The sequence below is a fragment of the Acinonyx jubatus genome, chromosome E1 (assembly GCF_027475565.1).
Source record: "Acinonyx jubatus isolate Ajub_Pintada_27869175 chromosome E1, VMU_Ajub_asm_v1.0, whole genome shotgun sequence".
NCBI lineage: Eukaryota > Metazoa > Chordata > Mammalia > Carnivora > Felidae > Acinonyx > Acinonyx jubatus.
In genome coordinates, this window is record NC_069397.1 from 7,194,207 (window position 1) to 7,326,836 (window position 132,630).

At 45.1% G+C, this 132,630-nt stretch overlaps 1 protein-coding gene and 1 long non-coding RNA gene across 2 annotated transcripts; one reads left to right on the forward strand and one right to left on the reverse strand.

The window, feature by feature from the left end:
• Positions 1-13,057: 13,057 nt before the first annotated feature.
• Positions 13,058-112,325, reverse strand: HS3ST3A1 (heparan sulfate-glucosamine 3-sulfotransferase 3A1). Its single transcript, XM_027047817.2, has 2 exons — positions 111,660-112,325; positions 13,058-13,707 (listed from the first exon to the last, which is right to left on the reverse strand). Exons 1-2 carry the CDS (start codon positions 112,256-112,258, stop codon positions 13,086-13,088), a joined length of 1,221 nt encoding a protein of 406 aa, XP_026903618.1. The 5' UTR covers positions 112,259-112,325; the 3' UTR covers positions 13,058-13,085.
• Positions 112,326-113,790: 1,465 nt separating this feature from the next.
• LOC113596002 (uncharacterized) lies at positions 113,791-119,470 on the forward strand. The gene is made up of 2 exons (XR_003416708.2): positions 113,791-113,985; positions 118,225-119,470. It is a non-coding gene; the product is annotated as an uncharacterized LOC113596002 (long non-coding RNA).
• The last annotated feature ends 13,160 nt before the right edge of the window (positions 119,471-132,630 follow it).

Sequence of the window (132,630 nt, forward strand, 5' to 3'; positions counted from 1 at the left end):
CTCTTGGCTATGTCCCAGGCATTGAGATAAGCACTTTTTTCACATAATATTTCAATCCTCTTAACAACTGTGTGGGGTGTTACTATTATCGTTCTTTCTTTACAGGATAGAACTCTGGGGAGCAGAGAGATTAGGTGTGCTTCTCAGAGTCACACAGCTCGACATTGACAAATTTAGAATCCAAATCAAATGCCCACCCTCTTAATAATCCCCACTAACTCTCAGGAATAAAGATGTATGGCGGAAAAATCAGGCCATTTCAGAAGGGTCTAAGAAGGGTGCGAGGTGATTTTTTGTTGTTATATTAACGTATCTAGTGTCCCTGGTATCACTGTGGGTTCAGGCCTGTGCTGGTCAGTTTTATCTGGCCCTATCAGTTCAAACTAAAATACATCATCGGGCTCCGAGGTGGCTCAGTTGGTGAAGTGTCTGACTCTTCATTTCAGCTCCGGTCATGATCTCCCAGTGGGATAGAGCCCCACGTTGGGCTCTGCGCTGGCAGCACGGAGCCTGCTTGGTATTCTCTCTCTTTCTTTCTCTGCTTCTTCCCCCCTTCATGCTGTCTCTGTCTCTCTCAAAATAAATAAATAAACTTAAAAAAAATAAAATGGGGCACCAGGGCGGCTTAGTCTGTTAGGCATCTGACCACGGCTCAGGTCACAAGCTCACGGTTCGTGGGTTCGAGCCCCACGTCGGGCTCTGTGCTGACAGCTCAGAGCCTGGACCCTGCTTCCGATTCTGTCTCCCTCTCTCTCTGCCCCTCCCCCACTCATTCTCTCTCTCTCTCTCTCTCTCTCTCTCACTCTCTCTCAAAGATGAATAAACGTAAAACAATTTTTTTTAATAAATTAAAATGCATCATTGCCATTTCTTTCCAATGTCGCTGACAGGATGCTATTTCTTTGTACCTGTTTGTCATTGTTTTTTACGTGGCTCCATTGGCCTCTCTGGAAGTTAGCACTGCAGCTGAGAGAATGGGGTGAGGGGGGAAATATCAAGTCCTGCTGATGTGGCAAATTTATCCTCCCGAAAAATCACACAGACAGAAGTGGAGGCAGGTTTCACGGGGCCTGAAACTCAGACCATTTTCGGCATTCTTTCAAGAAAAGAATACACAACCACAGACACAAAATTGGGGAAAGGATCTTTAAATTCACCTGCTTGTGGGTAAAGGTCGGAGATGACAGAAGGTAGTGCTGTCTGGGTGTCCAGGTAGACTGGAGCTTGCTTCAAGAACACCCTTCAAGAGAAGCAACAGCCACCCCCCCCCTCCAGGGAGTATCAATCAAATTGGGAGGAGCTAAGGCCACATGAGCTACCCTTCAAACTCCTACAAGAAACACATTCAATTTGAGAGAGAAAACTGGTTTGTCTTGGAAAGTGCATGAAAAAGAAAATCAGCCACGGTCATTGAAACATGGTCTTTAGAATTAGGCTTCCTTTGGCTTTAGCGTAGGCCAACAACACTATCACTAACATAATAAAAGAAACAGAGGGGCGCCTGGGTGGCTCAGTCAGTTAAGTGTCCAACTCCTGGTATCAGCTCATGATTCATGAGATTTATTTATTAATAAGTAAATAGAGAATACTACAGGCACAGGTCAGGTGCTCTGGCAAACTCAAAAGGAAGTCTATCGTCCCTTCTTCTGACCTACCTAGGTAGACGAAGCAAAGGAGGTCTGGCAGAAGACATCAGGAATGTGGTCAAAGAGACAGGCTTGAGGCACACCTGGGTGGCTCGGTCGGTTGGGCATCAGAAACTCGGCTCAGGTCATGATCTCACAGTCTGAGGGTTCGAGCCCCGTGTTGGGCTCTGTGCTGACAGCTCGGAGCCTGGAGCCTGCCTTGGATTCTGTGTCTCCCCCTCTCTCTGCCCCTCCTATGCTCATGTTCTGTCTCTGTCTCTTAATAATACATAAACATTTAAAAAAAATTTTTATATAAAAAAAAGAGACAGGCTTGGACGTACCTCCTGAGCCTGGAGTAACTGGAGGAAGAGGCTAGAAAGGAGGAAACCCAGCTATAGAGATAGAAGACAACACTAACCTACTGGGCAGAATTATGTGAGATTGAAAGCTTGATCACAGAAAAGCAAAATGAACCTAATCGTTAGAATTTGAAGGCTATGTTGGGGCGCCTGGGTGGCTCAGTCGGTTAAGCGTCCCAACTTCAGCTCAGGTCAGGATCTCGCAGTCTGTGAGTTCGAGCCCTGCGTTGGGCTCTGGGCTGATGGCTCAGAGCCTGGAGCCTGTTTCCGATTCTGTGTCTCCCTCTCTCTCTGCCCCTCCCCCGTTCATGCTCTGTCTCTCTCTGTCTCAAAAATAAATAAAACGTTAAAAAAATTAAAAAAAAAAAAGAATTTGAAGGCTATGTCAAGGCAGGCAGGATCTCAGTGTGTGTGGCTGTCTACTTAAGACTTAGGCATCTATTGGGGCACCTGACCTGGGTGACTCAGTCGGTTGAGCGTCCGGCTTCAGCTCAGGTCATGATCTTGTGGTTCATGAGTTCAAGCCCCACATCGGGCTCTGTGCTGACAGCTCGGAGCCTGGAGCCTGCTTTGGATTCTGTGTCTCCCTCGCTCTCTGCCCCTCCCCCATTCATGCTTTGTCTCTCGAGAAAAAATAAACATTAAAAAATTAAAAAAAAAACATTTAGGCATCTATTCCCATCTAAAGACAGGATGAGGCTATGAACCTGGGGTGGCTCTGCATTTGTTCCCGGTCGAATTTTTCTGATCTGCATTTTTCAAGAGACAGCAGCAAGAATTCACACAGATTCTTTATTCGTGGTAACACTTGTTTTCTGATGTTTTTTTTTAAAAGCGAAAACCATGAATAACTTTTATTCACAGTGATTCTCCTAAGGAGGCTTAAGTTTACATTTTGCTTATGTCTTCTGAATAAAGGAGAAATCATGACCAAGTGAAGAAGCAGTGGCTGTGTTTACAGTTCCGAGGAGGCCAACAAGCCAGCCCAGAGACTCTATTGGTGAATATACTATGTGAAAAAGGAAATGTGAATGGCATCTGCTCTCTGGAACTTGCTTGGTCACAGCCGGTAGCCAAAGACATGGACCACTCACTGAAGTCCAGAGTAGGTGGAAGGGGGTCTCCTGAGTGTTATATACCAACAAAAAAGCATCTCCAATGTTCAAACCAAGAATCTGGCAATACTTGGGGTAAAGGCGAGATTGAACATGGTCTTTGGGGGACGGCTGTGTGCCAGTGTGTGCGTGTGGGTTCATGAACGTGGGCGCCCTTTCCGTGTGCTTACTGTGATGAGGCAGAAAAAGGTACAGGGTGGTCAGCTTCGAGAGTCCAGAAGGAAAAGGACAGACAAGTTGAGCAAATCAGGTACTAGTCAGTTGAAGCCACCATATGCTTTCACGGTAGATGATTAGCGGAGTTTCCAAGGTGTGGGAAGTTTGAAAGAAGACAGAAAAAGCAGTTGAAGAAAGTAGAGGAGTTGCAGTGTCCTGTTGTAGTAAGAAAAAAAGGGAAGCTGATTTCATCTCAGGGACAGAGATGGGGAGAGAGGACAGAAAAGGGGAAGAACATGAGAAGCAAGTTTGGATATTACTAGGTTTTAAAAGTCCCCCTAGAAAAATTTTAGGAAAGGGGCCTCCAAAGACTTCGAGTTAAGGAATAAGAACAGAAGGAAAAAAAACCCTCCTTTTTCTTCATACCTACTAGGATGACTATTATTTTAAAGAAGGAAGGGAGGGAGGGAGGGAGGGAGGGAGGGAGGGAAAGAAGAAAGAAAGAAAGAAAGAAAGAAAGAAAGAAAAGAAAAGAAAAAAAAAGAAAAGAGAAAGGTTAAAGAAGGAAGAAAGGAAGGAAGGCAGTAGGAAGAAAGGAAAAGAAACTAAAAATGACAGGTGTTGGGGAAGATACAGACAAATTGGAAACTCATGCATTGCCATTGTGGAAAATACTTTGGTGGTTGTTCAAAAAGTTAAGCATGGAACAACTCTGTGATCCAGAAATCCCACTTTGTGACATGTACCCCAAAGCCAGAGACCCTAGCACATATTTGCACACCCATGTTCATAGCAGCATTATTCGCAATAGCCAAAAGGTGGAAACAACCAAGTGTCCATTGATAGATGACTAAACATGTGGAATACACATACAATGAAATACTATTTAGCCTTAAAAACGAAGGACACTCTGATCCATTCCACAATGTGGATGACCCTTATCAACATTATAAGTGAAGTGACCCAAGCACAAAATGACAAATGGCATGATTCCGCTTCTATGAGGTACCTAGAAGGATCAAACTCACACAGACAGAAAGCAGAACAGAGATCACCGAGGTGGAGAGTAGTAAGACGGGGAGTTATTGTCCAATGGGTACAAAATTTCTGTTAGGGGTGATGACAAAGTTCTGAAAATGGTTGGTGGTAATGGTTGCAGAACAACACTGTGGATGTGCTTAATGTCACTGAATTATCCACTTAATAATGGTTAAGATGGTAAATTTTATGTGATGTGTATTTTATCCCCAATTTGTTTTAGATGATCCTTTTTGGAAAAGGGAGTTCAAAAGACACCTTGGGACCTGAGTAAATTCCCACAAATGAAAATTGACTGGATTTAATGGTAAGGACCATAGAGGCAAGGACTCAAAGCAACAGATACTGGCTTTTGTGGTCACTCAGTGACACTCTTTGGACAAACTCTAGACTCAGAAGTCATCTTTATGTCCAATCAGGAGGCAAGAAACACTGTCCCCAATTCCAAATGGTTGTCAAGGGTGAATTCTCTCAGCAGTAAAGGATTGAAGGATTCCTACCTCCTTCTTTTGCAAAAGTAAGGGATAGTGCAGGAGGTGGAGGGAAACAAGAATATGAAAATTTGCAGAGAATAGCACATGTGAAAGGAAAGACATGCCCTATCCGGACCAGATCAAAGTGATGGTGAAAGCAACGGTTAGAGAAAGAATGAATGAGTTTCTTTCTATTTTACTGTTCAATGTGGGGGGGGGGGTAGTCTGTAAATTAAAGGGCTAAAAGGGATGGGTTAAGATAGGCTCAATTTAGAAGCTGTCATTAAGGACTTCGTTTTCCCCAACAGAACTTTTTCAGAATCCAGAAAAGATGGGACCTCAGAGCCAAGGGGGCATGGTAATGCATGGACTTCAAGGAAAATAGGCAGAAACTCACAGTTCAAAGACAGTTATCACTCCTCCAACGTTGGCAGGTGTCACCAAGTGATACAAGGAAGAAAGGTTCCGTGGCCAGCCAGCACTGAGTCTTACGATAAAAGCACATTTTGATTACAGTTTTCAGTGGCCCATGTGAAATAGGTAAGATGATTGATTTAATGACAACCGTTTTGAGAGACAGAAGAAAAATAATTATTAGCAATGGCCCCAACCCTAAAATGTTTCCAGACATTTCAGTTGTGACGAGCAGTTTATTCTCTGCATTTTTTTAGTAAATCGAAAAAGTAAAAATCCAAACAACAGCAACAACAACAACAACAAACCACCCTGAAGTTCAGTGGTACTGAATGATTCATGCAACACTTCCTTATTTGTGGTCAGATCAAGACTATTCACCAAATTATGCACAAGATATAGGGTCTCATCATTAAGGCACAGGAAGCTGATGAATTAAAGGAACATCCTTTTTTTTTTTTTGTTTTAAGTAAGTAGGATCAAGAAAATGGGTGATTTGGGGCGCCTGGGTGGCTCAGTCGGTTAAGCGGCCGACTTCGGCTCAGGTCATGATCTCACGGTCCGTGAGTTCGAGCCCCGCGTCGGGCTCTGGGCTGACAGCTCAGAGCCTGGAGCCCGTTTCAGATTCTGTGTCTCCCTCTCTCTCTGACCCTCCCCTGATCATGCTCTGTCTCTCTCTGTCTCAAAAATAAATAAATGTTAAAAAAAATTTAAAAAAATGGGTGATTTGGATAAGCTATGGTTTCCTTTCAAGGTATAAGTAGGTGTGAAGAGCCAGGGAAATCTCACGAATACATAGTCACATTATTTATCACGTAGCTGTTTCCCAGGACTCAAACAGTGAATGGACAAACATCTTCAATAATTTAGGAAATGAAGATGTTCCTGAAGACAGACAGACAGACAGCACTGGGGAAAGGCAGATTTGGCGCAGTTTTAGACGCCTAGGAAGCATCGTAGTGGTTAACAGCAGAAATAAGGGAGACGATAGTAAAAATGATGGCGACCGGGCTGGAGAAATTCGAGCTAGAGTAATTTCAGTGTAAACGTGGCAGGAATGAGTGGGCATGGAAGGGTAGAGAACAGGCTGGTGACAAAGCTAGGGACGCACACTGAAAGACTGATGTGCACAACCGACTCAAGAAGGGATGGGGCGCCTGGGTGGTGCAGTCGGTTAAGCGTCCGACTTCAGCCAGGTCACGATCTCACGGTCCGTGGGTTTGAGCCCCGCGTCGGGCTCTGGGCTGATGGCTCAGAGCCTGGAGCCTGTTTCCGACTCTGTGTCTCCCTCTCTCTCTGCCCCTCCCCCGTTCATGCTCTGTCTCTCTCTGTCCCAAAAATAAATAAAAAAAACAAAAACAAAAACAAAAAAAACGTTGAAAAGAAGGGATAACACGGCTACATCCCCAGAAAGTTTCTAATGCCATATGCTGAAAGGCTGGCGGAAAGGAGATGTTTCTCTAAAGAGAGCTTTTCTCGAAATGGAAAGGCACCATCTGAGAAAAGGTAAAGGAGATCAAAGGAGGTAGAAAAAAAAAGGCCAACTTTTGAAATGAAAAATAAGGTATAATGCTGGGTCCAGATGGTTGCCAAAAAAGGGGAAGGCATAATTATGAGTCCCATTGAAAGCCAAGGAGGAATAATGACAGAAATAACTTTTCACTTAAGGATCTGGATACAGGGAAGTAGGAAAATATTAAAGGGTAACAGTTCACGCAGAAGAGAAATAATATGGTAGGAAGGCAGGTGGAAAGAAAAAGAATGAAAAGACGTCTGCAAGGAATTCTGTGGAGGGGATATATGGAGTTTGTTGGAAATGAGAAAATAGGATCACGTATAGACTTTTTCTTAATCTAGAAAGAAGGGAAAACAAGAGCAAAAAAGTTATTCCAGACTAAGTTGGATGTAAGAATGCTCGGAATCATTTTACATAAAGTAAGTTGTTGTTGTTATTATAGAGTATTTAGTTGGATGTTGCCTAACAAAGAACGGATCTGGAATTTAAAGACTAACATCAAGTGGTCCAGTAGAATTAGGTTGGAACTCTAGGCGCGACTGGATGGCTCGGTTGGTTGAGCATCCAACCTTGATCTCAGCTCAGGTCTTGATCTCAGGGTTATGAGTTCAGGCCCCGTGTTAAGCTCTGTGCTGTGTGTGAACCTGCTTAAAAAGAATACGTTTGACCTCTAAAGGTCTCGGTTGATGGGAGACCATCAAGAACTCTTGTTCATGCTGAAAAATGGCAGTGAAAGTCTTCTCGCTTCCTACTGCTCTCTGGTTGACCAGCTGTTGCTGGCTCGAAATAAAGAAATAGGAGCTTAGAGAAGACTTTCTGGGAAAGCAGGTGGTGCGGGGGGGGGGGGGGGGGGGGGAGGGAGGATGCCACTGCCCAGGCCAGAGGCAGACAGCCCTTCAGAAGTGGGATGCCAAGTTGTTGACCCCGTTCTTCAGGTCTATGGTGAGAGGTGGGGTACTGGAAACCTGGTTATGTGTCCTTCCAACAACGTCTCCGTCTCCCATCAAAAAATGTGCCCACATTCTTGCATTTTCTGTTTCGTCCCTCCTGGTGTCTACATCGTTCAGACTATCTTCCCCAAAGCCAAAGCCGAGAGCAGTTTTCCCCAGGAATCGGAAGTAGGAAGTGGACGCCATTGCGCATGGTGCATTTGAAGAGAGGGACGAGCGTAGGCTGGTAGAGGCGGGGATGCCGGGAATCATAGAACACAGGTAGCACATAGGAAGAGAAGGTGCTAGAAAGTGAAGGTAGCACGGAGTGGGATAGGTGGGACAAGTCCTATGTGCAATGAAAACAAAGCCCCAGGGATGGAAGTAGACACTCTGGACTTACTAGAAAGGGACTTCAAGACAGAAGTGGGGGCATCTGGGTGGCTCAGTCAGTTAAGCGTCCGACTCCAGCTCAGGTCGTGATCTCACGGTTCATGGGTTCGAGCCCCGCGTCGGGCTCTGTGCTGACACCTCAGAGCCTGGAGCCTGCTTCGGATTCTGTGTCTCCCTCTCTCTCTGACCTTCCCCTAGTCACATTCTCTCCCTCTCTCTCAAAAAAAATGAATAAACGTTTTTAAAAATTAAAAAAAAAAAAAAGGAACGTGAAGCACAGAGACTGTAGTGTGTCCGTGTGTGGACCAGGCAGTGACCTAAAAGCCCTCTTAGGAGTTAACGGCTAGCACCACGCTAAAAATCTAACCAGGCAGAGCTAATAAAGGGTACCATTCCTCCTATCTGATCCTTCTGACGCACATAAGATATCAGACCCAGGGACAGTGGGATGAAAAGGGCTGACAGCAGAAGGTATGTCCCCTATTAATTGTCACCTTTTATTCTGATAGTAACACTCGAGGAGACGAAGTTGTTGAACATATAACTATTAAAGGAACACGACTGACAGCTTCAACGGAAGGGGAAAATGAGGGTGATAGCCTGAAACATACTCACATTTCCTAACAGCCCACAATGGGTCCATACATTAGAAACAATTTCTGTTTTCAGTTTTATTTCCTCCTGGCATAACTAAAATCCATCATTTTGTTACTCTGGGTATAAAGTTGCTCGGCCCCATTAATTGCTCCAAATTTTCAAGCTTTAAAGGGTGGGTCTCCCGTGCCAACATTCCATGATGGGACGCACGAGTTTGGGAATTTCCTTATCCACGTTTTCCTTCCATACACTTGAGAGGCTGAATGCAAATCTGCTTGCCCGTTGATGTGTCAAGCACCAGATACGCTACGATAACGTGGATGGTTCCCCAACAAGGCTTGAGGTTTCGGTTTGAAGTGGCCCATTCTTCAGGAATTGTAGGATAGGACAGGAAAATAGGCCACACTTCCCCATGTGTGACAGTCCTAAGCTCTTCTCTTCCCTGATTCTGTGGAAATCACACACAAAGTTCTGGGCTTTCTGGAAAGCATGGCAGTCAAGAATCTGCCTCCCTTTGCCATCGCTCAGCAGTTTGGAGCCCTTTGTAAACCCTAGCACCCCCGTCTGATTTCAGCTGTTTACCAGAAGTGGGGCCATTTACTTCTGTCTCTGGACATGTTTGTTACGTCAGGTAACAAGAAATATGGTCACGGCGCTGTCGTGGAGACACAAGACACCCCAAGACTTGAACGTGAAAAAGCCTTCAGACACGTTTTATTGGGAAGCTGTTTTTCCCCCTCGAAGTTGATGGATTCCACTTCACAGAAATGCCATTGTCCGTTTGTTGGTAGGAGCTCCTGGACCTCGGCTGGAAAAACTCAGTTCAGTGATGTTTCTCTTTCGCGCTCCTCCTGGCAAAGTGTGACACGAAACATAGATCTGCTTACTACGATGGGATCACTCTCGGACTTGGGGAAAGAAGGGTTTTCAAGAGCAAAACCTAGAGTGACAAGGGAAAAAATTACTGGGCAAGCATTCAGTAGAATCTGGTTTTTACACCCGCACTCGCTGGATATGCTTTACTTCTTCTTAAACCAAGAATCTCAGCACTGCCGAGACTTGGGGTAGGACGATTCGTTGTTGCAGGAGCTCACCTGTGCATCATCGGTCTTGAGCAGCATCCCTGGGATCTGCCCACTAGAAGCACCCTACACTCCATCACCTTTGAGTCAACAGAAGTATCTCCAGACACCCTTCCTGGGAAGCAAAGGCATCTTTTGTTCTCTTCAGTGTTCCTTTCCTTATCTGTAAGGTGCAATTCAACAGAGCAGAGAGCTGCTGTTGGTTTAAGGGGATGCCTCTGACAGGGTAATCTGCCACGTGAATGGAACGTGCTGTTATCTAATACACATGTTTAGGTATTCACACATTGAATTGGAGATATCTCCATGTGGAACAGATTGAGCAGGTCTCGGCCGACAGAACCGGATGAAGGGGTTTAGGAGAAATTATTCCTCTTTGCAACAACAGCAAAATCAAGAGTAAAGAATGTCCAGACACAGGAATTGTTTAAACCCCCACGTAACCAGTTATAGAAAGGATTTAAGTGCCAAATGGTGACCGGATCCATGAGGTTTGTTCCGACTTTGGAGCTCTTTGAAGATAAAATCACAGTGGGATTAATACTCTGCAATAATGAAGGGGCTTATTAATGTCCAGTGGTTAGAATAAATGAGTTCCCCTTGAAAGTTACCAAGTTACCTAGAGAATTATATGCTCTTCTGGAGACAGAATTCTCCACCTCTAAGAAGCGTGTAGGAGGTCAGCATGGCTATGGAACAGACAACTGAAGAGAAAGCTTGGCTAAGATGTTCACAGCAAGGACAAAACCTGGGGCGCTTAGGTGGCTCAGTAGGTTGAGTGTCTGAGTCTTGATTTTGGCTCCGGTCATGATCTCAAGGTCATGGGTTGGAGCTCTGTGTCAAGCTCTGCACGGAGAGTATAGCCTCTTTGGGATTCTTTCCCTCCCTCTCCCTTTGCCCCTCCCCCACCTACTCTCTCTCTAAAAAAATCTTAAACCCCCCCTACTATTTGATATACCTAAATGGACAAAAGAAATGTGAAGCCAAGTCCACACACAGCAGAAGTTAAGTATAATTTCTGCTCTGGAGGAAACTTCCAGTACACTGACTCTAGATCTGTTTGGCTGGGATCTATAGCTTCTGACCCTCTTATGAAACTTGAGAAGTTAGAAAGCTCTTCTGGCAGGCTCTAGAGTCATTCATTTTTTTTTAAATAATATGAATTTCAAAAAAAAATCTACATGCAAGAAGAGGTGCTTTGAACTCAATTCCGTTCTTTTATTATTTCTTAACACAACAAGAGGAAAATGGCGGAATACAACTGTCAGATGTGCTAGTTTCCCTGCACAAGGCACATCTGCGCAATGCCAGGCAAATGCTTACCAAGGAATCAGAGGCATGAACAAAATGAGTTAAGAGAAAAGATGCAAAGAGTTTCAGATGAGTATCTCGTTTCTCAAAGTGAGGATTTAAGAATAACAAAACCAGGGGTGCTGCATTGGAAAATTAAGGGCACGGAAGGCAAGGCAATCAACTGGGCAAAGGAGATGGGGAATTGGGGTTTTCTTAACTCTCCTACGTGGTATATTCATACAGAAAATTCAAGGGTTTGGAGCAATGTTGGAACACCTTGAAACTTAAATAATTTTTTCCCCTTCATTTGAATCCCGTGTTAGGTCTCTCCGGAAAGATTTACTTCCCTTGAGGCAGCGTCTATGGTTGAGACACATTTGGCTGCACATTTGCAGACAACTCTAGTTTCTTTTGATTGACCGCGCCGGAGAAGAAAAAGAATTATTACTTTAGGAGACTGTAGGGTCTGGTCCTTTAAATTTTTGGCAGATACGGAAAACTTCCATGAGATGGGAGACATTTTCCTCTTGGGTTTACAACTGTAATAAAAGGTTGCTGACAGACTAATTATAAACGTTTTATATATTTCGTGCATATGTGCTTCTCTCTAAACCAATTTAATTCCCATTAATGCTAATCTTGTTAATGCCCACTCAGAGAGGAAAGGAATACTCTTAATAAACTATTGATTTATTTGAGCTATTTAAAGGGAGGGGGAGGAGAGAAATAGATGGGGAGAAGAAAAAAACTGCCATTTTACCCACATCTGTGTTTCTTAGAATATTTCCCAAACATTAATGAATATTCGGTTATCCCTGGTATGAACAGGAAGCAGGGGGAGAAAGAAAGTGACGGTGACAGTCTCCGACCCGTGAAAAATAATGACATTTATTTTTTTTTTCTTAGTATTAGCTCCAAGATTAGAAATGACACATTGCAAAGAGAAGCAGGTTTTCTTTGTTAAAAAAAGAGGTAACAAAAAAGGAGGTTCATACTCATAAGCTCTTGCTGAAGTGGGTTTTTCTTTAAAAAAAAAAAAAAAGGACAGTGAACACCACACATAGGTAACTTATGCTCCTACCATTTTTTTCCTGTTCCTAGTGTGAGTGTCCATCTGGTTCTCCAGACACAGATTCAGTAATTTCTCTCAACCTCAACAAAACCAAGATTTCTAGATCTCAGGGTACTTCAACAAGCTAAGACTGGCCCTTAAAAGACGTTATGTCCACGTCTGAGCGGTGTCCTCGAACACGGGTGACTCCTTGTGACTTAGCGTGTCACAAAGCTAGCCTGGAACTTCAGAAGGCGACAGGAAACCCTCGCTGTCCCATCTCCGATCGTCCTCAGACTACCTAACCGTCTCTAAAAGGATACATGCCTCACTTCCAATTCTCTCTGGAACAAGTGGCAGGATATAGGGAACAGGTAGAAGATGGGGTTTTGCCCAAGGTCCACCATCTGGCCTTACGAGAAGTCATTTAACGTCCCTGAGACTCAGTCGCCTTCTCTGTAAAAAGGGAATCATAATCTTTATGTGCTATGCGCTTACCCCACCTTTGGATAAGGACGGGAAAAGGTGCTTTATTCAAAAGTTCTATGGTAACTGGGAAGCAGTGTACAAATATGGGAGTATTATTAACTGGGAAACGCTTTTTGAAAAGTGGTGCAAGAAAAAAAAAAGTGACAAGGGAGGAAATAGAAGCAGAGATCATTTTATCTGGGACCCGTGGAAAGACAGACAAGAGACAGAGAGGCAGAGACAGACACCGAGATCGATCGATTTACCCTCAGGATTTCCCTCAATGGCCACCAACGCTCATGGTTTATAACTGTGTATAGAACACATAAAATACAAGTAGAAAACTGAAAGTATTTAGACCAGTGAGGTTTTCCTTTTTTGCTGGTCCAAATGTCGGCACGTGGAAGGCGAGACGCGGGCGGAGGCCAGAACACTCTCTTTAACATTCACTGGGGGGAAAAAAATACAGAAACAAATATTTTCAGCACAAATATTAAACTGCCTTTTCCCTACCGAGTGGTAAAAAAATATATTATATTTTGATATTTTTCTTTTTCTTTTTAAATTATACTGTTATCCATCCCAGCCGAAGTCCTGGCCGGTCATCTGGTAGAACTTCAAGTTGAAGGGCCGGTAGAACTCGCGCAGCAGACGCACCACCTCGCGGTCGATCTCCGGGTGGGTCCTGCCCTTGGTCTTGCCCAGGCAGTGGGGCTTGCTGCTGCCCTCGGCCTTCTTGAGGCAGGGGAAGCCCTTGGTCTTGTTGAAGTAGAAGTGCTTGTCGGTGATGATCCTCTTGAGGCCCAGGAAGTCCTGCACGCGGCCCAGCTCGCCGGCCGGGTCGCTGATGAGCCGCTCCCCGCTCACGAAGAGCATCTGGCCGATGGGAAAGTGGCGCAGCCAGTGCTCCAGGTGCTTGGCGTAGATGCCGATCTGGATGGCGCTCCACGACGTGTCGATGAGGCCCGTCGTGCGGTTCTTGAACGTCAGGCTCTCGAAGGTGGGGATGTCGGGCCGCTTGGACAGCGTCTGCGTGTAGTCCGAGATGGCCCGGGTCACCGGGTCGCGCACCACCACGATGAGCTTGGTGTCCTTGGACATGGCCGAGATGCGCGCGGGCGCCTCGCGGGTCACGAAGTAGCTGGGCGTCTTCTCCATGGTGATCTGCCCGTCCAGGGTCCTCGGCATCAGGTCCCTGGGGAAAGCAAAAGGTCACGTGAGAGCCTAAAAAAGGAGCGACCTCCCCAGCTGTACAGAGAGAGCGCATTCCGAGGAGGGACGCGTCCTGTAGACTCGGGAGCCAGGGTGCCGGAGCTCAGGGCTGACTCTCCCACTTCCTAGATGGAGAGGTTGATCGAATACTGTGCCTCGAGGGAAACAACAACATTATGGATCTCATACAGCGTTAGTGATACTTAAGGGAGTTAATATATCTCAATACCTTAGAAAAGTGGCACAGAATAAGAGCTATGCAATTTAGTATTATTATTAAAAAAAGTTAACGTTTATTTATTTTTGAGAGAGAGATTGAGAGGGAGAGAGAGGGAGCATGAGCAGGGGAGGGGCGGAGAGAGAGAGAGGGAGGCACAGAGTCCAAAGCAGGCTCCAGGCTCTGAGCTGTCAGCACAGAGCCCGACTTGGGGCTTGAACTCAGAACTGGGAGATCATGACCTGTGCCAAAGTCAGACGCTTGACGGATTGAGCCACCTAGATGTCCCTTATTATTATTATTATCATTATTATTATTATTATTATTATTATCAGCCCACAATGCTGTAAGAAAATAACCCTGATCAAATTCTTCAGGCAAATTAGACATAATAAACACATGACTACTATGAGATGGTATTAAAATACCCTGAACACTTTCTGTAGTTTTCTTATAAACAAAGCAATTAGATTTAACCTAATGCCCCTGCATAGTACACAGCATACTTCCCTTTAGACTTTCTGAATGTTCCTGTAACAGACAAGACTTATTAAACTTAATCTAATAATTTGAAAAGGTGTCACTCCAACAGTCTACATCCATTGGCTCGATTATGGCATTATTATCATGTTATATTTTCACGACAACAAAGTGAATTCTGGCTCTCTGTTCAGAACATTCTTGATTCTTGTCTGCTCACTTTTCCTGATGAACGTTAGCATCACTTGGCCACGCTGAAAGAAAAATATGCCACTGGAGTCTTGATGGAGCAGACATTGCTATCCAGTTCAAGCACGTGGTCTTACCAGGAACTGATGGGTTTCAGGACCAGTCAAAAAGTGTGAGTAGGAGAGGGGCACCTGGTGGCTCAGTCGATTAAGCATCCTACTGTTGACTGCAACTCAAGTCATGGTGTCACAGGTTGTGGGATCGAGCCCCAGGCCGAGCTGACAGTGCAGAGCCTGCTTGGGATTCTCTCTCTCTCTCTCTCTCTCTCTCTCTCTCCCCCTCTCTCTGCACCTCCCCCACTCATTCTTTCTCTCTCTATCTCAAAATAAATAAATAAACAGGGGCGCCTGGGTGGCTCAGTCAGTTACGTGTCTGACTTCAGCTCAGGTCATGATCTCACAGTTCATGAGTTTGAGCCCTGTGTTGGGCTCTGTGCTGACAGCTCGGAGCCTGGAACCTACTTCGGATTCTGTGTCTCCCTCTCTCTCTCTCTCTGCCCCTCCCCTCCTTGCTCTCTGTCTCTCGAAAATAAATGTTAAAAAAATTAAAAATAAACAAATAAACATGTTTTTAAAGTGTGAGGAGAGTTAACCTATTTATTCTTCCATTTTAAACGTACTACTTACCATTAAACCCTCCATCTGATATAAAAGCACGGTCTCCCTAATTACAAGTTTTGTAAGAAATAGCTATTGCACAAATCATTACTAGAACAAATGTATTTTGGAGATTTATTTCAATGACTAAATTTGTTCTTTGATCCGTCATAAGAAGAATCGAACTTCTATATGTTCTTACACTGGATTCACTTTTATTCCTGGAACACAGACCGTTTCTGATCTATTTTTCTTTTAATATAGACCTGGATTTGGCTCATCGTTATTTTCTTTTGGATTTTCATTCATATTCATTATGAGCTGTTCCGGTCATTTTTCTCTTGATCAATAGCTTAATCAATGTTAGAATATGAAATATTACACAAATGAGTTGAGCGATGTTTTGTACTTTTCCATATCCTAGAGAAGTTTAAGTAGAAAATAATTTTCTGTTCTTTAAATTTGGGGGGCATTACCTACAAAGCCATCTAATACTGGTTCTTGTGGGAGGCAGGATAGGAAAGAAACTAGAATTTTCTTTTTTTTTTTTTAACGTTTATTTATTTTTGAGACACAGAGAGAGAGAGCATGAACAGGGGAGGGTCAGAGAAAGAGGGAGACACAGAATCTGAAACAGGCTCCAGGCTCTGAGCTGTCAGCACAGAGCCCGACGCGGGGCTCGAACCCACAGACTGCGAGATCATGACCTGAGCCGAAGTCGGACACTTACCGACTGAGCCACCCAGGCGCCCCAGAAACTAGAATTTTCAAAAACCTTTTCAGTTTTACTTACTTATTTTTTTGTAAATACTCTGTCTTGTGTCAATTTTGGCAATTAAGATGTTTCTAAGTCACCCAGCCTTACATCCCAGTCTTGACCGTAATTTTACAGTCTCCCGTAATTTCATGTTTTCTGCCTTTCTTTCTGCTTTCTAGATTCGTTTATCTTTTTAAATTCATTTATTTGCATTTTAGCTTTTTTAATGCTCCCTTTTGTCTTTTTCTTTTTCTGCTCTGTTGTTCTTCAAATTCATTTCGCAGGATGCTTCATTTATTTTCAATCTCTCTTCTCCAGTAATAAAATCATTTTGAGACCATTATTTCCCCTTGATGTAGAAATTTGGTCAAGTTTCACGTTTTCACACACTGTTGTCATTTTCATAAATATGTTGTGTTTTATACTTTTTATTTCCTTTTTAATCCAGGTATTATCTGCGATTGCTTTTTACTTTTATTTCTAAAGGTGGGTTTACTGTATTTTCCCCTTAATTTGGTTATGCGTTTCTAGTTTGCCTCTGGAGTAAAATAATGCTAATGTTGTATTAAGAAAAATTTCAAACACACCCCGAAGTAGAGAGAAAGGTAATGCAAATCTCACGTACCTTACATCCAACGTCAAAAAAAAAAACCCAAAAAACTAGTGGCTAATTTCACGTCATTCATAACACCCTCCATTTCTACTCCCTCCCTCCACAAATGAATTACCTGAAAGTCTGTCTCAGATGTCGTATCAACTGGTTCATAAACATTCTGGTTCCCCAACAGCTGTTGGCAAGGATGTGGAGAAAGGGGGATCCTCACACACTATTGGTGGGCACGCAAACTGGTGTAGCCACTTTGGAAAACAATAGGGAGGCTCCTCAAAAAACAGAGCTACCCATGACCCAGCAATTGCACTACTAGGTATTTATCCAAAGAACAGAAGAATACTAATTCAAAGGGATACATGCACCCCAATGTTTATAGCAACATTACCTACAATAGGCAAACTATGGAAACAGCCCAAGTGTCCATCGATGGACGAATGGATAAAGAAGATGTGGTATATATACAACAGAATATTACTCAGCCATCAAAAAAGAATAAAATCTTGCCATTTGCAATGACATGGATGGAGCTGGAGAGTATTACGCTAAGTGAAATAAGCCAGTCAGAGAAAGACAAATACCATATGATTTCACTCATATGTGGAATTTAAGAACTAAAACAAATGAGAAAAAAAGGAAAAAAAAAAGAGAGAGAGAGAGAGAAGCAAACCAAGAAACAGACTCTTCTTAACTGTGGAAAACAAATTGATGGTAATGAGAGGGGGGATGGGTAAAATGGGCGATGAGGATTAAGGAGGGCACTTACGATGAGCACCCAGTGATGTATGGAATTCCTGAATCGCTATATTGTACACCTGAAACTAGCATTATCACACTGTATGTTAACTAACTGGAGTTTACATGAAAACTTAAAAAAAAACAACAATTCTGCTTCCTAGTGGCAGATTCCTGAATATTTGTGGCAATACGCCACCGACGTTGGGTTAGTTTAGTAATGCTGGGTATTCTCAGATTCTTGCGGTCTTGGCTACTTCAGTCAGGTTATCTTCACTTTCTTCCTTGGAGAAAGACTTGATAAGTAGATATCTGATTTCTGTTGCTTTTTGTTGTTTTAAGAAATCTGCAATTCTTTCTGCAAAAGAACCTTTCACGTTACCCATCCTCTCCCACTCCTTAAATACGCCTTCCGGTCAGGATTAAGATTCAGCAAAGACCAGAGTTCAGTGTTGCCATGAGGAAGACACAGATTGCGGTCACTGCCTTATGCAGCACTGGTGTCTCCGTGTGACCTCCATTCACGGACTTGTCACGGTGACGCTCCCCACAGAGATCTGACAAACTGGCTAGACCAATCCCCTTTGGAAGCTTAGGTTACGCTTTTCCAAGATGAGCCAGGAGATCCATCCAGATACTGTTGGCATAAATCAGTGAAGGAAATTTGATCACCTGTGTGAAAAGGTCTGGGGTAGCAAAAGCAAACGTTCAATGTCAGTGACGTGATAAGAAAAAGGATTGGCTGATGAAAAAAAAAAGTACACATTCTTGCCTCCTTTCCTATGATCTCGGACTTTCAAACTACTCTACCTCCTTTTTTGGCCAGTAAAATAGAGAAAACAGAGTTCGCTCAGAAGCTACTGGTTGGTGATCTCAATCCGCCCCCCCTCCTGTCTCTGGAGAACACACAGATTCCCCAGCAGCCTTTCAGCAGAGATTATGGCTACAGATTGTGCTGCACCAGAGGAAACCCGGCTAACGTCCCTGAAAAAAGAAATCATATTTCAAATGATCTCAACAGAGAAGGGGAAAGAGCTATCCAAGATAGGCGTTTAAAAGAGGAAACAGCTCAAATGGGATTTCAGAAGAAAAACACATTCGTTACTGTCATCCACAGGATGAAGAAACGGACTGGTTTTAACAGGGCGGGTGGGGATGGGGAGTCCGAGTTAACTGGAAGCTGCCTGCAGGCTACTTTCTTCAGAAACCAAGTAATCATCGTCTACGCAGATCCTTAACCAAGCTGACGCTGTAAAAGGACTCGCGACAGGATTCGCTGAAGAGGAATCTCCTTTTTAATTTCTTTATTCCTTTCCACACTGCAAGTTGAATTGTCACGTTCAAACTCGAGCTCATCTATCACAGGAAAGGAAATGCATGTGTAATTTGGAATATCTTATTTCAAACTGTTGAGGACAACCTGCAAACCAACCTTCCTTATTGAGTGAGGCATAGATTGGGACCCTACGCCGTGCCAGGACTTGGGCCCCGAATGGGCAGGGAGAAAGCCATCCCAGTATCATGAAAGTTTTGAAGAAACACCAGACAGGCTAAAGGAGAAGAAAGGTGTGTGCAGTAAGACGCGTGAAGTTTCCCTAAAAACAGAACGAGTTGGGGTGGGGAGTGAGGAATTCAATTGGTAGATAGGAGGGGTACGTCCTACGAGGCCTCAATTCCCAGCTATGTACCTTATCCCAACTTCACCTCTCAACAGTGACACAGATTTAGAGACAGTGGTAGCAGGTATGGAGATAGGGAAATGGGTAAAACCAGAATTTTGAGGGGCGCCTGGGTGGCTCAGTCCGTTGAGGTCACAATCTCACAGCTTGTGGGTTCAACCCCGCGTCGGGCTCTGTGCCGACAGCTCAGAGCCTGGAGCCTGCTTCCGATTCTGTGTCTCCCTCTCTCTCGCTGCCTCCCCCTCCCTGCTCATGCTCTGTCTCTCCCGGTCTCAAATAAAAAACATTCAAAAAATTTTTTAGAATTCTGAGGAAACATTAGATAAGCTTGTTCCCCCCCTACCCTGAGGAAGCCAAGGGTAAGAGGTTATCTCACAAGCAAATGAAGGATTATTACAAAGTGGATGGCACCAACAGGGACACAGCAGGAATCACAGCGGCCAAAAAGCGAAAGCAACCAAGTGACCATCGGCGGATGAATGGATACACAAAACAGGCTCCATACGCACAATGGAATATGCTTCAGCCTTAAAAAGCAAGGGGAGTCTGACATGTGCTCCAACAAAGGACGAACCTTGACGACATTATGGTCTGAAAAATAAGCCAGTCACAGAAGGACTGTGACTCTATGTATGTGAGGTCTCTAGAGCCATCACGTTCATAGGAACAGAAAATCGAATGGTTGTTCCCACGGGCTGTGGGGGCGGAGGGGAGAGCTGTTTAACCACACACAGTTTTAATTCTGTGAGATGGAAAGGGTTTTGGGAAGTGATTGCTCCACGATGTAAATGCACTCAACACTACCGAACTGGTCACTTAAGAGCCGTTAAGATGGCAAATACTACGTTCTGTCGATTGTATCATGTTGTCATTCATTAAAGAAAAAAACACAAAGCACCAAGAAGACAAGGGCTCCAATTGCATCCACAGAATTTAATCAGACAGAAGAGCCTTTCTGGTTTTGCAGATCATGAAGCATTCAGCACAAGGTACTGAGAGAGGCTGTGGTTTTCGCTCTCCTCTTGCTAGACCAAAGGGGAATATAAGAATTTATGTCGTATCTGGAGCTGTCTGGTTAAGAAATGAGGTTTTTGGCCTGCTTCTTGCCCACTGCTGGCTGGGTGACTGTGAGTGAGTCATTCAACCTCTCTAATCTCCGCTTACTCACCTCACCCGAAAAAATCAAGCCAAAGGGCTCAGAAATCTGGACCATAAGCAGTATTGACACGACCATTATAGCAAGGGACATACCAATAATTGTTCTCAAGAAGGGGATGCCTGGTGTTTAGAATTTCCAGCTTCCAGGAAAACCCCATCCAGTCCAGATCACAAGGGTCCAGAGAAGATCAGAGACCCTCTGACATGTTCCCGGGACATCTGCACACCTGTCCACTAGAGGCCCTGTATGTATGATGTTCAGACAAGGACAGTGCCTGGTTTGAAAGCTACAGCCTGGCAAAGCCAAGTTATTTGGAAGGACTGGCCTGTTCCGGTGGAAGAGAGGTGAGCTCAGTTTTTCAACTCCTTCCCATGCCATGTGGCACACCTGTCCCCAGAAGGAAACTGTTTGGGAACACTTCCATGTGCCTCGGGATGTTGTGCTACCCAGATGCCCTAAGATTTCACTTTAGATCTGATCAGTCTCACTGGGATCAATCTCTATGGGCCTCCAGTTATATTTGAGCAGTTTTCCAGACGTCTGTGGTACAGGAAATGGCCAAGTAGGAACCATAATACACCTGCTAAATAGTCTGTTCTTTTTTACCTAAGCCCTAAGTCAACTGAGTACTTTGTGAGAGGAGTACTCAGGTGACCCAGAAGACTTTTCCTTCTGCCACACTGCTGAACAAACAGATCTGCCTCCATGTCCAGTGACAGTCCCAGAGACAAGGCCACCCGCCACTCTAGTGCTGTGTGCACCACCATCACCTGGCACGGTCAAGGGCACCACCAAGAGGTAGCCCTTGATGGCACTCAACAACACATATTCATCGCGCGTGTAATACATTCAAGAAAGTATAAAAGAGAACCGACCTCATCATGTGCTTCACCCTTTGTATTCATTTGGGTCATTTCCTCTGAATTCACACTGACCTCATATTGCCTTCCTGCTGGAACTGCTGCTGGCCCTCTCCAGAGGCACTTCTTCCTTAAAAAATTACCCTCCCTCATTGTATTTTTAGTTTGGTTAACCAGTTATTCACATGGAAAAATAAATCTTGGTCTCTCCCCACAGAGAGAAGTCAACTCCAGATGGCTGGTACACATAAACACGAATGTGTAAGGAAACCTAGGAGAGCATCTTAATGATTGAGGGGGGCAAGTATTTCTGAAGTGTCTTAAAAGAATAACCACAAAGAATGATGAACTGGACTATATTAAAAACAGGAACTCCTGTTCATCAAACGGTTCCATTAAGAGAGTAAGGAGACAGGTGTTAAAAGAAGGTATTTAAAATACATTTACCTGACAAAAGATTCATATCCGTAATACATGAAGAGTTCCTACACATCAACGAGTTAAAAAAAAACTAGACATCATAAAAGAAAAATGGGCAAATGTCTTGAACAGGCACTGCATACAAAAATTAAAGTACCCAAATCGTCAATAAACATATGAAAAGGTACTGCACTTCATTAGTTATCAAGGAAATGCATATTAAAACACAGTAACGGGGCGCCTGGGTGGCGCAGTCGGTTGAGTGTCCGACTTCAGCCAGGTCACAATCTCGCGGTCCGTGAGTTCGAGCCCCGCGTCAGGCTCTGGGCTGATGGCTCGGAGCCTGGAGCCTGTTTCCGATTCTGTGTCTCCCTCTTTCTCTGCCCCTCCCCTGTTCATGCTCTGTCTCTCTCTGTCCCGAAAATAAATAAAAAACGTTGAAAAAAAAATTAAAAAAAAAATAAAACACAGTAACACACACCCAACGTGGATGGCTAGAATAAAAACCACAGAGAATTCCAAATATGGGCAAAGATGTGCAACAACTGGCTCCCTGTTGGTTTGAGTATAAACTGGCATAAAGACTTTAGAAAACTATTTGGAACTATTCACCAAAGCAGAACATATGCATACCCTATGGCCCAGCAATTGTACTCCCAGGACCATATGCATAGAATACCCTATGTATGCATAGGTGGCTGGGTGGCTCAGTCGGTTGAGTGTCCGACTTCGGCTCAGGTCATGATCTCACAGTTCGTGAGTTCAAGCCCCGCATTGGGTTCTGTGCTGACAGGTCAGAGCCCAGAGCCTGCCTCAGATTCTGTGCCTCCCTCTCTCTCTGCCCCTCCCCTACTCATGCTCATTCTCTCTCTCTCTCAAAGGTGAATAAACATTTAAAAAAATTAGAAATCATACATATGTTCATCAAAAGACATGATCATGAACATTCACAGTTAATCACAAGAGCCCCAAAGACAGGCTCCCCAAATAGCCATCAAAAATAGAAGCATATATATGTATATATGTATGAATACATATATGTAAATTCATGTATGCATATGCATATACATGTGTGTATACATATATGTGTGTGTGTGTGTCGTTTTTGATGATGTAATTGTAAATGAATCCCCAAAACACAATGTTATTAACAAACACAAGCCAGACACAAAATTGTCTATACTGAATGATTTCTCTTCTAAAAAGTTCAAAAACAGGCAAAATCCATGTACAGTGTTAGATGTCAGGACAGTGGATGCCCTTGGGGGAGTGAGAGACTGGAACGGGGCACAAGGTGCCTCTGGAGAGATGGAAGTAACCCCCCCTCCATAATGCAGGATTTGTGTCCTTTTCTGGATTCGGTTACATTGCAGTAAAACGTTTCCAACACTTATAAAAAAATAAATGGACCAATTCTCCCTAATTCTCCAAGAAAAACATGCCATTCAAAACAGTGCATTTGCTAAACCAACCACATCTCCAACTGGTGGAAATTCAGATCATAAAGGAAAAGGAGCTCAGCTCCCATACACGGGAAATCAGTGGTCCTCTCAATGACCTCTCCCCCCACCCTTGCCCAGATCAGTGATCAGAACAGGAGCCACCTAACCTCTGTCCCATACCTGGGCCACTGATTCTCATGGCTCTGTAAGCACAGCAGTGTTCACAGCATCAGGCATCACAGCGGATTTGTCTCTAGAGCGTCAACAGGGGTACAGAGATGATAAAGAATGCATTATGTTTGCAAAAACAGTTTAGCAATTGCTTTAAGCTTTACCCGGATCCAGGAGCGATAAGACAGCATCGTGCTCCCCAGTTTTTCTGACGAGCAGGCTGAGATTCAGAGAGCCTAAGTGGCAGACACAAGTTCCCATAGGCAGTACAGAAGGTGACGGATGGGTGCCCCAATGCCTAGTGCAAGCTCATGTCCACTGCATCGGATAAGAGGAAGTCAGCAGACAGAAGGAACGGGATGAGAATACACTGAAGATGGCTTGGATGGGCAAATCTGACAGGTGGAGAACGTGGGATCGTGAGACACCTGCCCAGAGAGTATCTGTGAAGACCCTGGGAGCCCCAAACTCTGAACTGAATGCAGATGAAGAAATGTGTCTGCACGCTGGGATGGATGAAGAAACAAAGTAGGTGGTTAGTTGGGGTAGGAGGCTCTGCTAACATGAGCTAAAGACCTGGACTGCGGGGGGGTGGGGGGGGTTGGGGAGGAGGCTTATGCGGGAAAGGAAGAGGTCTTTTGATGAGGCTGAAAAGCTGAATTAAGATGGGAACAAAGCAGTTTTCAAAGAAGATCCCAAAGGGCTTACACATGGAAAATGCCAGGAAATTTACTGAAACAAATCAACACCCCCCCCCCGCCAAAAAAAGTTATTTTGAAGAAAGAAGTGGGCTCCCTTTTCCCCAAAAAAGGAAAAGAATGTTTTTCTTTCAGTAGAGTTGAGGCTAATTTTTAAAGGTTAGGATTTCTGCCTAAGAATTCTAATGAGGACAAAGCATTATTGATTTTACAATAAAATATGGCCCGGATGGATCACCTACCTCCACGAGGACAACATAGTTTAATAGGAAACTCAAAACTGGGACTAGGAAAGCGAATCCACCTTGATTTTGCTGTTCCTAAAATGTGCGACCTTGAGCGAATCACATCAGTTCTCTGGGCCTCGACATCAAAACAACAGGTCACTGCTAGACCGGCTAGGAGACGAAGATTCACAGATAGGGCTTTGTGAAAAATAACAGACACAGGGCAGCCAAAAATTCAAAAGGAGGTATCTGAAGACAGAAGCCAATGAACACTTACTAAGCATTTACCGTAGGCAGACCCCGATCTGACGTGTATTTCTCGCATCTCCCGACAGCAGCGAAGAGCTAGAATTGTTGATATCATTTCCCAGTTGGAGATCGGTTCAGAGAGGGAATGGGACTTGTCCAAAGACACACGGTGATGAGTGAAAAGAGACAGAACATGAAAATCTTTGAACCTCCCCAGGCATGCCAGCAGCCTTAGCAGGACTCTTACGGTTGCCGTAACTGGCCACCTTCGATATTCTGTCAAAACGTATCAGCATGCCTGACGTTTCTTCCCTACTCATCACACCGCGAAAATGTTTCTGCTTGGAATCTTGCAAACAGGCAGGAAGAGCTAGAACGTGGTTTCCAAAGGCTTTCTTCCTAAAGGAAAGTCCCTGAGCTGTAACACACAGGTGATTTACCTTGAGGAGTCAATAAATCTGGCCCTGGCGCTCACGCTCACCACGCATTTTCTTACTCTGTACAACCGGTGTGTCTGCTTTTGGAAGCCTCTGGCAGCAGAAAATTCTAGGAAACACATGCTCTTTGCATGGCCTTGGCGTGAAGGTGGTTCCCAGGGGTCCCCGATGCCGTGAGCCTGGAGCAGGAAAGCTCCCAGCGCTGTCAGCCCGCCATCCCTCGGGCCAAGGTCCCAACACATCAGTATTTCTTTTCCTGCTGCTGTGATGTCGGACCCCCCTCCAAACGTGACTTGTAAGGCTGGAAATAAAACTCCCTTTAGCTGTTGTTTGAGTTGGCTTCTGTGGGAGAGGAAGACTTATGTTTTTGAATCGGCTCCCACACTGACCGAATCAAGATATGGGATTCTTTTTTTTTTTTTTTTAATGTTTGTTTATTTTTGGGGAGAGACAGACCATGAGCAGGGGAGGGGGAGAGAGTGAGAGAGAGAGAGAGAGAGAGAGACAGAATCTGAAAGCAGGATGCAGGCTCTGAGCTGTCAGCACAGAGCCCGACGCGGGGCTCGAACTCACGGACCGCGAGATCATGACCTGAGCCGAAGTCGGACGCTCAACCGACTGAGCCACCCCAGGCGGCCCTAGACGTGCGATTCTAGTAACCAAACTGTGGTCGAGGTACGTCAACATCAATGCTAAAAACCTGGCATACTTCCTAGGGCCACTGATAGCAGATTCCTTCTAAAACTGTGAACGACCAAGTAAAAAAAGAGAAAGGGTTCTTCACTCTCCCCAGGCTTGATGACAAAGGGAGAAAGCTCATTTAAAAGAACCGACTGGGGCACCTGCGTGAGTCAGTCCGGTTGTGCATCCGACTTCGGCTCAGGTCGTGATCTCACAGCTCATGAGTTCGAGCCCCGAGTCGGGCTCTGTGCCGACAGCTCGGAGCCTGGAACCTGCTTCTGATTCGGTCTCTCTCTCTCCCTCTCTCTGCCCCTCCCCCACTCATGCTCTGTCTCTCTCTCCTTCAAAAATAAATAAACAGAAAAAAAAAACAAACAAAAAAAAACGACCAAACAGGGGCACCTGGGTGGCTCAGTGAGTTTGACACAGGTCAAGACCTCATGGTTTGTGAGTTCAAGCCCCACACCAGGTTCTGTGCTGTCAGCAGGGAGCCTGCTTGGGATCCTCTGTCCTCTCTCTCTGCCCCTGACCCACTCATGCTTGCTCTCTCTCTCTCTAAAAAAAAAAAAAAAAAAAATTAAAAAAACAAAAACCAAGCAAACAAAATACACGTTATGTTCCTTGGCACTCCAGGGGAAGAGAGAAAATTCAATGCTTCTTGGTTGATAATTGGGGCGGGGCAGGGGGGAGGGCTTCATGAAATGGCAGAAAATACATCTGTATCCAGGTCAGAGAGGAGGATAATCCTGAAAGGGAAGGAGCCGGAGTCATCCTAGATCATAAATTCAAGCACTAATCCTTTATGTCTGTGTAGGACCATGGGTTTCCCAAGCAATGACACAAATTATCTTATTCATCGACTCTTAGGAAATGCAGAAATAGACCAGTTTTTTTACAAGGCTCGTTGCCTCAACCCCCTGATTTTCTCCTTCCAAGTTTACTTCACTGGGGAATTTAGGCATTTGTAAGACTTAAAATATCATTTTTAACTCTGTATCCATGGGTCCCCAATTCTGTTCTTAAAAGGCGTCTGGCTCTTGGGAACTGACACACTTGTCCCAATGTTGTATGAAGATATCGAAGAATATCCAGGGTCACCTGCGGGGCTCAGTCCATTGAGCATCCAACTTTGGCTCAGGTCACGATCTCACGGTTCCTGGGTCATCAGGCTCTGAGAGCCTCACATCAGGTTCTGTGCTGACAGCTCGGGGCCTGGAGCCCGCTTTGTATTCTGTGTCTCCCTCTCTCTCTCCCCTTCCTCTGCTCGTGCTCTGTCTCCGTCTCTCTCAAAAATAAACATAAAATGAAATAAAATAAAATCAGAGTAGAAATAAGTCTTAAAGAATGATTCTACATTTAGTTACAATAAAGGACTATAAATAGCAAAGGTAAAGTATAATTAAATTAGTGAGTATCTCAAGGTTGTTATTTATAGACCCTTAGAAGTATGTGTGTGTGTGTGTGTGTGTGTGTGTGTGAGAGAGAGAGAGAGAGAGAGAGAGAGAGAAAGAGGTTGGAAGAGAAGGAGACTGCTTATAGGGAGACGAAGAGATGGAGAAAGTGAGAACAAAGAAGTCAAGAATGTTCTAGAAAAGGCTAGTGCTGAGTATTAGAATAGGAAGGATCTCAGAACTCCCGCTGATCCAGCCCCATCATTTCAGGCGCAGAAAGGTCTGAGAAGTCAGCTGAAGGGAGACAAAGCTTAGCTTAGACTCTGGTCCACTGAGCCCCTCCCTCTCTTTCTGTAATAGGACATTCTTCTCTAATCCTAGAAATACCCTACGCACAGGGCTCAACCACCTTTACGTTTCAAGTCCCTGGAAGATAAAATCCCCCCCGTAGAGGGAAAATTCCCTTATAGTGCTTCTGAGGCAGAAAGTGACATTGAACGTGAGCCCTGATTACAAGAATTGGTTTTTCTTGGTCCTATCTGGTAGTTTACCCGGCGTTAGGAGATCAACAATCTAGAAGGGGAGTATGGGGTTGCTAACTGAAGTGGGGGCCGAGGGTGGGCACGTCTCCCGGCTCTGTGGCGGCTGCCCCCACAAAGCCCCATCAAGGTTGTCTTGGCCTTGACAAGAGTTTTATAAATGATCCGTTTGAGAGCTGTGCTATCAGCTGTGTGCTACTGTGGACAGCTGCTTCGATGCAGAGCTCTCTCATAGCCTGGAATTATCAGCTCTTTGCATATGTGCTGCTGGAGATAAGGAAAGAAACGTGTTTTCCTTGCCTGGAAATGGACAATCTAAGGACAGTGGGAAAGGTAAGAGAGAGGTGCGGAGGGCAGGATGCAGAGAAACCAGAAGGAAGGTCCATTGTTACATTTGTGCAATGTTTGCTTCTTTCCGTTGCTTTATTTTTTCCCTTCTGTTTGTTACAATCCGGACACAGAGTAGGTGCTAAGTCAATGTGTCTCTCTTCAATTTTTTTTTTTAAAGTTTATTTATTTCAGGGACAGAGCACAAGCAGGGGAGGGGCAGGGAGAGCCAGACAGAGAATCCGAAGCAGGCTGCAGGCTCCGAGCTGTCAGCACAGAGCCCGACGTGGGGCTCGAACTCACGAACCGCAAGATCATGACCTGAGCCAAAGTTGGACACTTAACCGACTGAGCCACCCAGGCGCCTCTCAATGTGTCTTTTAAGTTTCCAACAGGAAAAGCGACGCTGCGGTTTTGCAGGATCTGGGGGATTAGGACTGCCTGGAGGTTCTTACTAAAATTGTCAGCAGGTGACCCCCACCACCAGCTTTTGGTTTTGAACAGTAGAAAACGATACACAGTCTGTCCCACGCACAGAATGTCACCCGTATGCTATAAAGAAAACCTCCAAAGTCATGACATCATCGTGAAACGAAGCACGCAGACAAAATAAACTTCGGGAAAGCCATCAACGAGTGTCTATTAGACACGGTCGGTCGATGTGGCTGTCCCACACGCCATTCTGAAGGGGAAAGCCATCATCGCTCCTCCAGGGACCCCGGGGAACGGCATCAGCCGTGCCCTTCGACAAGAAACAGCCCTGCTCAGAGCCCTCCCCTCGCCCCAAATTCAGAAAGTCCTCGCTGCACACATACACATTTATTAGCCTATCGACACAACCTATTACCATAGACATCCACTCTCACGACTAACGCTGCTCAGGTCCCAGAAGAAGCTTCCACAAGTCTCCCCCTGTGGCTTCAAAGCAAACGGCTGAATGCCGACAACTGACACGGGTCTGGGCTTCTGCTGACGCGGACACGAAAGTGGACACAGATCTGGTTCTGGGAAGGTCTGAGGGAGGGAAGCAGTTTGCGGCAAGAAGAGACAAGTTGCTTATCAAATAGTGCTGATCAGAGAGCACGCAGTACCTACTGGGTACGAAAGTAGCAGTTGCACCAGCTCGGCTAGTGATGCTGAGGGTTCATCTCCTGGCTTCACCTCTTCTTCCAATTCACGGCCCCAGAGGTGCTCACAGGCCAGCCCTGTGCTCACAACAGGTGCACTGGGAGGTGGAGGGACGTTCCGCCTCACAAAGCGAATGGTGCTACTCAAAACCTCGTGAATACGTAGGGTCCAGGGGAAACAGGCAAAGCAGGACACGGAAGTCTTTGCCTGGGCAGCCCGGTGGATGCTGAAAGCCAGGCTTTGGAATGGTTCTAATTTTATGAAAATGTTTCATAATGTGCAATCCCCATTTTTAAAAATGAGGCGTTAAGGAAGACGTTTGTTGGGATGAGCACTGGGTGTTACGCATAGGGGATGAACCAATGGATTCTAACTCCTGAAATCATTATTGCACTGTAAGGTAACTAACTTGGCTGTAAATTAAAAACAAAACATCAGGGCGCCTGGGTGGCTCAGTCGGTTAAGCGTCTGACTCCTGGTTTCGGCTCAGGTTGTGATCTCAGGGCTTCATGAGTTCAAGTCCCACGTCAGGCTCTGTGCTGACAGCACGGGACCTGCTTGGGATTCCCTCTCTGCCCCTCCTCCGCTCATGCTGTCTCTCTCAAAAATAAATAAGTTTTTTTAATTAAAAAAGGAACTTCAGGATTTTTTTCTTTCAACTTTTGATATGTACTCATTATAACCGGTATTTTACCTTTGGATTTTGATAGCTAACTTAGAATACTCTAGAAGAAAAGTCACTTATGAAAACTAAGGAAAATCATTTTAATTTTTACATCAACTCTAATTTACGGTTTCAATCAAAAGATGTCCAAATGTGTACATTTGCTCTTTCAAAATCTCTCAAAGGGTTGCCAAACTATGGCCCACTGGTCAAATTCGGCTGTTTTTATGGTAAAGTCTTATGGAAACACAGCCATGACCATTTTGCATATGACAGCAGAGCTGGGAGCAGTTGTGACAGAGCCCATATGCCCATCAAGTCTAAAATCCTATCTTAGGGGCACCTGGTTGGCTCAGTTGGTTAAGCGACTGACTTCGGCTCAGGTCATGATCTCTCGGTTTGTGAGTTCGAGCCCCACGTTGGGCTCTGCGCTGACAGCTCAGAGCCTGGAGCCTGCTTTGGACTCTGTCTCTCTCTCTCTCTCTCTCAGCCCCTCCCCTGCTCACACTCTGCCTCTGTCTCTCCAAAATAAATAAATTTAAAACATTTAAAATAAAATACTATCTGGGCCCTTTCAAAAACACACGTTTGCCAATCCCTGCTTTGGATAGTTTTTGTCAATAGGACAAACTTAGTAACAGAATTAGCATCTGCCTGAAATTAAGCATAAAAAACGGAAGATACTGCCGAAGTATAGACGAGCTCATGATTTGTGTGTGTCCTAATTTTACGACTCGTCTAAGCTTTGCTGACCCATCAACAGAATACCCAGTTGAGCAACAGAATGACATCTAGCTATCTCTGGCATTTGACCAATACTTTCAGACATGTAAAAAACAAAAAACAAAAAACAATAGATTTCAACATACTTTTCTGTTCCGTTGTTAGGAAGGAATATCCCTAAATAGAGGAGAAGAGAATATATGTCATTTAACAGTTTATTAGCTTGATTTAGGACTTTTTAACCATTCAGACCAATGGGATATGGGACCTCCACTTGCGTTTGTGTTCAGGGACCGGACAGCGTGGATGTCGGGGCTGAGGGAAGTCACGGGGCTTAGAAATGTCATCCTAAAAAAGAAGCAGGCACACAAAGGAAGCTCTGGTTCCAATCAAGCCCGAGGGCCCTCAGGAGCTGGACTTTCCAAATGAGAGATGTCACAGACATGCTCTCACAATATCTGAGTGATTGCACAGGGGAAGAAAAAGTCACAGGATCTAGGGTGAGACCATCCAGAAATCACCTGCATTCCAAATGTACGTTGTTTTAACATTTTTAAGTTTTATTCATTTATTTTGAGAGAGCGAGCGAGCGAGCACAAGCAGGGGAGGGGCAGGGAGAGAGGGAGAGAGAGAGAATCCCAAGCAGGTCCCCCTGCTGTCAACACAGAGCCTGATGCGGGGCTTGAACTCACGAACTGAGCCAAAACCAAGACTCAGGTGCTTCAGCGACTGAGCCACCGAGGCGCCCCTACTCTGAAATCTTTCCTAATTAGAATAGCAGGTCAATAGTGGAAAAGGGAGAACAATACAATAGTAACTATTGAAGTCTGAAGTTTAACAAATAAGAAACAAAGACAACGGAAGGGCTACGTTGTCCTTTGTCTCCAGAACATTGGCAGACCAGACTTATAGATTTTTAATAATTATCGTGATTTCCACCTACTAATATTCCAAGGAATGTTCTACAGAGTTCTGGGGCCAAAACACCTTTCCATGAGTGAGTGATAGGACTCTTTCATGGAATTTTGGAATACGTGGAGGGTTTTGTTTTCTTTGGTCTCTTACACCAGACAAATGCCAGTAAAGAGAAGGAGATCTTCCGGCTTCCGACCAACAGAACTGTGACAGACCTTAGGGCATAGAATTCTGGCAACAGTGAGAGAAATCTGGAACCCCTATTTATAGACAGACCCTTGGGAAGGGGGCCACAGGGAAACACCGGGCTGGGGTGGGAAGGATCACAACAGGCAGGAGGTTGGAGGAAGGATGCTTTACGTTTAAAGCCATGAGTATATTTTTAATATAAAAAATGAAATAAAAGTTGCACATGTCAAAAAGCTACACCATAGAAATAGGAGAAAAATCAGAGAAGCATACGATCCTAAAAAGGAGAAGTACCCACCACCCATCACTCAGATGCAGCATTTTAAAATATATCCGTCTAGGCTATGCATTTCTTCATAACTGATTTGCAAAATGAAATCATTTTGTGCATATGCCATTCTACACGGCTTTTTAAAAGCACTAGGGATAAACAGAAAACATCACTCCTGGTATGAACTACGCATCAACTTCATTTTAAATGACTGTGCAGTATCCCATTGTACGAATCGCCATAAAGTGTTTGCTGGATCCCTTATCGTTGGGCACTTAGGTTGTTTCCATAGGTAAAGATTCTAATGTTTCATTATTTTCTTGACCTAGAAAGGAAAGCATGTGTATTTTGTTTGTTATTTATTTTTATTTCTTTTTTTGAGAGAGCGAGCGAGTGTGCGAGCAAGGGAGAGGGGCAGAAAGAGAGAGAGAGAGAGTCTCAAATAGACTCCACACTCAGCTTGGAGCCCCGGAGCCCGATGTAGGGCTCCATACTACGACCCTGGGATCATGACCTGAGTGAAAGTCAAGAGTTGGACACTCAACCGACTGAGCCACCCAAGTGCCCAAGGTAGGTTATGTTTTGAAAGTTTTTAAATCGTGTTGCAAACTTGTCTTCTATGAAGATATTTACACTTTGTCCTTGAATTTTAATGTATTTTTTGAATATCTTATTTCTACTTCAGTAGATTAAGGTACATGTTTTTCATGGCCTAATTAATACTATGCATTTTGGTATTGCACAATTACTGCTGATAAACATAGGAAAATGATGTTTCAATATTTTAATACTTACATTTTAAACTAGTGAGCATTTTCCCAGATGTTTATTAGTTATATGATTTTTTAAGACATTTCCTGGTTATGTATTTCTTTTGCTGGGATGCTTTCTTCCTTAGATTTTAAGCATTTCCCTTATGTTGACAATACTTATACATTTTTATGTATGTGTTTATATACACTTACATGTTTTTGTATATATGTAGCAAATGTTCTGATTTGTCATTTTTAATCTCTTTGTTTATGGTATTTACAATTTTTTAGTATTTATTTATTTAATTTGAGGGGGGAGGGGCACAGAGAGAGAGAGAGAGAGAGAGAGAGAGAGAGAGAATCCCAAGCAGGCTCCTTGCCATCAGCACACAGCCTGTCAACCAGGAGGAGATCATGACTTGAGCCAAAATCAAGAGTCGGTGCTTAACCCACTGAGCCACCCAGGTGCCCTGGTATTTACAGAAATTTTTAATTTTTTTAAATGTTTATTTATTTTTAAGACAGAGAGAACAGAGCAGGAGCAGGGGAGGGACAGAGAGGGAGGGAGACACAGAATCTGAAGCAGGCTCCAGGCTCTGAGCTGTCAGCACAGAGCCCGACGCGGGGCTCGAACCCATCAACTGTGAGATCATGACTGGAGTCGAAGCTGGACCCTTAACCGAGTGAGCCACCCAGGCGCCCTGGTATTTACAGAAATTTTTAATTTTTTTAAATGTTTATTTATTTTTAAGACAGAGAGAACAGAGCAGGAGCAGGGGAGGGACAGAGAGAGAGGGAGACACAGAATCCGAAGCAGGCTCCAGGCTCTGAGCTGTCAGCACAGAGCCCGACGCGGGGCTCAAACCCACAAACTGTGAGATCATGACCTGAGTCGAAGTTGGACGCTTAACCAACTGAGCCACCCAGGAGCCCTGGTATTTACAAAAACTTTTAAACATCTTTACATCTTCCAGGTCTTTTCTTTATGACCCTTGTTTTTATTTTATGATGTTTTCTACGTAGGGTTGTGCTGCTGCTAACATGAAATAGACATTCACCTCTGATTTTAATTTTACTCTGAAATTCATTTTCAGTGTCTGCTGAGATTGAATTCTAATTTTTTTTAAATGACAGATAACTGACTTTTCATCCAGGACTGACACTCCATATTTGAAATCCCATGTCACTGTCATGTGCGTTAAGTTCTGCTATTCTATGTTTATGTTGGCACTAGGAGGACACTTTTAAAATTATTATAACTTCAGGATATGTCTTAAATCTAAAATGACATGGCTTCTGCCTTCTATTCTTGAAAATGTTTTCTTTTTATTTTATGTATTAAATGGGTTTTCTTCCAAAAGAAAGAATTATAAAATATGTGCATCAACTCCTCTTCCCCTCTTCACTTCCACTGGCACCAACAACACCATTACATGCACAGACTAGTTTAGGAAGAAACGACAGCTCACTGTATCGAATCCGTCAATCTACAAAGATGAGATGGCTTTCATTCATACAGATTTTCTTTTACGTTCCTAATAAAACTTTTCTTTTATTTCGTATTTAAATGAACACACGGCAAAACTGGCTTTTTTTGGGAGCACGGTTCTATGAAATTCGATAGGTATCTAGATTTGTGTGACCACGACCTCAAGTCAGCGTATAAAACACATCTATCACTCTGATGTTGTGCTCTCGCTTGGTAGTCTTACCCTCTCCTTCATCCCTAGCAAATGTTGATCTGCTTTCCATCAGTGTAATTTTGACTTTCTGAGAATCATCAGATAAATGGAAATTTTTGTCATATAACCTTTTGAGCCTGGCTTCTTTCAGTCAGCATAGTGCCTCTGAGATCCATTCAAGCGGCTGCATGCATCAAGAGCTTGTTCTTTTTCAATGTTGAGTGGTATTCCACTGTATGGACATACCACAGCTTTTTTCTTATTCATTCACATGTTGAGGACAGTCGCGTCGGGTCCCGTTTTCAGCCATCATGAATAGAACTGCTATAAACCATCTGGTGTAGGTTTGTGTGAACTGATTTTTTTTCTCTCTCAGATAACTAGCAAGTTGTCTGGTTTCCAGGTCGTTCAATAAGTTATATATTTAACTTCCCAAGAAACTGCCAAATTATTATTTTTTATTTTATAGAGAGAGAGAGAAAGAGAGAGTGTGGGCAACAGAGAGAGAGAGAGAGAGAGAGAGAGAGAGAGAGAGAATCCTAAGCAGGCTACATGCTTAGTGCAGAACCCGATGTGGGGCTTTGATCCCACAGCCCTGGGATCATGACCTGAGCCAGAATCAGGAGTCAGCCGCTCAACCTACTGAGCCACCCATGCGCCCTGCCAAATTATTTGAAAGAGTAGCAATACTATTCACATTTCCAAAGCAATGTATGAGAATTCCAATTGTTTCAGCCCTTGTCAACACTTGATACTCTGTGAAGGTTGTGTTTTGTTTTTGTTTTGTGTCTTTGGGGTGTGTGTGTGTGTGTGTGTGTGTGTGTGTGTGTTTGGTCTTTCTAACAGTTATGCAGTGGTATCTCATCGTGGTTTTCATTTACATTTTCCTAACGGCTAATGAGACTGAACATCTTTTCATTTGCTCAACTGCCTCTTTGGGGAAATGTCTGTTGAAGTTTTTGGCCCATTTTTTAAATTGGGTTGTTTATTTATGTTTTTTTACTTCTGAGTTTTGAAAGTTCTTTATATATTCTTTTAAAAAAATTTTAAGCTGTACATTTATTTATTTTTTAAGTAAACTCTACTGGCAAGTTGGGGCTCCAACTCAGGACCCCAAGATCAAGGACCACATGCTCTGCAGACTGTGCTGGCCAGGCGCCCTGTAAAATTCTTTATAAATTCTACCTAGACGTCCTTGTTTAGATACGGGATTCTGAAATGTTTTCCCAGTCTGTGGTTGGTCTTCTCATTTTTTTTTCATAACTGCTTGAGTATTTTGTGATGATTAAATTTTGAACTTTTTTTTTTCCGTTCTTTTTTATTTTGGGGGAGAACACTTAAATGCTACTCCCTTAGCAAATTTCAATTATGCAACTGTGTTCCCAACTATAGTCACCATGTTTTATGTTAGATCCTCAGGGTTTACTCATCTTGTAAATGAGAGTTTGTGCCCTTTTACCAGCCTGTCCCTACCTCCCCAACATCGAGCCTTCAGTAACCACGTTTCTTTTTGTTTTAAATCTGATTTTAACGGTCTATTTATTTTTGAGAGAGAGGGAGAGACAGAGTATGAGAGGAGAAGGGGAAGACAGAGAGGGAGACACAGAATCTGAAGCAGGTTCCAGGCTCTGAGCTGTCAGCACAGAGCCCGGCGTGGGACTCAAACTCATGAAGTGCAAGGTCATGACCTGAGCCAAAGTTGGACACTTAACCAACTGAGCCACCCAGGCACCCCTGGTAACCACTTTTGTGTTCTCTGTTTCACTTTGACTTTTCTTTTTAGGTCCTCATAAAAGTGATACTACATAGTACCTGTCTTTCTTTTAGCAGTGTCTTTGGCTGAGCAAAAGTTTTAATACTGATGAAGTTCAATTTATCCATTTACTTCCTGGATTATGCTTTTGGTGCCATGTTTAGGAACTCTTTGGTCACAAGTCCCTGAAGTTTTTCTAGGCAGGTTGTGTGTATTTCTTGTTGCCATTATTCCTAAATAGCTTTTATTTTTGCTACTATTTTGAATGGGTTATTGACTTTTCATTTTATCTAAATATACCTTAAAATGTTTATTAAGATGCAGAAGTCCTATGTCCTACGAGGCAATTTTCGTTGAAACTCTTTCTTCCAATAAATTGAACATATCTTTGTTTACACAGAATTATGGTTATGTAATGTCAAACAGGTCACATGGCATATTTGTGACGGATGTTTCCATTTGCATCTATCTCATTATCAATAGCCTACAAGAATACATGAGTGTCAAAAATATTTTAGGGGTAGACTAGATATCTAAAATATGGATTAAGAAAAATAAAATAAAATATAGTTTAAGATATGGATATGACAGAATCCATATTCTGGCCACTTGCACACTTGTTATGAGGTAAGAATTAAGAACTATGACAGATGGGCAAGTCGGTCATAATGATGATCTAACCTCAAGTACCCAGATCTGCCTCTGGTATAGTCAAGTCTGACATGGGGCCATGCTCCTACGAACTGAAGGCAGTAAGTTTTTTTTGTTTTGTTCTGTTTTGTTTTGTTTTCAACGTTTATTTATTTTTGGGACAGAGAGAGACAGAGCATGAATGGGGGAGGGGCAGAGACAGAGGGAGACACAGAATCAGAAACAGGCTCCAGGCTCTGAGCCATCAGCCCAGAGCCTGATGCGGGGCTCGAACTCACGGACCGCGAGATCGTGACCTGGCTGAAGTCGGATGCTTAACCGACTGCGCCACCCAGGCGCCCCAAAGGCAGTAAGTTTTTAACCTAAGTTCTGAGAGTAAGAATCGAGAGGTAGTGAGCCCACGTGAGTGTATGTAAAAATGTGAGGGTGAGCATATGTGCATTTTTCTGGGAAAAAAGACTGAAATTTCATCACTCTCTAAAAAACAACATTCCATTTCAAGAAGGCACATGCCTGTTCTCTCCCCATTCTCTCATTTCAAACATATCCAACTCACTGTACAAATTCAACAAGTATGTTTGAACGAATGAACGAATAAATATTTACTGAATTACTCTTACACGGTGAAAACATTACAAGTGTATCTTACATCTGCATCTTACAAGCGTAAGATTTTTCTTGTTTATTCATTTATTTTGAGAGAAAGAGAGTGTGCAAGAGGGGCAGAGAGAGAGAGAGAGAGAGAGAGAATCCTAAGCGGGATCCAGGCCGTCAGCATAGATAGCCTGACACAGGACTCAAACTCATGAACCTGTAAAATCATGACCTGAGCCAAAACCAAGAATCAGAGGCTCAAATGACTGAGCCACCCAGGCGCCCCATGATTTTTATTCAGCAAACATTTAGTGACTGCCTCCTTTGGCCAAGGACCCTACTGGAACATGGAACTTCACGGACAAAAGGGCAATGATCCTCCTCTCAAAGAGAAAGGCATAACAACAAATGTATTTCAGTGGGAGAAGTACCCGGATGGGAGTGTTCATTATGTTTGGAGAAGGAGCACCTGACCTGCTTAAGGACTGTGGAGAAGAAGCTTCACAAGTACAGTGGTGCTTGGGTGGAGACCAGAGTGCTGATGACAACTGAGCTCTAAGTAGCTTCCAGAACATGTCAATGGCACACACTGGGAACTTGAGGTTATTGCAGAGTGAGTGTGATACGGAGGCTGGGAGCCCATCTTCAATTGTGTACATTCTCTTTACCGTGGATTTTGCTAGTGTTTATCAAAGTCAAATCAGAGAAGCATGAGCATTCCAGAAGAAATAGCTTTTGAAAACACAGAGGTGTTAAGAGACAGTGGCTGAGTCTTGCGGGAGGATAAGGTACGACAGATCCCTAAGTCTTGAATATACAGGTTCAATTTCCAGAAATACCAGTATAAATACACAAGCATTTATGCACTCAGGTGCACACTACAGCACTGTCAAAATGGTCTCCAAAACAGGAAACGACTTAAATGTCCATCATTAAGAGACTGGATAAAAACTTCTGGTACGCTCCTATAATGGAATATTTTCGGTGTCAAAGAGATCGAATTACATCTTTTCAAATTAAGATCTTTTCAAATCTGTTTGAAGTTAAGTAAGGTCTTCAAACTAGCGTAAGCCACGAAGTGATAGGATGTTATCTCATATTTTTAAAAGCCTACAATATAAAAAAAAAAACAATGCTTGTGTGTTACGAGATGTTCAGTGATCATTAGGTGGGTAGTGCTGATGGCCCCGATTTTTTGCACCTGTCTCCATCCTTGCCTTTGGCCATGGATTTTGCAGCTTTTTTGAATCCTGAGTGGAATCTCTTTTCCCGTTCCTTGGTACTGAGTTCAGTCACATGACTTGCTCTGGCCGGTGGACATTAGCAAGGGTATAGTTATTCCAAGGAGAGGCTTGAAAAGCCTCTTGTCCATCCCACTCGTGCTCTTGCACATGGCCACTACTGTGAGGACATGTCTGGACCAGGCTTCTGGAGGATGACAGACAAGGAGGACAGAGTTGAGTCACCCAAGTTATTCGAGCAAAGACCACCCTCGATCAGCCTTCAGCCAGCTGATTCCCAGACATGTGAGCAGACCCAGACAAGATCAGAGAGCCATCTGGCTGAATCACGGCTGACCACAGACACATGAACAAGGCTGGCTCAGATCGCAAACCAAGCGTGGAACCCAGCAGCCTTGTAAAATAAAGAACTGTATGTCTGTGAGGTTTTGTGGTAATGCCATGGAATATTATTTCAGCCATAGATAACTAATACACTGTATTTGTATATAACACAGGCTTACCAAATATCTGGACAGATGCACACCCGACTATTAATAGTGGTTACCTCCAGGGAATGGAATGGGCGGTCAAACACTGAAAGCATTGCTGTACTCTCTAAGAAACGGGGTTGCTGCTTCTGATTTGATTCCTTGTCCTTCTCTACCCCGTTCTTTAAATGTCAAAAATAGAGTAGATAAGAAAATAGATCCTGATTCTGGCAGCTGTCTGCCGCCTGAAGGGTAAGTCTAAATGGTTACAGCACCGACTCTATGTGCAAAAGTGTTAGAACAGCCAGCTTTTGTTCTGGTCTGGACACTAATAGAACATTGGTGAATGAGCCACGTAACCGCTCTTTTTTTAGCCCATTTCTCTTCTGTGAAGATGCAAGGGGTTCCTGCGGGGGGTGGGGTGGTCATTGAGATAATCATGGTGTCTACTCTGAATGATAGAAGCCATGACAGAAACTGTTCAAGCTACCTGAAATGATGTACCAATGAGCAAATACTCTGAAAAGTACTTAGCATGGCGATGATGAGGATGATGACGACGATGGCGGTTGTGTGTGTATTTCTAGCCCCAGGGACAGCCACCTGATCTCTTAAACCCCTTGAGGTTGATCTAGTTTGTGGACTAGGTGATTAAAATAAAATGAGATCAGGTGGCTGGATACTGATGCGTACAGTTATTTCACTCATTCATACCAACCATCCAGGAGAAGATGCGGTTAATGCTTAACCTTCACCAAGTCTAGAAAAAAGACAGTAATTACAAACTACTATTGATTTGGTTGGACTGCCCTCCCCACATTAAGCTTCAACAAGTGCTGTTAACTGCCCGCAGGGCATTTAAAATAACTGTAGAAACCCAAAATATCAGGGAAGCATCCCTTGGTGAGAAGCACAGAACTGAGAGGTAGGAGGTATTTGGTCCCATTTCCTCATAGGTGGATGACCCACAATATCAAAATTTCTCTTTGTCTATGTGTCCTCATCCATTTAATGGAAATAGCCAAAGTTCTCCTGTTATGAAAATCAAATTCAATCATTTGCCATCATCTCCCTACTTCCACGTTAAAAATAGTGAGAAGTCTGGCAAAGGATCAATAATGAATTGATGAACTATTGCTATGGACCCTCTCCCTATCTCTTATAACCAAAAGATTTTCACTTTATTATTATTATTATTAGGAAGTATGAGTGGGGGGAGGGGCAGAGAGAAAGAGAGAGAGAGAGTGGGGGGAAGGGAGACAGGCTCCACACTTAGCATGGAGCCCGACATGGGGCTCAGTCCCAGGATCCTTGGGATCATGACCTGAGCCAAAATCAAGAGTGGGAAGCTCAACCGACTGAGCCACCCAGGCGCTCCTTGACTCGTTATTAATGTCCCTTTCTGGTAAGCTTTACTTTCCAAATGTCCACTTGGGGAGATAGAAAAGATCGGCTAGAGTCAGGGAAGTTCCATTATTACCCAGTCCTTTTAAATCCATCGTACAGTCAAGGGAAAACACACCTTTATGAATCATACCAGACCAACCATACACTTACATTTAAATGTAAATATAAATGTTTATTTACAAGTGCCTACCTAAGAGACATAAAATAATTTGTCCAACATCATACGAATCAAATAGGGACAAAAATCCAGGACCCTGCCCTCCATGTCAGAACAGCCTCTCCAACATTCCCCAACCAGTGCATGTCTGTAGAAGCAACCCATAGCAATCTGTAGAGCTAAAAATGCTAAAGAATGTGCAAAACATTTCCACTCAGATAAATCGCTTATTCCCAGAAAAACTAGAATAACATCCCTACATGTTGAGTTTGTTGAGAGCTTGCAGAGACAGCCTCAAAACTTTTATTTTCTAGTCTAAAAAAATTTAATGTTTATTTATTTTTGAGAGAGAGAGAGACAGAGACAGAGCATGAGTGGGGAAGGGGCAGAGAGAGACGAAGACACAAGACTCCGAAGCAGACTCCAGGCTCGGAGCCACCAGCACAGAGCCTGACGCGGGGCTCGAACTCCCGAACGGCAAGATCATGACTTAGGCTGAAGTTGGATGCTCAACCGACTGAGCCACCCGGGTAGCCCCTCAACCCTTTTAAATAAAAGCAACTTCATATGCTTCCTCCCAGATTCTCAGTGGCTCACGCGAGCTCTGATGAACGTCCCCAGGGCCACTGCCGTCCCTTCCTCCTCCCCAGCAGCAGCTGTCTGTGGTGGCACAGTCCCCAAACCCACATTACTGAGTTGTACCCACAACCTGCTTCTTGGCCATGTTGTTCTCCAGATCACGTTAAAAGTCCTTCCGCCTCGCATGGCGTCTCGCCTTCCGATTCTTTGCTAAACGCCCATTTCTTCCGAAGGGTACAAAACGGCCTCAGCGTCCCTGCCCCAGCAGTCAGGATGTTCTCTGCTTCCAGATGTCTCCAGCCCTTTCCAAACTCTAGTCTTGATCTTGGGAAAAGAAGTAATTAGCCTGATGGGGAGTAAACTGCCATGTCAGCCATTTTCTCACTACTGGGTTTTGAAGAAACAGAGGCTCAAGCAGGTCAGGAAAAAGTGGACCGCTGCTGGGTGTTCATGCCCCACTAAGCTCAAATACCAACCACTCCACCCAGAGCTCATTAGTTCTGACCCAACACTGCTAATTGCCCTGAGCGCTGAATCAGCTTTCACGGACACTTGGAGACACACTCATTAACGTTTTAACCTCAAAGTGCCCCGTACTTTGAAGACTTAAGTCTCACAAGTTGACATAAACTCAAAGAAGAGCATACACCAGGCGCTCGAATAAGGCAAAACGGGTCTGCTTTGTGGGGTCCCCATGAAGACAAAAGCTGTTATTATCCCTCTGGAAAGACCCCTGGCATATTATTATTATAGGCAACGTTCCCCCTCTCTTGGAAACGCGAGCATAGAGGTGTTTCTAGATTGGTGGGTTTTCGATCAGGGTTTCTCAACCTCAACGCTACTGACACTTTAGGATGGATAATTCTCTGTTGTGGAGCTGTCCCGTGGAACGTGGGGTTTGAGCAGCGTCCCCGATCCCCACCCACCAGATGCCAGTAACACGCTTCCCCTGCTCCCAGAGCATGACAACAACCACACATGTCTCCAGACATGGCCCAATGTCACCTGGGAAGCAAAATCACCCCTTATTCAGAGTCAGTGCTTTACAAGATTGTCACCTGCATTAAAAAAAAAATAGAATAAAATAGGGGCGCCTGGGTGGCTCAGCCAGTTGAGCGTCAGACTTCCGCTCAGGTCACAACCTTGCAGTTCATGAGTTCGAGCCCGGCATAGGGCTCTGTGCTGACAATGCAGAGCCTGCTTGGGATTCTCTCTCTCTCTCCCTCTCTGCGCCCCCCCCGCCTCGTTCTCTCCTTCTTTCTCTCTAAAATAAACATTAAGAAAATTTTTAAAAAGAATTGAATAAAATAAGGATAGAAATTATCAGAATCAACTAAGGGAAAGTATTCTTTCATGAACATATATTTCACACTTGTTTACTTGTATGATTATGCATATAAATAATGTGAATTTTAAAAGTATGAATAATACTGGTAGAGTACATCAACTTTCAAAAAAGTATTTATCTGTGTTACTGCTAAATTTCCCACTTAGAAATGTCTAATTTTTTTCTCAGTGATTTATGGCATGCTTTTTGGGGTTGTTTTTATTTTTTTTTAAATTTTCTTTTTTTGAACGTTTATTTATTTTTGGGACAGAGAGAGACAGAGCATGAACGGGGGAGGGGCAGAGAGAGAGGGAGACACAGAATCGGAAACAGGCTCCAGGCTCTGAGCCATCAGCCCAGAGCCTGACACGGGGCTTGAACTCACGGACCGCGAGATCGTGACCTGGCTGAAGTCGGACGCTTAACCGACTGCGCCACCCAGGCACCCCTGGGGTTGTTTTTAATATAATATAGTTTTCTACCAAAACTAATGAAATTTTGTCTTCTATCAAGTTAAGGCAATTATGGTAATATATCTGTACCACAGATACACAAAACTACCAAAACAGAACATCACGGGTCATCTAGCAAATTAGCGAGTCTTCACTCTGTGCTGAAGGACAATGTGTGAAGCCAGATCTTGCCATGTGAGGATTTATCGTCTATTTCAGGATAAAATCTATTAAATAATGTCTGTGAACATCTCACTTCGTGGACAGATCATGCAGAGTTCGTTGGTGAATATTGGAGTCGTACAAGAAATGGTATTTGCTCAGTTAAGACCATCCGACACAAATCCATAAAAACTAGAATATAATGGTCAAATAATGTTTAACAACACCAAAGCTATTTCAAGTTTCATAGGCCACTCATGTACACACACACACACACACACACACACACACACACAAAGTGAGTTCAGAAGAGGACACTCCTGGTTTGTGCCATATTACCACAGAACAATGAAGTGCAATTTTGTAGGTATTGGTAGAGCGAGTTTTTAAGCTGAAATGGGTATCTGGAATGAGCTATAAATGTTGAGTGTTTGGAAATGAAATAAATGGGGGAAGATAGGAATCAGAGGCAGAAGGAATATCAAAAGGGAGAAGTTATACCAGCCAGGAAGTTCATAAAGGACAGCGGAGGAACTCGATCTCAAGGGTCCAGCATGTAAGACTCTGGGATCAAGCAAAAAGATCAAGCCAAGTTTTGTCCATTCTCTTCTTACGTGCGATCCTTTCTGGGGGAAAAAAAAGTGATTTCAAGATCTGGTCATGTAGTTGTATAGAAAGTGGGTGAAATAATAAGAAAAAGGCCAAGAATGAGGCCAGTCCCATTATTTTCTTGAGAAGGAAAAGGATGGGTTCCTTGAGACAAACGATTTAACAATTGGTAACGACAAAGCCTGGACTTGGGGTAAAATCGGAAAGAAAAGACAGCGAAGGAAGAGGGTGGTGTTGGTGGGGAACAAAACCAGTGGGTGGATTTTTAAAAAGTGGTCCTGGGGGAGCCTGGGTGGCTCGACCGTCAAGCATCCGACTCTTGGTTTTGGTTTAGGTCATGATCTCATGGTTCATGGGTTCAAGCCCCACATTGGGCTCTGAGCTGACAGTGTGGAGCCTCCTTGGGATTCTCTCTCTCTCGCTCCTCTCCTGCCCCTGTGGTGGGGCAGGGTCTCTTAGGCTTCAGATAAGAGATGTGGGTTAGTTTTATAGGGAGAAACTCCTAACAGTTTTCTCTCCCTTAGTTTTGCCTGCTCTTCTTTAGTCGTTTTCAATTTAATTTGGATTGTCTTTCAACAGCTAATGTCCTCTCTGCTTTCTGCAGACAGTTTTGGTGATGGGTACCTTTTTGATAGAGAATGTATTTCTAGTCTGTTTCAAATTCATTATCTTAAAGTTATATAGTGTGTGTTTTCCATGGTCTTCGATATTTCTGGCCATAGCTATTCTCATCGTTTTACTCTATTTTGCTTTTTTCTTAGTTTTTGGATTTCAACATTGACTCGGCTCATTTCCATTCTTTTCTAGAGTGATATTAAAATATATAAACGTGAATTCATTCCACTTACGTCACTGACTACAGAGGCATGACAGCTATTTAGTTGATCATCTGGCTTTTCTCTAACTGACCTGTAACCGAAGATTTGATTTCCTCTTGAATTCAAGGATTTAAAGAAAAGAGGTTTTAATCTTGTCATTACTTTCATTTGTCCTTGTTATTATTATTTTTTACTTGTGGTCAAAGTGTGAGTTTCATATTATTTAAACTTTCAGGGAACTTACTATGCTTTTTATGGCCAAGTATATAAACATTTCTGTAAATGTTTCACAGACTTTTGAAAAGACCACCTGTTTTCTGTTTGTAGGATTAGGTAGCCTTCTGATACTTATTTTTTTAAGTATCTTGGAGTATTTGGAGACTCCCATGTTTTTTATGCATACTTTCCCAACTGCTCTGGCAAAGATTCAAATGGATGTGTTGGAATATTTTACTGCTATTGTGGTATTTTAAGCAATTTCTGCTTGTTCTGTGAATTATATCAGTGCTAATTTCCTGGTTAGGATATTGTACTATAGTGACACAAGATGTTTCTATTGAGGGAAGTGGGTGAAGGGTACACAGGAACTTTCTGTCCACTTATTTGCAATCCTGCAAATCTAGAATTATTTCAAAATAACAAGTAAAAAAAAAACCCACAAAATGTAAAATGTATTTGCATTTCTAACAGCTTTCATATATCTTGGCGCTACATGGTTAAGCCATCTGGTACATAAAGGTTCACAAAAATTAAGCTACAGGTTGTACTCTTGATTATTGTTTAAAAAATTTTTTTAACCTTTATCTATTTATTTTTTTTAACGTTTATTTATTTTTGGGACAGAGAGAGACAGAGCATGAACGGGGGAGGGGCAGAGAGAGAGGGAGACACAGAATCGGAAACAGGCTCCAGGCTCTGAGCCATCAGCCCAGAGCCTGACGCGGGGCTCGAACTCACGGACCGCGAGATCGTGACCTGGCTGAAGTAGGACGTTTAACTGACTGCGCCACCCAGGCGCCCCTAACCTTTATTTTTGAGAGAGAGAGAGAGAGAGGGAGAGCACGGGTGGGGGAGGGGAGAGAGAGAGGGAGACACGGAATCTGAAGCCGGCTCCATGCTCTGAGCTGTCAGCACAGAGCCTGACACAGGGCTCGAACTCACAGACCATGAGATCATGACCTGAGCTGAAGTCCGACGCTTAACAGACTGAGCCACCCGGGTGCCCCATCTTGATTATTAACAGTAGATCTCATTTTAAGTGTCTGATCTTGAATTTTATATTGATGCCAATTCTGTCATGCCAACTAGCTTAATTTCCTTTCTTTTTTTCCTTTGAGTGTGTGTGTATGTGTGTGCGTATGTGTGTGCACATGCGTATGTGTGTCCACGTGTGTGTGGGCATGCACATGCCCACACACCTAAGTCAGCTTTGGCCCTTCTTCTATTTGTAAACACTACTCCATATTGTTTTTTTAAATCTCTTGAAAACAAGAGTAATCACAGATTACTAACTCCCTTTTCTTTTTAAAATTGTTAACGTTGACTCATTTTTGAGAAACAGAGCGAGATTGAGCAGGGGAGGGGCAGAGAGGGAGGGACACACAGAATCCCAGGCAGGCTCCAGGCTCTGAGCTGTCAGCTCAGAACCCGACATGGGGCTCGAACTCATGAACCATGAGATCATGACCTGAGCTCTAGTGAGATGCTTAACCGACTGAGCCACCCAGGCGCCCCTACTAATTCCTTTTTCTACCAAAGAACTCCATCCAGTTAACTCGTTTTTATCGTAAACTGCCTTTACATTAACCATGTCTTTTTCTCCCTCAAAAGTCTGTAGTATCAGGCTACTGCTTTTTGAAAGACGATATTTTGAGAAAGACATCTCAGGGAAACATCATTTTTCTTCTTTTAGGGGAACCTGTGCTTGTCATCTAGATGATTAAGATTTTTTGTTTTTCCCCCTTCATCCTTTGAGAAACTTTTCTCTGTGGAATCAGGATACATGGAGGGCCGTGTTCATTACTTCTGCATGGTATTTGGTTAGCCTTTTGAACTGAAAACTTAAATCTTGTTGGGAAATGAATGAGAGATTTTTCCAGGTTTTCTCTTATTTCACACTGAAACTCTAGATCCTGGGGGATTCTTCCAGTCGGTTATATTCTTTGAAAGGACTAAGCCTTATGTTTGATCATGTGCCCTTGCTGTTGCCCTTACAGGATGCCAGAGGTGAATCCATATTTGTTCACAGTTAGGGCAGGGATGGCTTTTGTTTTTCTGAGTTCCTGCTGAAATCTGCCAGGGCCAGAGGAAGGGGAAAGAGAAATGTTACCTTATTATCTGGGCTTTACTTGGTCTAATTAAAAGTCAAATGGGGCGCCTGGGTGGCTCAATCGGTTGAGCATCCAACTTCGGCTCAGGTCATGATCTCGCAGTCCGTGGGTTCGAGCCCTGCATCGGGCTCTGTGCTGTCAGCTCAGAGCCTGGAACCTGCTTCGAATTCTGTGTCTCCCTCTCTTCTCTGTTCCTCCCCTGCTCACGCTCTGTCTCTGATCAAAGATAAACGTTAAAAAAAATTTTTTTTAAGTCACATATATATATGGAGAAGGAGGGGTGTGAGCACAGAAGCTGTTGGGTCCAGGGAGGGGACACCAGGCATGAGCTGTGCTGAGCCCCCACCTGCCACTGGAGGGGGCGGGATCAGGGCGGCAGGACCCACGTGGTTGTCTGCAGCTGTGAACGCTGCCCCATCAACCTGGGCCCTTGGGGTCTCCCCACGGTACACCTGTGTCTGCCCTTGGGTCACTGCACTACAGCCTACTCTCCCCAAGGTCCCCAGTATCTGAGGGTACAAGCTTCCAAGTGGGTCCTTCTGTTCTCTTCCCTGGCTCCTGGCCTGCCTGCCCTTTCCCTAATCCAAATTCCCCTGCGTTGTATCTTAGAGAGGTTTACGAATTTTTTGGTAGATTGATGGCGCCTTGCTTTTGTTTCATTACAGATACTGTTTGTTCCTCATTACCATTATTTCTTTGGCCATTTCATTGGAGATTTGGGAGAAGGGGAAACTTACATTCATATTAGCATATTACCATTCTACCATATTCTCTGGTTTGGCCTGTGATTTTTTTTTAATATTTATTTTTGAGAGAGAGAGAGAGAAGCAGAGAGAGAGGGAGACACAGAATCGGAAGCAGACTCCAGGCTCCGAGCTGTCAGCACAGAGCCCGACACGGGGCTCGAACTTCCGAACCATGAGATCATGACCTGAGCCAAAGTCAGATGCTTCACCGACTGAGCCACCCAGGTGCCCCCTGAGGGAATTTCTGTAGTAAATGCGGCCCCATTGAGACAAGTGCGTCACTATTCTGGGGATAAGGAGCCCCATTTCCAGAGACTTCCTGCACATCTGGATGTGCCAGCCTGAAACACCCTGCCCCCTTTCTACGCCTCAGCCCCAAGAGCTGCGGCCGGCCAGGAGAAAATACCAAATCCCAACAACTGGAACCCGGCAGTCTGCGTCTGCACTCAAGCTTCCGCTCCTCACATTTATCCCTTTCAGTTGATTTTTCCCCCCCTCTTCTGCCTGGGCTTTAAAAACACAGACAGAATAGAGGCGTCCTATGTCCACAAAATGACACTTTAAGGGAAAGGGAGGGAGGGAATGGGGCATGACAAAGAAAAAGACATAGAATGCTCAAGGGACCCAGAGTTGATTCTGTCTAATTATACTTTTTAAATTCCCCTAATTGCTCTGTTTAATTATTGATGTGGAAAGTGTTCCCTTTTAGGGAGTTGAGCCATCAAGAGCCCTCAGGACCAAGAAGACAGACATCACCTGCTTTGGGTTGGGTAATTAAGGCATTACTGGTCACCAGTAGAGGGGGGCAGACCCCTGTGGGAGAGTGGGCCCCCCCCCTTCCCCACCACCACGCCCTCAAAGAGCACCAAGAGCCAGTGAAAAGACAGCAGAGCTTTGAAAAGTGCATCTAAGACAGCCTTGGAGCCACTATGGTTTCTAGAAAGAGCGATGGATAAACAGAAAGGAAAACACTCTGCTGTGATTCAGACCCATTCTGCTTATTGATTTTCCTCCTTCTACAAACAAAAATCGGTTCCAATTCTCAACTATGGCCGCAGCTGATCTGCTGTTGTTGGGTTCCAGGTCCCTTCATTATCCATAATTGTTTGGGGACTGCAAGTCATAAAAGCCTACTATTTGAAGTGTCAGGGCTGGGTTTTTTGATGTGTCATTGAACTATGATAGCCTATTATAGATATCACTAATATTTGCCTCATTTTCTACCCAAAATCCATCAACAGGATGGATACAGTACCTTTTGGCCCCCAGGAAGAGAGTGCTTGCTGGGTACAGATAAATGGATACACAGATGTCATTGGAATGAAAACAGCTAGACTGACCCACTAGATTCTGATTTGGGACTCAAGTCAGTATGGATCATACAAGGAAGGAAGTCATAATCCAGTGCGGGTAAAAAATGGTGCCGTGTCCTTGTCTGTAAAACGTGGAGGCTCACCTGCATGATAACGAAAGCCCCTTCGAGTTCTCACACGCGGGGTATGTGGGTCATGGAATAAAAAGTCCGAGAGGCAGCAAAAAGAGAGAAGACACGAGATGAGCTACTCTGATCCTTCTTCACAAAAAGGACTCGTATCGTAGCCCAGCTGTGGGAAGTGCCATCAGCTGACAGCTTCCAGCTGTTGGGAGTCCTTCCATGGGGTCAATCTCGGTGGCACAGGAGCTGAGCCCCGTCTGCGGGAATTGGGACTTTCTTCGATGAGCAATCTTTACTCTACGTTGGCTCTGTCCAATCCAGCTTACTTCCCTGTTCCTGTGCAGGTGGCTATCTCCAAGACATCATTTATACTCCTAACCCCTTCTAAGGATCTGCTTTCTGGAGAGTTCAAATGGTGACAAAGCATGAATTACAAACGAAGTGGCCTACAGCTCCGGAAAGGAAGTCCGGCCACCGGAACCACACTGGGGCCAGCCAAGTCATGAAGAAAGTGGCATGTGAATGTATCTTTGAAGGATGAGTTGGTGGAGGGGGGATGCCTGGGTGGCTCCGTCGGTTAAGCATCCAACTCAGGTCATGATCTCACTGTCTGTGAGCTGGAGCCCCACGTCCAGCTCTGTGCTGACAGCTCAGAGCCTGGAGCCCACTTCCGATTCTGTGTCTTCCTCTCTCTCTGCCCCTCCCCCTTCTGTGTGTCTCTCCAAAAATAATAAACATTAAAATTTTTAAAAAAAATTTTTGAGGGGCGCCTGGGTGGCGCAGTCGGTTAAGCATCCGACTTCAGCCAGGTCACGATCTCGCGGTCCGTGAGTTCGAGCCCTGCGTCGGGCTCTGGGCTGATGGCTCAGAGCCTGGAGCCTGTTTCCGATTCTGTGTCTCCCTCTCTCTCTGCCCCTCCCCCGTTCATGCTCTGTCTCTCTCTGTCCCAAAAATAAATAAACGTTGAAAAAAAAAAATTAAAAAAAAATTTTTTGAAAATAAAAAGAATGAGTGGGGGTTGGATGGACAGAATAAAGAAAACAGGCATCTCAATCACGGGGATGGACACGCGCACAAAGGAACAAGGACGTAATAGCTGTGGATGTGGGACAATGGATAGCGCCTGGGAATGAAGTATATGCAGTGGTGGGGGCGGGCAAGGAGATAAAGCTGGAAAATATGGGGTCCAAGATATACAGCTGTCACAAATGCCTTATATATATACACAGTCTTATTGGTTTGTAGACTTCTGATATAGGGAAATGGTAACCCTGGGAGAATAACGAGGCACCCAAAGCAATAAAATATGGAAAATTCCATAGCATAGTACTTTTGACAGCCCTAGAGAAAGATATTTTATCTCTATGTAGGTGGTTTCCTTGAACCAATAGCACCTGTTATTTGTTAGGGAGAAAATAAACTGCTTGTCCCATGGTACAAAAAAAAATCAATCATATCCTAACACCAACCTATCATGTAAAATTCAGACTCTAGGCCCATGTTTTCAGGAACGAAACTGACAGTCAACATTCCTCTCGGTCTACTTATTCAGGAGAAGAAAAGGACCTGCTTATATGGGTCCTCAGTTAACCTCCCAAAGGCCACAATCAAAGTCTAACAACGAAGTTCGTCTATCCTCACGAAGTTTTCATTTTATCAATCACAATTTTTGCTTTAATTAAAAAAAAAAGTAGCCTTTCCCAAACTGTGTTCCAAGGAACACACCATCCAGACAGATGTTCATGACAAATGCTTTTGCACCGTCACTGTCCTTGGAAAACAGTGCCGACGACAAATCCCATTTGGTCGGTCACAGTGAACCTTACACATACAACTATTAAAAGTCCACTATCAAAAAAATCTACCCCAGAAAGAATTCATCTCCCATTCATATTTGACCATAAATCCTTCTTTCCTCATGATACCATAAAACACTATAGAAGTAACATTATAAGGAATACATTTTGCAAGCTGACTTTGAGGATTTCAAAAGCATTTTGTATCAAAATGGGCTAGCAGTAAATAAAAGAACTGAACTTATTCTTTTTCTTAAAGTTTATTTGTTTATTTTGAGAGGGGGGGGGAGACAGCACGAATTGGAGAGGGGCAGACAGAGAAGGAGAGAGAGAGAATCCCAAGCAGGCCCCACACTGTCAGCTCAGAGCCTGATGCGGGGCTTGAACTCATGAACCGTGGGATCATGACCTGAGCTGAAATCAAGAGTCAGACACTTAACTGACTGAGCCACCCAGGTGCTCCAGAACTGAACTTATTTTCTTGAACTTGCCTCTGGACTCAAGGATGAAGTTAGATTTGTCTCCAGCTAGATACGAGGACAGTCCTTCCAACTGGTCATGACGTGGAAGGTCCAGTGAATGGCGGGACTGGGGAATATTCGACGTACTGTTCCTGTGGTCGAAAAAGAAACGCTTAACAGCCGGGAAGCACACTTGGAAGGTATGAATGAGAAGTTCCAGGCCTACGTTTTGCTGAGTCGCCGAACAACCATCTACGGAAAGAATTTCCCGTTGTGCGAAATGAAGGAACATTTATGACGGCAGCATGATACTCTTGTGTTCGTTTCAAGTTGCAGTGATGTGATAAAAATTGCACATTACTAAGACCATGATGACAAATATGACCAACACATGCTAGAGAAAATGTGAGCCGGTGAGTTATCCATTCAAACCAGGCTGAATACAGCCCTAGAGGTCCCCTGGAAAGGGTTTAGGGAGACCTGACCAAGCGAGAGGGTAAGCCGGTGGGTTCCTGACACACCCCTCCCTCAATCAACTAGCACGTATTCTATTATATAGTAAGAGTTGGCAACACGGTGTTTGTTTTTGTTCTTAATTTTAAGACTGAGTCCCAGTGGCACAAACATTTAAAACCACAACTGTACTCTATCCATCTACACACACACATACACATACACGCAGAGGAACATACATCAGTCATTAGGAAAAGAGACATGACGAGAGGCTAGATCGCCAGGAAAGAAATGCTTTTCTTTTAATCTCTGAAGAGATAGAAAACAAAGTTCCCAAGGAATTCTCTTGGTTGCATATACACAATTCCACCTACACTATTATTTTTATTTTAACTTTGAAAATAAGTAGAGAGTAGAGGGTCCAATGTCTCTAGTCATTGGACTAGGCACTCAAAGTTTAGTCACTCAAAGTGTGAAGGATGCTCACAAAGGATGGGTCCAAAAATGATGGCTTCATGGGGTCATGGGAGAAAGGATACAACCACAATGATCACAGTAAGGTAGTTCACATACACATCTCTACTCCTGACCAAAGCCAAACAAGGCAGACATTATGATTTCTACTTTTCCAGAGGCTAAGTGACTTGTCCAAAGTCACCCAAGGGATCACAAAGGGTGTTGGGACTTAAACCCACGATGGGCAGAGTCCAAAGGCAGTGGGTCACATTAACTAACTTTTAAAAAACACCATGTGCCACGATCTGTTCAGATGTAGGACAAAATAGATCCTCAGTTCGCTCTGTGGAACATGGGGGAATCTGTCACCATCCAAAATTAAACGATCCTTCAAAAAGCTTAGATCCCTGAATCAGGGCATCTTCCTAACCCTCCCACTGGCCCCAGTCAGTACAACCCACAGTCATCGCAAGCGGAAACACTTTGTAATCTCTGAGGTTTTATTTTATTTAATGTTTATTTATTTTTGAGAGAGAGAGAGAGAGAGAGAGCGCGCGCACGCACAGCGGGGGAGGGGCAGAGAGAGGCAGACACAGAATTCGAAGCAGGCTCCAGGCTCCGAGCTGTCAGCACGGAGCCCGACACTAGGCTTGAATCCATGAACCGTGAGATCACGACCTGAGCCGAAGCCGGATGCTTAACCCACTGAGCCACCCAGGCGTCCCTATCTCTGTTTTTATTTTTATTATTTATTTATTAATTTTCCTATCTCTGTTTTGAAACGTGGCTTTCCATGTTGTCACTGTAACAAGAGGGTAGGAGGGAGGCATTTCCTCTCTTCCTTCCACACAGTGGTTTTACAGCATTGACTCAAATCCTCCTCTCTCTTTCCTGGAGACCTCAGTGAGGGTCCTGCTCACCCCAGTCTGCCCAGGAATGAATCCCCTGGCTTCCCCACTCTGAGAAACAGCATCAAACACTAGAATTTATTTCCATTTGACCCTATTAAGCAACTTCTCCTGAGGTCACTTTAGTGTCGTGCAGAGTTCAAGAGACTCCGTCTACTGCACGAGGCTGAATGTCTTGATTAATTCAATCAAACACTTAGGGAGTAAAGCATACAAAGATGCCTGTGTAACTGCATCATGACTTCTTTCCTAAGTGAATTCAAAGCAAAGCTTGGGTTGAGTTTGTTCAAGGAATGGCCAGCTCCTTAGTAAATAGCTCGTGAGTAAGTAGCTCAGGATTCAAAACCCAGAACCCAGCGTTGGTTTTCAACGCTCCATCAGTTTTTGCTATAGGTGCGATTCCTGAGTGACCAGCCACCCTCCACCAATGTCGTTTCCGGTCCTAGGAGCAGGATTTTGCAAATGGCAGCTGTGTGCATGGGGGTAGAATGGGGGCGGGGGGTGCTGATCCTAACCACATCTCAATATCTGAGAGAGCAAAACTAAACAGGTTTTGTCCCTTTTAAAAGTGTTTCGGACAGGAAAGACCTCCTTGAATGTTATGAACTTGAATAGGAAAAATGTCCATTCTCCTTCCCCACCCCCCACCCCGTTCCCAGAATCTTTGTTTGCACGAGCCTCAGAAAACATGTAAATCTTGGCCCAGACTAAGCAAATCACCTTAAAAAGGAAGGTTAGAGAACTGTTTATTATTTGAAATGTCTCTCCCTAGACCTTATTTTTGATAAATTGGCTTCAGCTTCATTACTTCATGATCTATCTCCCTTGACATTTAATTATACTTACTCCAAACACATTAAGCGAATCAGTCTGAACAGCTTCTTATTAATATGCAAATTTCTCCTTTGAAAACCCATGAATCTGTGAAAAATCTCTTTAGACTTCCATTAAACCCACTCAGGAAGTTGTATATCTCACACAGACCCTTGCTCTATTCACTGACTCAATGATTCAGCATTTCCTAATTGTCTGAGTTAACTATTCTGGCCACATCAAGGGGAGGTGGGGAGGGCCAGGAGGGGGGACAGGGAACCAAATGGGATTCAGAAGCTGAACACTTAAAAGACGAATGATCAGAAGGCCAGGCCTGAATGAGCGGCTGTAATTAAGAGTTCCGAATCAAGCCTCTTTGCAGGCACAGGGAGCCAGACCAGCCGAAACGGCCCCCGCCCAAGTGGAGACGCCATGGACACAGTTCACCAGTGAGTGACTTCTCCGGCCACCACTGTGAAGCCCGGGGTAGGGAACGTGGTCTCCCGCAGACGCAGGCAGAGGGCTCTCGCTTGCACTCACGAGTGATCCCTGCACACGCGTTCATTTACAGAAGACCTGGTTGTCACGGAACAGGGAGAAGGCCATGGGTAGGTTCTCCTAGTCAGCAGAGGGACCAGGGGAGACCAGGAATGGGCCCCTGGGAAGTTCAGATTTCAAGCAGGCCAATGAATGGTCCTCAGGCTGTCAGGGGCCAGAAGTAAGTTCCAGAAGAAGGAAGCTGAACACCTGGGACCAAAGAAATGGAGACCATGAGATGGGCAAATTGAGCTTTCCAGGAGAACCTAAAGCCCGAGGTGTCAGAAAGAACGTGGAAAAGTATGGGGCGCCCAGGTGGCTCAGTCGCTTGAGGATCCGACTTCAGCTCAGGTCATGATCTCGCGGTTTGTGGGTTCGAGCCCCGCGTCGGGCTCCGTGCCGACAGCTCGGGGCCTGGAGCCTGCTTCGGATTCTGTGTCTCCCTCTCTCTGCCCCTCCCCTGCTCACACTCTGTCTCTCTCTCTCAGAAACTACATAAGCGTTAAAAAAAGATGGAGAAGGAAAGTGAAGGAGAGACTTACAAAGAAAAGGGATCTGGATGTTCAGAGTTTAGAAGAGGGTTAAGAAATTCTCCGGTATCCGGAGAAAGGATACCCAAGATGGAAAAAGGCAACCATTTTCTCTGGCATCCTCCAATAAAAGTGTGAAATGTGGGACATCTGGGCAGTGCAAGATAAGAACATCGAACAGTAGCATTCTGCAGTCCGGTTCTGGTGATTTCCAAGAAGCATCTGCAGCTGGTAAACAATTTGGTGACATATGTACTTGGACTCATAACGAAAATTGAAGAATTCTTGAAAATGGAAGAATTCTATCAAGTTATTTTCAGTGACATCTTCAATCTTATCCCGAATAACCTCATCCTCTGTAGACCCCGGCCTCACCATCTTACCTTAAAAAAGACAATGGCATCTGTTCTGTCCTTTTCTCAGGGATGCTGTAAGGATTAAATTGAATGAAATATGTCTGAGAGTGAGAAGGGGGCTCTGTAAACTATAGAGAAATCTACACGTACAAAGTTATTATGTGTGGTAATAGCTGTACAAGTTAGGCTTTCTGATTTATACACTGGCCTTGTAAATGACTTTATAAATGCTAAAGAGAAATAAACTGCTAAGGTCTCTCTGCCCTTCCCCTGTGCTCGCACGCTCTCTCTCAAAATAAATAAATAAACATTTTTTTTTTAACTAAGGGGAATAGAAAAGGAACAAACATTTAAGGAGTCCAGCTCTAGGACCCACTGAAGGTGATATTTATAAATGATTCCACTCTGTCCTTACAGCAACCTTTGAGGAACATTGAAAAGTTGTCACTGTCCTAAGTCCTGTTTGGAGGGGAAAGGTCTGAAACAGAGACTCTACTTTAAAGAGAGTCCCCGGACTTTTCAAGGAAAGACGACAACAGTAAGAACAAGAAAAAAAAAAAATAAGTCATAATCTGAAAAACTACTAAACTTTTTATTAAGTCCACAGGAAATCCCCCTGTATCTGTCCTTTGAGGTTGGTGACATCCATTGCAAATCGGTTAATTCAAAATAATAAATAATAGGAAGAATCTGTATCTCAATAAACAGATGTTACTTTCATAAAAACAACTCCCTAATGCTTTAGATGTGACCTGTAAATTGATCAGATGAGACAGCAATAACCAAAACAAATGAACAAAAAACATTAAATGCTATTTACTATGATCAAGGATCACAGACTAGCTCATAAAGTTCTTTTCTTGTTTAAAATTCTTGTCTTATATGTATTGCAACCAATCAGAAGAAAAGGGACAAATGAAGGGTGGTAAATTCTAGAAAAGCTTCTCTCAGAACAGCTTTACAGGTATCCCAAAGCAGCCCGGAGAGAGAAATTAGGATGAACTTGGGGGTGTTTTTTACGAAAACCAACCAGAAATACCCATTTTGGTCCCTTCTTTTTCTAGGTCCAAGAGTGACAGCAGGTGAGTGGCCTTTTCCTTGGCTAGCTAGACAGAAGAGCATGGGACAATGAATTGGAGAGCCCATGAATCGAATCAGGCCCAAATCCTCTAGCTATTCCATTAGTAGCTGTGCCAACTTGAATCTTTGTTCCTATAAATAGTTTAATGCCCAACTTAAGGTTATCACTGAGATAAGTCAAGGCAGGTACTGTATTCAGGTGCTTGGAGTGAGTAATGCTCAAAATGGTTACTACTGCCTTTAAACACACTTTTTGAGAACAGGATACATTCTATTTCACTTCAGGGCTCTTGAACAGGGTGGGCTCTCCACACCTCTAAAGTCTGTTCTCATTATCCGAGGTCGTTACGGTCCATAAAGTCCCAGGAATGCTGAATTAGTGAATACCGAACCGATGAATCTCAGGGGAAATGTAGGGTTAGCTTCCCATGAGCCTCTGGTGACACTGCTGTCAACAAATTAATACAAAACCTTGTTTTTCTATGTGTTTCTGTTTAAAACCTCCTTATTTAATAGAGACTACTGATGCATTAACCTCGCGCTCACAGCCAACCGCACTGTAACTCTTGCCTGAACAAGGCTTATCTAACACACGTATTTCCTCCACGGGGAACATCACAGCCTTCCTTTACTTAGAAACACAAGGCAGCACTTTGGCAGTATCTTGGGGGGGCACTAAAGAAACCCAAAGAATATAAAAAAACATGGCATCCTACAGACCACGAAAAGGACACTTCTTGACAATCTGAGACGTAAAACAAGAAGGCAAAGTACTGCTTTGTTTGACTTCAACTCGGAACACACGTCCAGGGTGACTGAAGTATCTTGTTGCTCTGAGCATGTCCAAAAATGGCCACCAAAGCACTGCAGGTGTTAATCTGGGGGCTGCAAACAAATTGTAACAAGTGGGCGAATTCACAAATAGAAACCAGGGAGTAACAGAGGTCAACTTTATTCATTAGGCGGTTGAAGAGAAAAAAAGAAATTAAAACCCTGTAAAAGTGGACCCCAGGTACTGCAGGACTCGGGCTCCTCCCAACTGGGGCTTCCTCTCTTCCAAAAGAAGGAAAACATCCATAGGTCGGAAACACATCTGTTCCTACAAAACAGCCAGCTGATGTCAAATTGCTATCTTTATGCTAATGAGGGGGATTTAGTGACCCACTGTTCTCTGGGGCAAGAAAGGGGTGGGGGGGGGGGAGAGAAAAGAGATCCACAGAACTGTATTAGATTCTCTCTTCAAGACCCGAAAACTGGAAAATCAGCATGTTTTTGTGGCGACTCCAGAACCTTTCCTAAGTGACCCGGAGGACCACAGAAGGTCACTCACTTTGCAGCTGCTGGACAGAAATTGATGTTTCTCAGAAGTCACAGGCCAAATCTCTACGTTCACGTTTCATGATCCTTTTATGGCGAGAGCAAGAAAAACGTGATGCTCCATCCGAATCTCATCTATCATCTCCCCGCGGGTCAGCCTCAAGACCTAAGCTTTAAAGAAGGCACTAGGGTTTCAAGGTCTCTTTTCAAACAGATAGACCTGCCAACATTGCCTGCAAAGCCAGTTCTAAGATAAATGAGCTTATGTTATTATTTTTTTAATTTTGTTTGGGGGCAAAAAGTGGTTTACGTTGCCTTAGAAGAAAGGCAAGGAGTAGTTTTTAAGGCAACTGAATAGACTTGATTTTATTTTATGGATATGAGAAGATATGTTCTTTAAAAAAAATTTTTTTTAGGGGCACCTGGGTGGCTCAGTCGGTTGAGCGACCGACTTGGGCTCAGGTCATGATCTCGCGGTTTGTGAGTTTGAGCCCCACATTGGGCTCTGTGCTGACAGCTCAAGAGCCTGGCGCCTGCTTCGGATTCTGTGTCTCCCTCTCTCTCTGACCCTCCCCGACTTGTGCTCTGTCTCTCTGTCTCAGAAATTAACATTAAAAAATTTTTTTATAATTTTAAATGTTTACTTATTTACTTTTGAAAGAGAGACAGAGCAAGCGAGAGTGGGGGAGGAACAGAGGGAGAAAGAGAGAGAGAGAGAGAGAGAGAATCCCAAGAAGGCTCCATGCTGTCAGCGCAGAGCCTGATGCGGGGCTCGATCTCACCAACCGTGAGATCATGACCTGAACCGAAATCAAAAGTAGGGCGCTTAACCAACCGAGCCACTCGGGCACCCCTGGCTCTGTTGTTTTTCAACTAAGTTCTCCTTTGCCTCACGAGACAATAGCCATGCACTCTCTGTTCCCCACCTCCTGGGGACCCAAGAGAGTCCATAGATATGTCTCTTTGCACAGATACATCAGATACATGGTTTGAAGAACGGCATGCCAGGAAGGTTCTTTGGAATGAAGACCTGGATTCCATGACGGAGAGAAGATCCAACTTAACAATACAGCTAACCGCCTTCACCAATGTTCCAAAACCGTCCCCAGCCCCAATCGGTTTCTTTTCATACAATGGAAACTGACGACTCCAGATGAGAAGCTTCTTGTCACAAAGTCCTAGAGCCAGGATGGGCTTTTGAGGCATGACACCAATGTGATCTCCCAGGAGCCACGCTTCGGAGAGCTTCAGCCTTTGTTCTGTGTCCCACTCTCAAAGCCACGATATTCAGCCCTGTAACCAGGAGCCTTACACTTGCACTGTGAGCTCTGCCTCCCACACGATAAGCCTGATCGCTGACAGATGGAAGAATCCACGGATTCCTGGAGGAGTGCTTCTCTCCCACCCATACTGAGCGATCGACGTCAGGTCCGCGAGACAGACAGGTCGCATACACAGACTTCCGTGCAGCATCAACTTTGCGCCCACAGCCCATCCGTCTGGCCCAGGGCGGGCCGTGTGTCGATCTCTCTTGCACGACCCGATTCAAACACACAGGAATGACAGCCTCAGCTCAGCTCTGCACCGACCCACTTTATTTTTATGAAAGGAATGAGCCGGCAGACAGGCAGGTTAGGAATACTGTCGTTTCCCGGACAAACAGCGCAGCCCCCGCTCACTCCTTCTGTGTCATGGGGCGTATTTTATGCATATGTATTTTTATAAAGCAGCTAGAGAAACAAAGCAATCTCAGATCATCTAAGAACAACAATGAGACTTTCTGTTTGGCAGGCTGCCCCAGCGTCCTTCCTTCTGCGGGGTCTGGAACAGTATCCCTCACGTGCCCCTTAACTTTGCACAAGGATGAATAAATCAACGTGAAACTCTGATTATCTTATTTTCTCTCTGCGCCCTCCTGTTCTGTCCTCCCAGTCTTGAATGGGTTGGGAAAAATTAATGCCCGTGTCTCTGGCAAATGTATTACACCTATAATTCAGTTTTAAAACAAGCATTCGAGCAGTGGCCAAACCTTGGGTAGGACGTTCATTTCTCATAAGAGTAATTGAATCCTTCTCTTCCATTTTCTTTCAAGTCTTAAAGACAAACTTGTGCCCCGCTAAAAAATCTTCGAAAATTTCCACCAGATGCTTATCAACTGAGGGGAGAGATAACTCATGCACAGGATAGGGATGAAAAGGGCAGGCGGGGGAAGCATTTTCCTATACTGCACAGGTAGAAGGTCATTCCAAGGTACCAAACGTGATGACAATTATTTATTTCATCAGCCTCCACTTCATGCCATCGATATTCCAGGAAAGCGAAAGTCTGGGCTTTGGTGTTTCCTTAGGTGACAACAGGGCTGAATTTAACGGAGGTTTTCGACTAACACGATAAACATTCTTGAGACGCTGCTTCTCCCTGCCAAGGTCTTAAAAGGCGTTTTCTGTCAAGAATTATCTATTTGGCCTATAAAGTGCTACGTTTGTGTATTTTAAGTGACACGGTGATTTTATAGTGTTTCTCTATCCCACAGAAGTGATGCGTCTCGCTACTTAATCTTCAGACATCTAGCAACTGTGTTTCACGGAACCAAGCTCCCTGTGGGTACTGCCTGCGAAAATCATCCTTTTGTGTTTACAGATGGTGTTTCCACCTTCCCCCCACCCCTCCCCGGAAAAACTTCTTTTCTAGTTGACTGAAATGGCTCTATGATGGACTTACTCCCAGCCATTCAGAAGGCCCACTGAGTCACCCAGGAGAGCTGGATTTACCACCCTGCAAGCCGCTGAGGTTGTTTCTTGACATTTTCATGGTGGCCCTTTGTTTTCCTAGAAATTCATTTACCCTTCCTTACCCTGCAAGTGTCTAGTTTTCCCATTTCGGATCCTTATCGCTGACTCCTTCTCCCTGAGGATTTGAATCCTTTAGAAAGTAACTGTGTGCCACCTGTCACCGGGTCCCTTTGCAACAGGAATTGGAAGAAGAGTCTATTTGGAAGAAAGAGAGAGAGCAGCGAAGCGGCTACAAAACAAAACCCATTAGAAATCTCCTGGCCAACTGTCTCGATCACCTACTGCTGCTTTGCAACATGCTCAAAACTTAATGCTTAAAACTATACAAAGCATTCATGTGTTCATGCTTCCGTATTTTAGGAAGGGCTCGACTAAGTGGTTCTTCCGTTCCGTGTGATGTCAGTCGTACCCATTCACCTTCACTCATCCCGGAGCTCAGCGGGGGCCAGAATGACCAAGATGGCTACCCTCATGTATCTAGGTGCTCAGCTGGGAGGCCAAAAGACCTGGGGGCTGGCTGACCTCTCTCCCCAGTGGGGTGGCCGGCCTCTGAGATGGTGGCTCAGCGCTCCAAGGCTCAACAGAAGCCGTCATGCCTCCACATGGCTAAGCCTAGAACTGACCCAGCATTGCTTCTGCCTCATTCTACGAGCCTCTGCAAGTCACAGACCAGCCCAGATCCAAGGGGGAGGAAATAACCGGATTCTACCTCTTGATGGGAGACGTGGAATGCCCAAATGTGGATTGCCATTGTTGGAGTAATCCCACAACTACTGTCAGTGTTCTTCTAAATCCAGACCCTACTTCACAGGAGGGTACTAACGGCCAGGTTTGGGGGTGGGGGTGGGGTCATGGTGATTCTCCATAATTTCACTCCACAGGTTAGAAACACCGCCCAAGAACACTTTTCTCCTTGTATTTGTTATTATGTCCTAGTTTCAAATTTATTTAAGTCACAAGGTAGTTCCATCACCATGAGTCAACCTGTGGCTAAAGTAGGACATCTGTATGGTGGAATCAGATCATGTGCAAACCCATCCACATACTCGACCAATCAAGGTCACAGAGAACAAAACGCATAACATATTTATGCTACCTTGTTCCGTCCAAAAGAGACCCTGGCTTCCAACATCACAGGAAAAGGAAGATCTCAGCCAAATTTTCAGAGACACAAATAACAGATGATAGGTCTTCGAGCTCCTAAGAGTCGAAAGGACGTTTAAAAAGGGTGGGGTGATGCCTGGGTGGCTCAGTCGGTTAGGTGTCCGACTTCAGCTCAGGTCACAATCTCGCAGTTCGTAAGTCCAAGCCCGGAGTCAGGCTCTGTGCTGACAGCTCAGAGCCTAGAGCCTGCTTCGGATTCTGTGTCTCCCTCTCTCTCTCTCTGCCCCCACCCCGCTCACACTCGTTCTCTTTCTGTCTCCCGACGATGAATAAAATGTTCTTAAAAAATGAGTCCAAAGGATTCTCAGAGATAATTTTGATTTTGTAGGATCTTTGCCTTTTATACTGATTTTAGAAACTCACCAGCAACCACATAAGATGAAAGTCCACTCTACATTTTCCAACATGTATCACTGAAGAGCTATAAAGAGAAGGAGGGTGCCCCTGTGCTCCCCAGTTTGGGCTTAGGTCAGTCAGCGTCCATGCCCTCCATGAACAGGCTTCAGACTTACAGGTCCAGTCTGATGGCCTTGTCTTTTGTGTACCAACAACAAACAGTTCCTTGGGATTCACCTCAGGGAGAGATGAAACACACTTTTTATATGAGAGAAAGTATTGTCCTTTCTGACTGGCCTCTGACCAGTAGGCTTTTGTGACTTGATCAAAACGTCCTCAAGCAACAATCTATGTTCTAGCGTCCCCTGTGTCACTGACTAGCTGCTTGACCCTGGGCAAGATATTTTCCCCTTTTCTGAGCTCCATTTGAGGGGGTCAGGGGCTAAACATCAAAGGAATATTAAAGTTCCAGTTAAAGGAAAGGAGGGAAACATCACCATCAACACTTACTCTTGCAAAACGTTCTAGATGTTACAAAAAATAGTTTTATGTAATGATCTCACTTGATGTCAATATACAAGGTCTCCTCCACGTTCAAACCGCCCCCCTTTTTTTTGAGCAGTTTGTTTTAAACAGTCCGAGTTTTAAATGTTCCCGCTGTGAGGAAAATTCACCTCCTTTCGTTTCTGCGTTTATGTTGGAAGACCGCATCGCTTTCAAAATATTTTTGCAAAACTTAAGGAGAGGTGTGACTTACTATTTAATGATCGACTGTCGTTCACACATGTTCTGTGGTTCACTGGGAGACATTCACTATAGGGTAATAATCTCTAAGAGAACAAATATTCAATCTATCGTCTTCGAAGATCTGGCATTTAAGGGTTACCCAAAAGGGTGACACAGGAACACTGGGGTCTCTGAGACCCCATATCCCGATCTAAACAAATCCACTTTCCTTGTATCTATCAATTATGTTTCATTTCACTTCAGTGTAAAATTTCATTTGAACCAAGACTTCCAAGGTCATCAAATATCTGAAAACTACTGCTTAAGGGAACACATGTGGATTTGTAAATCCTGCTAAGTCTACTTATATACTGTGATAGAATTCTCCCTACTGATGCTGTAAAAGAATTTTTTTTTCCTGAAAACTATGATAGAAACTATTCAGACTGACCCTACATATCCCAAAGGCCACCTTTATAGTTCTACCCTGTGGTTTGAATGAGCTTTGAATGGATGCCAAACATTTCTATCTCCCTGGCTAAAAAGACTACAAAAGAAGTCAAGCCAGCAAAAAAAGAAATCTCAGCCCCAAAGTTTTAAAGAATTTTCGGATGTTAATTTTGACCCCAGTGCCAGAGTGATTCACTGGTCGGTGATGCTGAGTAATCTGACCGGGCTTCCTAATCCATGTTCTATTAATGGACTCTAGCCACAGCTCAAAAGGTTAGGAATTAAAGGCCCCATTTCCACCTCTTTTCTTATTAAATTATTCTAACCTCATCGCGGGTAATTCATCACTGTCTCACTCACTCTTGGGATACACGTTGGGAATGGAAGGGTCAGTTTCTGTAATTACCCTCACCACTTTCCCAAAAACAGACTGTAAGAAAACAAGATCTGAGTCCAGTGTCTTTGAGATTTGAGAGGGGCGGGGGGAGCCTTCCGATTTTACATCCTGTGCTGCTCTGAGAGACTCGGGTTCCTGGAGAGCTCTCTCTCCTTCGTGGAATCGTACCCCTTGCCTTGCGGGTGACCTTGCGATGGGTTTGATCATCCTCAATGCTGATCTAGCTTGAGTTTTTGAGTGCCATGGCCAGATAGCCATCTGTTGGCCACTGACACAGAATGCACACAGTGGACACAGCCCCTGAAGGCCACTCAAATCTACTCAAATAACAGAGATGCACCTCGGGGCCTTCTCCACCTGTGAATGGTGCTGGCTTTCCATTTCCTGTACAGGTGACAACACAGGCTGAAGAAACGGATGCCTTGACTTAACTGTACCTTTATGGACTGAGTCATGCCCCCCCCCACCCAAATTCATGTGTTGAACCACGCGACTATATTCAGAGATAGGGCCTTTAAGGACGTGTTTACAGCTAAGTGAGGTCCTAGGGGTGAGCTTTCATCTAATAAGACTTAGAGACTCTTCTAATAAGAAGAGAGAGAGAGAGGGACGCCTCGGTGGCTCAGTCGGTTAAGCGTCCAACCTTGGCTCCGTTCATGATCTCATGGTTTGTGGGTTCAAGCCCCACGTAGGGCTCTGTGCTGACGGCTCAGAGCCTGGGGCCTGCTTCGGATTTTGTGTCTGGGTCTCTCTCTGCCACTCCCCTGCTCACACTCTTTCTCTGTCTCTCAAAAATAAATAAACATTAAAAATATATATATTAAAAAAAAAAGAAGAGAGAGAGAGAGACACCAGGGCGCATGTGCACAAAGCCAAGGCCATGTGAGGACACAAGAAGGCAAGGAGAGAGGCGTCAGGAGAAACCAGCCCGGCTAACATCTTGACCTTGGACTTCTAGCCTCCAGACTAAGAGACAACAAATCTCTGTGGTTTAAGTCACCCAGTCTCTGGTACTTTGTTACGGCAACCGTAGAAGACAGAGACACCACCACATACCTCCATACCTGAAATTAGCCTGAAGGAAAGAAGGTTCTAGACTCCTATGTCTGTCTTTAAACCTCTGGCGGGCTACCAGAATCAGATTTTTTCCACGTGTACCTAGGAGGAAATCTAGAATAGGCGGGAAACGACAAAGATAAAGATTTTTGGCTCAGGGCACCTGGGTGGCTCAGTCAATTAAGCATCTGACTTCAGCTCAGGTCATGATCTCATGGTTCGTGAGTTCAAGCCCCGAGTCAGGTTCTCTGCTGTCAGCACAGAGCCTGCTTTGGATCCTGTGACCTTTCCTCTCTCTCTGCCCCTCCTCAGCTCGTTCTCTCTCAAAAAAATAAATAAACAAATAAACTTAAAAAACGATTTTGGCTCAATTATTAAAAAGAGGATTTCGGGGCCCCCAGTGGCTGTCGGTTACGCGTCCGACTCTTGATTTTGGCTCAGGCCATGATCTCACAGTTCATGCGTCTGAGCCCCACGTGGGTCTTCTGTCTCTCCCCTCTCTCTGCCCCTCCCCTGCTCTCGCTCTCTCTCTCTCTCTCTCTCTCTCTCTCAAAATAAAACTAAAACTTTAAAAAAATTATCCAAAATGAAGAAATAAAGAAAAAGGTAATCGTCGAGACTCCTTAAAAGCCAAACTCTGAAAATCGGTGGTCCTTCAGAAGAACAACAAAAAAGCCTCGGTGAAACTGGACGGGGGGTTCTTCCCCGAAATGGGTGAGAGATCACCCCAAACCAGCTGTGGATGCAGAAACCACCCATCCTTCATCAGAAGGGTCTAGAACCAGACTAGGACGACCTCTCGATCGTGGGCAACGCGGTCTGTCCTGCCTCTCCCTTCCAGGGCAGTGGCTCTCTGCCTGGGAGCACTTCTGTGTCCCCCTGCTCCCGCTCATCCTTTGCAACGTCTGGCCCGGCCCCCTCCTCTTTATTTGTTCTGTTTGGCTCGTGCTGCTGTGAAGTGATGCTGGGAGGCTCTGACTCAGGTGACCCGCGAGGGGCAGATGGCACCCTCCACAGCCCTGGATCCTCTCCCCGGGCCCCCCCTCCTTGGAACAAGAGTTAATTATTACCAACGAGCAGCGATGGGATGAGCAGAGAGTCACGTTTTCCACGGGGATCTGGAGAGCGGCCTCCTCCAAAACCGCCAGGCAGCCGCTGCCCAGGGCAACACAAAGGCACCCTGATTGGCTATTGTTTACGAACGTGGTGCCCACTCCGTGGGTTATTGTCCCCATCTGATTAATGACACGGTGACGCTGACGGGGTGGCCGGCCTGCCGCATCCCACGGCTGACCCACACTGGGCGATGCCCCCGGAACATCAATTCTCGGCACCCTTGTCACAAGACTGCTTACGGGAAGACGGATGCGTGCGGCACTCTCGGGCGAAGGAGGCTGATGTATGTGTTGTTAATGATCGAAACAATCAGTTGGGTAATAAGTGGCGTGTGGGTTTGTCAAGTGGCGAGCTGAAGAGGATTAGCATTCTTCAGGCGCCTCGCCTTTATCTCCAGGCTGGTGCCTGACAATTCCCCAAGATCCCCATGAATAAACACCAAGCCTTCCCCAGACAGAATGAAACTGCCAATGCAGATACACCTAAATAGCGTTGATATCTTAATGACAGCAGACAGTGTTCAAATAATGAAAGCAGCATGCGAGGGGACCGTGCACAACGAATGGAGACATCGATTGCTCCACGCTCCACAGAGAGCGCCGCCCCGAATAACGAGTCCTAGGCTCTGCTTGTCCTCATGGCGGAGCTTTCACGTCTCGAATTTTCTCTTCCATTGGTTTGCCTTCACCATCTGAGAAACCTCTTCTCCCTTCTCCCTACCTATGCTTGGGAGCTAAGCATCTCTCTGCAGGGAGGAGGTTTTATAGTTTCCAGAACAGTCCACTGGCCCTGGAGGAGGTAGTCCTGTGATCTCTGAAATGACCCAAGTGGGCTTGGGACACGGAATACGGTTGATCCCGGATCTGAGGCGGAATTGCATCTCCCGCGAGATCATGGAGAAGTCCTCTCTTCCACGGAAGGGATACGCTGTCTTCCTCGTGTCTGCGTTACCCAGGGCATCTAACACAGTAACTCAGAAAGTATCAGATGAATCCTTAACTCCAATCTCTTGCCATTTCGGAGGTTGCCTGAGGGTGGGATTATGCATATGTATTTCTCTACTTAACTTCTACCCATCCTTTTAGACCGATTCTCTAGGAGACCAACCTTTCACAGCACCCTGCCATCCAGTAGGTGTTCAGTAAATAGGTGTTAAATGGATGAAAATACACGTACCATGAAAAATCTCCATTTCTCCCCTCAGCATCTAACACTATATGTCGTGCCTTTTCAAGTCCCCATTATTTAATTACACTAACAAGTCCACGTCTCATGTTCATACTCTGATGCTTTCCGAGAGTCATTTCCACGGTCTTTAAATGACTTCGCAGCTGTACTGCTTTTATGTATTATCCAGCGTCGGGCTGCTGTTAACAAAAGTCTACAGACTAGGTGGCCTAGGCAACAGACTTTTATTTCTCACAGTGCTGGAGGCTGGAAGGTCCAAAATCAAGGCGCTGGCAGGTCTCGTGCTGAGTGAGAGCTCTTCTTCCTGATTTGCAGATATCCACCTTCTTACTGGGTCCTCACGTGGCACAGGGAGAGAGGGTTCTGTCTTCCTCTTCTCATAAGGACACTAATGCCAACCTGGGTGTTCACCCATCATGGCCTCGTCTAAACCTAATCACGTTCCAAAGGCCCCACCTCCAAATATCATCACATATGAACTTGAGGGGGATGCATATTTTCAATCCGTAGCCTATAACCACCATGTTTCTTAACATCCTAGATAGTATTCAGGTTAATGGAACCATCCATCACCTTGACCTTGGTTCTACCATCTTCTAAGACTTTGCTGATAGCCTCCATTCCACACCTGCCACCCATCAACAAAGGCACAAGCTTAGTTAATGGTACAGCACTAAGCAGTCTCTGAGCTCTCAGATGCCTCTTATGGGGATATTTTCTCTTGCTGTATTGTTTGCTCACCACCACTCAACAATCCCCTGACCTCAGGGAAACTGACCTGACACTGATCCCTCCCCCATGAACCAACTGCACCGTTCCTCACTCTGTTGGGACTCTGTAGTTGAACTCATCAACACTACCATACACAAATCCCCTCAACCACCACAAAGACTTCACTATTTACAGTTGTCATAGCTGGAACTCTCTTGCCAGGTCTTTTTCCATTCTAGCCTCTAGGAAACTTACTGCAAAAAGTCACAAAATCTGCCTACCGTAAGTCCCAACAAATCCTTTAAAAAAAAAAGATTTTATTTTTATTTTTTTACATAATCTCCATCCAATGTGGGGCTCAAACCCGTGACCTCAGGATCAAGAATCAATACGCTCTACCGACCGAACCAGCCACATGCTTGAACATAAATTCTTGCCAATAAATATAACTGGGCTGTTAATGGTTAATGATTCTCGGAGGACCTTTTATTCATTTCCTATTGATTATCTGAAAACTTTCCTTTCCTCTAGACACACCATTTCCCAAAATGCCCACAGGATATTGACAGACATTCTATGAGAATGTCCACAGTCCTATATATTTGGGGGAACATAAGGTTAAATGAAAACAAGCTTGTTTCATTTATTGTCAGAGCTTTAAAATGTTATCATGCATTATGAATCTGCTAAAACAGAGTCCTTCCCTCTCAGGCTCCAAACTGTTCTTCCTGCTTAAATAGATCTCTTGTTCTCTGGGGGGAGAAAAAAGGAATTTTCTAAAACATTCTTTTGAATAAATTGCATTTTCTTCCATCTTTACGTGGTACTTGAATGGCTTCCATTCCTTAGCTCTTTTTTCTTTACCGTCTTCATCCGACCAAACCCTCCTCGGTGAAGGTCCAAGCGTCTCCTCCACGAGACTTCATCGTAACGATCTACTTGTCTTGTGTCATTTCCTTGTTCTCTTTTATGGCTTCCTTCCGTACCTTATGTAACCCAAGAATTACTACTGAACATTCCGGGTCTGAGTCTACTCTGTCCAACGCAGCGACATGCTTTGTGAAAAGTCAAGAATCCTGTCTGCCTCCTCCTTCTAATCCCCGAGCACAAAGATCTCAACTGATGGGCACTTACTGATTTGATTTAGACCTGAGTTTATGGCTGTCTGACTGGCAATTGCTGTATTTGCTTCTCGAACACTTTAATTTTCCCTCGGCTGACCACAGTGCTTATAACCTAAGTGCCAGGTATGACAGGGCGAAATAACGACTGCAGCACTGATCAATATAGCTTCCCCAAGAAAGCGTTCTCAAGGGCAACGTCAAACGTGGATCTGTGTGTGCCCTGCGGGAGGGGGCTCCTTCTGCCTCCTCTTAGGTGTCTGGCTTCAGCCCTGTCACCTTTGTTCATAAATATGGAAGAAGTTCCCATCTGTACTGAAATGTATTTTTCTCCAGAACTACGTCTCCCTGCCGAGGGGCTCGAGGGAGAGTGTTAAAGTCTACCTTCGCGATTTTTCAGTGGCGCGTCGGTTAGGAACATTCGAGGCGGGTCTGGGCGACTTTTGAAGACTAAGAAAGGTACAGAGAAAACTTTTCCTCATCCAGCCTCGTCACCAGCCATTGTACTTGAGGTTATTCCAACAGCAGAGGGGGGTGAAGGGCTTCCCACGGCTTACCTTTTCCACAGCAAGCAAATCATTTGAACCTTGAGGAAACCCAGTCAACTACTTCTCTCCGTGGCGGTTCCTGACTCACACATAATCCTTCCCCTTGAGCAGGGAGGAGAACTCAATCGACTGCCCCAGAAAGTGGCCTTTCAGTGTCATTTGGACTTCCGGTTCCCAGGGTCTAAGGGTTCCTGCCCTTTCCGTAATCACGTTGAACTTAAATTCGTGTTTCTGTTGTTGTTGTTGTTTCAAATTCCCATGGAGCAGAGTCTACAGAATAAGCCTAGATTTTTCTAGAGGCCCAAAGGCACATACCAAATCCAGAGCCCTGTTAAGGAGCGATTAGACTGTTTTTAACGCGGAGTCATACAGCGGGGGCCCATTCCTCCGGCTTCTTGCTGGTAGGGAGAGTACAGGTGGGACAGGAGAGTGAGGAGGGGGCCCTTCGAGTCCCAGGACAGGACACACGCTGCTCCCCACCTACAACAGGTGCAGCCAGGATGGCCGAGGAGAGCCCCTGCGCAGACCCGGTGCGTGCAGAGCCCCTGCTTGCAGGAAGGAGCAGCTCTCCGCCGCTGCACCTGCTAACGCGGAAGCTGCCAGAAGCCATCACTGTGCCGGCGGCTTTACACCAGCACCAGTAAAGACCCCCCTGTGAGAACAATACCGTGCTCTCTAAGTGGACGCCACTGATAACTTGTCTACTGTGCTTAGTGCAGGGTCCTGTCCGGATCAGACTACTTTCTGAACCACCTCCCCGCCGTGGGCCAAAATTCTAAGCAGTAGTTCACATCTCCCTAAAAGTCTCTGAGATGAGGATGCCTCACCAATCGAGATCAAGCTCCAATTCAAAGCAATCTCTGCCTTAAAGACGTTTCTTCTGGGGCGCCTGAGTGGCTCAGTCGGTTGAGCATCCGACTTTGGCTCAGGTCATGATCTCCCAGTTGGGGTTCGAGTCCCACATCAGGCTCTCTGCTGTCAGCACACAGCCTGCTTCAGATCCTCTGTCCTCCCTCTCTCTGCCCCTCCCCCACTTGCTCTCGGTCTCTCTCCAAATAAATAAATAAACTTAAAAGAAAAATAAAGGCACTTTTCTTCTGAGGTGCCTTGGCCAGTTAAATTACTCCATTCTCAATGCTCCTAGAGTTCTAAACATATGAAATAGGATGGATTCCTCAAAAATAAAATAAAATAAAATAAGCTCTTGATCCCTAACTTTCTACCCTTCTTCTTTCAAGTACTGTCTTTGAAAACTGTTCGTAGGCTCATAGCCTACCTACCCACATCTTTATCAAACTTCCCTTAAAATGATATCCAGAGGGAATTTTCTTTCTCTGATGCTGATGCCCTTTACAGATAGATACTTGATTTTTTAAATGTTTTTATATATTTATTTTGGGAGAGAGAGAGAGAAAGAGAGCAGGGAGGGGCAGAGAGAGAGAGAGAGAGAGAGAGGTAGAGAATCCCAAGCAGGCTCCAAGCTGCCAGTGAAAGTCCGACGCAGAGCTCAATCCCATGACCTGAGCCACAAGATCATGACTTGAGCCGAAACCAAGAGTCAGACACTCAACTGACTGACCGCCTAGACGCCCCTACGGATAGGTACTTTAGAGCAACGGACAATCTGATTAGTTTCCTTTGAAAAGTCTAGGCAAGAATCTCAAGGAAAAGTAGACAGCAAGATACAGGAATGAGGCCATTGACATGATCACCCCCAAGGATGGGCCCTGGGCACTGTGAGAAAACATCAGGGTTCAAAAGGAAAAACCACACCCTTGGAGAATTAACCAGAGTTGGGGATTTCCTGCCTCGTAAACAAGACATCATATCCATTTGACTGTAGGTTTATTTGGGGTGGGGGGGTTGTTTGTTAGTTTGCTTTGCTTTGTTTTGCCTGGTTTCCGAGCGCTTCTGCTGAGTGGCCAGCCTGTGCTCCAGGCAGGACGGGGCTCAGCACTGTCCAGCCAGCCATTTGGGGAGCTCAGAACCTTCCGCCAAAGGCAGACGAGTAGCAGAGAGATCCACAACGCTCAGAAGAGTAAATTGCCGGATCACTGCTCTACTGGTTGCAATTTTAGTAGCAAATGAGCACTGTATAATGTATCCAGCTTATTAAAAATAAAAGTGGGAAATCCAAGTGCTTACCAGGAGAAATGGCAAATCCACAAAGTTGTCCCAGACATCACCGCTCCCAGACCCACTAGTGCACAGCACGAGGTCCTGTGTGGTGCTGATGTCACCGCGATGCGGTCCCTGATGGACACTTGCTCTCAGCCTTGACCCGCACTCCTTGCTAAGCGCTGGTGGCTTAGGAACTGTCAAGTCCCAGACCTATGAGGCCAACCTAGCTAGAAGCACGTTCAGCCTTCCTTCGCAAGAGGAGCCAGAGTTGCATTTTCCAAGCGAGAAGAGGAGAAGAGCATCCAGATTTTCCAACCCCGCCAGCGTGGGATAAAAGTGCCACCCCTGAGATTAAAACAGATCCCACCTCCCTGGCCATCCATCCAACTTCCTTACTGCCTTATAATCTCGAAACGCGACGATGGCAATATCCTCCTAAGTTATCTCCCTGCAGGCACACGGCCCCGTCTGTTCCATCCTACATCCAGGTGCTGTCAACTTTGTCCTCCCTAAGTCCCCCAAGGATAGTGTCACTTGAAGCCATTCAGTGGCACCCGGCTGCTTAGCAAATCGTGATGGAACCTTTCAGTCTGGAATTCACAGTTGTCCCCCAGTAGAGCCCCAGACCGCCTGCCTCTCCGGCGTGATCGCGCACCCCTCCCCAGCTTGAGACCCACGTTTCTGCTGATCTGGAACACCTAGGGCTCCCCGAGTACAGCCTGAACCATCATGCCTCTCTGCGGAGCCCTCTGTCTGCCTGAAGCTCACCGTCCGGCCACTCCCCTTCCCCAGATCCTTGTCCTTCTAAACCCGACCACGGGCTACCTGCAGTGTGAGAATGAGAAGAAGCGGATGGAAAAGCATCACCAGCCCTACCCTTGTTTAGTCGGTGAAGCGTCCGACTTCGGCTCAGGACGTGATTCTCACAGTCCGTGGGTTCGAGTCCCGCATCGGGCTCTGTGCTGATGGCTCAGAGCCTGGAACCTGCTTCGGATTCTGTGTCTCCCTCTCTCTCTGCCCCTCCCCTGCTTGCACTGTCTCTCTCTCTCTCTCTCAAAAATAAATTAAACATTAAAAAAAAAAAGGTGTCATACTAAACCCAAATCTCTTAGGTAGATTTCAACTTGGTGGCAGAGAAAGAACACAGGTGAAACAGAGCAGGGGATTCAAACCGACGGTCACCTGGGAGCTCATGACCTAGAAGGTTGGGAAGGGGCTGACACTCCATGATTTCATGGTTCGTGGGTTTGAGCCCCGCATAAGGTTCTGTACTGGTGGTGTAGAGCCTGCTTGGGATTCTCTCTCTCCCTCTGTCTCTGCCCCTCCCCGACTCACACTGTGTCTCTCTCAAAATCAATAAATAAACTTAAAAAAAAAGAAGACTTAACACCCAAACAAGACATGACCAACCCCCCCCGCCCCCCCCCCCCCATACACACACACAAAGTAAAGGTGGGACGATCAATGTAACTATTTGAAGTAAGAAATAAAGTTCCATCTGTACCTCTGGCCACACACAGAAGTTCGTTCCAGATGCGTGAAGAGTGAAATGTGTATATGACTGTATTATATTACGGCAGAAGACCTTGAACCCAGAGATGAATGCCCAGGCATCCCTGGAGAGGTTTTTGTCTGAAGTATAAATGACAGGAACAAATCACGAAGGTCAAAGATACCTCTGGCTTCGTTACCACCCCTCCTTCTCACACCCTTCATCCATTTTAGGCAAAACGACCAAAGGAAGATCAAAGTGTGGGAAACCTCCCTCCAGCACTGAAAGTCACGTTCAGTGCCCAGGTCCTTTGCGGAGGGGACACAGACGGAATCAGGCCAAGGGATGGTCATAGGGCTATGGTACCCGGTATCCTTCCTAAAACAGCAGTGTGCTGTGACGAGCAGTAAGCAGGGACTATCCTAGAAGAACATCTGGAAACATCTGGAATCCCCCAGATTTGGGGAGGGGTCAGAGAGCAGGGAGAAGTCCTAGGATCCACAAAGAACCACTCAGAAACTCATTGGTGCTTGCACCCCGCAGAAAATCCTCAGGGCAGCAGAAATTCTCCCTGGAAGAAAAGGCAGCCACACAGGAGTATCAGACACAGTCACATCATCTACCCGAAGGCAGGGCTCAGCCCAGCGAATCGGACAAAAAGCACAGACTCGCAAGGGACGCCCATGGAGAAGGAAGCCATCTTGTCCAGCAGATCCGCAAGAGTGAACAGGGGTCCGAGGGGCAGCCCAGAAAGGCTCTCTTGGTGGGTGCTCTGCCCTGTGGCCTCTTTTCCCTCCCGGCTGCTGCCGAAGCACTTCATCAGAATGTGTTTCATTAACTGGACATCCTGTTTATCGGAGGTGGCTCGCCCACCCTGTCCTTTTGAGCAAATTAAAGGGCTGAATAAAACCTTGAGCATTCAAGTATGAGTCAACAGATAACAACCGACATCAGTTCTAGAAAGGGAAGCCACAGAATTAAAGGAAAGGAACAGAGCCCTAAATAGAAAGAGACAACAAAGGTATGTTTCGGAGAGGAAAAAAAAAAAAAAGCACAGAACAACAAAACCCGAATTAAACCCCATATGCTCACAAAAGTGAAATAAGGACTCTAAAAATAGAGCAGGCATAAAGCATGAAGACTAAAAACAGGCTAAGAAGGAGGTGCTGGAGGGGGCTGAATATCTAACTTCAGCTCAGGTCATGATCTCAAGGTTCGTGAGTTCGAGCCCCGCGTCGGGCTCCGTGCTGACAGCTCAGAGCTTGGAGCCTGCTTCGGATTCTGTGTCTCCCTCTCTCTGCCCCTCTCCCACTCATGCTCTCTCTCCCTCTCTCAAAATAAAGGAATAAACTCTTTTTTTTTTTAAGAAAAAAGAAGGAGTTGCTGGATAGAGAGACAGAAATGAAAAGCAGATAGGTCAAAGACATCAGTAAAAGAAACCGAACCAGCTGACAAGTTAACCATTGGAGGCCAAACTTGAAGTGCTTTTGGGCTGCTCAGAAATGCCATCAGGAGACCAGAACAGGAAGGGAGGAGAACAGAGATTAGAGCTAAGGGAACAGAGTCTGAGGATGCAGGTGACTCGATGTTCCAGAAAAATCTCTCATAATCTGGAATCTGCAGGCAGAAGGGATTTACCACTGATGAGGCAAACTTACCGAAAAGGGACCATCGTGGGACGTGGCCCGGCAAATGTTTTGAATTTTAAGAACAAAGACAGAATCCCGTAAGTTACCAGACAGCAAGACACAAAGAAGTTGTCCAAGGCACCGGTGTCCCAACATTAAAGTGCTGGGAGACCGGGGCCTCCGATCAGGCAGAATTTCTGGAGGAAGGATCTGTGACTCAGGAAAGCTATACTCCACCAAGACTTCACTATGAGAAGACTTTTTTAAAAATTGATGTTCAGAGGCATCTGGGTGGCTCAGTCGGTTAAGTGTCCGACTTCAGCTCAGGTCATGATCTCACAGTTTGTGAGTTTGAGCCCCGCATCGGGCTCTGTGCTGCTAGCTCCGAGCCCCCTGGGGATTCTCACTCTCTCCTCTCTCTCTGCCCCTCCCCCACTTGCACTTTCTTTCTCTCTCAAAAATAAAGAAACAGGAACAAAATTGAAGTGCAAAGATTCATAGCGAAATGCTGAAAATATTACTTAAAACTAGCACTACAACGAAGACAGAAATCAGCCCTTTAATCAAAATCGAAATGCCAAATATGTGATACGAATTTTAAAATAAAAAAAACAGCTGTTGTTATTTACAGTATACGTAAGTAATAACAATATCAAAATATGCAAGCAAAGAACTCAAAAACAGATTGAGGAGTGTGGTTTCCTCAAGAAAGGAGGGAGGAGAGAAGGTACAAGAGGCCTACATTTAACTACAAAGTTTATGTCTCTTAAAAATGTCTCTGTCCATCTCCATCTCAGTCTGAAGCAAAGTATCAAGTCTAATACCCAAAAGATTATCTGTATCGTGTGTATGCTTGAAGAAATACATGTGTCTTTTTAAATAACGGCATAACGGAGAGAACAGAGAATAAAAGGCTTATCAAACAAGCGAAACCCAAAAGTCCATATCATTGTCATAAAAATGTTTATACAGAATGCCAGCGTCAGGAACAGCTCTTGAAAAAATGACAACGGCATTGAAAAGTAACAATAAAATGCCAGGTGGTATAATACAGTTAAAGATTTGAGCTCAGGAATAACACGGAACCAGGTTCACAGCCTGACTCGAGCCCTTAATGGCTGTGTGACTGGAAGAAGTTGCAATGCCTCTTTCTCCCTTTCTGTAAAGGTGAATAATGCCACCTCATAGGGTAATTATAACAGATCTGTAAAACAAAGACTACAAATCTCTTATCCCACAGTCCGGAAATACGAACTCTCAATTAGTATTAGTTATGGATATTATTATCACCACAACAAAAGAAATGGGACCAGGTAGAAAAAAACGTGCTAAGAGGTAAAAGCAGGAATATTAGTTCATTTTTTTTTTTTTTTAATTTTTTTTTAACATTTATTTTTGAGACAGAGAGAGACAGAGCATGAATGGGGGAGGGTCAGAGAGAGAGGGAGACACAGAATCTGAAACAGGCTCCAGGCTCTGAGCGGTCAGCACAGAGCCTGACGCGGGGCTCGAACTCACGGACCATGAGATCGTGACCTGAGCCGAAGTCGGACGCTCAACCGACGGAGCCACCCAGGCGCCCCAGGAATATTAGTTCATTTTATAGAGGGAGAGTAAATAGATACTTTCTCTCTGTGCTCTGATGATAAAAGAAATGCATTTTCCATTTTAAAAAATATTAAATATAATTAGCAGATAAGAAAAATGAATACCATTCAGATTACGTTTACAGAGTTAGCAAAAATCATAGTCCATATAAGAAAATGATGATCGTTTGTCCAAATACACCACTTACAGTGACATCAGTGAAAGAAAGTGAGGTAATCCTATCAGACTGGCAGATGTATTTTTAAAAAAATGCACGAATACATTTCTCTGAAAAGATATATTAAAACAAAGTGGCACCAAACGGCTTTTAAAAGTAAAACTCAAGGCAAAGCTGACCAAGCAAAAATGAATAAATTACTGAAGCGGAAAAGGAAGAGTTAAAGGGAAGATGCCCTAAGGAATGGTTACGAGTTAAAACCTCTAGGGTCTCCTGGGTGGCTTAGTCGGTTAAGCATTTGACCTCAGCTCAGGTCACGATCTCACGGTCTGTGGCTTCGAGCCCCGCGTCGGGCTCTGTGCAGACAGCTCGGAGCCTGGAGTCTGCTTCGGATTCTCTCTCCTCTCTCCGTCCCACCCCTGCTTGCACTCTGTCTCTCTCTCTGCCTCTCAAAAATGAATAAAAATTTTAAAAACTTTTTAAAAATTACAAAATAAAGAGTTAAAACCTGTCACCCCTATAGCACCTTGATGCAAACCTAAAAAAGCACCCCCCAGGCTGTATGTGTGTGTGTGTGTATGTGTGAGTGTATATATATACGTATATGTGAATATATATACATATATGTGTGTGTATACGCATACGTATATACACACAATATATACACACACACACACAATATATGTATTATATATATTATATATGTGTATGTATATATATATAGGTTTAAGTAATTTATCATCTTTCCAGCATTCTTCCTCTTATAGAATCACAGAAATTAGCCAACCATGAACAGACAGCCTCAGTGAAGAGCTGACAGCGGCTAGCACGGTCTTCTTCGAATTCTCGGCCCGGAACGTAGGAACATACTATCCTTAAAGTAACAGAGGAGACTCCTGAACAATATGACAAGATACTGATTGATCGACGGGACAGATTTTTGCTGGGACTGTGCAATCAGCAATATTCATTTTTCAAAGAGTCGCTTTAGAACTGGAATGCCAACTTTCTTAATCGACCCCAAATTTTCATTTTGAAAACTTTCAAAGTTGTAGGAGAGTCGTCAGAGCGAGTGTCTGTAATACTCCTTGCCCAGAATCACCAACTGTTGTTGATTTTTTTTTTTTTTTTTTGGTTCTGCCACACTGGCCTCAGCGTGCGTGGGAATATCTGTTCTTTTCGCGGAGGCATAGCAGAGATGGTTGGAGGCCTGGTGACATTTCCCCGCTAAAGACTTCTGAGGACACCTCTTAAGAACAAAAACATTCTCTGGGGCGCCTGGGTGGCTCATTCAGCGAGGTCGTGATCTTCCAGTTTGCGAGTTCGAGCCCCGTGTCGGGCTCTGCGCTGTCAACACAGCTTGGGATTCTCTGTCTCCCTCTCTCGCTTTCAAAAATAAACTTAAAAAAAAAAAAAAAAAAAGAACGAAAACATTCTCCGAGGTAACCAAACCATGATCACACTCTGCATATTTAACCCGGAGAGACTTCTGCTTTTTCATCATAACACGTGTCTGGATGTTTGGTTTAGAATATAGGGTTTTCATTAGTCTGGATACCCCGTGTCTTCTGCCCACGCTAGTGAGCTGACCTCTTTCAGGACAAAACGAGACAGCTCCATAACTCAATACCATAGATGAATATCTCTAAGTAATTAAATGCTCGAATTCTGTTTTGCTCAAAGTACACCTGCAGTACAAGTCCCAGGGAAGAACTTCACGTTGAACTACAATACTTGGTACTTTGGAAACTTTTTAAATTTTTTTTTTTTTTTAAAGACAAAGACACCAACGTTTGAGAAATTAAAGAGGCACGCCTCAAGTTTACTGGCTGAGGAAACATCAGTAAAATTCAGACTTAAAATTCCAGCAGTCTTGTCCAGCAAAGCCCAAAACCCTAAAACACACAGCCTTTGGGGATGGGGGGTGCGAGAGTGTCACCCCAGGCCAGGCGCAAACTGCTTCCATGTCCCATATTTCTGTTCATAACCCGTCTACACAGAGGTGCCCATCCATCATGCCCTTTAGAACCATCTCGAGGGGTGCCTGGGGGACTCTGTCAGTTAGGCGTCCGATGTCGGTTCAGGTCATGATCTCACAGTTTGTGGGTTCGGGCCCCGGGTCGGGGTCTGTGCCGACAGCTCAGAGCGTAGAACCTGCTTCGGATTCTGTGTCTCCCTCTTGCTCCGCCCCTCCCCTGCTCATGCTCTGTCTCTCTCAACGATAAATAAACATTAAAAAATTAAAAAGAAAAAAAAAAGAACCGGGACCTTTGAAAGGACACATAGATGCCTGGGAGACTACCCTGGGCCAATTAAACAGGAGTCCCGGAGAGAAAGCCAAGGCATCAGTATTTACAAGCTCCCCAGGGGATTCTGAGAAGCAGCCAGCTCGGGGACCCAATGTCCTGAAGGAACAGAAGCCCAGGCACTGGCTGCAGCTGTCCATTTCTGTCCGCCTCCAACCGTCTCTGGTCTCAGCACATCATGCTACCCTGCATTTTTCTCTCCCCTGCTGCTGATCTCCTCGCAAGCATTCACCCCGAGATGCTGCCGGGCCAGAACCGTTCCTAAAGGCGCTGACCGCAGACCTCCCACCAGGCTGGAGACACCGGGGAATTCTCTAGCAGGGTGGACACAGCAGGTCTTTGGGTCCCACCAAAAAAGAGCTGTGCATTCTGCCAGCGGGAAGGTCCCGCATCGCCGGGGTGGGGACGGGAGGAACCAAAAGCAAAGGGAGGACGAGGTGTGCTGGTCCGTGCGGGGTTTTCTCAGCTAAGTCCTTGGCCGTGAAGGGTGGTCACTGGGCCAGGATGCTCAGCGACAGGAGAAATCGGTAGGCACCGAAATGTCCCTTAAGGACAGTTCAATCCTCAAGCAAAGCCGGGCGTTGGTGCTAAAATACCTAAAAATGAGAACACAGGGCAGTGCGACTCTGTCCCTTCTTTCCCTTCTGCCCATCACAACTGCCACACTGTCTTTTCTAGAACCTGGGCTCCGGCTCCAGGGAAGACGAGCCCTGCAACGTGCAGTTTCCTGGGCTCCCGCGACAGGCCAGGAGAGGAGTCTGAGACAGCCAACTCCGCAAGACGTGGGGACACCCAGACCCTTCTGTGGACACCTCACATCCTGTCACCAGGGAGGCAGCCGGGGCACACACGGACAAACAGTGGGCTGGGCCGGTAACCCTATCCGATTCCTGACATTGCGGCCCCCTCCCGCCCCCTCTGATCTCCCTTACATCCTGGGATTGAATGGCCCTATAAAAATGTCCAGCGTGAAAGACAGATTCAAAAACCGAAGAAACATTATCCTGATGGCAGTCTTTTAACATCCTCTGTCTTCAGGCCCTTCCCCCAACCCTCCCCCCCACCCACCCCCAGCCAGGCAAGAGAATTTATGGGCTGTAAGTCCTGTTTTTCTACATTGATGGAAACGGCTGGCAAACATTTCCACTGGGCCAAACTCCATCCAAAGAGTCAAATATCAAGGCACCCAGCTGAGCTCCCGGAGTCAGGGTTTATGAAGCCAATCGATGTGCCCCGCGACCGTAAACCATCTTATATTTACTATGACAGGACAGTATTTGAGTTCATAAAAAGATGATTTTTGTCTAACTTCGGATGCCTGCAAGGAGACTGTGTATCAGGCGCAGATACAGAGCCTGAAAAGCTAAGTCAGCCAGCTGTTGTGGGCTCATTTTGTTGGAGAAAAGGGGTCAGCGTCAGAGGTAAAGGGGCCCTAAGCAAGATCCCAGTGATCGGGGGTGCGCTCAGAAGTGGGAAATAGTTACCTGGTCTGAGCGCGCTCCAGATGCAAGGTGGGAGGAAGAGAACCGATTTCCTCAACCTTCCAGACCCTACCTCCTCCAGGGATGGATCCCATTGGGAAAGGAAGAAAGTCAGTTAGGAACCTCTCCAACATGCCACCAGAATCCCAGGGCAGGTCAGAGTCATTGGTCATCATTTCATGGGGGGCCGTGGTACCAAAAGGGAGTAAAATTAAACTACAAGGGGTGTTTTGAGCAGGGGGGTGACAAGGGCAGCGCCTGCCACAGAAAAGGGCAGCGAGTTCTCTGCTGTTTCAGGAAACTGAAGGATCTGTGTGTTGGTTAGACCAATGTCATGATTCACTAAATCATTAAGCCTCATTACAGGACCTGGCGTCGGCTGGAGCCAGCGAAACCCGAGTAGGATTTTCGTACGTCATTTATTTTTAAATGTTTCTTTATTTTTAAGACAGACAGAGAGAGAGAGAGACAACAGTGTGAGCCAGGGAGGGGCAGAGAGAGAGGGAGACACAGAATCCGAAGCAGGGTCCAGGCTCTGAGCTGTCAGCACAGAGCCCAACGCGGGGCTCGAACTCGCGAACTGTGAGATCATGATCTGGGCCAAAGTCAGACGCTTAACCGACTGAGCCACCCAGGAGCCCCTTGTACCTCATCTTGTAATAGGAATTTGGGCAAACTATGAAAGTATCAGATGTCCAGCCATTCCCCTGATCCCATGCGGGGGCTGGGGGGGGGGGGGGAGGTGTAAAGTTTTCTTCACCTTGATAGTGGCTTGACGGGTTGGAAATTCAGAAGGTTCTTTCCAGCTCTGACACTCTCTGCCTCTAAGGAATCAGTAAGTGGATGGAGTCCAGAGGGTTTTTAGCCTAGCAGAACATGAGGAAATGTCCTTCCCTCAAGACATATGTCCATGATGCTGAACTGAAGGCTGTTATTCTCCCCCTTTCTGGCGGTGGACATTTCTCCCTAGAGAACATGGCTGGCACTCCTTCCTTTCCTGAGTCTATGTTTCCGAACTTTTTAAATGCTTTTTCATGAACTGTTGGAGGGCAACGTAAAAATCACGAAATTGCAACTGTTAGCACTGGGGCCAGGGTTATGGTTTTTCTTAATTAATTATTGTCGAATGAATGGTCCAATCTTCTTTTACACAAAGAAACATTTGGACCCGTCCCACTGACCGAAAAGCTGCCTTACCACTGCTCTGTAGGAAGTTTAAGAGTTTAGAATTGGTTTTAGAAAGTTTTTAATGTTAATCCAAGAAAAGCAGTCAGTTCTTCCATCAGCAACACCTCAGGACATGTGTTCATGTGTTTTTGGTTTTTTTTTTTTTTCTATACGCTGATTTTATTCGCCCGTGCACTGCAACATGTATTTTTATCCCTTGCTGTAGAAAACACCAGAAGTGGAATGCACTGAGGAAGTTTGCAGGGCGTAAGGATCTTCTCTAAAGACCCAGGTGCTTTTTGACAGAGATTTATTTTTCTGAGGAAATCACTCAATCCAAGAATCTTTCCATATTTGAGTTTAATCCATTTACGTTTATTTTGATAAGTTACGCATCTGAACTTGTTTTCTACCACCTTATTGGGTGCTTTCCGCCTGCCAGGTCTGTTTCTTTGCTCCTTCCTTAATTTCTTTTGGATCGAACAAATTTATTTGTATTTTGTTCTATAGTCTCTCCAGCTTGCATTTTATTCTTTTAGCGGCTGAGTTGAAATGTTGTGCATGACAAAGGACTTAAGAACATCGAAAGTTAATGTCGCTATCCTTCTTGCCATCCACACAAAGACTTTAAAATGCCTTGACACTGTCCCCTCTTCCCCGCCCCACTTCACTTCTTTATTCCTTCTGTTCATTTTATATTCATTGCTCATTTAGACCTCCTAGTTTAACAATTTCTTGCCTCAACACTGCTTTAATTACACCACGCTTTCTTCACGGAGTCCGTCTTTCTTGCTAAAGTACGTCATCGAGTAGTGGTTTCATTCAAAGCCTGTGTGTAGTTAGTTCACTGTCCACATTCTCCCTGCTCCGTCCTAGGGAAGTCTTACTAAACAGATCTTAGACCTATGTGGTCTATTCTCTGTGCCTCTAAACTGCCTGATCTTAGTTTCTATCTCATTACCTCTTTGATAATTTTATCAAATCTTTTAGTTATTCCTATTTTTCAGCTCTCTTGCTCTGCTGTTTGGAAAACTTACCAGGGTGATCCTTTATTTATGACTGCGTTTTCCTGTTTCACTCCGAGGGTTATCTCATCCACAGAGTTGCTAATCTCAAGTCTACTTTTTATTTCACATTCGCTCTGGTTCTTTTTCAAATCTTCTTTGTGTGGGCAGGAGTCTTCATCCTGGATTTTACATTTCATTTGACTTCTTTACTCATTTGAGATCAGCATTTCTGTATCTTTGGGATGTATTATATGAAGTCTCTCTTGAGGTTTACAAGGCCAATAGCCCCTCCCTCGTGGTTGATGTCTGTCCTGAAGTAACTGACATTGGTAATGGTGCACTTGTCCTCAGTTGTGGTTGTTCATTCTGAGGAAGTGGTGAAAAGCAAGGGAACCAAGTTACGAAATTCACCCAGGGGCACCCAGGTGACTCGGTTGAGCATCCACCTCTTGATTTCGGCTCCGATCGTGACCTCATGGTTCGTGGCTTTGAGTCCCACATCGGGTTCTGTGCTGACAGCCCCAGAAACTGCTTGGGATTCTCTCTCTCCCTTTCTCTCTGCCCCTCCCCCGCTCTCTCTCTCTTTCAAAATAAATAAATCAAAATTAAAAAAAAAAAAAGAAGAAGAAGAACAAAGAAAATCACCCAGGGTAGTTTCAGGTTTTCTTCTGCCAAAGATACGGGGTGTTCAAGGCAGGTTCTTATGTTCATTTCTCAGCTTGGACTTCTCACACTTCACAGGAAATATAAATTCAGACCACATGCAAACATACAACTCCTATAGCCGTGGTTTGAATTCCCTGGGGGCAAATTTCTTCTTGTGTCCAAAATCCTAGAGAGAGGGAAAGCTTCCTCAGCACTTTTTGTTCTGAGCTGGGAGGCGAGCCATGAGGTCAAAGAGCACAGAGTTTGTCAAAGCATTTTGGTTTTATGTCGGGGGCAAAATCTGGATCTCCCAGCAAACCCAGGCCAAATCCCAGAACCCCAGCCTTTCCACCTGCGGGTCCTTTTTCCTGCTTCGCATCTGTGGGTTCCTGCGGCCTCAGGCTCTCCTTACTGTTCTGGCAGGATTTCCTTTCTTTAAACTTTGACTGGGTATACTTGTTTTTACTGTGGTGGTTGTTAGATTTTTATGCAACATTCCTATGTGTTTATTGTTCATCGTTGGAGGGAGGCAGGAAGGAGATCTCATCTTTCCCCAGCTCCATCCATCTCCTCGCTGGAAGTGTTTCTGAGATAATGAAAGGCTTTAATAACGAGGTTTTATTTGTACAGCATCTCAGGAGCCGAGAGGCTAACGAGCACCCAGCACCTACATGCAGGGCCCTCACACAGCAGACGTCCACGACAACACGAGCCCTCCGGTGGAGACCGCTATGGAATGCCGTCGGGGGCACAAAGCCCGATGCCCCGAGATGATACCAGAATGAATCAGATGATTCACTGCTCACGTTCCCAAGCTGTGCCTTGCCAGCTCCTGCAATCTCTACCTCTCTATGTAACCATTAACGATTTTTAAGGCTCTCATTTTTCACAACTATCGGCTTCTGAAAACTTTAGTGCGGAAGACCAGACTGGAAGTCAAATTCTGATGTAAATTCAATCCCTTGGAAACGAGAGCGGGGGGAAAAGGGTAAAAATGGGAACTTCTGAATCACACACCCGAAGAATCTCAATGATGCCTCCCCTGTGACCTTCCTGGGGTTCACATTCTGTGCTCTACAAATCTCAAATGGATCTGTAGCCGTTCCACACTCCTCCCACCTTCCTGCTCACATAAACTGTGTCCTAGATGGGTAGACTGGAAATTCTATTCTGGGAGTCACCACTAATCCAGCTTGGAAAGTAGCACAGACAGCAGTTAGCAGGTTAACCAACAGCTAACCCCACCTCACAAAGTCATCTTCTAGCTCAAAAGTGGTAAAATCTGCTAGAAGTTTTGACTTTCAAATATTCTCAGCACATTTGAGAGATCCCAGGCCTCTCCCCTTTGCAGGGGTGCAAGTAAAGGAATGTTCTTAGGATATGGAAAGCATAAATCAGGAGTCAGTGTTCGTATTAGGCAAAGGAAGGTCATCTCTATAATATTTCAATTTCTCTCCCAAATGACTGGTCATTTTCTTCTTCAGCTATCTACTACAGAGATCATGTCTTGCCTTTTGTCCCCAAATGGTAAGAAAAGATGCTTAGTCCTAATGCATTTTTTTAAATGTTTTCTTTATTTCTGAGACAGAGAAAGACACAGCATGAGCAGGGAGGGGCAGAGAGAGAGGCACACACAGAATCCGAAGCAGGCTCCAGGCTCTGAGCTGTCAGCACAGAGCCCAACGTGGGGCTCGAACTCACAAACTGAGAGATCATGACCTGAGCCAAAGTTGGACATTCAACGGACCAAGCCACCCAGGTGCCCCTGCATTAAAAAAATAATAATAATAAAGATAGCATCACCTGATAAATAACTCTGGAAATAAGAAGAGGAAATAATCCCTCATCGATAATTCTAGCATGCTAGCCTCTTAATATATTTCCTTCTAGTCATTTTTTTGCCTTATGATTTTTATTTCAATAGTTGAAATTTTTCATGTATTTTTAGGAGTTTTAGGTTCCTAAACTTCCTCTTCCTTTCTTCCTTCCCTTCTCCCTCCTTTTCTTCCTTCCTCCCTTTCTATCTCTTCTTTCTTTTTCCCTTTCTTTCTTCCTTTTTCCTTCCTTCCTTCCTTCCTTCCTTCCTTCCTTCCTTCCTTCTTTCCTTCCTTCCCCTTTCTCTCACTCTCTCTCTCTTCAATCACAACAACCCTCAAACTAGAGCAAGGTAAAAATTCCTGGCCATATTTTACAGAGAAGGAAACTGAGATCCAGGCATTTGACAGTCCGTTGCTCAGTATCAGAGAGACAGGAGGCGTCTGTGGTTATTAAAGCTTTTCTTCGCTGACTGCAGACCCAGGGCGCTCACATTTGCTACTTCAGCCCACACAAACTCCTGGGTGGTGAATGGGGAGCCACTGCCAGAACTACAGGGAGAGAGGAGGACAGGTGGTGACTTGAGACGTGCCGATGACGAGTCTAATCAGCATGTGCCTACCAAGAGGCAATTAAGCCAGTTTTCTTGTGAGCTGGACAGTTGTGAGAAGAAAAAAATCCCTCTCCCCCCCACCCCCGCCCCCCCATACTCTGTGTGATAGCAAGGCTGCTTTGATGAACTTCAGTCATTTAAAACAACAAATCTTGTGTTTCATAAAAAAAGGCCTCCATGTCCTTATGTTCGTGTTTTATGTTATACAGTTGACACATTACTTTAGTAAATGCTGGCCTCTGTAGACTGAAGGACGACAATCTCCCGCACAGGACATCCAAGATGGCGCTGGTGACCAATTGGCCAACTCCAATTTGTCTCAGAGGTTAACTGGCAACTTTTCCTATCCTTCCCATGGCCCTGTGGTGCCTCAGGAGATTCCTCATGCCCTGAGGGCTAGGAAAATGGAAGAGAATTCACACTGGACAGAGGATAAAGAGATGGAAAGGTATGCGACAACACAAGTGCAGTCAAATGTTAAGTAGAACGTAGGCGGTGAGTGGATGCACGTGCCCTGTACAATTCTTTCCGCTTTGCTACGTATCGAATTTTTCTTTGTAAGAAAATGCTATTTTAAAGAAGAAAACTAAAGGGAGACCGCCTCCCCAGAAAATGCTTTCCTAAGTAACAAAATGCTGCTGGTTACACTTTTTTTCCACGTCTCCTCGTCTTTGTTCACCTCGCCCCCTCACCATGTCCTTCTTACCTCCACGAATTGCTTGGGAACACTTCTCTAGACATGACCAAATGCTCAAAAAGCATTGAGCCGAACCCATTTTGGGGAGGACAAAAGTGAGTCCTAAAAAGGGGAACCGACTTGTCCCAAATCAAGCCATCACACAGCAAGTTCAGGAGCATAAGACAAATCCTCTGTGATCTAGAACATGCAGCATTGCTGTATACTTTCCTTCCTAGGGGATGAACAGTTGGACTTCTTCTTGTGGGACCTTAATCGGGAGGGACTAGAACACTACGTTTAGAAACTTTAAGTGGAGGTTTTAAAGAAGCTGGGATGCTGAGGGCAACCTACGAGCTAGCCAAGGGGACGGGAGTGATTTGATTTGATTCCGTGGTTGACACCGGGTGCACAGCTAAAGTGGTTGTTCTTGAACTTCTGTTCATAAAGGCTGGGCTCCCTAGAGGGGAACGTCTGGGCTGCCCAGAGGCGATTGAGGTGACACTCATCTGCCTAAGGTCATTCCACCTGCCTGACATTCAGACCCCACTCTCTTATTTTGCAAGAACAAGGAGATGGGGAATTCAAGAGCTAAGTGTCTGAGTTTCTACCAGGTGTGGGGCACTGGGCCAGAAACCACAGGAATTTTTTTTTTTTTAAATTCAGCAAAACACACACTCAAGGAACTAACCATCCTATTAAGGATACAGGAGACACGAAAAGAGTAAGTTAAAAGGTTATGTATTGAATTGCAGGAAAGTGATGACCCGTTTTCCAACCCTATGATCATGCTTATTTAAATAGCTCAATCCCAGTGGGCAGGAAGCGATTTTTACGTGTGGGCCTGGAGTTCAGGAGATCCTGGAGAAGCAGAACAACCCATTCCATTGGCGTTTTCCTGCTTACATCTGGATTTCGGTCAAGATATCGAATGCCCATCAGATTGCTCACCCTGACCTCCTAACCGCCAAACCTACTCGATTCTCACCGTTCTGGGTTCTCCAAGCCTCCTGCCTGTCTGCACAGAAGATGAACACCGTCCTGGCCTCCGCGGCATGGCAGTGACCCTTCATTTCATCTGACCCCTCTTGGACGCATTTCAAATATCCTTCTGTGGCCCAATGGCCCCGATGAAGGCTTCTTCCAAGGCCTCCTGTTCCCCATCTCTTGTAAGTGCAATCCATCCCCGGTTTGTCCCCTGTGATGTGCTCCAAAACATCACTCCAAGTCGGCCTTGCAGTGTCACTCCTCCGGCTGATGACGGTTCTGCCTGGAACTCACCTCCTGACCTCTCTGAGAATCCAGAACCACAACCTTTTACCCATGCTCGCTTACCTTCCCCTGTTGCCATACAATCATGATGAACATCTAAGAACACTCACTTTAAGCTTATTTACCTATTTTAAGAGAGAAAACCCAAGCGGGGAAGGGGCAGAGAGAGGGAGAGACAGAATCCCAAGCCGGTTCCGCGCCATCAGCGTGGAGCCCGATGTAGGCTTGAACCCACGAACTGGGAGATCGGGCCCTGAGCTGAGACCAAGAGTCAGATGCTTAACCGACCACGCCACCCAGGAGCCCCAAAAAGGGTCACTTTTAATTCCTTGTTATTCTCCCAAACCAATCAGACACCGACATATGTGATGATTCGGCCCCTGCAGGTGTCTTCCTGATACGAGACTGTCTCTTCACCGCCTCTCGCTCAAATGACAGAAATGGTGGCCTGGTGGGAGTTCTCACCCCCCACTATGCTCCAGCCCACACCCAGCACCCCCTCAGTTAATTCAATCTATCTTCAGTGCCGTAACAGTCTTCCGAAAACACTGAAGGGCACCGTCATCACCCTGCTCTGAAACTTTCCCTACTTCCGTGGGAAAGAATTTCCAAACTTTTCAAGGGACTTTCAAGATCCCCCACCACGAGGTTCTAACTTTTCTTTCTCATCTTGTCTCATAATCCCCTTTGTCGCCAAAACATCGCGCCCAGTCAAATGAATTCTCTTGCTTCCCCACTACGACAGCCCCCAAGTATAATCCCCCTTCCCACTTTGCCATTGCCCCTACCTGGAATTTTCCCCGATGTTTCCTTGTGTATCTAATTTCTATCCGTTTGTTAAAGTTTATTTATTTTTGAGGGAGAAAGAGCATGAGTGGGGGAGGGGCAGAGACAGAGGGAGATTTGGATTCTCCCCTGACATGAGACAGCCTGACGCAGGGCTTGAACTCATGAACCGTGAGATCGTGACCTGAGCCAAAGTCAGATGCTCAACCGACTGAGCCACCCAGGTGCCCCCTACCCATTTTTAATGATCCAGGAGGCTTTACTCCAATGCCCCGCCACACAAAGATCTCTCCCGCTCTCTTAGCTCGAAATTCTCTGATATTTGCCACCTGTTCCCCCTCACGGGGCATTGCGCCTCCCACCCTCTACCGCAACTCCTTCCCGATTTCTCCACCAAACTGCAAACTCCTGCACGAAGGGGTAGAAAGTATCAAAAAAGTCGGGTAATGAGGCTTGAGGTCAGAAAGGAATGCAATTCCCAGCCTTCATCCTGATTTCACCCTTTGCCAAATTCATGAGACAATGTAAACAGAACCGCATTGCTTAGATAAAGACGGAACCACAGAGGCGCACAAAGGAGTCTGGATCCAGTGGATTCCTAGCTCCAATCGGGGAGTTCTTGCACTCGCTCTCGCTCTCCCTCTCTCTCCCTCTCTCCCCTAATTAGGTGACTCGTGTTGGGAGAACAAAAAGTAGGAAAACCATTTTTACCCTTCAACTCCCTTCCATTGTAGCTTACAGCTTATTCTATGGATGTTCCGAGATTTTAGTTCTTTTGCATTTGTCTAAGCGATTCCCAGACAGCGCAAGACCATGCCAAGGGTTGGCAAAGAGTCTGCCAAGATGAGAGAGAAACTGTACTGGTAAAGAGTGAGTGGGAAGGTTGACTCATTATTGGAATGGCCACCAACACACCAGCAGATTGAGAAGCCGCAGAAGGCTTCACTGTAAGTATTAACCTTCATTCACAGCTTCAATGCCGAATAGCAAGCCTCAGGTAGATTAGGAAGGCTGGAAAAATTCCCCAGGACAGTGCCATGGAGAAGCTCTGCTCTGCTGTGAATGAGATGATCACAGCAATGTTTTCCAGGAAGGAGATAAAGGCCTTTGCGCTTAACAGACAGTCCCTGACCATCATTTAAACAAGAACTTGTTAGAAATGCAAAGTCTGAGGCCCCACACTAAGCCTCCTCAATCAGATTCTCAGGAGCTGGGGCCAGGAGTCCGTATGTGTGTGTTGGGGTGGGGGCGGGGGGGAGGTTGTGGTTATTGAGATATATTTGACATCCAACATTGTGTTAGCTTCCGCTGTACTCCATGATGATTTGATATTTGTACGTATGGCAAAACGATCACCGCTGTAAATCTAGTTAACGTCCTTCATCGCGCAGAGTTACAGAATTCTCTCTCGATGAGAACTGTTAAGATTTACTCTTTCTTAGCTGGGGCGCCTGGGTAGCTCACCCGGTTGACCGTCCGACTCTTGGTTTCGGCTCAGGTCATGATCTCACAGTGTGTGAGTTCAAGCCTGACATCGTGTTCTGTGCTGACAGTGCAGAGCCTGCTTGAGATGCTCTCTCTCTCCCTCTCTCTCAGCCCTTCCCCCCCTGTATATACTACATTCTCATGACTGACTTACTATAAATTAAGGTTTGTAACTTCACCCATTCTGCCCACCCCCGCCCCTCTGGCCACCACCAGTCTGCTCTCTGTATCTTATCATCTTGGTTCTTTTTCTATTTGTAGATTCTACACAGAGGTGAGACCATACGGTATTTATCGTTTTCTGACTTCCATCAACTCAGCATTCTGCTCTCAAGATCCATGATGTTGTCACAAATGACGAGATGTCACTTTTTTTTTTTTTAATGGCTGATACATATAGCTCTTGAAATTGGTGTTTCTGTTTTCTTTGGATAAATACCCAGAAGTGGGATCTCTGGATTATAAGGGTGGTTCTATCTTTAACTCTTTAAAGAGCCTCCATATGGTTTCCCAGGGTGGTTGCACAAAATTACGTTCCTACCAACCATGCACAAGGGTTCTCTTTTTTCCACATCCTCACCAACACTTGTTATGTCTTGTGTTTTTGACAACAGCCATTCTAACAGGTGTGGGGTGACAGCTCATTGTGGTTTCAGTTTATAACTTCCCTGACAACGAGTGATGTTGGGCAATTTCCCACATACCTGATGGCCGTCTATAGGTCTTCTTTACAAAGAATGTTTATTCAGATCTTCTGCCCATTTTTTAATCAAATTGTGTGTTTTTGTTGCTACTGACCTGTTATGAGATCTTTATGTATCTTGGATACTAGCCACTTCTCACACATAGGATTTCCAAATATCTTCCCTTATTCAGTGGGTCTGTTCATTTTGTTGATGGTTTCCTCGGCTGTGCAAAAGCTTTTTAGTTTGGTGTAGTCCCAATTATTTATTTTTGTTTTATTGCCTTTGCTTTTGGTTGTCAAAATTATCTCTAAGACTGATGTCAAGGAGCCTACTGTCTATGTCTTCTTCTAAGCATTTTAGGATTTCAGGTCTTACGTTCGAGCCTTTAATCCATCATGAGTTACTTTTAGTATAATGCAGAAGAGAGAGGTCCAGTTTTCCCATCACCATTTATTGAGGACACTGTGATTTCTTGGCTCCTCTGTCATAAATTAATTGACCATCTATGCATGGGTTTATTTCTGGGCTCTCTATGCTGCCACTGATCGAGGTGTCTGTTTTTATGCCAGTACCATACTGTTTTGATTCCTATAGCTTTGTAATATCATTTGAAGTCCGACAGCATGATGCCTCCAGCTTTGTTTTTCTTTCTCAACATTGCTTCCACAGTACAGGGCCTTTTATGGCTATATACACATTTTAGAACTTTCTTCTATTTCTGTGGAAATTGCCATTGATATCTGATAGGAGTTGGACTGAATCTGTAGATTGCTGGGGGTAATAGAGACATTTTAACGATATCAGTTCTTCTGATCCATGAACATAGACCATCTTCCCACTTATTTGTGTCTTCTTCAACGTCTTTCATCAAAAGAATCTGTGCTTTCATGGCTGTCTCTAGGAAATTCTAATGCCCACTTAGAATTGGGAAGGAAGAGCTTCACAAATGGTGCTACGTTGTGTTAGGAGCGGCCATGGAGCAGATAACTCTAGAACTTAGTGACTGAAAACAGCAGACATTGATTACCTCTCACAGGTCCAAGACAGCTTGTCAGGCTCAGGGTTATCTCTTAAGATTGCAGTCGAGTTGTCAGCAGGGGCTGCAGTCACATGGAGGCTTGACCATGGTGAAGGACCCACTTTCAAGCCACTAATGTGGCTGTGGCAGGAGGCTTCAGTTCCTCACCGTACGGGCCTCTCTACCAAACGTGGCGGCCGACTTCCTCATGTCAAGTAATCCCAGAAAAAGGGCACACCCAACCTGGAAAGCACAATCTCTTAATAAATGAACCCTGAGAAACAGCATTCTATCGCTTCGGCCATATTGAATTTGTTGTCATAAGCCAGTCACTGGGCTCAGCCCACACTCAAAGGAGAAGGATTAAGCTCCACCTCTTGAGGGAAGGACCATCAAAGAATCTGTGGCCTGGTCGTCAAAACCACCACAGTAGTGTTGGGGGTGTCCAAAAACCATTAAGAGCGCACAGAACCCATTTTAATGAAGACCTCTGCAGCCTGTGAGATCAAGGGACGTGGTCACCATCGGTTAGTTATTCTGAGAACAAGCAACTACTCTACTTCCTTTCTTTGCCATTAAGCTGATGAGTGTCACTCCTCCCAAATTCCATTCCTGCAAGAACAGGCATGGGGGTTTAGTAGGATGGCCTACCCAGCATGCTGTCATTTAGTGGAGTTGAGGTATCTTCATCCTGATCCTGCCTAGTCTGGATTAGACACGATCCTCTGAGCTATTATGGGCTCCGTCTCCAACATGGGTCCATGGGCTTGCTTCCCAGCTGCTTCCATAGGGAAGCCTGTCTTCCCCCCAGCCTTTCACCCTGAAGAGCCTTTAGGGAACAAAGCCCACTGCCCCCTCCTAAAAGAAAGGAAGAATGGGACCTTGAGAATATTGGTCATGATAGAAAAGCCCAGAGGCTTTCCTTAGCCTATATTCATACAGCACAGTACAGAATACATGCGGAACAGCACAGTTTTAGGCCAAGGGAACAGAAATCCCTTCGTTTGATGTAATTCTGCAGAAGAAAGAATTCGGCCACAGGGAAGTCAAGTTTAAGTTCACTCATCAATGTCAAAGCCAGGACTAGATCCTGGGCTTCTCAACTCCACAGTGGTTGGTTTTGGTTTGGTTTGTTTTTTTTTTTAATGTTTATTTTTGAGAGAGAGAGAGCGCGCAAGCACGGGAAGGGCAGAGGGACAGGGGGACAGAGGACCTGAAGCAGGCTCCATGCTGACGGCAGAGAGCCCGATGTGGGGCTCCACTCACGAACCCGTGAGATTGTGACCTGAGCTAAAGTAGGACGCTTTACAGACTGAGCCACCCAGGGAAGTGACGCTTAGTTTACTAAGCCATCCAGGTGCCCCTGTTTTGTAAATGGTCAGATGCTTAACTGACTGTCATCTTAATACATTAATTCCGTTGGGACACATTCGTGCTTTCAACTGGCTGTATTCTCTTTCTAACAAGTAAAGAAGCTTTAATAGGAGCTAATGAAACATTTGTAATACATTCGTCTACACACTCCGCAGGGTCTCAGAACACCGAGTCCCAGGAACGAAGAATAAATAGATGTGAGTCTGCCTGGCACCCAGTGGGTAAAAGCAGCAACAGATGACTTAATAGTTCGCTCTGCAAAGAAGTTGTGTTAGAGCAGTGTTTTGGAGACATCTCTCAAAAGCATTACTTGATGATTAGAACAGCTATGAAGCTGTTTTGAGAAACTTCCGTCTATCAGATAAGAAGTGGACTAGATGACCCAGAGGTCATTCCCAATGCTGATGATGAGATTTTTTGAGAGGGTGCTGTTTTTCTCTTAATGTAACAAGGTATTTATTTTTGGATGAAGAGTAAAGGAGTTCATGTCCCAAAGGGCTGAGATTTAGTACAGGCTCCATAAATTCCAAACAGGAACTGAGTATAATAACAGTAAATCCAATCACGCCATTCTGAGCCTAAATATTTCACATTTTGCAAACAAAAAAAAAAGCCCCCAAAATAACATTTAGAATACATTTTGTGTTTTGTTGGGGCAGCATCTTAAACAGCCGCAAACATGTGAAACAGGTCTTATCTCTGTCATTTTTATATGAACATATGCGGTGAAATAGTCCAAATTACTCTCTTCTGATTATGGAAGACACTTCTTTCCTTCGACTGCTGTCTTACCATCTCTGTGCCGACAGAAGAGAATCCACAGACTCAATCCTTTTCACTTCCTGAATGTCACCGAAGGACAATATCAAGTTTTCCTCTGATTTTAAAATTACCCTGACTTCAGCAAATACACAAAAAGGCCTTTCCTGGGAAACAGTTTGTCTGACTGGACACTTCCTTTTTTTCTGATGGATGTTACAAAAGGGGAAGCGACTCATTTGGCAAAGCATAGTACATCATTACTCAGATCTGAGTTCAATAGTTCAGATTTTTAGAGGCCTTGGGGAGAAAGAAAAAGAACTTTCTGTTTTCAAGGAAAATGATGTTGCCCAAGCCTTCACCACTAAGCTAACATATTCTACAAAATTCTGATAAGCATATAGAAGTCAGATGTCCAGATCAATATACTGAAATTGCTTACACATCTGATTACTTTCCAATTTTTAAGAACTTCCTGTTTTGAAGGGCAATGATTTCACCCAAACCTTTCAAATGATGCTGGCATATTATGATAACGGGTATACATAATTCACATGTTCAAGCCAATATACTAATAGAGTTGTCTAAATGAACTATTACTTATTTGATTTTTTTTAAAATTTTTTAATGTTTATTCATTTTGAGAGAGAGAGAAAGAGCTTGAGCAGGGGAGGGGCAGAGAGAGAGAGGCAGAGGGAGTGAAAGAATCCCAAGCAGGCTCTGTGCTGCCAAAACAGAGCCAGATGCGGGGCTCGAACCCACAAACTGTGAGATCGGGACCTGAGCCGAACTCAAAAGTCAGATGCTTAACCGACTGAGCCAGCCAGGCCTTCCTATTTGATTTTCTTATACATGCAGGTGAAACATACTTGTGAAAACAGAGCCAAACTATAATTTATCCATTTGAGGTAGTTTGCTACACAATCAAGGGGTTACACGCGGAAGCTTCAACATCCCATGGATTTCTAAGCATTTTCTAACAATCATCTTTTACACTTACAGAGCACTGCTCCCACAATATATCACTTGATTAACAATTTTCATGCTTCCTCCCCCTGAGAAATCAATCATCTATTATCAGAAACAGTATCTGAGATACCAGCCATGTTTCTGAACGCCTTACTTTTTTAAGCTAGCATCTCCACGTAGAGTGACCCCGGGCACGTGCTCTGATAATGTGTAAAGAGGCCGCACAGTTCATGAGATTCTGCCATTTGCTAATTTTTGTAGAAGTGGATGATTTAAATTCCTACGAAAGACAGCACAGCCATTCGGCATCCAGAAACAGGGGGACACGTTTCTTTTCAAAAAAGAGCGAGGGGAAAAAATTATGGTGGAAATTGAAAAGGCAATACATTGAGGGTCTCGGGAAATTTACTGGAAACCCATGGCTGCAGGGAAAAAGCGTGTGATCGGGGACACAGACACAGAGGGGCAGGAACGACATTTCTGCAGCTGAGAATTTCAGGACGCCAAAGCGTCTCCAGAGGCTTCTGCTGGAAATGCCAAGGTTGGCCATGCACAAGGCCTGTGTCTGCTTTTACATCCTGCTCCCCTTGGTGGCGGTCCCTTCGCCCGGTGGCTGATGGCCTTCCGAAGCATCTGTCCAGTGCTGCTTTTTCTTTCATTTTCCCTTCTGGCTCTCTACGTTCTCCTCTGCTATCATTATGCAGGGTGTCTGGACATCCAAAGAAACGCTGTCATGTTCTGTCCCATACATGCAGAGGCCACGTATGGTGCCTGGCTTTATCTCAATCAGGATATTAGACGTGTAAAGATTTCATGCAGGTCTTTCTTTCGACTCGAGCCCCCTAGCTCTTTTCATCGTTTTCTCCTCTGGGCTCTGTACCCCCTCCCCTCTAGGGAGAGAGGAAAGGATCAGTAGCAGAATAAGGAATGTCTGATCCTTGGTGTTCACAGTGATGAAATGAGAGGTCACTGATGAAAGAATATTTTATGGTTGAAACTTAAGAAAAAAAATTTCAGTGCTGATGATAGAAGAGGAAAACACAATGCAGTTAAATTTCTGCCTTCTCTCATGGAACTTCCAAGCGAGTGTTCAAAAGATAAATGCTCTTCTTTTTTTAAGGTTTATTTATTATCGAGAGAATGCAACCAGGGAGGGGCACAGAGAGAGAGAGAGGCAGAGGATCCGAAGTGGGCTCTGATGGGCTCTGAGCTGACAGCAGTGAGCCCGATGGGGGGGCTTGAACTCATGCACCGTGAGAGATCATGACGTGAGGCGAAGTTGGATGCACAACCGACTGAGCCCCCCCAGGTGCCCCAAAAGATAAACGCTCTTAAGGCAAGTTAATTTTCCTTTGCGCACTTGCAGGGGAATGTAGAATAGGCTGGTGCAGCGTTGCCTTGAAAACTGGCTAAAGTTTTCAAGAAAACAGGCATAGCAGACACTACTTGTGTTCGATAATTAATGCTGAAAGCCTTAAGCATCCAGTAAAAAAAAAAAAAAAAGTCCTAGCTAAAGCCCTCTGACTAAAAAAAAAACAAAAAAAAACCTCTTGATCAAGTCACTGCACATTACTAATCACATTGGTGCAGAAAGCAGGTTGTACAAATGCAATAACCCAGATAAAAGCCCACTAAACACGTTTTAAGCCCTCCTTTCACACAGGGCAGTTTTATCTACATGGATGACCCACTATAATGGTCATAAAGCATGTTTGAAGACCCCACTGGCTGACCCCGGTCCAGGCAAGAAGAGGGAGACAGACACACGGGGGACGTTCATTTACATTCCCTGTGTATTTCTAATTTTTTTTTTAACGTTTTTATTTATTTTTGAGATAGAGAGAGACAGAGTATGAACGGAGGAGGGTCAGAGAGAGAGGGAGACACAGAATCCAAAACTCCAGGCTCCGAGCTGTCAGCACAGAGCCCGACGCGGGGCTCGAACTCACAAACCGTGAGATCATGACCTGAGCTGAAGTCGGACATTTAATGGACTGAGGCACCCAGGTGCCCCCTAGTTTTTTTAGACAACATTTGATAACACTGACCTTAAAACTCTTCCCCTCTGCCGCCAACATTTTATTATAAAAATTTTCAACACAGCAAAAACTGGAAGGAATTGTACAAAAAAGAAACACCCTTTGCCCACGAGCTAAATGCTCAATCTGTATTTTCCTTAAAAGTCATAAGAGACTCTTGAGTATGGAGAACAGACTGAGGCATACTGGAGGGGTACTGGGGGGAGGGATGGGCTAAATCGGTAATGGGCGTTAAGGAGGGCACCTGCTGGGATGAGCTTTGGGTGTCATTTGTAAATGATGAATCACCAAATTCTACTCCTAAAACCAATACTGCACTGTATGTTAACTAAATTGAATTTAAATTAAAAAAAGAATCTAGGGGCGCCTGGATGGTTCAGTTGGTTAAGTGTCTGACTTCCACTCAGGACACGATCGGTTCACGAGTTCAAGCTCTACATGGGGCTCTGTGCTGACAGCTCAGAGCCCGGAGCCTTCTTGGGATTCTGTGTCTCCCTCTCTCTCTGCCCCTCCTCCGATTGTGCTCTGTCTCTCTCTCTCTCTCTGTCTCTCTCTCTCAAAAGTCAATAAAGATTAAAAAAAAATTTTTTTAAAGAATCTATATTTGTATTACCACATTACCTATCCATCCCTCCGTCCAATTCATCTTCTCTTTTTTACCGTGTTCCAAAATAAATTATAAACATGAGTCCTGTTCCCTCTAAACACTTCTACATGCATGCCATAAACTATAGAAACTATATTCCTTTGGGGCAAAAATATACACGTGTTTTCCTGGTCCCGCTCTCTTCTCCCCCATTCCTTGCGTCTGCTACACTGTCACGTCTCAGCTTTGTGACAGCGGGCAAAATCTCAACAATCATGCCTTACGTGCTCCCAAGCCTGACCTCACTCACGAGCTCCAGCTTACCCCAAAAGCCCTTTCCATTTCACGCCTAAGACACGTCTAAGTTGTTTGTTCTCGATGGTGCCTGTTGTTTCCGTGCTCCCTGCCACAGTCACAGTTATTCATAAATAAACCTGAGCTAGCAATCTTCAAAGATTCTCCAATTTCTCCTGCCTCCTTTCATGCCTAGAATTCCACGGGAAGTTTTATAATTCCTACTACCAAAACTTCTAGCAAATCCTTCTCCCACTTACCCACGCCCACTGCTGTGCTCCAGTTCAAGCCTCCTTCATCCATTTTCTAGACTCTGAGACAGGCACGAAGCTCGGTCTACCTGTTCTAGTCCTCTTATGCCACCTGGGATTAGGTGTCCACAGCAGAACCAAAGGCTGTCTGTAGGATCAGTCCTCTGCTGAAAGCCTTCACTGCCCTCTCCCCCCACCCCGGCCCGGCTTCCAGAGCTATGCCGTCCAATATGGTGGCCACTGGCCTCATGGGGCCATTCAAACTGTATGACATGTGGCTAGTCAGAATGGAGATGCATTGCAAGCATAAAATGTGTAGATTTGGAAGATGCTGCATGAAAAATGCAAAATGTCTCCTCAAGAATGTGTTTTTGATTATCTGTTGAAATCACTGTATTTCAGACGTACCGCCTTTCAATCTAAATAGTTATTGGAATTAATTTCACCCCTTCGGTCTTACTTTTTATAAGGTGGCCACTAGGAAATTTAAAATGACATATGTGGTTTCCATTATATTTCTATTGGACAGTGCTGATCTAGAAGAAAACCCCTCAAACATGCCACTTACCCTCAAAACTCTTTCCCCATGCTTGCTTCCCAACATGATGTCTCACCCCCCTTCTACAAAGGCAATGTTGAATTAAACCACATAGTGGGATTGTTCCTCATAATGGTGATCCATCAGGGGAGAAGTATGACCTCCTTGTGTCCCCCGTGACTCCTTTCAAATGCTTCATAGAATGCCCAGGCATAACACAAAAGAGAAAATGGAGGTGCAAGGGAAAATCTATAGACCAATCATGCACTCAAGTACAAAGTCAAGGAAACCTCAAAATGGATTATTAAGATGCCCAAAGCCTGCTTTGATTTGTTTTCATAGGGAATCTGCTCCAAAATAGAATGCGTGTAGTTGAGCATATAATCCCCTTGACATGAAATGCCACCATCCCGAACAAATCCGCAGATTTCAAGAAGTTCCCACAGGTCGCTGCCATGCTGCTCTGGGGTGGGGTGAACTATTCTGTTGTTACACAACCACAAGGAGGTCCTCTATCTGAGTCGTATCTCAAGTGCAAGGTTACTTCTGCATCATGTGTTCAAGACGCCTGCAATGAATGTTGGGTGGGGGTACTCACCTGAGAGCAAGATAAGTAAAGAAAGGGAAATCGGCATGTTTGAAGCCCTCAGCTTCCCCTAGAAGTCTTCAATCCATAGCCAGGGGGCCAAAAGCCTATTTTGCTAAATAAAGTTTTATTGGCATACGGCCCTGCCCATTCATTTACATATTGGCTAAAGCTGCTTTTCTGTTACAGAAGCAGCACTGAATAGTTGAGACCTGAGAGCCTAGAAAGCCTAAAATATTTACTACCTGGCCTTTTCTGGGGGGGGGGGGGGGGGGGCGCTGAAAGGCTGACCTCTGGCCTAAGGGTCAGTTTTTCTTTACACCAATAAAGAGGGGCGCCTGGGTGGCTCAGTCGGTTGAGCGTCCGACTTCAGCTCAGGTCATGATCTCGTGGTCTGTGAGTTCGAGCCCCGCGTCGGGCTCTGTGCTGACAGCTTGGAGCCTAGAGCCTGCTTCGGATTCTGGGTCTCCCTCTCTCTCTGCCCCTCCCCCGCTCATGCTCCGTGTGTCTCTCTCTCTCTCTCTCTCTGTCAAAAATAAATAAACATTAAAATTTAAAAAATTTAAAAAAAATAAAATAAACCAATAAAGAATGTCTTAGGCAGAAGGAGAGCTTCTGGCCCTGGAGATACAAGGTTGAAAAACACAGAGATGATGAATCTGCAGCCTGGAACACTCCCATTTAGTTTCTCGAGGAACCCCGAAAACACATTCTTTTTGGACTTTTCAAACAGGACTTCAGTTCACACTCGTCAGAATTTTTCAATTATTTTTTTACGTCGGGGGCCACTGTTAACAAATACTCTGGCCTTCACCACAGACCAGAGGCTACGTTTCACCTTCAGATGAGACTGAGTTGCTTCACCCACGCAGAATTTTGTTTTTAGCATTGCTTTGGGTTTTTCATTATGATTAAATTATTTCCCAGTATTTTTTTTTTTTTTTAATCAAGAGTCCAAGATTCTTTTGAAACATCCGAGGGCATGGCCATAATGAGTCTACTTTCTTACTTGGTAATAACAATGAGCTAGAGCTGGGAAGTAATTTCTTCAATGCTTATTTCAACGCAACTCACCACCCTTTGCCACAGGGCAAATGCACCTGAAAATCCCAAGAATTTCCACCACCCCATCACAGGCATTAGCTCCCCATGACTTCCCCCCTAAGATAAATATAAAACAGATCCAATTTGTTTTGTTTCCATCATTAAACCCTCCCAGGGCATTCTAGTAGACCCGCTGGGTTGGGGGTAGGGCTTTTTTAACAGATACTTTTGTAATCCCAAATCCTCCCACACTAAGAAGAAAGAGTGAGAGCTCATTAGAAAGAAAAACAAGTAGCTTTTATTTCTTAAAAAAAAAAAAAGCAACCACAGCATTTGATGAAAGAAACTACAGGAATAATTAGAGTCCGCCAGGAAATTAAAAAAAAAGAAATCAAAAAAACAGACGCCAGATTTTGTTTACTGAAAAGCTTTGCTGGGGAAACGAAGTAACTTCATCTCTGCAGCATCATCCTACAGCCAGAGCTTTTCAAACCATCAATACAGCAAACGTGGCCTCGGTCTGGAAAGGTGAGGAAGCCCAATGTTTAGCTCCAAGGATGTCACTTTAGTTAACTGCTTAATCCAGTTCTCTCTTTATAAACACCTGAACTTTGTGAGAATCTATAAAGATTTGCGACAGCACCAAACACACCGTTTTTGACTCTGTCCTTCTACCCAGCTTGGTACTTTTGTTATTTCTTATTGAAAGGAGAGATCTACTCCAAGTAAAAACGCTGAAACAGGGAAAAGAAATTTTATTCCCATAATCTGATTGATTACTTCCTACTCTGAGCACTCAGGAGAGAGAAAGCAAACTAGAGAAGAGAAGAGAAGAGAAGAGAAAAAAGAAAAGAAAGAAAGCAAACTTTTACCTGTCTGTACTTGGATTTCTCCCACTAATCTTCTACAAGCAGGCAACATCCATAAAACACAAGTTACTGACGAGAACCCACAGGCCAGTCGTGCTAGCTGGGTCCCCTAATCCATATGCATCAAAATATGGGGGAAGACATCTGAGATGAAAAGCAGACATTTAAAGATGTCCTGACCGCTGACTCAGGTGAATTCGATGCTTTAATTCACCCATTCTGGGAGGAGGAAAAAACAAAAAAAATCTGTGACTTGTTCCATTCTCTGGAATATTTTTAATATCTTCTGTCATTGTTGCAAAACTTCCCAAGTGGAATTTTTATCATTTGGAGTCTGTAATTTTATTCTGCAGAATTCTACCCTGGGAATTAGAACCCCTGGGTTCCTATTTAGCTGAACCTTGAGCGAGGCACCTCGCTTTCTCCATAAACCAAAGACCATCTTAATCTCTCGGGATACCATCGAACGCCAGCATCCTTCAGAGTTTATGATCCTATCTGGCTCGAACCAATGGAAATGTGAATCAGCAACCATGTCTTACGCAGCAACGAATGACCTGACCACTACAGCAAAGGGCTTGGGGACTGATAACGACCAGCTGCCAAGAAAGCAATTAGATGACGGTTATTGATAACAACGATAACGAAGACGGACAGGGCAGTGCTGTGGGGTAACAACTGGGCTGTGCCCTGACTGGGAGGACTAGCATACCTCAAAGAATTAAAAAAGGAATGTCAATCAAAAGACGCACGCACAGAAGAGTGAGAGAGCTGGGCTTCGGCAGTGACACAGCCACGTCCGGGGGAGGGGGGTGCCTGCAGGGAAACAGAGCAAGGCACCACTTGGTAACGCCAGCAACTGGGCACAGCCACCAGCTCGGCTGGCCCCAATTTCTAGGAGCAGGGAGAAGCCTTCTGACTGTGTTTCCGACAGTATTTTGGCTTTCCCACACGGCAGGGTAGGAGGAAACTGGCTCATTGGGGCCACGTAATAGTTAAGAGCTGTTTTCACGGATACTGGTCGTTTTTAGTGGAGGGGGAGAAAAATCCATTGAATGGCCCAGGATGTTTTTTGTTTTGTTTTGTTTTAACGTTTATTTTTGAGAGAGAGAGAGAGAGAGAGAGAGAGAGAGAGAGAGAGGAGACACAGAATCCAAAGCAGGTGCCAGGCTCTGAGCTGTCAACGCAGAAAGAACCCAACACGGGGCTGGAACTCGTGAACCGGGAGATAGTGACCTGAGCCAAAATCAAGAGTTGGACGCTTAACCGAATGAAACACCCCGGCGCCCCCAGGACTTCATATATGCTCAATAAGATGAATACTGTGATCAAATTACTTTTTAAAAAGAGAGAGGGAGAAAGAGAAGCCGAGAAAAAACACAAGTGGTTTTAAGTTATTCCATACAAGCTAACACTCACAAGGATATATAATTACCCTTAAAATTTTACTTTTTCAACTATGCTGATACATTGCCCAGTCTTTTTTTTTTTTTTTAATATTTTTGAAAGAGAGACAGAGAAAGGTAGGGGCAGAGAGAGAGGGAGAGAGAGTATCCCAAGCAGACTCTGCACTGTCAGCACAGAGCCTGATGCAGGGCTCAAACTCACGAACCGTGAGATCATGACCTGAGCTGAAATCGAGTCGGACCCTTCACCACCCGAGCCACCCAGGTGCCCCTACATCGTCCAGTTTGGAGCAGCCTTGACCCACAAGCTGTGAGCCACTGATGGCTTGCTGTCTGGGCAGGAACCACACAGAGCAATCCTGAGAACATGACAGATTACCCCAGTGGCAAAGCAGTGACACGAGGGAGGTAGACAGACCTGGATCCAGCACTGGTCTACCATTCACTTGGCTAAAAGACCTTGGGCAAGTTACTTCACCTTTCCTGGGTCTCTGCTTCCTGATCTCTAAAAAGCAAACAGTGACATGATCTCCCCAATATTGGTCACCACATTAATAAAATATTGAGACTACACACCGCAGACCATTGAGCAACAGGATGAAGCCGCACCCCAAGTGGCTATGGTTACCTTTCGTCTAAAATGATACATCATCCATGGGGAGCTCGGTTGGCTCAGTCGGTTAAGCATCCGACCTCAGCTCAGGTCATGATCTTGAGGTTTGTGAGTTGGAGCTCCCATCGGGCTCTGTTCTGAGAGCTCGGAGCCTGGAGCCTGCTTCAGATTCTGTGTCTCCCTCTCTCTCTCTGTCCTACCCCCCTCTCACACTGTCTCTCAAAAAGTGAATAAATATTTGAAAATTTTTTTTAGCAACAGATCATCCAGACAGAAAATCACAGAGGGAACAAACACTAACTTGAGCGACACTTTAGACCAGACGGACCTCACAGATACACGCAGACCATTCTACCCAACAGCACCAGAAACACACATTTCATCTCTAGGACACGTAGAACATTCTCCAGGACAGATCACCTGCTGCTCCACAGAACAAGTATCAACAAATTTAGGAAGACTGAAACCCTATCAAGTATCTTTCCCGACCAAATCACATGAAACCAGCAGGTAATAACAAGAGGCAAACTGGTAACCTCACAAATATGTGGAGATTGAACAACGTGCTCCTGAAACAGATTTAAGAGGGACGTTTATAGCCACAAACGCCTAACTACCCTGGAAAAAAAAGAAAGCTCTCAAATGAGCAACCTAACTTGACATCTCAAGGAACTAGAAAAAACCCACCTAAGCCCAAAGTTAGTAGAAGAAAGAGAGTAACAAAGATCAGAGCAGAAATAAATGAAAGAGAGACTAAAATGATATATTTCATCAGGGTTCAAATATTTTGCTATTTAAAAAATTTTTAAAAAGTTTCAAGATGGGGCACCTGGGTGGCTCAGTCGGTTAAGCAGCCGACTTCAGCTCAGGTCATGATCTCTCAGTTTGTGAGTTTGAGCCCCTCGTCAGGGTCTGTGCTGACAGCTTAGAGCCTGGAGCCTGCTTCAGATTCTGTCTCTGCCTCTGTCTGTCTCTCTCTGCCCCTCCCCGACTCACACTCTGTCTCTGTCTCTCAAAAAAAAAATGAATACACGTTAAAAAAATTTTTTTCAAAGTTCAAGATGCATAAAGAAGAGCATATGCAACTGAGATGGAAAAAAGCCAAACAAGTAAGGAATTAAACCACAAAAATTATTTTATCTACATCAGCATGAATAGCCTGTCCTTTGCACAAAACAGGCTCGTAAAACTGATCCGATAAAGTGAGGGATGATTAAAAGGAAACACTAAGTTCTTGAGATGCAGTCGAAGCTGTTTTGTTTTGCTTAAGTCAAAACATAACGTGGATAAAACTATTTTTACAGTCGTTAAAAATATCAAAGGAAACGTTTCGAAGGAGATTTTCATTACTGTGTCAAACCAGAATCTCAGACGCACAACCGTGTGTTTAAAAACAGAAGCGGAAGGTGCCAGCCTGTCACCTGGGCTGGACATGGGAGTCCAAACGGACAGCGGCACCGGACTCAGCAGCCCTGGCGAGAAGAACCACCCAGGACACCCTGGTCCGGGTTCTCCAGCACTCTAGAAGTTGGATTTTCTCCGATCCTTCCTCGTCCATGAACTCTGTGGTCATTCCACGTCTGTTTTGCTCCCAGTGGCTCGTCTCATAAGCCACTCACCAAAGCCAGTGTCTAAATCAAAGGCGGAAAGCACCAGGTCAAGCAAGCAGATAGAATAGGGAAGCTGGTCAAGAAAATGGGGGCTGTGCTGTCACCTCGAGCCACGAGCCACAGTGCCATGGGTCCACCCCATAACCAGCTTTCTAACCCCCACAACCGGTCCTCCTACATTGTAGCAAAAAAAAAAAAAAAAGACCCAGATGCCCCAGACTGATTTTCCTCTGACCCCTCCTTCAGTTCTTTGTGTTCTCAAAAACCTTGTCCTTTACATCAAAGTTTCTGCTCTCCGGCACGAGGATCCGGTCAGGGTGGGTGACTTTTCACGGCTTCTTCACTTTACATGTGCCAGGCATTAGAGAAAAAGAGAGAGAGAGAGAGAGAGAAAAAGAAAGAAAAACAAAACCGTCTCTGTGTCTGTTTCAGGGACAAGAGAGTAGGAGGGGAGCCGTGAGCCAATTTTAATACGGAATAAGCCTAGAGAAAGATCAGCATGTCTGGAAGCAACAGGTGCTGGCAGTGCAGGGGAGAAGCTGGCAGGGCTGTGCCGGGGGCCTTCGGAAGGAAAGAAGGAGGAAGGCACAAAAGGGAGCTGGCGTGCGAAGGAGTAGAAGCCTTTATCCCTGGATGCTGTCGGGCATCCTTTGGTTTTAGAGTAATTTGGGATGTTAAAACTGCTCCCAAATAATAGCACCGCAAAGCCTCAGATACCCCTCCACCCAGATCCCAAGGTGATCATCTTACATGACTCTACGACAGTGATCAAAACTAGAAATTAACCTTGGTCTAATTCCATGAACGAAACCAAAACACGCGCAATACCCATTTCACCAGCTTTTCCACCAACGTCCTTCTTCCAACAGGATCTAATCAGGTCCCGCACTGTTTTTACTCACTGGTGATTAGTCTCTGATCTGTGACAGTTTACCAGTCTTTGGTTTTCACCATCTTGATTTTATTTGTTTTGAGAAACAGATAAAGAAAAAGCATGAGCAGGGCAGGGGTAGAGAGAAGGAGAGGGAGAGAATCACAAGCAGGCTCCGCACGGTCAGCACAGAGCCCGACACGGGGCTCGAACCCACAAACCGTGAGATCGTGACCTGAGCCGAAATCGAGAGTCATGATGCTTAACTGCCTGAGCCTTCCAGGCACCCCATGATCTTGATTATTTTTTTAAGAATACCTTTGGGGCACCCGGGTGGCTCAGTCACTTAAGTGTCCAACTTCGCGGCTCAGGTCATGATCTCGCGGTTCGCGAGTTCGAGTCCCAAGTCGGGCTCTGTGCTGACAGCTCACAGCCTGGAGCCTGCTTCAGATTCTGTGTCTCCCTCTCTCTCTGCCCCTCCTCTGCCCACGGTCTGTGTCTCTCTGTCTCTCAATAATAAATAAACGTTAAAAAAATTAAAAAAAAAAATACCAGTGGTCAGGGATTTACTTTGTAGCTACCCTGCCATTTGGGTTGGTCCAATGTTTTCTCATTAGACTGGGATTAGGGATTTGGGGGAAGAATACCCCCACAGGTGAGGTGCCCCCCTTGTTGCCACATACCAGGGGGTGTGTGATCTCCACGTGATACAAGGCAGTGTTAACATTATCGCCTGGCTACACTTGGGGTTTGCCGATCTCTCCGCTCTAATGTTCCTATTTTCCCCTCCCCCCTGCCTTACTTTCACCTGACTGCCACCCCTCTCCCCCCCTTCCATCCTCCCCAGGCACTGGGCTGCAGTCACAGGAAGGGCTCTCCCGTTGGGACCCTGAAATCATCTTCCCGTGCAACTGTCCCTCATGGGCAGGATCTTCACGGTGTGTCTGCGGAATCAGGGTGAAACAGGCTTCTGTGTGGTGCCTGTTCCTGGACGGCTCAGGGGAAGGAATACGCCTGCATCACTGCTGTAGAACTAAAATCATCTGGAAGTATTTTCATTTGAAGCTGGCTTACAGAAAGGGAGGGGGAAAAAAACACACTAACCAAACTAATCTGGGGCACCAGGCATCCCGTTTCACTCATGCACGTTTCCAATATAAATCTCCTAATCACTTATATCTTGTTTCTCAGGTTTATTGTGAAGGCAAGTCTCTTTGATTCCTCTCCAAAGGATCAACCCCCTGCCTGAAAAGGAGCGAGCTCAGGCAGACAGGCAAAAAAACACTGTTCAGCCACGCCCAACAGACCATCCTTGCTGTAAGATGCTACCTAAAGGCGACCCGCCCCCCTTTCCCTAATTAAGACTGCACTTTACTCTCCGGTAAGGGAGGTTTTTCTCCCAAAGTTCAGCGGCTTGGGTCCCTTGCAGACTCTCCCTCCCACTAGGTGGCACCAGATGTCACCTTCAACGTGGGCTGCTCTCCACTGATTTCCTTTTTCGGCTGTGCAAGAGGGTCCCGCGCCTAATGGCAAGCACTAAATTTCACTCGTAATGAACGCTTCCTCTTTTCTGACACGCACGGTCATCTGACGGGTTCTGAAACAGGTCAAATCTGAACTTTTGGAACACGGTCCTCAAGTGATCACAGGGCGCGTGTTAACGGTCACGGCCATGGTACTCACGACCGCAGGAGCAGAAGCGAGCAACTGGGAAGAGGTTTCAAAGGGCACTGAACGCAGCACTTCCTCAACTTCTAAGCTCTGGTTTCACATCTACCAACTGGATCACTATCCCCCACCCCCCCAGAGAGGGTTCAACTGTGTCCAGTTAGCGAAATGTGCTATCAAACATTTTAAGATGTGCCTTCTACATGCCCGTAGTTACAATATGACTCCCATTACATATTAAAGGCACAGATTTAATGATAAACCTCGTTTTCACCACTGTTAACTCATCCCCTCGGCAGAAACCAATTTTCCAAAAGCGTGGAGGCGGATGTCACCGGGAAACGTACCAAGAGAGGACGCTCTCTATCAGCCAAGTTACCATTACTTGGGTGGAAGAGGATGTCCCCTCCCCCAAGGGAAAGCGTTACGTGTGTAAAGTTCCCAACGGGGCCCTGCAATCTGACCCATGGTAATTGCGATTTACAGTTGTTCGAATGCATCCCTTAGAGATGTGAGGGCCTTCGTTGTTAATATTGTAGCAACTCTGTGACAGTCTCCTCACAATGTGAGCATCTGGTCTGTGGAAGGTCGGCCCCTGATGTCGTTAATTGCACAGGCTTATTGTTTTATTCCCATGACCCCTCCAAAATACAGACCTGGCATCTATTCTTTCCCCGGCCGATCAACAGACTTACGTAGAAGAGACAAATATTTTGGCCCCAGGGCTTTCTTTTTAAGTGGAGAGCAGATCATATCAAGGAGGAGTTTTCAATCCAAGAGAGTTATGCATCTCACATCGAATGTATCCACAAAACGCATCCGTACGTGATAAATCTCATTGTTCTAAACGAGTATTCGCGCCCGCAAAGTATTCCAGTTCTGGGCTACACCACCTAACTGTTTTTTGTTGCTGTTGTTTTTCATGCCTGGACTCAATCATCAAGAGGCTGTTCCATATGCTGGCTGTCTGATCTTGTCCAGAAGCTCCTCCCCCAATTAACAACTTGTCTGTTACCAATTTCATCACCTTCCCTACCTACTAGGTGTCTGCTTTTGCACGTACGCGTGGACACACACACACACACACACACACACGAACTAGGCTGTCTGACTGGTACTGCTGGGGCAGTCTACTGGGATGCTAAGCCCAGAGTACAGACATTCAGCTAACAAATGACAACACTGTGGCTTCTCAGCCCCCGGGAACTATATGTGCCAGAGAAATTACATCCTCCCCCCTGTACACGCGCACCCTCAGCTCGCGGTCCAAAGCAACGTCTTCCCGCTTTCCTCCTACCCCACACCCCTTCTCAGCGCTCTTCACTCCGATCTAAGGACAGAAGAGCCTCTCTGGACTTCAGTCCACATGACCTTGCATGGGTGGCCACAGACTTCGCAGCTCCCTTGGCTCGAGTTTCATTTCCACCCCTTCATGCAGAAGGGGTGTGTGGCTCGGGAGGGGGGAAAATGGCACAGGGAGGTACTCTGCAGCTGCTCCCAGCTGCTGAGAAATGCCGGTTTCCCCTGATAGGAACCGAAAGTTCCTCTGTTCTGTCTGCCTCTTCGGGGGACTTGAAAAACAAGGCACTGATCATTAGAGGCCAGAACACTTGAAATTTTGACGAAGCTGTGGTGGGGAGTGGGGGACGGGAGGGGGGAAGAACTCATTTCTACTAAACTACAAGCTGAGTGATCTTTGATCTTCCTGGATCCTGTAAGAGTACAATATTTTAGTGATATTCTTCTTCACTCAAATTATCCAGTATTACTAAAAAAACACATCACAGCGTAGGAAAGAAACATGCTATAAGAGATTAGGTACGTTCAAACAGAAACTGAAGTGTTACATATACGTACGTTCGCAGTCCTTTAAACACTACATCCTTTAAATACTTTATAAATACGTATCTCTTATCTTACACACACACACACACACACACACACACAAACCGCATCTTGTTGGTGCAGAAATACACAGGGAGAGAGGGGGCCCTCTTTATTCCATTCCAAGCTCACCTGCTCTTAAACTCCCAAAGTTTTAAAGCTAATAAAACAGTTCCTTACTTTCATTTACGAACCCGCCACCCCTATAATGGAAACACAGACTGTTCGTTGCAAAGGATTGCTTTCCCATGACACGTAAGCCACAGACATTTGTTGTCCTGATATCATGTCTGCTAAATTAAGTAATGCGGAATGTTGTTTTAAACCCCATCAGGGTGGAGTTTCATCCCTAGAACACTCCACTGAAGCCATTTTTTTAGAGATTTGCAGTAGAATTTCATTTTCTTGCCATCACTACAAATCTGTTCCCACGAAGAAACAGATTATACTATTCTCGGGATGCAATTTACAAAGTACTTTATGTTTTCTCTCAGTGAGAGAAATTTACCGAGACATCCTGGCTGGGGTGGTTTTAATTCTCAAACTCATTGTCCATAGTGTTTTTTTCCAACTTCCTAACAGGAACACACTTCTCCTTCTGTCACGACGGTAGGGGGCGCTGCCACAACGAACTATTATGGCCTACTGAGAGATTTCACCAGGCAAAAAAAAAACAAGGCTGGGTTTACAAGATTGTCCCATGTCAACGAGCATCTAAAAAAATATCTGACAGGGTTTTTTTTCTTCCATAATTCACTTCAGGGCGCAAACACCGGAGTTTTCCTTCTGTTCATGTGTGGGGAGGAAGTGAGGTGGGGCGGTGGGGGGAGACAAAAGTATGTGATAGAAATCCCATATTACAAATTTGGGGCTGACTCTGGAAGGTCTCACCGAATCCCTAACTGTAAATATGGGCTAAACACAAAGCCGTAACATGCACTTAGTATAGGTAAGTAGCATTCTGCGTAAGAGAATGTATATATATATATATATATATATATATATATATATATATATATATACATACATATATTTGTCTTCAATCTTTCTCATGAACATCAGACTCGCAAGTTCAGAGACAAGATCAAAGAGAACTGTGGCAAAAATTTCATTAATCGCACGATCCTGGCTCCATAGGTGGAGGGTTTTTTTTTAATAAGATTTTTATACGTAATTGAGTTAAACTTAAATTTATGCATCCAATAAAACACCATTGCGAATGGTAAAACAAAGACATTACTCCAACACTTAGAAAATTAAATTCACCAAACCATGAAGTCTACTGTATTTTTGTAACCACCGTAAATTGCTTTACAGCACTCTTCTGCTGAAATAAACAATCTAAGGAGAGATTTACTTTACAGCGTGCATCTAGTTTCCAAAAGAGAGGGTGACCTAAAAGCTTACGGCTCTTTCTTTTGTTAATACTTGTGTTTCTAGTTACCTTGAAACCTTCCTTCTCTTACATGAGCTTAGAAAGATTCACGTAAAGTAAGATCCAGGTCTGTAGAGACACTGTGCCCTCAAGGACTCACTTCTGGAAGAAGAAACCATCCTACTTTGTGGAAACAAAGGCTACACAGCAATACGAAAATAAAGGGTTTTTAGGACTACATATTTCACCATATTTAATGGCACCTCAGAGTCAAAAGTTGTCTTAGGCGTTCAGCGAACTTGGCTTGAAATGTGTTCACTTACAGCACCGTGCAAGGCCCGATTCAATGCAAACTGCTACAGATAAGAGTTTTAGGGGTCTTTAATCACTTCTTTCTTGTGTCCTTGATGGAAAAAACAGAGAAGTCTTTGTGCTAAAAAGAAGGACCTGTTGTTTCCAGATTCAACAGGTCATTTTTATAAGAACTTCCCAGAGGATACAACATAAATGTCAGAAACACAAGGGGATTTTTTAAGTGGCTGATGATTTTAAATGATATATATTCTATATTAAGGGAAGGTTGTTTGTTTTTCTTTCCAACAAATGGAAAGTTACTGTTTTAAAAGTGTTTAATGTTTGAACTTGACTTTTAAGACCAAATGTTTTCTCATGAGTTGGATTACTGTAAATTCGGCTCCCGAAATCAATCCGAGGGGTATGCATGACCCCTCAAGTAAATAAACTTGTCAGATCATGTTCATTTTTGTTTTGGAGATGAATTATTTACTTAGTGGACTTTTGAAATATATCTGAATTGTGTTATAACTTTTGTAATGTTGTTTCACTTAAAATAACAAAAAGAATGCATACTTAATGAAATAGATTACACTTTAAAAAATGAAAATTCTGGCCACACGATTTTTCCTTGTTCTCCGAGAAAAAAGAACACGCCAATATTTTATGGCAAACAAAATCCAGGTGACACTTGGATTTACTGGAGTTTGGCTGATTCCTTTATTAAAGGTGGTCTAAATTTGAGAAGACTGGCAAATTTAAGATTAAGATCTGAATCAGACCTGTTTCCTAAACTTTATTAGGAGAGTTGTTCACAATGTGACCAGTGTCATTCCCACCCCCCCCACCCCCCCCACCCCCGTCTTTCTTCTTAAAAAAAAAATTGGCTACCTCATTTGTAAAGAGAAGTGCTTGAAGATCTCTAGAAAAGTTTCAGCCAGGCCGAAGACACAAGGTACTTTTTTTCCCCTTTAAATATAGAAAACACTTTCCAAAACTCATTCCTCACTCCAAACAAAAGTTATTATCCAGGAAGCCTTTCCTTAAAGCACGCTGCCTGACCGTACATAGACATAGATTTCCCGACTGCCTTAGCATCTGGTTCTTGACACTTTTACTAAGTCTCCAGATTACTTACCACCTAGGACAGTGATCTGGCAAAGGGTCAAGGGAAATGAATGCCTGATGGCAAAGACCAAGCGTGAGCCACGGGGGTTTGTTCGGTAGAGAAGAAATAAAAACACGCTTTCTTGGGAAAGGCATGGAGTAAACGACGTTGCCTAATAATTGATGAACAGGTTTCTAACTTAAGTACCCCCCCCCCTTTAGCCCACAACAGGGATACTTTCGCTGAGCAGAAGAAACAGAGGAGGAAGATTGGCTGTTTGAGGGAAAGGAAATCCCAAAAACTAAAGAAAAAGTCATCAAGGCCAAAATGTCCCTCCCACCGCCCCCCTCAACACCTACCTCCCTGCAAACAGAAGGCACGGTGGCGAACGAGACCCCCGAACCCAAGAATTACTGATGACCCTCTGCCTTCTGCAGAAAATGGGGAAGGAGGTGAGTAGGGGGGTTCCCCCCCCCACCTCGCCCACCCGAAGCCCCGGCTGCCCCCCACCCCCCACCCCAGCGGCACCCGGAACCAGCTCACCGGTACCAGGCGAGGCCCTTGTCGTAGCTGCGGTCGAAGAAGTGGGGCTCGGCGCCCACGGCGCGCACGTCGGGGTGCACGCGCAGAAACTCGAGCAGCGCCCGCGTGCCGCCCTTCTTCACGCCGATGATGATGGCCTGCGGCAGCTGCTTGCTGCCCTCGTCCAGCAGCAGGGCCAGGGTCCCCGGCGGGGCCTCGGCCGCGCTGCTCCCGGCCCCGGAGCCGCCGGGACCTCCGGCCAGGCCGGGGGGCTCCTCTTCCCAGGCCGCCTCCTGGCCGTCGTCCCGTGGCGCGGGCGGCCGGCGCCTCCGCCGCTGCTGCCGCTGCAGGAGCCGCTTCCTCTGCGCCGCCGCGGGCCACACCGCCAGCTCCCTCGGGCCTCCGGCCAGGGCGCCGCGCCCCGGGGCCCCCGCCTCCTCGCCGCCGCCCGACGGCCGCACCACGGGGCCCGCCAGGGTCTGGCAGCGCTCGGCCAGACAGTAGAAGACGTAAAGGGACGTGAGCAGGGAGCAGAGCATCAGCAAGAACTTCCGGAAGATGCTGCGGGACAGCGGCTCGGCCGGGGTGGGGTGGGCGCCGGCCGGGCCCGGAGGGGCCATCCTAGCCGGAGGCGACGTCGGGCCGCGCGCGGGCCATGCTAGGCCGGGACTCCGCCGGGGGCCGCGACCTCGTGCGGGGGGGCCCGCATCGCCCGTGCGTCCCTGCGGCCGTGCGCGCTGCCCCGCGGAGACGTAGCCGCGGGCGCCCGGCGCGGGATCCCTGCCTCCGGTCGAGGGGGCGGGAGGGGGACGTGGTGCGGTGCTTAAGAAACCATCGTCTCAGACTCCCCCGAGTCCTGAGCCTTGGGGACGCGCTCTGCGACAGTGACCGGAATGGGGAGTCCTGGCGGCGGCGAAGGCGCGCGTCTCAGCCCCGGGCCCGAGCGGCCTCCCGGCCTGGATCCCTGCTCAGCGATCGCGCATCCCTCGCTCGGTCGCGGGGAAGAGACTCCAGGCCCCGGGGCCGCGGAGCTCCGTGCGCTGCAGACGACAGCGTGCGACAGTGCCTCTTCCTTCGTGACCGTGGCCGCCGGGGCGCGCCCTCAGCGCCCCGCTGCGAGGTCCCGCCGAGTCCCGCTGCCCGAGCGGGAGCCCGAGGCCCGCGCCAAGCCGTGCGCCCCTTTCTGTGCGCTCCCGGCTGCTCCAAACTGCTCTCGGTCCCCACCTGGGTGCGGCGTGCCGGAGCCCGGCGGCGCAGGACCTGTCAGCGGCCGCGGCCACAGCGCTCGCAGACGCTCCCCCGCCGCCTCCGGGCGGTCGCCGCCGCCGCCACACGTGGGGCGCCGAGGGCAGCAAACTTGGCGGTGACGTCAACGTCCCGGGCCGCACCAGCCGCCTGAAGAGCGCAGCCGGGCGAACCGGGTGGGATGGAGAAAAGGTGGCGCGGACCCCGCAGCGTCGGCCCAATGACATCGGAGAGGGCGGGGGCGATCGGGGCGACGCCCCTTCCCCACTCCGCCCTCCCTCCCCTCCCCGCACCGCCGCAGCCTCGCCCCCTTTCCGGCGAGCTGGGGGCTCCGGGGGAGTCTGACTGACAGCTAGGACCGGCCGGATCCCCGGGGGCCTGACTTCCACCCGGCGAGCCACCTCTCAGACTCGGCTCAGCCCATCGCAGCACTGACCTCCTCCGAGTCCCCGCTCCCGCCTGTGTCCCTACATTCTCCCCTACCCCGCCCCGCCCCCTGCCACCTCCCCGGCCCTCTGGAAGTTTTGTTGGCTTCAGTTGCGCGTACCGCGCTGCTCGCCACGCCCCCGTTTGTCTCGGGCGACCCGAATTCCTCCCAGCAGCTCCTACTTGACTTGCACCTACGGAGTTGGTCCGCCGCGGGCCAAGGGCGAGCGAAGCCTTTTCTCCCGAGGGCGGTATTTCGTCTTTGCTTTTGGTTGTTTTCGGCTTGTGTTCGTCTAGGATGATCGAGAGTTCCCCAGGACCGAGAAAGGAACCACCTCTTGGGAAATGAGCCAGTAGAATCAAGGAGAGAAATGAAGAGGTTTATAAAAATTTAAAAAAAAAATCAGCTCCGATTCCAAATCCATATGCCCAGCTTTTGACGAAGGAATTTTTTTTATGTTGTTTGTATTGCTCCGTGTGCGTGTGTGTGCGCGCGCGCGTGCGCACGCGTCTCGGTAAGGGAGTTCAGTTGCCTTCCATAAACAGCGGTTTCCTCTTCCTCTTGCCTCCCCTGACCCTATATCCTCTTCGCGCGTTCCGCTGAGAGTAGGTCAGGAAGGGATACAAATCACCTTGCTGTGTAATGGAGGGAGGTGGCCCGTGGAACCTGCATGAGGTAGGGATTTTTTTTTTTTTTATTCCATACTGATTTGTTGCTGATTTCCTAGCTTCCTGGTCTCAGCGGGACGCCCGGCAGTGTGGGCGGTAGCCTGGCAGCTGGGCACCAGCCCGTGTAAATTACAGAGGCAGCTCTCTGGGCCCGCTAACCTGGCCCCGCAGCAGGCACGGCGTCCTGTGCCTTCCAGGGAATTCTGCTGCCCACTGCTGGGACTTTCCAGCCTTCCTCTTGACCGCCTTCCTGCGCTGCGTGCTCTATTTGACCCTGGAAGTGCAAGTCAGCGAAGACCGCCTAGACCTTCCAAAGAAGAGCTGGTGATTCTAACTCTATGCTTGGGTGGAGTTTGGGGGGTACTTGTGGCTTGCTAGACACGTTTTTGTGTTGAGAAGTACCAATCCCAACCTATTCTACAAACGAGCCAAGAGCTTATTAGCTTCTGATGCCTTAAAGCAATGAACTTTTACAAGGACGAACACCAAGGTCTGAGGTCTCCTTGTGTACTAAAATTGGATATCGACAAACCAGTTCAGTTTTAATACTATTTTGAGCTGTAATATATTTTGAACTTTTTCTCTAGACGTTTCAGTCCGATTTGCGGGGTGGGGGGAAGATTTAAAAAAATCAAACACCATTTTAAAGTTAGTCTGAAAGCATATGCTGTCTCACAAATGCTGACAAACAGGCCTTGGTTTCCTCCTTGGGGAAATGATGGTCTCCAAATTCCCTTCTGGCTCCAACAGGTTACAATGTCGTGCATTTCTGCTTTCACATTTCAAACATAGGTATTTTCTTTATGTGGATATTGAAGACCTCCCCTACTTAGGAGACATAGTTTCAGGATCACTCACAATACCTAGGGCGGCTCTGTACATTAGAAATAAAAAAATCTAGAAGGAAAAAGTCCTTTGGAGGAAACCCTTCACAGAGGAAGCAAGCTTCATTGCTGGGACCCAGACCACCTAAGGCAATGAATAGCTCAGGGAAACAGTCGGGGAAAGAAAGATCTTTGACAAAACAGCAGGAGGGAAGACTGTGGCATTTTGTCTCATGGTGGGGGGGGGTGGGGGGACATGCAGAAACCTGATTAAAGTTTCTGGATAACATTTGTGAGAGTCCCACTCCACAACTCCTTAGAAAATGCTTTTTCTTTGATCCACTCAGATGCATTTGTTAGAATGGAAAGCAATTGCAGCTAATCGTTATCGGGACTCTTTGAGAGAGAAAAAATGGCCATGAAAACAAGTACAATGGACTTAGTTGCAGTTTCTTCTTGTTTCTCCCTTTCCCCTGTCCTTCCATGGCAGAGCACATAGCCACTCCTTGAAAATGATCAGGTTGTGCCAGGGAAAGGGTCTGCTGTCATAGAATCTGGTCTCCTACTGGTGGGGGAGGGGGAGTGACATAGATGAGGTTGATGTTTGGCGACTTCCAGCTTCTTTCATTTTCCCTAGTGAGCCCTCACTCCTCCTCTGGCGTCCTTGTCTGGTGTCTTTACCCTCAGACCTTTCCCAGCCCTGGATCTCAAAAACCCGTTCACTCTGCTGTACAGGCACTTGCTTACCTTCTCTCCCGTGGCACCCACAGTGGATTTACATTTTAGGGTGAGGAATCCCTTTAAGAATGACTTTCTCCTACCTGCCCCAAAAGCAGTCCTTTAAGCTATTTTTAAAGATGCAGCACCCAGGGGCGCCTGGGTGGCCCATTCAGTTAAGCGTCCCATTCTTGATTTCGGCTCATGATCTCATAGTTCATGAGTTTGAGCCCGGCGCGGGACTCTGTGCTGACAGTGCCGGGCCTACTTGGGATTCTCTCTCTCTCCCTCTCTCTCTGCCCCTCCCCCGCATGTGCTCTCTCCCTCTCTCTTTCTCTCAAAATACATAAAAAGAAACTTCAAAAAATGCAAAACACAATAAAGCATAAAGAATAAAACAAATCATACCCAAAATTTCAAATTTTTTTTGGCCCAGAAATGACCATGATTAATATACTGGCCAGTTATTTATATATATTATACATTATATATATTTCTGTATAATGTTATATACATAAGTATATGTAAGTTATATATATAAATAGTATGTATATATAACTTATAAGTAGTATATATATATATAACTTATATAGAACTTATAGTTCTATATGTTTATATATACTAATTATAGTATATATATATAACATATATATATAACTTGTATATATATATGTGCTATATATATACATAAGTATATATAAGTTACATATAATGTTATATACATAAGTATACATAAATACATATAGACAGGTGGACGTAGGTATATATGAGACAGATAGATAAAAAGATAGATGAGATAGATGATAGATAAAGATATATATATATATATATAGGTAATAGATAGATGGTAGGTAGATATAGATGACAGATAGATGATAGAGCTAGATAATTCTTTAAAAATACTAAGACTTTCTAGCAGTGTGGAGAATACAGAGAGCATCCTTTGGACATCTGTAATAATGAGCCCAATTGATGTGTACGAACCCACAAATGGTCCTGCTCAAAGAACCTGCATGCTTCACTGGCCCTGTGTTACCTCCCTTACCCCAGAAAACATGCATATAGCGCTCCATTGCCCCATTCCTTTACCGTCCGTCCTACACTCCCGGCCCTCCTTCCAGGTCTTTCCAACCCCACTGGCCACACCAACATGGAAGCCAGAGAGTTCAGGAGCTCATTGATACAACAGATGAAAATCACCTCCTCCTGGGGCTGGAACAGGGGGTAACATGGATCTGGCAGAGCAGAGTCTGTCCTGCAAATGGGGAAACGTGAGCCTTAGGAGCTTATAATCTTAATGAGACGAGACACGCACACACTCTTGAGCATGCAAATTTGCATTGTGTTCTACTGAAGTAGCAGATATTTTGCTACACGTTCACCAGATTCATTTTCAGTTCTTGGCTATGCGTTCCCCTTCCTGTCTCAGCATCCCTGGTGTCTCTACCTATAATACGCATCCCCTTCACCCTTCAGCTATCAGCTGGAACACATCTTAAGGATGCCTTCTGTGTCCCTCCCCCACCCCTATTTTGATCAAGTCTCCTGGCACGGATTCTCTGGAGTCCCCAGCTATCTTCCTTACAGACTCTATGAGGGTTTGTAACATTAAAGGTATGAGCTTACGCTATGCCCCCCCCCCCTTAGACTATAAGCACTCCAAAGAGCCCAAGGCCATCGCTCAGTAGTGCCCGTGGACATCTAGCATATCACTTGGTGCAAGGAGATGTCCAGTAAAGACGTGTTGACGAGCTAAGGGACCCAGGGAAGAATGGACCTGGGCATTCCCGTCGGAGAGCACCTCACAAAAAGGCCGAGTCAAGAGAGGGCACTGTGTGTTGTAAACTGCTCGTGTTTCAGCCTGAATGAAGCATGGGCTTGGCCTGGGGACGTCACTGGAGGGGAGCTAGAAGGAACACAAGAAATGACGACAGAGATGAAAGCCAGGAGCCAGATCCCAAGGGCCTCGTGTGATTTTTCTTGAGAGTTTGTGCTTTTATCGGACATCTGTGGCGATCAACAGGCAAATGCTTGGCTTTTTAAGGAAGATTTCTCCAAGAGAAGGATTTCTCAGCAGCGTCGAGACTGGAGGGCGGGATTCCAGCTCAGTGACCGATTCCTGTTAGCACAGAGCCATTGTGGCAATAAATAATCAGCTACAAATTAGGGGGAGGGTGGATTTTGAAGTGGGTCCTGAGGAATTGAATGGGGGCAGGGGCCTGATAGGTTGGATCACAGGGGAAATTCCCAGTGTGGCGGTCACAACGGGCAGCCAATAAATGTTGAATACATAACTGTAACCAAATCTTTATTTATATACTTGTTTTAGCCCCCAAGAAAGTGTTTCTCTTAATCAACTAACTTATTTTTAATGTTTATTTCTTTTTTGAGAGAGAGCATGAGAAGGGGAGGGGCAGAGAAAAAGAGGGAGACACAGAACACAGAACCGGAAGCAGGCTCCAGGCTCCAAGCTGTCAGCACAGAGCCCGGCGCGGGGCTTGAACTCACAAACTGTGAGATGGTGACCTGAGCCGAAGTCAGACACTGAACCGCTTAACCGACTGAGCCACCCAGGCGCCCCTAATCGATGAACTTCAGGAAGTTTTCTAGAAGCCGGAGTGTGATTTTAGTAGCCTCAGAACTTGCCTTAGGCTCCTGTATTGCTTTAGTCTCTATTTAACCACGTACCCCTGTCTTTTCTTTAGGGGACTCACTATTTCTGAGAACGAAGTTACCAGATAAGATGCCATTTTCATTTTTTTCTTGATGTTCTCACCTAACGCTTCTGTTATCATCAACTCTCTCCCTCTCAAGACCTGCATCAGACATTTTGCATCTAGGAATTTTCCTAAAGACCCAAAAAGATCAACTTCGGTCAGAAACAGCCTCGAAAAAGCCCTTGTTCATCAGAAGGCGGGAGGCAAGGACCAAAGGAATATCTACCGTGGGCCAGACTTTCGACGTACAGGCTGTCCCTTCCTTCATGAATGCCAGGAGACACGTCCACATGGTAATCACTGCAGGGGTACAATTCCTTGTGACAGCTTCCTGCCCAATGGCAGCACAGTGTTTTGGGGATGAAACACCTTGATCATTGTCAACGGCACTCATACGGGCGCTGAACGCCTCCAGGATGAAGTTTGCTTATGACCTGTGTGGGGTCCTGGGAAGAGGTGCTTTCTGCCCCAAGTGTTGACAATTCAGACCAGAGATGGGTGGCTGTTGCAATGGATATCTATAATGTCTGTCTGCCCTTTTTTCTAAAAACAGCTCCTGAGGCTTCCTCTAGGCAAAAAATCCTTCTTACGCTCATGCCGTGAAATCTCAGTACAGCTAAACTCACCCTTGGCTTTCGATGTCAGAGTAATCTATCTGCCAGTCTGTAGCATCTGCTTTTCCAGACTTCAGGGAAATAAGCAAGACGCAGAATCCTTCAACGACAGGGCTTTGCCGGGCGGGGTGACTGCTGGACGATCCGTGCCCTTGCCCTAGGTTTCCAGGCCGTTACATTTCCTCACTGAGGGAGAACATGCCTGAGGTTGAAGTCAACACAGGAATACGAAGGTGAGCCAGGGTGAGAGAGCGATTCCAGGAAACTTGCTCTGAGACCCTGATTCATCACCACCACGGAGTAAAATCTGCTCTTTCCAACGTTCTTTGAGATTTTAGGAAAGCATGCCTGTCTCTGTGTTATCAGATCTGGTTTCGTATTCCACCACACAGACTCTCTCGCCAGCCGACCAGACCGTCCCGCCAGTGATGTTATTAATGACCCCAGCCTATATGGGGCGTGCTCACCATTGAGACCGACCAGGTGTTACCCCATGCACCTGACTGATCGTACCTGCCCTTTTGTCCGCATCCACCAGCCAGGCCTGAACCGCTCACCACCTACCTAGCCTGACTCCAGAAAGTGTAGCCCAAACACAGTAAACTAATTCCGACATTTTATTTTTAAGGTCTATTTATTTATTTTGAGAGAGACGGAGATGGCGTGAGCGGGGTGGGAGCAGAGAAAGAGGGAGAGAGAGAATCCCAAGCAGGCTCCATGATGCCAGCACAGAGCCCAGTGCGGGACTCGAACTCACGAAACCGTGAGATCATGACCTGAGCCAAAACCAAGAGTCAGATGCTTAACCGACTGAGCCACTGGGGTGACCCTCATTTTGACATTTTAAGTTATCTCTGTATTGAGGCACCTGGGTGGTTCATCAGTTAAGCGTGCGACTTCGGCTCAGGTCATGATTCACAGTTCGTGGGTTTGAGCCCCGTGTCGGGCTCTGTGCTGACAGCTCGGAGCCTGGAGCCTGTTTCAGATTCTGTGTCTCCCTCTCTCCCTGGCCCTCCCCTGCTTATGCTCTCTCTCTCTTTCAAAAATAAACATTAAAAAAAATTTTTAAACATAAAATAAATTGTATTTACCTGATGAGAGGTTTAACACATTGCTAATTTTCTTTTTTTTACCATCATATAAGAACGTTAGCCCTTGAAATCCAACTGACGACTCTTACACAACAGATATACCTGTTGCTTTGAATTCTACATGTGCAACATTCCCATACAGTTTGTAAAAGCTTTATCATTCATGAATGGAAACCTTTTGCTTCTCAGAACTTCCTTCAATCACAGCAACATGAAGAGAATAGAAGGTTGGTACATCCTTGCTTGGGGTATAGACCTACCTGGTCCCACAGACTTGGACTTATTTATAAATCCACACAGACAAAAACAAAGAGGCAACAAGGAGGTCCAGGATCTTCAGACCTCAAACGCAAATGCCCAATTTCTGGTCCTCAGCCCCAGGCATAATAAAGGTAGCATTTTAGAAGAAGACGCTGAGAACCGAATTCGGGACAAATGAGAAAAGCTTGCAGCCGACAACCTGGTAAAGAGGCTATAGTTAGATGCCAGCCATAGAATCGTAGTATCCCAAACTGCAATGTCTGTAGAGGGTACAAACAGGAAGAGAAAATCTAAAATATCTCCCAGAGCAAGGAACACGATAGAGTCGATACAACAGAGGAAGGAATAGCAGAAGTCGGGACCCACTCCACATGGAAGGAGGGTCAAGTGCCATTCAGAACTGAAGGTACCATCTTGGTGTCGAGTCAGTTCCCCCCAGACGTGGAGGCAGGCTTGAAACGAGGCCACAGGGACTCTGCTGACCTTTATCCAAATCATCTATGGTTCTCGCTAATCTCACGCCAGGGTAAAATTGCTTCCTCGATCGCAAGTGACTTGATGGCGAACAATTTATTATTATCGAGCTGTGAGTTACTGAGAATTCAGATCCCATGGAGAGGTGACCAGGAATTTCCGAAGTAAGTGGAATTTAGAAAGACCTTGTTGAAGAAGGAGTACGATGTTTTGCAGATGGGGATGAGCGAGGGGTGGTTGTTCCAGATTGGGGAACAAATAAAAATTAGGGCAAGGCAATAGTAAGAAGTCTCGAGCATTCCTGTTCAGTAGTAGCATAGTCTAGTCTCTGAGACGACTTTTCAGTAAAGAAGACAGGAAATTTGCTCAATCCGATGTTTGCAAGCCTTTTGGACCACGGGCTCTCTTTACCCGTGCCTTAGCTAGTAACGGTCACTGTTCTGAAGAACACAGGTCAAGAAACCTAATCCTAAGCTGTACAGGACTTGTTATTGTCAGGAACCCCAGAGGACACGTGTTTTGTGGACGTCCCGGGGCCTCAGCTGCATACAGCAAGGGCTTGGTTTACTTTGAGACCAGGTGGAGGACAAGTCACCAAGTATCTGGGGTTTTCTTTGTTCTGTTATTTCCCCAGAGGCCCACCGCCCCCAAGGGATAGGGTTTTAACTAAGGACTTGACAAATGGCAATTTTCATGAATTATTGATTTGGCCAAAAATCATTGGAAAGATTGATAATTGCATAAAGATTTCCTCATGCTTCCCGCCTCTAGTCTGGGTCAATTATTTCACATATGAAAGGAAGGGGTGCAGGTTTTGAAAGACACCCTATCAAAAACTGAATTAGCATGCAAAAGTGTGGAGACCTTTTTTTTTTTTCAGGAGACTAACCATCCCGGCTTTCAGAATCTCTTGAGTACAATAATAATGATAATAAAAGAACATCAGAAGAAACAACTGTTCTTTGAAAAACGGGTCCTGTTTAGATAAGTAAAGGAGAGATAAAAGTCGATTCATCGAGGGTCATGTTCTGCTTTTTTTTTAATTTTTTTTAATGTTTATTTATTTTTGAGAGAGAGAGAGAGAGAGACAGAGTGTTGAGTGGGGGAGAGGCAGAGAGAAAGGGAGACGCAGAAGCAGGCTCCAGGCTCTGAGCTGTCAGCACAGAGCCTGACGCGGGGCTCGAACTCAAGAGCCCTGAGATCATGACCTGAGCTAAAGTTGGACACTCAACCAACTGAGCCATCCAGATGCCCCTGTTCTGCTTCTTTTCTGAACATAGAAGACAGTCCACAGGTTTGTTTGTTTGTTTGTTTGTTTGTTTTAATGTAATTTAGCTACTTTCTTTTATTTTAAATATATCCTACACTTTTCATAGTAGATAAAAATTACGTTAATCTTTTAAGTGAACTTTAAAGGATGTAGGATGTAAATAATAAATCTGAAACATAAGGGGACTCTGGGTGAGTTTCCTTGGGTCCCCACCTCTATGAGAGATTAAATTTTTTTTCTTTGTGTTGTAAGAGAGGGGGATAAATCAGAGGGAAAGGGAAAGAGTGATTTGCTGATGCTTTCTGAGCAGAAGCCAATGTCCTGTCACTTCTACTCCAAGGCATATGTTCGTCAGGAGCTGGAAGAGAGACATAGACTAAGCCTGAGGGAATCTCAGAGCAAAGGAGGCTTGTACCTCAGTCCCCAAGGAGGGTTCAGGGAAGGGGCAAGTCTCCGAGAGCAGAAAAGAAGGGCTGTGGTGCTCCTTAGCACAAAGGACCCACAACACCTCTTTAGGGGCCCCTCAAAGCTCTGGAGGCATGGAGAAGGGTCTGAAAATAACGGAGAGGGAGCAGGGGCAAGATAAGGGAGTGACATCCGGAGAAGCCTGGCAATCTGGAACAAGGCATAAAACACAACTGTTTAAAAAAAAAGAAAAACAGGGGCGCCTGGGTGGCTCAGTGGGTTCAGAATCTGACTCTTCTTTTGGTTTTAATTTTTTTTTTAATGTTTATTTGTTCTTGAGAGATAGAGAGATACAGAGCATGAGTGGGGGAGGGGCAGAGAGAGAGAGGGAGACACAGATTCTGAAGCAGGCCCCAGGCTCCGAGCTGTCAGCGCAGAGCCCAACGTGGGGCTCGATCTCATGAACCGTGAGATCATGACCTGAGCTGAAGTCCACGCTTAAGTGATGGAGCCTCCCAGGTGGCCATAAGTGACTGACTCTTGATCTCAGCTCAGGTCATGATCTCACGGTTTTGTGAGTTCGAGCCCCACGTCGGGCTCTGTGCTGATGGCTCAGAGCCCGCTTGGGATTCTCTCTCTGTCCCTCCCCTGCTCACGCTGTCTCTGTCTCTCTCAAAAATAAATCAATAAATTTAAAAACAAACACACACACACACAACTGTGACAGTCACAGACTAGTGACGGAAGATGGGTAGGGCAAAAGGGCAGCTCATCATTTGCCCCGTGGCTGGGTAACAATGGCCAAAGCCCAGATTCCCTATGATGTCTTGGCACTCTCTAAGACCAACCGGGAGATATTGGGTGGGAGCAGAGGGATTAGATAAGGGTACAGGGGGGAGAGGATCAGGGAGTGCCCCTGAGATGACCCAGAATGTTCTGAGATTACATCTCTACCACTTAGGAAGATGGGCATTTGAATGGAAACGCAGTTCAGTTTTCAAAGACGCAAGCAAGAGAGTTCTTTTTTGCCCACCCGATCTCGCAGCCAGACATTTTTGTGTCTGTGGCACTCACTGACGTAGGCATAGATGCTTATGCTTGGTTTTCTCATGAGAACCTAGAAGGCGTGCCTTCAAACACCCATGGATGGCACATCTTTCTGTAGATGGTTATTTTTCTTTTTAGTTCCGCCTATTATATTCTGCGTAATAATATAGTTTTTTCGGTCATATCATTAAGCACCTAAAAGTGCAAGATTCGTTAGTCCGCGCTGTATTATTTTTCCAAGGCCGCCATAACGATTTACCACCAATGGGGTGGTTTTAGACGACAGAAAATTACTTTCTCGTAGTTCTGGAGACGGAAAGTCTGAAACAAGGTGTCTGCAGAGCCATACTCCCTCCGTCAGCCCTAGGGAAGGATCGATCCTTCCTTGCCTCTTTCCGGCTTCTGGTGGTTGCACTAATTCTTGGAGTTTCTTGGCGCGTAGATGCTTAGCTCCAGTTTCTGTCTCTATCATATCCCAAGGTCATCTCCCCTCAGTGTGTCCGTCTCTGTTTCTTCTTATCAGGAGGCCAGTGATCAGTCTGGGAGCCCACCTTAATCCAGCATGACTTCGTTTTAACGTAAATGTTAATTGCAGCCGTGAAGACCGTATTTTTAAACGAGATCACGTTCACAGGTATTAAGGACTAGGAATCGAACATACACCTTTTGGGAGGACACAATTCAAAGCACAACAAATGTGTCAATGCGGTTAGTTTAATAATAACAGCTAACACTGATGAGCTCCCACCCAGCGTTAAGTGCGTTTCAACCAGGCTCTCACTCGATCCTCATGTGGACCCCTGAGAGTAGGTTTTATTACCCCTATTTGACAGATGGAGAAGTTGAGGCCCAAAGACTAGGCAGCGTGCCCTGAGTTGTGCAGCTCAGAAGCACGTTGCTGTATCTTGTTCATACCTGTAGGTGTCCCAGAAATGTCCTCAGGTGGTAGAACTCCCAGGAGATTTCTGCTCTGGAAGCTTCTGCTCCTTCTTATTCTCATTTCCTGGGAAAGACCGGAAGTTGATTCTCTTACATCCCCGATTGCCTCCATAATTCTTGCAGGCTTTCCAGGAAAGAAAGGGGAGAGATAGAGAAAAAGAGAGAGAAGGAGAAAGAAAGAGAGGCAGTAGAGAGAGGAAGAGAAAGAGAGAGAGAAACAGACCGATTTTGCAAATGTCACTTCTCTGCGGGTAGAGGACCATTTTATCCATCTGATCGTCTCTTCTCTTTAGCATTCTGCCCTTTAACTGTTGAAATAATATTAGCTGAGGCTGCAAAGAAACTGCTTATTTTTACTAACGAAACACTGGACGCCCAAGGTCACCTCTATGCTTTTTACAGCTTGACCTCTGACACAGGTGCAGTCTTGTAAAGGACTTAGAAAAACTCACATCACTATGTACGAATGTGACTTTTCAAGACCCATTACACAGGACAAAATAATGTTTTTCAACACGGTTATCTAGTGAGTTTAAGAACGGCCCCTTCTTTGCTTGGATATGATTAGGTCTCTTTGTTCTCCTTTATAAACAGGGAGCAAGAGTACTACTAGGGAGAGTGACCAAGAAAGAGATCCTCCCAGTGAGCTTCTTACCTGATCAGTTTCTCTGTTTGTAATGAAGGAACCATCTAACTTTTTTTCTTTCCAAATGATGAACTAGTTTTCCTAATACCTATTCTTTTCTCACTGATGTGAATCCACACATTTATCTTGTATTTAAATTGATACATACTTGAATCTCTCTTGGGACGTCTTATTTTGGTCCATCGATCTGTCATTGTCATCAGAACCTCACGTTGTCGTCATAGTATTTATTACATGCTTTCACTCAAAGACTCCAAATGCTATCATTTCAAAACGTCTTGGTTATTCTCACATGGTTATTCTCCCCCAGATTTTAGGCTTATTAGGTCAGTCACCCTCAAAACATGCTGTTTACATTTTTATTGGACTTTCATTACTCTTATGGATTGTTGCGGGGGAGGGAATTCACATATTTATAATATAATACATTATCACCCCTTCAAAGAACATGGAATGCCTTATTATATTGTATGACATGGGAAAATTTTTCATTGCCTTCGTACAATTCCTGCTTTTTTTTTTTTTTTTTTTTTTTTTTGCTGTGGTTGTTCCTAAACCATTCAGATAAATGATTGCTCTGTGAATGAATCTTTCCCCGTGATATCTTCATGATTTTTCCCCCTGAATCTAAGCAGGCTATGAGCTTTTCCATATATTTTTAGGAACTGGCACCTTTTTTGGCCACGCCTATTACTTTTAATGTTCCAGTAGACAATTACCTAATTTCTCATTGATAAAATTTTTTTTTAATTTTTTTAATGTTTGTTTTTGAGAGGGAGAGAGAGAGGGAGAGGGCACGTGCACAAGCAGGGGAGGGGCTGAGAGAGAGGGGGACAGAAGGCTGACAGCAGAGAGCCCGATGTGGGGCTCAAACTCACAAACTGTGAGATCATGAACCCTTAACTGACTGAGCCACCCAGGCACCCCTAAATGGTTTGGATTTTGTGTAGGACCTTTTACAGATGCTTAGATACTTGAGGTTTGGGGGGTTTGTTTTGTTTATTTGTTTTTTTTTTTTTGTGATCTAGTAACATTTTACAGTGCATCACTTTAATGCTTTATGCATTATTTTATGGTAATCACGTTAACGTACTTTAATGCACTCACATTCACTTCTTTGGTAATGTGGTATTGTTATTATGTTATTTTGTTATTGTATGTTTTCTGCTAAGGTTTTATTTGCTTACATCTACAGTCATTTAAAAGGCCACCTTTTGCTGTGTTCAATTTTTGTCAGGTGTTTTAGTATGATTAAGCTGGCTTTCTAAAATGACATGAAAACTTTCTGTACTTTTGAGGGCTCTCCAAGAGTAAACATAACCGATGGGTTAACTATTTCTTGAGAGTAATATCAAAATTATCCACACAGCAATTCAGATCTGGGGCCCTAATAGAGACAATGAAAAATTTTTTTCGCTGTTGTTATATTAAGAACTTCTAGCCTTTTTTGGAATCAGTAATGATTCCTTAAAGTCATTCGCAAGAAATGAGGTCCAGATGGCAAAGAGGACACCCATCCGTGTTTTCACCCACTCAAAGTGAATCAATTACCTTAAGGGTGGGGGGGGGGGGTGGTGGAAAATAATGTAACAAGGAGACCAGAAATGTTGCAGAATGCAGGCAAGCAGAATAGAAAAACAGATTAGTTATATGGAGCCGAGTGCTGTCCAAAATACTGTAGGAGACACTGATTCAGAGATGAGAGTGGTCCCATGTGGTCCCAATGTCACGGTCGACACGTGGGCTCAAAACGCGAAGGGCAACTCCTCAGGATGATGAAATGGGAAATGACGCTCAACCCTCTCCCTCCTCCCCTTCCACCCACAGCCACTTGCTGTGTGGCCCAGCAGTGGGAAACCCTCAGAGGCTCCGGTTCACAAAGGGGTCAGCCCACCTCACCTGGCAACAGCGCCTAACCCCCCATCAGTGGCCACACTACAGAGAAAAGCGGAGGTGGAAAAACAAGAGATTCTTAAAGCTTTGCCAGATACGAAACTGCCCTTTTTGTAGGTTACACCACAGCAAGTATCAGTAATGACATTTGGTTTAACCTGATTTGAGCCATCAAGACAGATCGATACCTAGTTGCACTCAAAGGAGAAACAGGGGCACCTGGGTGGCTCAGTCAGTTAAGCGTCCCACTCTTGATTTCTGCTCAGGTCACGATCTTACGGTTTGGTCTTTGTGAGCCCCGCGCTGGGTTCTGTGCTGACGGTGTAGAGCCTGCTTGGGATTCTCTCTCTCCCTCTCTGTCTCTGCTCCTCCCCCACTCCTGCTCACTCGCGCACGTGCTCTCTCTCTCTCTCTCTCAAAAGAAATAAATAAACTTAAAGAAAAGAAGAAACAATATTGGAGGAAAAATGGTTAACACAGGAGACAACTCTAAAAACCCTTTTCGAAAAGCAAAATGAAGATTACCGGTAAGGATCAAGAGAATATTGCATTCATAGAAAAAAAGCAACTCAATTTCTGCCTTAAAATGGAAACGTCTTCACAGAAAGTCTCTTTCCCAATACCTAAAGAGATGAGTAACAATGAAGAAACAACATACCTCTTCCGCATTTCAAAATTCATCAATTAAATTTTAAAAAAAGAAAGAAAGATGGAGGAATCCTGATTCAATCAGAGCAGGGCAGGGGGATAAGGCTTGATTCTGCCCTATAGCTGCCTTTCAACCCCCAGAGACCGTTCTAGTGAACGGACATAATCCTGAGAACTTTTACTAATATTCCCAAATCAGGAGGGAATAAAACTGCGGGGGCAGATTTATCTTTTTGACTCTTCTGATCAATGAGGAAATGCATGGAATGAATTACGGGGTGGCCTCATCCAATTAGCAGAGTAAAAACATCGGTGATAGAAAATGTTGTCGAGATGAGCAGAACAGAGAAAATCTAAAACAGCTATACGGAAAGTTTATTGGTGTTGACTTTTATGAAGGCAAGTTGCCACCATCTATCAAAATAGAAATGATAAATCCTTCCAGGAATTTATGCTAAATAAATGCTTGCACTTGTATCCAAAGCTGCATACACAGAGATGCTCAGTTTCCATGTTGTTTGTAATAACAAAATTGTTAACATCCTAAATGTCCATCAACAGAGAAGTGGTTAAGTAATTTAAAAGGCAAGCCTTCCTGAGGGGCACTCTGAGGCTGTAAAATTGGATGAGATAGACCCATATGTCAACACCGGATTTATCATCAACTCATTTGCTTAAGCGAAAAAGTACGTTTCGGAGCAGTATGGATAATATTAACTCACATGTGGATTTTTCCATATAACACGGAAGGCACAAATACATACATATGTAAAGGCACCAATGGGGGGGAAAGAATGAATCCCCAAGTCTTGAGTGGTTATTTTTAAAAACAACGCAAGCAAAGAAATGTGAAAAAGAGGCATTCTTTTTCTTGCTATCTTTAATTGCTTTTTGTGATAATCTATTCATGCTTCATTTGTATACTATTTGTGCAATAAACATGATAAGTATGCTAAAAGTGATTCTGTTTGTCAAGTCATTCAGATTGTGTATGTATTCAAAGATATTTTGGGGGGCGCCTGGGTGGCTCAGTCGATTAAGCGGCCGACTTCGGCTCAGGTCATGATCTCGCAGTCCGTGAGTTCGAGCCCCGCGTCAGGCTCTGTGCTGACAGCTCGGAGCCTGGAGCCTGTTTCAGATTCTGTGTCTCCCTCTCTCTGACCCTCCCCCGTTCATGCTCTGTCTCTCTCTGTCTCAAAAAATAAATAAACGTTAAAAAAAAATTTTTTTTTAAAAAGATATTTTTTAAAAACAGGACATCTCTTTATAATTCTAATTCTTAAGTAAGGCCCTTGTGCTGCACATACCTGATTCATTGATTTTTGCTCCTAACTTTATTATTTCCTTTCTTCTTTCCTCAGATGCGTGTTTGTCGTGGCATTCTAGAATCCTGAGCAGGCAACGATCATATTTTATTCATTTTCCTTCCTTCTTGCTCAGTGGTACAAGTTTTGGGGGTTATGACTTCTTATCTCAGTAAATCTTTGCCCACATCCCAAAGCATTTCTGTGTGCTATGTGCATCTGATGGGTTCCTGGCTATATGCTGGGCATTGTGTTAGGTGTCCTACCTAAGTCCTACCATGTGTCACATATGTGGTAGGAACTCTTGCTTTGTTTTAGGTGTGAAGGACCCAAAACGTGTCTCTGGGGAACTGGTACTCCCTTATCCTTAGCCCATGTGGTTTAGGAAGCATGGGTGCACCCTGACTTTGAGGGGGGGGGCACATGAGCTGGTATGAGTCATTCCGTGGCCAGAGTCATTGATTGAGGACTAAGCAAATGACCCAGACCCAATTAGAGCTTTTCTTGGGACTTTTGCTAAAACGCTCAGGAAATAATAAATGTTCTTTCCTTTGGGATCTTCAGCTACATAACGAAATGAAAACAGAGATATCTTTGCCCCATTGTGGATAGAGTTTGCCTCAGTTTGAACACAATCACGAGGTGCCTGTGGTGGTTTACGGAGAATAAGAGGCAAATTCTTAGTGATCGCGTCTGAGCACCTATAGCCAAATATACCTGAAGCCAAAAGAACTCCTGGAATTTCCTGATTTAATAAGCTGATACATTCTCTTTTTGGATTTCAGCTGGTGAGGTGATTTTTTTTTGTCTTTTTTTTTAATGTTTATTTATTTTTGAGAGAGAGAGAGGGAGAGGGAGAGGCAGAGGCAGAGGGAGAGGGAGACAGATAATCCCAAGTGGGCTCCACACTGCCAGCGCAGAGCCCAACCCGGGACTCAAACTCATGAACCGTGAGATCGTGACCTGAGCTGAAATCAAGAGTCGGACACTTAGCCAACTGAACCACCCAGGTGCCCCGAGGTGATTTTCTATCTCTTAAAATCAAAACAGTCCTTAGAGAGTTAAATCTGACAGATCCCATAACTATTAGTTGGTGGATCTGAAATATGACCACAGGTAATCTAATACCAGAGCCCACACTTAGAACCATAAATTCTGTTGCCTTTATTTGTTCATTTATTTATTTATCTAACCACTTATTCATTGAACACTTATGACATCGAAGAGGTATGGGTTAGATCATTTAGCGTCTCTTAAGACAGGGAAAAAGAGTATGGAGGTCATTTTAGTTGCGGTAGGAAAACCATTGAGGGAGTTTCAGTAAAAGTAATACAGTACTATTTTCATATCTAAAAGATTACTCTAGTGATGCATGGTGAGCAAGGTCTAAGGGGACAAGAGAAAGCACAAGAATACCAAAGAGGAGACGATCACAGTTTTCCAGTACAGAAATCATCTTCTGTGGAGTTGGGTGTTACTGGTGAAGGTACTAATAAGATATTGAAATGCACTTTAGAGGCAGAGTCAATGGGATCCGCTGATGGATTAGATGTGAAGCATAAGGGAAAGAGAAGAATCAAGACTGGCTTCTAGGTCTTTGGCCCAAGCAACTCAGAGAATGATTATTACACTTACATAAATGGGGAAACACAGAATAGATAATGGCTTAGAAGCAGGAATCAAGAGTAGAGTTTTGGTCTCGCGAAGTTTGAGATGCTCATTGGACATCCACATGGAGATGTCAAACAGATACAAATCTGGAGCTCAATGGAGAAGTTGGAACCAAACATATAAATATGGAAGCCACCAGCTCGTTGAATGTACTTAAAACCATGGAAGTATGTTCAATCATGGCCCAAGGGAAGAACATAAATTAAAAAATGAAGAAACCCAAGCTCTGAGACGTTAGACGTTCCATATAGTGCGTCCCAATAAAGACTGGAAAAGGGGGGGAGGTGGTCAGAAAAGAAATGTGAGAAGAAACAACCAGTAGGGTTGGAGGAAAATGATAATGTGGAGGAAGAACTTGTTTTAAGAAGGATCATTGGGGTGGGGGGCGGGCGGAGCTGGGTGGCTCAGTCAGTTAAGCAGCTGAGTCTTGATTTTGTCTCAGGTCATGATCTCATGGTTTGTGAATTTAAGCCTCACATCAGGTTCTGAGCTACAGTGCGGAGCATGCTTGGGAACCTCTCTCTCTCTCCCTACCCCTCCATTGCACTCTCTCTCTCTAAAAGTAAATAAATAAACTTTAAAACATTTAGAAAATAAAAGGAGGATCAATTGGGTCAACCGGTTCAAATTGGGCTGTTAATCAAACTTAATATGAGATTATAGAAATTTGGGGCATAATAAGACCAAAAAAGGGTCAATGAAACAAACTGTCACTGAATTGACACTATCCAATGCCGAATAGTATTTTCTCCCCCAGGGAATAACTTTAAAACTGAAATGTCTTCCATTTTTTTGTGCATTTTCTTCTACTTATGGTCCTCTGCCTTGTAGTGAGTCTGCTGAAGTCAGAAGGCAGGAGACTTTTAAGGAAGAGTTCCACTTAAATTTCTTGGTATGGATAACAGTTGATCCAAGAAACTCTTGAAGCAAAGCTACGTCTTTCTATTTGATCCAAAATCTACCTATGACCATGATTAAGTCCTTCTACATGAATCCCTTTGTCATCAACACTCAGTTATGAAAAACAGATCATTATTATTAAAGTACAGAGGATAAGAACAGATGTTTAAGACACATTTTGTGTTAAAAAGTCCCACTTCCAGAAGAATGCATATGTTATGAATTGTTGAGTTTTAGCCAAAAGGGCATGCCAGCATTGTGCTAGAGTGTGAGATACTCAGGGCAATAAGCCTTGTGGAAATGTCAAAAATTCTTTTAATACAAAAAAACATCTAAAATATATGAAAATCTGAGGGAGTTCTTTAGTCCTGTGTCTCCATATCAACAACAGTTGCTATTATTATTATTTGTTTTTATTTTGTTGATTTAGCGAACATTTATCATGTGCCTTCCATGTGTGTGGTCCCAAAGGTGGAGTAGTATTGAATAAGGAGGGCAATTCTGACCCTCACCCAAGAGGCGGTATGACAAAAGAAACAAAGACAAGAAATCAGTAAGTTCCAACACTGAATGAGGGCTATGAATACAAATAATATAGATGTGTGATTTGCAGAGGTTGGAGGGGAAAGGTCAATGGAAGAAGAGTCAAGAAAGGCCATCTCCTTCTACTGAGCATTTATTACGTCACACATTCAGCCAACCGGGTTGCGTAAATTATTTCCTACTTTGTGTCACCATCACCCCTCCAGGTATCACACCCAGTTTTCAGATGAGAATACCGAGGGTTAGCTATCTAGCATAACCTGTCCAAAGTCACCGACCTAGAAAATGGCGGATCTGGATACATACCTCAGGTTGTAGAACTCTCAACCTCAAGGCTACGAGGTTACTGCCTTGTGTTGTGGTTAATATCTATTCACAATTACACTTAACTGTAACACATACTGGTACTACCTTACTGAACATGCAGTGGGTATTAGTTGTATGTGAGATTCTCTACCTGTAGCAACGCTCAACCTTACAGCCCTCCTACAGGATCTTAGAAACGCTAGACCAGGCTCAGAAAGTGGAACCGAGGTAGGCTGGAATGCATTCCAGATCTTTCTGCCTGTTCTTTTTCCCCTCTACTGCACTTGCAGTGGTCTGAGGGCCAAGGGTGTGCCCCAGAAGTCTCGTTAGCAAATGGCCTTTATCTGTTTGGCTACCGCACGCGACTTCACAGGGCAGCAAA

Coding starts and splice junctions, on each gene's coding strand:
- HS3ST3A1 (XM_027047817.2), bottom strand. CDS start 112,258: ATGGCCCCTCCGGGCCCGGCCGGCGCCCACCCCACCCCGGCCGAGCCG. Junction 13,708..111,659: donor AAGGGCCTCGCCTGGTACCG/GTGAGCTGGTTC, acceptor TGCTTTCCCCAG/GGACCTGATGCCGAGGACCC.